At 33.4% G+C, this 132,631-nt stretch overlaps 23 protein-coding genes across 62 annotated transcripts in view; 12 read left to right on the plus strand and 11 right to left on the minus strand.

The window, feature by feature from the left end:
- Window positions 1-6,151, minus strand: part of LOC124425060 (surface protein P113-like) — a 13,400-nt gene extending 7,249 nt beyond the window's left edge. Inside the window, exons 1-3 of one of the 4 annotated variants that reach the window (XM_046964846.1) lie at window positions 4,864-6,147; window positions 3,054-4,219; window positions 1,048-1,679 (exon numbers count right to left, since the gene is read on the minus strand). In XM_046964846.1, the coding sequence (XP_046820802.1) occupies window position 1,679; window positions 3,054-4,033 (981 nt within the window). In that variant the 5' untranslated portion in view covers window positions 4,034-4,219; window positions 4,864-6,147 and the 3' untranslated portion in view covers window positions 1,048-1,678. Of the gene's footprint in view, window positions 1-1,047; window positions 1,680-1,988; window positions 2,764-3,053; window positions 4,220-4,863 lie in introns of those variants that run through there. The other 3 variants (XM_046964844.1, XM_046964843.1, XM_046964845.1) reach the window with 3 other exon arrangements.
- Window positions 6,152-6,491: 340 nt separating this feature from the next.
- LOC124425048 lies at window positions 6,492-24,679 on the minus strand. Of its 5 annotated transcripts, XR_006942412.1 has the most exons (6): window positions 24,522-24,679; window positions 19,554-24,415; window positions 12,011-12,165; window positions 11,191-11,320; window positions 10,592-10,674; window positions 9,225-9,362 (listed from the first exon to the last, which is right to left on the minus strand). XR_006942412.1 is itself a non-coding variant. In XM_046964818.1 (3 exons), the coding sequence occupies exons 2-3, from the start codon at window positions 23,057-23,059 to the stop codon at window positions 9,152-9,154; spliced, it is 3,717 nt and encodes a 1,238-aa protein (XP_046820774.1). In that variant the 5' UTR covers window positions 23,060-24,415; window positions 24,522-24,679; the 3' UTR covers window positions 6,492-9,151. The 5 variants fall into 5 exon arrangements, 1 of the variants encoding a protein (XP_046820774.1); XR_006942414.1 differs by lacking the exon at window positions 12,011-12,165; XR_006942415.1 differs by lacking the exons at window positions 10,592-10,674; window positions 12,011-12,165 and having other exon boundaries at window positions 9,232-9,362.
- On the plus strand, window positions 24,616-26,214 carry LOC124425066 (branchpoint-bridging protein-like). Of its 2 annotated transcripts, none has more exons than XM_046964853.1 (2): window positions 24,616-24,812; window positions 25,275-26,214. In XM_046964853.1, exons 1-2 carry the CDS (start codon window positions 24,616-24,618, stop codon window positions 25,450-25,452), a joined length of 375 nt encoding a protein of 124 aa, XP_046820809.1. In that variant the 3' UTR covers window positions 25,453-26,214. The 2 variants fall into 2 exon arrangements, with proteins under 2 accessions (XP_046820809.1, XP_046820810.1); XM_046964854.1 differs by having other exon boundaries at window positions 25,278-26,214.
- Window positions 26,215-30,203: 3,989 nt separating this feature from the next.
- On the plus strand, window positions 30,204-34,738 carry LOC124424673 (G-protein coupled receptor Mth2-like). 4 transcript variants are annotated; one of them, XM_046964053.1, is made up of 7 exons: window positions 30,205-31,335; window positions 31,406-31,587; window positions 31,898-32,139; window positions 32,522-32,679; window positions 32,839-33,072; window positions 33,285-33,554; window positions 33,653-34,738. In XM_046964053.1, exons 2-7 carry the CDS (start codon window positions 31,480-31,482, stop codon window positions 34,093-34,095), a joined length of 1,455 nt encoding a protein of 484 aa, XP_046820009.1. In that variant the 5' UTR covers window positions 30,205-31,335; window positions 31,406-31,479; the 3' UTR covers window positions 34,096-34,738. The 4 variants fall into 4 exon arrangements, with proteins under 4 accessions (XP_046820012.1, XP_046820009.1, XP_046820010.1 ...); XM_046964054.1 differs by having other exon boundaries at window positions 30,205-30,763; window positions 31,132-31,587; XM_046964055.1 differs by having other exon boundaries at window positions 30,205-30,763.
- Window positions 34,739-35,306: 568 nt separating this feature from the next.
- LOC124424910 (G-protein coupled receptor Mth2-like) lies at window positions 35,307-41,253 on the plus strand. Of its 4 annotated transcripts, none has more exons than XM_046964505.1 (7): window positions 35,307-35,701; window positions 36,079-36,856; window positions 37,192-37,430; window positions 38,081-38,247; window positions 38,369-38,602; window positions 38,796-39,065; window positions 39,163-41,253. In XM_046964505.1, exons 2-7 carry the CDS (start codon window positions 36,719-36,721, stop codon window positions 39,615-39,617), a joined length of 1,503 nt encoding a protein of 500 aa, XP_046820461.1. In that variant the 5' UTR covers window positions 35,307-35,701; window positions 36,079-36,718; the 3' UTR covers window positions 39,618-41,253. The 4 variants fall into 4 exon arrangements, with proteins under 4 accessions (XP_046820461.1, XP_046820462.1, XP_046820463.1 ...); XM_046964506.1 differs by having other exon boundaries at window positions 35,307-35,687; XM_046964507.1 differs by having other exon boundaries at window positions 35,307-35,573.
- Window positions 40,230-44,168, minus strand: LOC124424911 (inositol polyphosphate 5-phosphatase K-like). Of its 3 annotated transcripts, none has more exons than XM_046964508.1 (9): window positions 43,728-44,168; window positions 43,453-43,661; window positions 43,304-43,384; window positions 43,054-43,201; window positions 42,762-42,937; window positions 42,462-42,689; window positions 42,211-42,364; window positions 41,935-42,124; window positions 40,230-41,856 (listed from the first exon to the last, which is right to left on the minus strand). In XM_046964508.1, exons 2-9 carry the CDS (start codon window positions 43,617-43,619, stop codon window positions 41,675-41,677), a joined length of 1,326 nt encoding a protein of 441 aa, XP_046820464.1. In that variant the 5' UTR covers window positions 43,620-43,661; window positions 43,728-44,168; the 3' UTR covers window positions 40,230-41,674. The 3 variants fall into 3 exon arrangements, with proteins under 3 accessions (XP_046820464.1, XP_046820465.1, XP_046820466.1); XM_046964509.1 differs by having other exon boundaries at window positions 43,453-43,566; window positions 43,728-44,165; XM_046964510.1 differs by having other exon boundaries at window positions 43,054-43,149; window positions 43,728-44,164.
- Window positions 44,169-44,561: 393 nt separating this feature from the next.
- LOC124424640 lies at window positions 44,562-55,750 on the minus strand. 11 transcript variants are annotated; one of them, XM_046963996.1, is made up of 11 exons: window positions 55,459-55,750; window positions 55,185-55,295; window positions 54,740-55,027; window positions 54,154-54,642; window positions 50,654-51,250; window positions 49,528-50,013; window positions 48,335-48,568; window positions 47,668-47,825; window positions 47,140-47,540; window positions 46,791-46,868; window positions 44,562-44,952 (listed from the first exon to the last, which is right to left on the minus strand). In XM_046963996.1, exons 6-11 carry the CDS (start codon window positions 49,897-49,899, stop codon window positions 44,810-44,812), a joined length of 1,386 nt encoding a protein of 461 aa, XP_046819952.1. In that variant the 5' UTR covers window positions 49,900-50,013; window positions 50,654-51,250; window positions 54,154-54,642; window positions 54,740-55,027; window positions 55,185-55,295; window positions 55,459-55,750; the 3' UTR covers window positions 44,562-44,809. The 11 variants fall into 11 exon arrangements, with proteins under 11 accessions (XP_046819952.1, XP_046819950.1, XP_046819951.1 ...); XM_046963994.1 differs by lacking the exon at window positions 55,185-55,295; XM_046963995.1 differs by lacking the exon at window positions 55,185-55,295 and having other exon boundaries at window positions 54,740-55,156.
- Window positions 55,751-55,880: 130 nt separating this feature from the next.
- LOC124424643 (tetratricopeptide repeat protein 36) lies at window positions 55,881-56,906 on the plus strand. Its single transcript, XM_046964004.1, has 3 exons — window positions 55,881-56,115; window positions 56,187-56,384; window positions 56,555-56,906. The coding sequence occupies exons 1-3, from the start codon at window positions 56,016-56,018 to the stop codon at window positions 56,803-56,805; spliced, it is 549 nt and encodes a 182-aa protein (XP_046819960.1). The 5' UTR covers window positions 55,881-56,015; the 3' UTR covers window positions 56,806-56,906.
- A 54-nt stretch (window positions 56,907-56,960) lies between these two features.
- On the minus strand, window positions 56,961-59,812 carry LOC124424642 (translocation protein SEC62). Its single transcript, XM_046964003.1, has 5 exons — window positions 59,725-59,812; window positions 58,751-59,200; window positions 58,329-58,676; window positions 58,143-58,246; window positions 56,961-58,065 (listed from the first exon to the last, which is right to left on the minus strand). Exons 1-5 carry the CDS (start codon window positions 59,758-59,760, stop codon window positions 57,888-57,890), a joined length of 1,116 nt encoding a protein of 371 aa, XP_046819959.1. The 5' UTR covers window positions 59,761-59,812; the 3' UTR covers window positions 56,961-57,887.
- Window positions 59,813-60,435: 623 nt separating this feature from the next.
- On the plus strand, window positions 60,436-66,468 carry LOC124424644 (probable phosphorylase b kinase regulatory subunit beta). Of its 2 annotated transcripts, XM_046964005.1 has the most exons (20): window positions 60,436-60,597; window positions 60,690-60,808; window positions 60,895-61,030; window positions 61,106-61,313; window positions 61,406-61,762; window positions 61,866-62,063; window positions 62,152-62,290; window positions 62,360-62,640; window positions 62,756-62,770; window positions 63,214-63,444; window positions 63,502-63,689; window positions 63,784-63,899; window positions 64,002-64,144; window positions 64,205-64,337; window positions 64,445-64,587; window positions 64,661-64,863; window positions 64,958-65,095; window positions 65,166-65,406; window positions 65,527-65,634; window positions 65,749-66,468. In XM_046964005.1, the coding sequence occupies exons 1-20, from the start codon at window positions 60,560-60,562 to the stop codon at window positions 65,923-65,925; spliced, it is 3,312 nt and encodes a 1,103-aa protein (XP_046819961.1). In that variant the 5' UTR covers window positions 60,436-60,559; the 3' UTR covers window positions 65,926-66,468. The 2 variants fall into 2 exon arrangements, with proteins under 2 accessions (XP_046819961.1, XP_046819963.1); XM_046964007.1 differs by lacking the exon at window positions 62,756-62,770.
- On the minus strand, window positions 66,201-68,517 carry LOC124424645 (pre-mRNA-splicing factor CWC25 homolog). The gene is made up of 6 exons (XM_046964008.1): window positions 68,321-68,517; window positions 67,781-68,120; window positions 67,551-67,711; window positions 66,833-67,483; window positions 66,447-66,700; window positions 66,201-66,340 (listed from the first exon to the last, which is right to left on the minus strand). Exons 1-6 carry the CDS (start codon window positions 68,336-68,338, stop codon window positions 66,226-66,228), a joined length of 1,539 nt encoding a protein of 512 aa, XP_046819964.1. The 5' UTR covers window positions 68,339-68,517; the 3' UTR covers window positions 66,201-66,225.
- A 410-nt stretch (window positions 68,518-68,927) lies between these two features.
- LOC124424709 lies at window positions 68,928-69,678 on the plus strand. The gene is made up of 2 exons (XM_046964124.1): window positions 68,928-69,468; window positions 69,586-69,678. Exons 1-2 carry the CDS (start codon window positions 69,147-69,149, stop codon window positions 69,621-69,623), a joined length of 360 nt encoding a protein of 119 aa, XP_046820080.1. The 5' UTR covers window positions 68,928-69,146; the 3' UTR covers window positions 69,624-69,678.
- A 9-nt stretch (window positions 69,679-69,687) lies between these two features.
- LOC124424705 (UBX domain-containing protein 6) lies at window positions 69,688-71,626 on the plus strand. The gene is made up of 5 exons (XM_046964113.1): window positions 69,688-69,829; window positions 69,925-70,077; window positions 70,197-70,605; window positions 70,683-70,978; window positions 71,092-71,626. Exons 1-5 carry the CDS (start codon window positions 69,753-69,755, stop codon window positions 71,483-71,485), a joined length of 1,329 nt encoding a protein of 442 aa, XP_046820069.1. The 5' UTR covers window positions 69,688-69,752; the 3' UTR covers window positions 71,486-71,626.
- On the minus strand, window positions 71,583-75,677 carry LOC124424704 (synaptic vesicle 2-related protein). 3 transcript variants are annotated; one of them, XM_046964110.1, is made up of 8 exons: window positions 75,029-75,170; window positions 74,733-74,915; window positions 74,310-74,494; window positions 74,029-74,225; window positions 73,883-73,946; window positions 73,682-73,807; window positions 73,380-73,588; window positions 71,583-73,095 (listed from the first exon to the last, which is right to left on the minus strand). In XM_046964110.1, the coding sequence occupies exons 3-8, from the start codon at window positions 74,406-74,408 to the stop codon at window positions 72,483-72,485; spliced, it is 1,308 nt and encodes a 435-aa protein (XP_046820066.1). In that variant the 5' UTR covers window positions 74,409-74,494; window positions 74,733-74,915; window positions 75,029-75,170; the 3' UTR covers window positions 71,583-72,482. The 3 variants fall into 3 exon arrangements, with proteins under 3 accessions (XP_046820066.1, XP_046820068.1, XP_046820065.1); XM_046964112.1 differs by having other exon boundaries at window positions 74,724-74,915; XM_046964109.1 differs by lacking the exon at window positions 74,733-74,915 and having other exon boundaries at window positions 75,029-75,677.
- A 299-nt stretch (window positions 75,678-75,976) lies between these two features.
- Window positions 75,977-78,146, plus strand: LOC124424707 (protein unc-119 homolog). Of its 3 annotated transcripts, none has more exons than XM_046964119.1 (5): window positions 75,985-76,202; window positions 76,276-76,466; window positions 76,783-76,896; window positions 76,994-77,293; window positions 77,447-78,146. In XM_046964119.1, exons 2-5 carry the CDS (start codon window positions 76,322-76,324, stop codon window positions 77,572-77,574), a joined length of 687 nt encoding a protein of 228 aa, XP_046820075.1. In that variant the 5' UTR covers window positions 75,985-76,202; window positions 76,276-76,321; the 3' UTR covers window positions 77,575-78,146. The 3 variants fall into 3 exon arrangements, with proteins under 3 accessions (XP_046820078.1, XP_046820075.1, XP_046820077.1); XM_046964121.1 differs by having other exon boundaries at window positions 75,985-76,174; XM_046964122.1 differs by lacking the exon at window positions 76,783-76,896 and having other exon boundaries at window positions 75,977-76,466.
- On the minus strand, window positions 78,039-79,631 carry LOC124424706 (protein ABHD11). 5 transcript variants are annotated; one of them, XM_046964117.1, is made up of 6 exons: window positions 79,299-79,631; window positions 79,072-79,228; window positions 78,599-78,964; window positions 78,350-78,497; window positions 78,167-78,238; window positions 78,039-78,102 (listed from the first exon to the last, which is right to left on the minus strand). In XM_046964117.1, exons 1-5 carry the CDS (start codon window positions 79,412-79,414, stop codon window positions 78,180-78,182), a joined length of 846 nt encoding a protein of 281 aa, XP_046820073.1. In that variant the 5' UTR covers window positions 79,415-79,631; the 3' UTR covers window positions 78,039-78,102; window positions 78,167-78,179. The 5 variants fall into 5 exon arrangements, with proteins under 5 accessions (XP_046820073.1, XP_046820072.1, XP_046820074.1 ...); XM_046964116.1 differs by having other exon boundaries at window positions 78,179-78,238; window positions 79,299-79,630; XM_046964118.1 differs by lacking the exon at window positions 78,167-78,238 and having other exon boundaries at window positions 79,299-79,629.
- Window positions 79,632-79,883: 252 nt separating this feature from the next.
- Window positions 79,884-81,149, plus strand: LOC124424708 (transmembrane emp24 domain-containing protein 2-like). The gene is made up of 3 exons (XM_046964123.1): window positions 79,884-80,114; window positions 80,448-80,794; window positions 80,907-81,149. The coding sequence occupies exons 1-3, from the start codon at window positions 79,988-79,990 to the stop codon at window positions 81,054-81,056; spliced, it is 624 nt and encodes a 207-aa protein (XP_046820079.1). The 5' UTR covers window positions 79,884-79,987; the 3' UTR covers window positions 81,057-81,149.
- Window positions 81,150-84,940: 3,791 nt separating this feature from the next.
- On the plus strand, window positions 84,941-99,360 carry LOC124424660 (protein Wnt-5b-like). Of its 3 annotated transcripts, none has more exons than XM_046964032.1 (9): window positions 84,941-85,879; window positions 86,363-87,030; window positions 93,634-93,719; window positions 97,807-98,072; window positions 98,176-98,356; window positions 98,449-98,560; window positions 98,639-98,741; window positions 98,849-99,016; window positions 99,125-99,360. In XM_046964032.1, the coding sequence occupies exons 3-9, from the start codon at window positions 93,640-93,642 to the stop codon at window positions 99,310-99,312; spliced, it is 1,098 nt and encodes a 365-aa protein (XP_046819988.1). In that variant the 5' UTR covers window positions 84,941-85,879; window positions 86,363-87,030; window positions 93,634-93,639; the 3' UTR covers window positions 99,313-99,360. The 3 variants fall into 3 exon arrangements, with proteins under 3 accessions (XP_046819988.1, XP_046819986.1, XP_046819989.1); XM_046964030.1 differs by having other exon boundaries at window positions 84,941-85,329; window positions 85,884-87,030; XM_046964033.1 differs by having other exon boundaries at window positions 84,941-85,329.
- A 210-nt stretch (window positions 99,361-99,570) lies between these two features.
- On the minus strand, window positions 99,571-101,552 carry LOC124424662 (39S ribosomal protein L18, mitochondrial). Of its 2 annotated transcripts, XM_046964036.1 has the most exons (4): window positions 101,223-101,552; window positions 100,994-101,107; window positions 100,632-100,878; window positions 99,571-100,347 (listed from the first exon to the last, which is right to left on the minus strand). In XM_046964036.1, exons 1-3 carry the CDS (start codon window positions 101,411-101,413, stop codon window positions 100,650-100,652), a joined length of 534 nt encoding a protein of 177 aa, XP_046819992.1. In that variant the 5' UTR covers window positions 101,414-101,552; the 3' UTR covers window positions 99,571-100,347; window positions 100,632-100,649. The 2 variants fall into 2 exon arrangements, with proteins under 2 accessions (XP_046819992.1, XP_046819991.1); XM_046964035.1 differs by lacking the exon at window positions 99,571-100,347 and having other exon boundaries at window positions 100,519-100,878; window positions 101,223-101,551.
- Window positions 101,553-101,711: 159 nt separating this feature from the next.
- On the plus strand, window positions 101,712-104,683 carry LOC124424659 (PHD finger protein 12). The gene is made up of 5 exons (XM_046964029.1): window positions 101,712-102,069; window positions 102,189-102,388; window positions 102,676-102,953; window positions 103,043-104,070; window positions 104,168-104,683. The coding sequence occupies exons 1-5, from the start codon at window positions 102,022-102,024 to the stop codon at window positions 104,543-104,545; spliced, it is 1,932 nt and encodes a 643-aa protein (XP_046819985.1). The 5' UTR covers window positions 101,712-102,021; the 3' UTR covers window positions 104,546-104,683.
- LOC124424661 (GPN-loop GTPase 3) lies at window positions 104,683-106,162 on the minus strand. The gene is made up of 3 exons (XM_046964034.1): window positions 105,810-106,162; window positions 105,437-105,633; window positions 104,683-105,335 (listed from the first exon to the last, which is right to left on the minus strand). Exons 1-3 carry the CDS (start codon window positions 105,852-105,854, stop codon window positions 104,726-104,728), a joined length of 852 nt encoding a protein of 283 aa, XP_046819990.1. The 5' UTR covers window positions 105,855-106,162; the 3' UTR covers window positions 104,683-104,725.
- An 11,743-nt stretch (window positions 106,163-117,905) lies between these two features.
- On the plus strand, window positions 117,906-127,057 carry LOC124425002. The gene is made up of 5 exons (XM_046964735.1): window positions 117,906-118,540; window positions 118,644-118,900; window positions 118,978-119,123; window positions 125,571-126,086; window positions 126,188-127,057. Exons 2-5 carry the CDS (start codon window positions 118,646-118,648, stop codon window positions 126,381-126,383), a joined length of 1,113 nt encoding a protein of 370 aa, XP_046820691.1. The 5' UTR covers window positions 117,906-118,540; window positions 118,644-118,645; the 3' UTR covers window positions 126,384-127,057.
- LOC124425001 (carbohydrate sulfotransferase 11-like) lies at window positions 119,675-125,486 on the minus strand. Of its 2 annotated transcripts, XM_046964734.1 has the most exons (7): window positions 124,556-125,455; window positions 123,355-123,524; window positions 121,133-121,389; window positions 120,624-120,864; window positions 120,360-120,539; window positions 120,095-120,252; window positions 119,675-119,976 (listed from the first exon to the last, which is right to left on the minus strand). In XM_046964734.1, the coding sequence occupies exons 1-7, from the start codon at window positions 124,566-124,568 to the stop codon at window positions 119,889-119,891; spliced, it is 1,107 nt and encodes a 368-aa protein (XP_046820690.1). In that variant the 5' UTR covers window positions 124,569-125,455; the 3' UTR covers window positions 119,675-119,888. The 2 variants fall into 2 exon arrangements, with proteins under 2 accessions (XP_046820690.1, XP_046820689.1); XM_046964733.1 differs by having other exon boundaries at window positions 120,360-120,864; window positions 124,556-125,486.
- Window positions 127,058-132,631: the final 5,574 nt, after the last annotated feature.

Raw genomic sequence — 132,631 nt, forward strand, 5'->3', positions numbered from 1 at the left:
TCGGATTTGAAAGGAACTTTCTGAAAGTGATTTTTCTGTTCTTGCCTTTTAGCCCGGCACCCTTCTTATACATAAGTTCCTATCAAATTTAAGAACTGGTATTCAATGCTTCTTTCGAAGGAATCACGAGATCTTCTCTGCGACGCGAATGAATAAGCCTTTTGCACGAACGACAATATCGTCGACCCAACGATTTTATATAACTCGTTCTTAACCTTCGATCGGCCAAATCAAGTCAGAATTGAGGTCATCCAAGCAAGATGGTTACTCTTCCTTTCTCCAATTTTCGATGCAACTACTTCTTATTATTCTTATTTTTTGTTTAATGATTCGACAAGGGCAGATAACATTTGAGAGATTCTTAAAATATTCATTTATGGTTTGGAATAAAGATCCTTTTTTTTTGTTTTGCAAACGATATTAATTTTTAATTTAGTCAAGTTCTAGGGGAGGGAGGGAAGGAGAGAGAGAGAGAGAGAGAGAGAGAGAGAGAGAGAGAGAGAGAGAGAGAGAGAGAGCAAATGTATATGACTAAGAAAGTGAGACAGAGAATGAAGAGCTATTATGAGAAATTTTAACCTGCAACTTTCTAGACTCGCAAGTAATTCCAAAATAGATTCTACCTTTAACGAACGTAAAAACAACTGAAAGGTGACGCATCGAATTTGTGATTCGACCTCGTTTTCTACTCACACCAACTTGTAGAAACTGCTCTCGTGAGTCCGATCTTTTCAGGTATCAAGAAGGCTCGAAGGTCGACCAATGTGTATACGTATATCGCAGTCCCTTCGAGGTATCTTGCAAAGAGAACCACATCCGCAGCAAACGGTTACAAACTTCCAGGAAATCGTTCTTATATGTAAATTTGGTATAAATGGAGAAGATTAAAAAAAAAAGAAAAAAAAGAAAAAGAAAAAAAAAGAAACAAAAAGAAAAAATAAAGAAATAAAAAAAAAAAAAAATAAAAAAGAATAATAATGAAATGATAAATGGTAAATTGTAGAAAGTAAAGAAAAATATCGTTATTATACTTGCCGATGATTAAATATAAACGCTGATAGGCTCGGGATATATACCATTGGATGATATAAACACGGTACCATCGTATCGTAAAGAAGGAAGAAACTCGAAAAGGGCTCGAAAAGCGGTGAAGAAGAGCCTTTAATACAAAGAAAGCTTCGTGCACGTACGTACACAGTGGGTAAGAAAGAAGGGAGGAGTGCGATGAGAAGGAAAAGGAGGAGAAGAGGAGGAGAAGGAAGAAGAAGAAGAAGAAGGGCGGCGGCGGTAACGTGTGTTGTGTGCGTGCAAGCACCGTCAGCCAGCCGACATCTGGCCATGGACCTTCGCCCGAGGGACTCCACGGGACAAAGAAGGTCTTCCCCTTTTCTTGGAGGGGGCCTTGGGTCTGGATTATATCGCTATCTTCCTCCGTCCTTCTTGTTCGTGTGTTCCACCCGTATATAGGAGGTATATACATATGTAGTTGGTACCAAAAAGCAGAGTGGTTGGTCTCCGAGCGCACTCGGGCTGCACGCAACGACCCCACCGGTACCGTTTCTATGGTACCGTTCGCGGGGATTAACGCCCCTCCGCCACTCCACTTTCATCAGGCTGCGGGGTGAGACCAGCCTTGGCCCGAGACCATGGAAACTGGATAGCCTTTGCGTGACGCACGTCTAAGAATTCCACGAGAATTTATCTGCCTTATTCGTTTGTACTTTGTATTTTGTACCTATTCAAAATTCTATTTCACTTTGTAATAGACATTATAGTTATCTCTCTGTCTTTGATGTTTTCCATGACGCAAACTCTCTATATCATTTCCCTCTTTTTATCGATCCCAGAATATATCATTCGAAGCTTTAAATCATACCGTACGAACATTTCAGAATTTATTGACGCGTCTATGTCGTTGCTAGAACGCTTGAAAATTTACCCCTTTTCTCTCTCTCTCTCTCTCTCTCTCTCTCTCTTCCTTCTTTTACTTTTTCCTTTTTTCTTTTTTTACTCATCCCATCTTTACCCACTGGACTATACTTATATTCCATCGTTCCTTCCTCTCTTTTGCAATCCCCATATACAGGAGGGTGTTTCTTTTCCAGAAGCACATCCTTCATGGCGGTGTGCTTCGACGAGTATATGTAATAGAGGAATACATCGCTAACAGCAGATCAGAACCAGCAAGCACAGACGCATAGGAGAAGAATATTGTTCAATATGGTGGGGGAACTCTGACGAGGAGGAGTACCGTCATAGAAAAAAAGAATGTCCGGCATTTACGCCCCGCTCTTATGCGGGTATAATTCGCAGACTCTCGATGAGAAGAAAAAGAAATATATAGAGAACCATATAACGGATTCGGAACGAATGAATAATAAATTGATTAGAAAAATTCAGGTCGGATAAATTACATTTGTTAACTTGAAAAAAAAAAAAAAAAAAAAAAAAAAAAACAAATTTCTTGCTCAACGAATTAAGCAGCAAGCAAAATTTCATATACGCTTAGTTGAGCTCTAACAAAAGCCTGCTTCGAAGTATCGACATTATTTTCAAGGATACAAAAAAATGCTTAATTGTAGATATTAAAAATAGAACGGTAAGTTTGCTTCTTCATTCTTCTTTAAGCAGGTAAAGGAATAAAGAAGATTCATAAAAGAAACGATCATCCTGTTATCGATACAACCGCTTGTTCGTTGGTCTCACGGTCAATATTTCTTCCCCTTGATTTTTGCGCTTCCCCTTCCTGTTTCTTGGCCGTTACTGCGCGATTGCACGGTACTGAATACTGTCTGTTATCCGAGCTTTATCGGTAGATAAGCTAAATCTCAAATATCGACGGCACGAAAAAGAGAAAAACCGATTCTTTTTTTTTGTTTATATATATGTATATATATATATATATATATATTTTTTTTTCTATTTTTCGTCCTTTCCTTAACACGCAACGCGTATTTTACGATTTTTCTTATATACGCTTACGTTTATCTCGGAAAATTGGAAAATATATTATATCGTGTATCGTTAAGATTGATTTTTTTTGAATTACTTACCATTTGATACTTCGTTTTATGATGTTACTAACGATCCTTTGGGATTTTCTGCTGGACACCGAAGGAAGATCTTCATTTTCTCTCTTTCTACTTCGCCTATCTCTGAGATTCCTTCTTCTTCGTCGACAATTAATTGGAATTTCATTTTCTTCTTCTTCGATTTCGCCGGTAATTAAAGCTTCCGTAGCGACAGATTTTTGAACCCATTCGGCAACATGATCCTTAACCTTTTTCTCCGTCGATAAAGTAGATTCTCCATGGAGTTCCTCCTCGTTTATAAGATCACTAACCGCGGTCGGTGGACCAACTATTCCAACTTCTGATTCTTCGTCGATCTTTACGGATGTTTTCTTTTCGATCGATTTTTTTTTTAATTCTCGCGATTCTTCTTCCAAGGAAAGCTCCTCGTCGGTGTTAAAATTATCCTTATTAATCTCTTTCCTTATCTCTACATTTTCAAGCACCTTTTCGTCATTCGCATCGCTCATTACAATTTCCAAACGATCGGTCGATCCTTCCGTATCCGTGTAATTTTCGTCCTTACAATCTGTCTCTTCATCTTTATTCAATTTTTCAATTTCTTCAGATATCATTATAACATTACTATTTTCATTTTCAGAATTATTTTCTTGTATTTTCTCCCGGTCAATATTTTCAACGTCCTTTACATTGCTAAATTTATTTGTTGAATTGTCAATCTTTAACGTATTGTCATTGGCGGAACATGGTATGCAAGAATTATCTTTTGTATTTTTCAAGGTGATATCTTCGCTGCATTTTATAAGCGATGGGAATGCATCAGTGGAATTTGAAGATTTGTCATTATTATCATTTTCTTCTAAAGATGAAATTTGTCCTGGCTCTTCTTCCTTAGACTTTGTTTCTTTATTCTTTAAACACATAGCGTTTTCATTTATAGCTTCCTCAACGCCAATTATTTTCCTAATGTTTTCGGTATCCTCTGTACTAATTTCTGCCATTTTAATGTAAATAAATTTAAATTCTTTTCTCTACCTGAGACATTTTATTCCACGAATATAATATAAACAAACTTGTACATTCTAAATGTACGGTATCATTATCGTAAGGACATCTTTGGTCATTTTATGGAACTATAAGCTGCCTGCAGCTACTTTGCTCACTGGTAGATACATATCATATCGAATCTGTAACAATAAATAATTTTTAATCAATTAGGATGTTATTACGCATTGATAATAATTGAAAAAAAGAAAAATTTAATGTTAACGTTCTTATTAAAATATTTCTTTTTCACTCCTGACGATAATACAGCTCGATCGTTTATCTGCATTATCGCGCGAGTAAAAAACAAGGTTAGAATTATATGTTGCCATAAATAACGCCTTTTCATTCTGTTGTAAGACAAACGATAAAGATAAATAATGAAGAAAATAATTACCTTGTATGCTCGCTATTATAAATATCAATAACTTGCAATAACGTATTGAAAAAAAAAAAAAAAAAAAAAAAAATGAAAAAAAAAAAGAAAAACAAAAGAAAAGAAACAAAAAGAAAACAAAGAAATTTTCTTTTCTTACAAAATTAATAAGAATTTTTCGATACTAAAGTATATTTTTCTTGAGACATACTTATACGATAAATATCAATATTACAATGATCAACGTTGTCTTTTATTTCAATAAACATAGTTTATATGGAATGATTGATAAATTGTAAATAAGTATTTGTAATTTTTCTTAATCATTGTTTTAAAAGCAACAATTATATTCAAATAAACGATGGCTTGATATTTTACATACGTAATTACGTCTCCATTATACGAACTTACATGTAAGATTCCAAGGGCTCCTTCACATATCCCACAGCATATTGCCTCTCTCTTTAACGACTTATCGACTTCATCAAAAGGTTAGATGTACTCCGATATCAATGACACGTAATTATTTCAATCGGAATATACACATACACACACACTCTCTCTCTCTCTCTCTCTCTCTCTCTCTTCTCCCTCTCGCACTCTCTCTCTCTCTCTCTCTCTCTCTCTCTCTCTCTCTGTTTTATTTACGCAAACGGTCCCATCGTCTTATTTTTCACCATCCTCGCACACACTTATGAAAGATCTGCGTCATTTATTTCTCTCTCTTGCCGGTTAAGAAAATCACCGCGCTACGACGTTGCTGAGCCCGTCGTAGATACATAACCTCACTTTATTATGCTTACCCACGAGAAGAAGAAAAAGGAAATATATAAAGTTAGCGCGTGTGAGAGTGGAAAGAAGGGAAACGATAATTCAATCAATGTGACAACAATGAAACGTCTGAATGAGACGAAGATAGAGAGTGTCAAAGAGAACGGAGTAACGAGGAGATGGAAGAGGAAGAGGAGGAAAATGAGGAGGAGGAGGAGGAGGAAAAGGATAATGGGATAGGTGGGGGATGGGAGGTGGGGCGGGCGGGAGGCGAGGTACGGAAAGGTAGATTACATGGAAAGGGTTAAACGATATTTCATACGGCGAAGTCTCTCAAAACGTTTGACGTGTCAATCGCGATGTCGCTTCGGTGTCAACCGAGAAGAGCTCGTATTTTTTTTCAACTCGTCGATACGACAATTGTTATTATCACGTACACGGCTGAGACTGGTGTTACGACAATTATTCGTAAAAGTACTAAATAATGATGACAAAGTAACGACGATGAACACGTTAAAGTCAATGTCACACGGTACGATTTCTAATAAAGAAATAAGTACGACAGCGTACCTACCGACCGAAAAAAAAGGAACCCGCGATCTGTACGGTATGAGAGGCTAGTGACCCCTAGCCATCTCGAGAAGCATAAACCTACTATGTTATAAGGTTACGTTAGTTCGGTTTTAATTGAAAACGCCTTCCAATTTCCAAGTCGCGCCAACTTTTTTAAACGTCACTTTCGTTTAACCACTTATTTCAAGGCACATTCGTTAACGAATCTTCATGTTTCATTGACGCAATGCGGAGCAGATTTATGCGTCGTGCGACTTCGCGGATTTTTTCCTCGTCCAATCAAGCGCGTTCCCAGATGGCGCTGTGCACGCGCCATTTTTTTGAAAATACGATTACGCTCGAATACGGGCGTACTAGCTTCTTTTTATTATTTCACTTTCAATTCATGTCATTTCAATTTATTTTATTTCATCTTTTTATTTGTATATATATATATATATATATATATATATATATATATATGCATATAAAAGAATTTTCAAGAGTAAGGTAGCATTTAAACCGTCGAATGTATACTTACTTTAAGTTTATTCATTGAAATTTTATGTCGCTTTGTTTATAAAAATAATTTACTTTGATAAAATTGAGATATATTATTATCTAATACCTGTTCCTCGTCGGTGTTTAGATCGCCTTCGGGAATGTGAGGACACACGGAGTACTATCCGATCAAGGTCATGTAAAAAGCCTGAAACTGCATTGGTCTCATATATTTACAGATTATTCATAATTCATAATCAATAATATCGTATAATATATATATATATATCAACAAAATAATGTTTTAATCATTCTTACGTTGCTAATAGAATCTAAAGGCTAAACAGTCAAGATTGATCTAAAAGTTTTCTCTTTTTTCTATTCACAAATCTCATCGACATCGTTGTGATTCGTGAACATTTATGTTTCAGCTACCTAACAATAAATTAAACAAACAAGTACAAATCTATACATCCCACGCTTTTAACGTGGTAGTAAAAGGATATTAATGATACTTATTAGTTTTTGTCCAAAATTGCAGTTAACGTGAAGCCATGACATGAATCGCTATTAAACTTGGAAAAGGAAGTTGTTTGGAAGATTAAGAAAGAAAAGATGAAAGAAGAAAAAAGATATATATATATATATATATATATATACATATATACATATATAAAAAGGGAAGGAGGATGAGGAGAGAGAAGAAATGAAAGAAAAAAAAAAAAAAAGAAAAGAAAAGAAAAAAAAACAAAGGTTGAAAGGTTCAGTTAATATTCCTGCATTCTATATATGGAATATCACATGGAAAATATCAGAATTCGAAGTATGTGATTTGAGGATTGTGTAAGTCTACGATACATTTCGCGCTGCATCTGCATTAATTTCATTCATGCCATATATGACGGCAACCTGTTACCTGCAGGCTAATGGACACAGAATCGGACATTCAACGTTTTAGCTATTTCTTTTTCTTTTTTGTATTTATACGCGTATACATTGTAATAATAATTACGCACGCGTTTTATCGATCTGACATAACGGATACGGAAATATGTTTTCAATCTATCACGATTTTTGTCGTGTGCATTCGTGTATCCGTGCATTTTTTTATATCATTGACCTATATGATACGTACATGTGTGTACATGATGCTGCTTGTGTGTGTACATCGTATAAAATATTTTACCTACCTAAACGAAACTATCTACACGTTTCAATCAAAGTGATTTTCTCTATTTTCTTCTTCACTTTTGTCTTATCTTTTTATTTTGTTTTTGTTTATTTCTTTACCTTTCGTTTATTATTATTATTATTATTATTATTATTATTATTATTATTATTATTATTATTGTTATTATTATTATTATTATTATTATTATTATTATTATTATTATTTATTTTTTGTTATTTTTTTAATCTACCGAATAGCACCTAGCTTCGTCATAGGACGCGTACAGTCAAAATTTTTGACGTTTCCGTTTTTTTTCTTTTTTCTTCTTTTTTTCTTTCTTTTACTCATGTGTGTGTGTATATATATATATGTGAGAGAAATCAAGCGTTTCTAGCTCCGCAATCATTCAAATCTTGTAATTAGCGTTTATAATTCGATGACGTAAGCTCATAGCGTTAAAGTTATGAACGTATGAGCGTAATCGGTATTTTTCTTTCTTCTTTTCTTTTTCTTAATTTTTTTTTTTTCACTGCATAAATATAGATAGATGATAAATCTTTAAAGGAGAGAGGTCTACAAAATATTATTTCAAGATAACATAGTTAAAAATAAGATACATACTCGTTATAAAATATGATATTCTCTCTTTATCATTTTCATGGAAAATTATAGCGTACGCTTTGTTTTTTTCTCCCGATCGCGAAACTAATCAAAGTCGAGTTTACAGCGATTTTATAATCGACAAAGTTAGACTTTTCAATCAATTAAGAAACGATGATAGGCACACGATTAACTTTGATTTTACATCCCATTCCATGATAATATTTTATCTTATATAATCAAGAAAAGAGTATCGATTATATATTGAAATTATTGTCGAATATTCTCAATACTGTTCGATGGTTATACTGTAACAATTCTTTTTTTCTTCTAATATTAATACTAGATATAATATTAATTAGATATAATATTAATTTTGCTTTTTTTTCTATCATTCTGCAAACTCGACTCGATCGTAATCGTTAAGTCATGCTCGAGATTTAACAATAAAAACGCTGATAAAAACTCGAAATACACTTTAACGTCGCCGTGACGATTTCAAAGAAGAAAATCAAAGAGAAGGACAAGTTATTGCACGTTAAATGATACACGACCGTTGATCATCGTAAATATAATAAAAAAAAAAAAAAAAAATCTATAACAAATGTAACAAGGACGATATGTAAATTGTTAATTCGAACTTAACAATAACTCATTGCATATATCCCCGATAAAAAGATTCTTAATATACGCTTATAAAACGATTTATCTCTTAACGTAACATCGAATAAAATTGGACAATCGAATGGTAACAAAGAAATATTTAGAATATCGTCACGGCGATTTATTATTGCACTATCGTCCCTACGGATAGAACAAAATTTACTGCTGAGATTAACAATGTCAAAGATCGTGGTCAAATGATCGACTTAACGCGTTTGGAGTTGCGTACATAAGTGTATAATCGATCTTACGCCAATGCTCTCTTACCGTTCCCTAACGCTTTGGATTAGAATCTAATAATAAATTTTTCCTTGTAGTGGAACAAGGAAAAGAAGTTTTTTCTTTTATTCTCCTCTCTCTCTCTTTCTCTCCTTGTCTCTCTCATGGATTGAAATGACTACTAGTTAAGACGACTATTGGTCAAGGTTATGGTCGTAACGGTCAAGATGCTAAAGTAGTCCTATGCCAAGAGGCATGCTGATGTTGTTGTTGATGCTGATGTTGTTGCTGCTGATGCTGATGTTGATTTTGCTGCTGCTGCTGCTGCTGCTGCTGATTCTGATGCTGATGCGAATTTTGATGTGGAAGCTGATGCTGATACTGAAGTTGTTGCTGATGTTGTTGCTGATGCTGCTGATGTTGCCTCTTTTGACTGCAAATGAAAAACAGGATTGTTAAGTTATGTGTTCTCGGAGTAGTTGACATTCACGTTGAATGTTACTACGTATGTATGTACGTCGGTAGGCGTTCCAAGCAATAACTGAACTCAAGGCTGCGCGATATTTCTCTTTATATTTGATACTATTAGAATGTATTACAAGAGTATCGTTTAATTATTAACCTCATTGTAATTCGACGAGATTGAAAAGCAACGTTTCATTAAATCGTTCGTATCTCTCATTAAATTTTCTATCTGTCCATATGAGAATTCATTGAAAGGATAATTCATATGTGCATATGCACTTATAATATACAATGTATATATATATATATATATATATTAAAACTACCTATATTTTTTTTTCTTTTCCTTTTTTGCTTTGTTTGAATATTACTTTTATGCAAGTTTCAGTTGGTAATACGCGAGAGAGCGAAATTGTAAGCAGTTTTTTACTGGCCTAGCATTCAATAGTTTGTGGGACGTCCGCTATCTATGCGGGTCATCCGTATACGATCTGAAACGTACGTGACACTAATTCTTAGGATACCCGTTATAAATCTTTCAACGCAGTAGTGGTAGTAGTAGTAGTAGTAGTAGTAGTAATAGTAATAATAATAATAGTGATATTAGCAGAGAGGTTTGACTTGTGATCTAAAAATGTCGTCATTTCGAGAACGTCCGAAATTCTTATCAAAATCTAGCTCACTTTCATATAGTACCATATATCTCAAATCGTATGTCGCCTATCGTGTCGAATAAATATATTTGTTAAGTTAACGATTATTTTTTTTGTCTTTCTTCTTCTTCTTCTTTCCTTTTTTCCATTTTTTTCTTTTAACAATCTTACTTTCAAAAAAGTAAAATAATAGGGAAAGTTTGTCGATCGATAACGCGAAAGTTGGACTATAATCAATCAAGAGAAAATGATTTATGTAGGTATATTAATGCATTCTTTCTCTCTCTCTTTCACTCACTCACTCACTCACACACACACACACACACACACACACACACACACACACACACACACACACACACACACACGCACACACACACACAGACACACACTTACACTTTCTCTTTTTTTCTTATTTCTTTTCTTTTCCATAACAAAATTATGTTCACAATGGGAGAGGACTTTGAAAGGGAGGATCGAAGGTCGAACCGCATCCATCGTTTTACAGTGTGCGCACCCATCGTAATAATCTATATGCACTCACCCGACATGATTTGAAATATAGATAACGGAGTTTCTCAGACGACACATAATCGTTCATAGTGGTAGGTCGTCGTCTCGTCGTAGCTTTGATAGAAAGGGTACAAACTCTTATGAAATATGAATTTCCGATCGAAGATAGTCGAAGAAAACTAGCAACGACTAGTCTGTTATGGGGGATGGTGGGGGGGCGGGGCCTGAGCGAATAATAAAAAAAAATGAAGGAAAAAGGGAAAAGAGAGGAAAAGGAAAGAAAATAAAAGAAAAGAAAAAATGAAGGAAGGAAAAAAAGAACCGGAATTTGCAGTGTCAATGTACTCCTTACAATTAGAAGCCTTATTATTCTTTCTGGAAAAGGCATAAAGGCAACCTCTATGAATGCGAATTACGTCGTTCTAGAGCAAGAAACGCTCGAGTAACATAACAAATTCCATCCGTCTACTGAGAAATTAGAGAAAGAAGAGATCTTATCTCTTCGTAGCTAATTCATTCTTAGCGTTACGAATCTGGTAATCGTTGAAAAGAGAAATATCATTCGAGACGCGGAGTATCGTTTATGCTTTTAGAAGTTCCCCACCCCCCCCTCTCTCTCTCTCTCCTTACCTATCTTTCTCTCTTTTTGCACGACGAAGGTGCCTATATTACGAAACCTTCGTGGATCGATGTCTATATATATCCATGGAAAGGGTGCTCCTACTGGCCTCTCTGAGCTATTTTCAATCCACTAAAATCACTAATATTTTGACAAATTATTTCGCAATACACACACACACACACACATATATATATATTATTGTGTAATAATATATATATGTATATGTTACGTACATATATATGTATGTATATATATATATATTTCTCAATAAAATAATATTTAATAATAATAATAATAATAATAATAATAACAATAAAAACAATAACATAAAAAATAATAGTAATGCTAATGATTACGATGACGGTAACAGTAACGAGAAATAAAGGGGAAAAAAAATAGAATAATAGACCGTAGTAAACTGGAATGACAAGCTGTTGTAATTTAGCCGGATATTCTCCGTGCAAGTATTTCGAGATGCAAAAATGTCGAATTGGCATAGCGAACTTGTACGTTAGGATGAAGCACGTGTGCGGAATGGTCACGTGGGTATAACCTTCTTGCGAAATACATATATCAACCCTCGTACTCCGAGATTTGTTTCACTTCTTTCAATGGGGGTGGGTTAAGGGAGAGAAGTAACAGGCGAGAAGGGACTCTTTCTCTCTCCCTCTCATACACACATACATACACATGTACACACACACACACACACACACACACACGCGCGCACTCTTTTAGCGGATCGATCTATATGTATGGAGAATACACGTGTAGTAGGAAGAGCGTGGGTGGCTGTGTGATCGTGGAATGGGTGCGTTCTCGGCTCACCTCGGCGAGGAGTGACGTGGTGGCCTCAGCATGCGAGAGAACGTGATCTGCGCACGTGCGGAGCAACGCTACCTCGATCGATCCTCCTCGCTGCAAAGCGTCGTCCTCGCTAGAACGGAGGAGTATCGGTATTTTCGTAGCTATCGGTGTCCCTCCTATAATTTTACAATACCACTACTAATGAGCTCGATCGGTTGGATGGATATAGATAGGCAAGCGTAAACTGTCATCAAAAAACATTTTACGAAGAAACTTTTTACATTATCAAAATAGTTCAATCGATCGTATTGAAAAAGATAAATTGCTACGATCCTAATGACGTAACGTTAAAGAAAATTCTAGCGTTTCTTTTTCTCTCTCCCTCTCTTCCTCTCTCTCTCTCTCTCTTCTTTTCCTCTTTTTCCTTTTCTTTTTCTTTCTGTTTGCCACTTCTCGTAGAAATATCTCATCGATTTTCTTATGCGAATGAATTATTCTAGATAATTATCTTTCTTTTTTCATTTTTTTTTTCTTCGTTTGTTTGTTTCTCTGTTTTCTTTTCAATAAAAAAAGAAAAACTTTTCTAATATCCGATATTATATAATATCAGATATATTCGAATTGATAAAGATAAATTGCGAGGATTCTAATGTATCGTTAAAGAAAATTCTAGCGTTTATCTTTCTCTCTCTTCCCTTGCTTTTTATTTTTGTTTCCCCTTCTCTTGTTAATCTTCCTTTTCGTACTCTCGTAGAAATATTTTATCGATTTTCTATGCGAGTGAATTATTTTCTTTTTCTCATTTTTTTTTGTTCCTTTTTTCTTTTTTTTTATTTTTTTCAATAAAAAAAGAAAACGTTCGGAATATCCGATGTATCGATGGAACTTGGCTTTGGAAAACTCGATATGGCCGACGGACGAATAGATTCGTTCGTTGAGAATCGTTTATCGTCGATGGTTAAAAGTATAGGATACGGGGATCGATCCGTTAGACCACTCGATTCCTTCTGCCAAGGTAGAAATCTCAGTTCAACGAGGAGGAGGGTATAACGACTTGCTCATCGTGCAAAGTCTACCTTCTCCTTCTCTCATTTTGTAGACATTTTCCCTTTTGCCTTTTCTTCCTTCCTTCCTTCCTTCTTTTCTCTCTTCCTTTCTTTGTTGCGCATTATTCCTCAAGGCCGGCCAGTGTACAAATCCTTCCAACCGTCTCGAACATAATTCATAACTTTATCGATCGAGTAGAAAACGAGAGATAGAGAGAGAGAGAGAGAGAGAGAGAGAGAGAGAGAGAGAGAGAAAGAGGAATCAAGTACAGACGTATATGTAACGTCGATAAGACCAGCAAAGGATATTCCGTAACGACGATGGACGATCGTAAGAACAATGAACGACTCGTGGGCGTGATAAAAATACATTTGCAAAGGAGTGTATCGACCTTCTTCATCGACCATTCCTTCCTTCTCCGTATTACGATCGTTCAAGGCCTTCCTATCACTCATTTCTAAACAACGGAGTACGATCATCCGTTGGATGCCAATTCGATCATTCTATATCCGTACGATAATTTTACATTTTGAATTTTGTAAATAGAAAATCATTGATTCCTAAATTAATCATCCTTGATTCATCATCTTTTCAATCTTTCTTTCTTACTCTTTTCCTTTCTTTTCTAATCCAAGAAATGATCCTCTTTATTTTTTGCATGTTCTATCATCTTGTAGGAAGTAATACATCGTATGTACCTGAATAGTCCTCTTTATATATACTTGTAAATATGTATGCATGTAGATAACGAAGATATCTCGTTCGTGTATCCGATGTATGTACTTAACTCGTATGTAGGTACATTTTCGAGCTTACATCGTATATCAACGAACGAACACCGAGTAGTAGGATTCGGAGTAAGTAAGTACCAAGAGAAATAAGGAGTTGCTCGGGGAGTTGAAGCAGTAGAGTAGTATAGTAGTAGTAGTAGTAGTAGTAGTAGTAGTCGCGTCGTAGTAGTAGTAGTAGTAGTATGAGTAGTAGTAGGTACTCGAGCTTACGAGCCAGTCGACTTCGTCGTTCACTGAGAGACCATTGACCGGGAAGGCGAGAAGGCACGACGGCCGTGCTTTCGAACCAATTCCTTCTATCCACCCGCGAGAACGGTGCTCTCTCGCACACACACACACACACACACACACACACACACACATACATACATTAACACCGATTCGCTTTTAAGGAGCGTTCATAACGCGATATACTTACACCTGCGTAGAGACAACCTCGAGTCGATATCCTTTTGGTAACTAAGGTAACTCAATGCTAAACTCTCGATAAACAATCTAAAAAAACTATTTTCTTCGAGTTGGACAAAATTAAAGATAAAGATAGAGACACAGATAGGAATAGTGATAGATATAGAGAGTAACAGGCTACGCTATCGGATAGAAGGAAGACAGAGAAACTATTCAAGTTGTTTCGCCGCAACTATCCTCTTCCCTTTTGCACGATCGGTATTTAAAACATTCGAATACGATACAAGGACGGAGTTAAGCTAGAACAAAAGTATCTCTTGTCTTGTACGTATTTATGTACGAATGTTAATTAGCATTAACTAAGAAAATTTCAATGCAATATATCAATTGCACGTGATAATAGAATGATTTATATTTAACGTACGAATATATATATATAGTAAGCGAATATATTTAAAACTTCTGTTTTATTATCGACCGTACAATTTCTTCGAATTCGAATTGCAAAATCGTGAATATTCAAAGTAGAGAGAAGAGCGAGAAGAGAGATTTCGTTTCTTTTACCTTCTTTTTTTTTTTTCGTAGAAAAGAATGCACGGAATAGAATATGCAAGTTGAATACATACCTACGCACTATCTACTTTCGTATGTATATCCGTACGGACTCGGGTAAATAGTAATGAAATATGTAAAAGGACGAGGCCGAAGTTCTACGTTGTAACTCGCAATCGCAATATCATTTGCGAGTATATAATTACATGGGATCGACAAGAAATTTGTTCCAATTTCTTCTTTATTCGTTCTATTTTTTTCGTCGTTTAAGAATTTTTTTATGTTAACATGCACAGAGAAGAAGAAAGAGAGAGGGAGAGAGAGAGAGAGAGAGAAAGGGAGAGAGAGAGAGAGAGAGAGAGAGAGAGAGAGAGAATGAGAGAGAAAAAGATTGGCCATTCTGTATCTGGTTACGTCCTTTCGCAAGCTCCCACGTGGTCTCGTATCTAGTTACTTTTGAAGAGTCTCCTAACTTTCGTGACCTCGGACCAATGACCTGCCTCGGCTATATAATCGACGTCATCGGCGATATCACGAAGAGTTGAGTAACTCGAATAGCTTAAATGTTCTTCGTAGATCTTTAATGTAGATGAACGAAAAAGTGAAAGATACTAAAGGAGAAAATAAAAAAGAAAAAGAGAGAGAGAGAGAGAGTGAGAAAGAGGAAGAGGGAGCACAGGAAAGGGTGCATAATAAGAAAAAGAGCGGATACTTTTACTCTCTTCCTGTTCTTCTCATTTGCTTATTTCTCTCTCTCTCTCTCTCTCTCTCTCTCTCTATATATATATATATATATATATATATATATATATATATATTTATCTATCTATCTCTTTTTCATTTTTCTGTTTCTTTCTTTTTCTTCTCCTCTCCCCTATTTACTTCCATTCTCGTGATTCTCTCTCTCTCTCTCTCTCTCTCGACTCTCTCATTTTCTCTTTCTACGTGGAAACGTGGGCGTGGACGTGGGCGAGGTAAGCCTTCAGGGCCGGCCAGGCATCGACCGATCCAGCTGGACGCATCGTAAATCGTGACGGTTTCGTGTTCGTGAAGGTAAGCGTTATGGTATACCGACCCTGGCCGATCCAATTTTTCCACCACGAGTACGGGAGGTGAAGGGGGGTCCTTTAGAATCACGCTGATACACATATACAATTTCTACGTGTATACATCTTTCTCTAATCGTGCATGTATATTTGTGCGTATATATATATATGTGTGTGTGTATCTGTGTCTATCTGGTACGGTAAAGATTTGACCGATATGAAGAAATTTCCATTAATCCATTCCCTCCTAACTAACTTCTCCCTATCCCACAACTCTGCCCCTTCACGTACAGTTCGTACGTTGAGATAGATCTGCATCATTCTTCCAGCAACAATTTCAATTCGTTTGCTTCGTTCCTGCGTTCTCGGACTCCACTAAGTATCCTCTCTGTCTCATGAGAGATCCTTTCTCGTTCGAAAAATAAAAATTTTAAAGAAGAGTAAAAGAAAATGAAAAAGAAACAAAAGAAGAGATACAAATCGAAAGAAAATAAAAAAAAGGAGAAAAAAGAACGCGAAGGAAGAACGGAAAGAATCGAAAGACAGATAGAAAGAGAGAAAAAAAGAATCAAATAAACGAACGTACTTTAGTTCATTTGTAATTCGCCATATTGGATCGTTCTTAATGAAGAGGAATACAGAACGTGGGGATGTAAAGTGGAATTCGAAAGAATGCACGAGAGAAAATCGATGTGATATTGAAACTGAAGTTAAGATTGATGTTGTAGTTGATGTTGAAGCTGAAGTTGAAGTTGTGGTTGATATAGTGGCTGCGTTGAGTCGCGTAATAAGGAAGAGAGAGAGAGAGAGAGAGAGAGAGAGAAAGAGAAAAGAAAAGAGTAGAAAGGGGGAAGAAAAAGAAAGAAAAGAAAGAGAGAAAGAAAAAAAACAGAGATAAAGAAAAACGAGAGAGAAAAAAAGGAAATGATAAAGAAAAAATAAAAGAAAAGAGAAAGAAAAAGAAAAAAGACTCAAGAAAAAAAGCTTGCCCTTTCTTCTTCCTCGCGAAGAACTTATTAGCGAAAAGTTCGCCGGAACAAAGTTTCGAGCGGACAAAAACGATCCTTGATTCCTGTTTCCCGTTTCCCCTCATCGTCCCTCTATACCCTCACCAACCCCTCCTAACTCTCACTCTCTCTCTCTCTCTCTCTCTCTCTCTCTCTTTCTCTTTCACTATGCCTGAGGCTTTCGAAAGCCCGTCGTCGTGCGATCGATGAATGCTCGTGTCGTCATATGAGGACCCTCCTTTAATACCTCCCTCTCTTTCTCTCTCTCTCTCTCTCTCTCTCTCTCTCTCCCTGCCCCCTCCTTCTCTCCCTCTCATTAAAGCCGTCCGCTCGTCGAGCGCTACGCGGAGAGTAGCATCCTAATGCTATTTACACAAGTGCTCTGCCGGAGCGAAAGGGCGTACGTACGAAACAGTTCGGCGCAATGTCGACGTACCAATACATATGTACGAACACGTGCGTATTATGCTTGGAAAATATAATGCGTGTGTGTAGTGGGTATGCGTGACTTTGTTTGGAGAGAATAGAGGGACGAGCGGAGGAAGGATATATGGCTAAATTTTCACATTTAACATTTTCCTCAACGATTAATTCACTCTATTGTAAACAAATTACTTTACACAATCGAATCGTTGTTGCATTTTTTAATTAAGTAATCTTTTATGCGAATTCACGTTGTTGTTGTTGTTTCATTTGGACTTGATAATCTTTTATGTCAAAAGTTATTTCGAAAGATATAACAGTTTGTGGGATTGAACGATTATATCATCTTTATCGTGAAAGTTGATAACGTAATATTCGTATATGTACGAAAAAAAAAGAGAGAAAAAAAAAAGGAAAAAAAAAAGAGAAAATAAAGAAAAAAAGAAATTTAAGTCTATACTCGTAATGTTTTCGATGAAAATAGCTCGTAATATTTTATATGGGCCATCCTGTATACAGAAAGATCCCGTCAACTCAAACTTTACGATCTAACCAGATTGCTCAGTAATCCGTTATTTAAGCTTATTCGCATCATTCTCCGACTTCGGTTTAATACCATACTGCGTAGATGAATCTTTGGACTTTCCTAATCTTTTTTCTATTCTTTCTTCTTTATATATATTTTTATTTTTATTTAACTTTCTTTCATTCCAAGTAAAATCACTTTGAACCAGCGGGAGAGAGAGAGGTGATTCCGTCCATCTCATACTACGTTGTCTAGCTCGACGAGTAAAACGTCATTACGGGATTGCTTTTCATTGTCATTGTTTAATTATTTAAAATAGGACCCTATAAATTTGAAATATCATTTAGCAGTTGCTTCGCGCAAGTAAGCAACGAAGCGCCTCACAGTCTAACGTAGGACAAAAAACGAAGCGTCGACCTAGTTTTCTAAAGTGCCAATGGCCGATCGCAAGACTGTATTGCTCCTAATTAAGAATGGTCTTTATTGTCAATTAGCTATCAGGAATTAGCGTTGATGGTAAAGGGGCAGCTTGAGATGGTCTTAAAAGATAGCCCGCTGTTGGTGCCGCCGCTAAGAACGAGAACGAAAATCGATATCAATGGGTATTAGGTATATATGTATATATATATATATATATATATATATATATATATATATATATATATATATAAAAAAGAAAAAAAGAGAAAAAAGATAACGAGGTAGCGAGGGGTAGGAGGGAGAGTTAAATGAACGAATAGAATTTATTTTCTCTTTGATGATGATAATGCAAGATGGCCGTCACGATGGCCGAGAGGAAGGAGTACTGACTCTCTCATGGTTGGTCACGCGAAGAACGCGAAGAAAAGGTGTAAGAGAAACACAGTACGAGTGCAAGACCGTTCCGATCTCCGTTTAAATAATTTAGCAGTGGCCGTATACGTACGTTGATCGGCTCGTTATAAGCGAGTTGACAGGTCGGAGGTGGAGCAGGGCCGGTAACGCCGCCATTGCGTGGTGATATTAAAATGCAAATGATCACTGTCACCGACGGCGCTTGTCGCAGTATTTCCTCTCCTTCTCCATGAAATCGCCAGATATTCGAGACAGAATATATCTCTTTCTCTTTCTTTCTAACATACATATACATAGACATAGACACACACATACACACACTCCTTCGAGCTGTATGCATAAACCATCGCGAAAGTCCGAATGGCTCTTTCTTAACTATCATATCGAAGGAAAAAAAAAAATGATCCGAAGGATAAAAGGAGCAAACGAATTATTCTCGTACGCGTCGCGACGGATCTTTCTATATAGTTAAATATTGTATAATCTGATATTAAAGAAATCTTGCACAGCATAAAAAATTTGAACCACGCATTATGACACCATTTGTTCATAAGCGTGAGGGAAGGGGAGAGAGAGAGAGAGAGAGAGAGAGAGAGAGAGATAGACGAACGAAGATATTTGATAACGTTGCGAAATAAGTGAATGCTTCACGGTCACGTATCAGGCGATAAAACAATTACAGAGGACGGACGATGTATCAACTTTCGTAGATTCTACATTTAAAAAGCCTAGAAGACTAGAGACGATCTAATATAAAGTGGCCTTCGTATCTTTTCTCCACATTGTCCTAAATAAACTCTAAGAAAACGGATATGTGTCTGGAGAAATCGAGGACACGACAGCGACAACAAAGATAGTTAACAAGAATTGGAAAAAGAAAAGAAAAAAGAAAAAAAAAAAAAAAAAGAAAAAAGATAGATGAAATATTACCTGCCAAAAAGGGGATGCCAAAGTTGCGAATCATCCGGCGAACTCGCTGTAGAGCTTACTTCCGGCTCCTGTTTAAGCAATCCAGTTCGTACCCTGAGTAATGGCGGATAAGGGCTGGAGCGGCGATTGCTAGAGAGATCGATAGGCGCCGGCATCAGCGTGCCGATAGGCTTGCAACTAAGCTTGGGCCTTATTTGCGTACCGTTCCTGATACCATTGTGATTAACGTGACTTGATCCTTTGTTAACGCCATTGCCGATCCTGGATTGGAATTGTCGTGACCTGGAGACAGGACCTTCACCGTGATCGAGCACATGTTGTAGATGAGTCAAGGATATCACTAATAAATCTGGATCTCTTAATAGATCCGGCCTTGTTAATGCTTCTGGTAATCTTAATTCCGGTCTCGAGGTTAAAAGTTTTGGAATTTCGGTAGCCGGTGCCGCGGCCAAAGCTGGAAGATAGTCACGTGGTACTAAAAGGGGATCAGGTATTAAATGACCGGACGTTTCTATCAGTTCTCTGAGTTGACTGGCTGGATCCAAGAGTTTGTCCGTACTAGTAGACGTCGCGTAAGCTTCTTGATATTCAGCCGATTGCATCCTGGATCGTACTAAAATTTTATGATAACCAGCCTGTTTTCTTAGCCGATTAATCGCCCATTCGGCCGATATAGGCTTCTTTAACGCAGTACGATCGCTTATTAAGAATGTACTATGAATATCACCGCTCGACATTGGCCTTCCATTGGTATTCTTTATATCCTGATTCTGAACGTTCGAATGCTCGTGGAAGGTTCGTACCGTTCTACGCGTACCACCATTCGATTTTTCGTTATCTTTGGAATAATCCGACCGACTAGTCATATATTCGTTGGTTACAGGCTCGCATCGATTTGACGTAGTTTCCCTGTTCTTATCATAATCTTTATTTTCCAGGCAACTTGGCGACGACAAAATACCCTTTAAGGTCAAATCGTTCTTCGCATCCTCCGAACAGGACACCGAACAAGGTGGGCTGGGTAATAGCCTTTCCAAGTACGCCGAGGAAGGCCTTTTGGAGGCAGGCGAACATGGGATACCACTAGGTTGGGGCGAAACTACTGTACCGCGAGATCTAAGTTCCTCAAGTACTTGCTCGTCAAAGTGTTCCACATCCTGATACTTACACTTTGCTTGAGCTTCGCTACTTCGACCGGAACTGTTCCATGCACCGTCCGTACGATCCTTAATACTTTCTATGGGAGTGTTTCTGTCATCCTGATTATTCCTAGAATTCGATCTGCGAAAACAGCCACTATCGACGCTATCGTAAACCAAAGAATCGGCTTTTTGTCTTCTAAGATCTTCTAAAACTTGAGAATCGTAATCATCCTCGTCGTCCTCGAGATCCCTCTCATCCTCCTCCTCGTGCGGGAAGTCAGTTTTTGGAAAATTGACGGTACTCTCTGGCGATTCCACCCTGTCCTTCGTTTTTGGAGACGTCGTATTCGTCGTTGACTGCGAATTGGATACGTTGCGATAACGATAATTCGGTATGACGATCGACAAGCCCGGAAGGTTTCGAGGTAAATTTAATACTTGACCACGGGGATCGAACGATTTCGTTGACGAATAATCGATCATGGAACCTTTCAAAAGTTTTTCTACATTTTCTGCCTGAGAATCGGGCGATCTGCTTGACGAAGAACTTTTCGAAGACGGCCTGGAGGAAGGTACGATTGAATTTTTCGTTCCCTCTTGGGGATGGGCCGTCGTAATCGAAACCGAAAGTCCTGGAGTATTTCTGAGAGCTTTCAAAATCTTTGAACTGCTACTGTAATCTATCTTCGTTGGTTCATCGGGTGCTTCCTCGTCTACTTCGGATACGTTCATAGCCAAGCTATTTTTCCATTTGTGAAGAGGATTGGGTTCGGACTTGGAACGACTAATACCACCGTCAGCTTCTACAACTTTGCAAGATTTCACATCGATATTATTTTTGCAATCGACAAAAGTAGACTCCTTCGATACGTGACTCTTTTTTTCGTCGATGTTTGAATTGCAACGTTCGAGTATCTTTTCCTCGTGTACCTCCAATTGATCACAATCATTAATATTATCGTTATTTTCAACATTTTCCTTTTGATAATTGGATATAAAATCTGTCCTTGATTTACCTTTAACCGAATTAGGTAAGGCAGGATCCAAGTCTTTATTCTTCTTATCGCTAATCTTTTTTTGATATACGTTTTCACTCAAAACTAATTCGAAAGTTTTCGTAGAGTGCATTGGTAAATCGGCACTGGGCGTGTCGGTTGCTAAAACGGGTGAGGCTGTGGCATCTATCATATTTAATATGTCTTGAATACCCTCCTTATTTCCTCGACATTTTTTGTTATCATCATTAATCTCTTCCTCCTCTTCCTCCTCCTCATTGTTGTCGTCGTCGTCGTCGTCATCGTCGTCGTCGTCGTCGTCGTCGTCGTCGTCGCCGTCGTCGTCGTCGTCGTCGTCGTCACCGCCGCCGCCGTCGTCGTCGTCGTTGTCCTCATCCTCATCCCCATCTTCCCCACCGATATCCTCATTTTGTCTTTCGTTATTCGGGTCTTCGTCCTCTTCTCTATCCTTCTCGTTATCGTTGGAATTATCGCCGGCATCCTTGGGATCGTCAACGATCTTATCGTCCGTTCGTAACAAAATATGATGGTGATGATCGGGTAGCTGAGATAAGTGAAGATGTTCTAGGACCACTCGCGGTTGAAAGTGTACGTCTTTTTGCAATCTCTCGAGATTGCTTTTACCGTTCGCCTTTATACAATCATTCGTAGTATCCAAAGTAAAGGAGCTGTCATCCTTTTTTCTTCCATTGTCTTCATTGTCATCCTGCTCGTCGCTATCATCCTCCTCCTCCTCCTCCTCCTCCTCTTCCTCCTCCTCATCCTCCTGCTCATCCTCCGAACAAGAGGCCCTTCTTCGATTCCTTTCCCAATCCGCCATAACTCGGACTCCATTTTGGAGATTCTCCAATGGGAAATAATCCTGTGAATATTTCTTATCCTTTAAAAAATCTTCGTACCTGCGTTTCTTACCCTTATCTATTAAATTATTATCTCTGATAGTTGCGGTTACGGTCTTGCCATTTTCTTTCTCTTCGTTCAAACTCGAACTCGAAGACGTACACGCCGGTGTAGTCTTCTTTTCTTGATTTGCACCAAGACCGGTAGAATACATATTCGATGTCGTTCTCGGTATCGAACGCCATCCTTGCGCGGTTTTCGTTAATTTTATACGATTTCTCTTGTCGTAATCCTCACATCTAACCTCGACTATTCTCTGTTCCCTTTGAGAGGCCCAAAGGAATATCGGATTGACCTTTGGCCGTTTTTCTTCCGGCTCTTCGGAAGGCTCCTTTCGAGCGTGTTTTGGATGTTTCTGATGATGATGATGATGATGATGATGATGATGATGATGATGATGGCGTCTTTGACGTCGGGGCACTGTGCCCCGTGCAGGGGCCCCGCTCATCACTCCATGCAAAGAACGGTGGTTATCCCGCCACTCGTCCAGCAAATGTTGACTAAAACTCACCAGTATTCTACCGTTATTAGCCTTGTCTTAAAATCGCTTAGCGTCTAATCCAATCTCTCGCTCTCTCTCTCTCTCTCTTTCTCTCTCTCTCTCTCTCTCTCTCTCTCTCTCTCTCCCTCTCCCCCTTTCTTTCCTTTGCCTCTTTTCTTCGAAAGATAATCGTACTATGTTCCTGGTGCACTTTTACAGGTATTTCGAGTCTGCTTTCTTTTATCTGGCAACCGTCAAAGTTTCAACGTCGCACAACCTTACGTGGAAATCTTCCTTGAATAGTTTTTATTATATCAGAGGACATCTATCGTATGAAATACGTATCATAAGAGTTTAAATCGTCGCATATCGCGTACTTGGTAAACGTACTTGTTTGTAGCTTCGAACGATGACATTCCCCTGAACATTCGTTCACCAATCGCATCGCGCGCATCCGTCAGCTGGACATCGATTTACACTTCTCGTACCAATCGTTCGTCGTTCACGGACATCGAAAGCCGCATGTGCGAAAGTCAATGACCGATCATTGATTTTCGATCGAATCAGCTCTTTCGTAGCTGCGATGATACAGAGTAAGATCGTATCGTCGTGTTACCAAAACTATCGTCCCCATCGAAAAAATTAGGAATAGCTTTAGCGTCGTCGTAAAAATTCAGCTCTTTCTCTGCCATGCACGAGAAAGCTTCTTCTTTACGAGGAGTTCGTTGACATCCGGTAGCAGAGCGGTCGACCGTTTCAGAGGACGTACTTCCTATATTCTCCAGGTACACGCCAACGCTGATGATGCTGCTGGGGTCGGCGACGTTCATCTGGCTATCGAACCGTGACACGTAGACACAGAGAGGGGAAATAGAGAGAAGGAAAACCACCGACGCTAACGTCGATCTTCATCGAAGAGATTCAACGGCGTCGATTTGCATCGAGCTTTCGGCGTCGACTCCGTTGAGAGAGATAGATAGATGGAGCGTGAGCGAACGAGCGAGCGAGCGAGCGAGCGAGCGAGCGAGAGGGAGATAGCGAGAGATAGAGATAGATAGAGGGAGAGGGACAGACAGATAGTAAGAGAGAGGGAGAGAGAGAGAGAGAGAGAGAGAGACAGAGAAAGAGCTTGCAACTGGCAGCACTGTGTTCGACCAATTCACCTCAGCCCAAGCTCTTCTTCCTCTTCTTCTACCTACGATGCAGGTAATAGCAGCAAGAAAGGTAGCTCGTTACTCGACACTGAATAATACCAGGTACTAAATACCCAAATAATTTATGTGAAAGATTCTAAATACGGTTTTTTCGACTCCTCTTGTATACCTGAAAGAAAATACTTTGGCGTGAAACGGTACGTATTCGATCCGCACGGCGTAGTGTCAAGTGCTCGTTCGTATTCTAAGATATAATTTAGGTTTAAAACACTCACGTTATCCTTGACCTTGAGTTCCGATATCAAAGACATATTAAAAATTTCACATCGATGGATTGTCATCTATGACATAACGCCGTGGGACCAACGGATGCCGGTTATACATCGTTACGCGCGGTCTCACTGCCTGGGAGCTACTGGCTGTGCCTCCTTGTTGCCTTCCTCACCACCACCACCACCACCACCACCACCGTCGTCGCCGCCGCCGCCGCCGCCGCCGCCACCATCACTACCACCACCACCACCCCCGCTCCGCGGGAGCGTGATACAGGGACGTCTCTATTCCCGGTACCTCGTTTCTTCCTTTTTTCCGCTCCCTATTCAAATTACAATCGAACTTGTTAACTGTTAAAAATCACCAAGAAAAAAGAAGAATTCTTAAATTTGTTCAAAACTTTTTAATAACTTTAAATGATAAGGCCAATGAATGTATCTGATACATTAATAAATCAATTTCATTTATTCATTCATCTTCTGTAATCGAAAGAAATTATTCATTCAGACATTATACGATTTTTTAATATTAATCAACTTACGTAAACGAGAAAGTATCGGGACTTGATTTGTTTATTCATAAATATCGCTACCGGTCGCGCTTCCAATACATTTTCAACGAAATAATTAATTTAAGAATATAAAATAATGACAATGTAAATTAATACATACCGCAATAATTAAACTCAAAGTTTTTTTTTTTCTTTTTTTTTTTACATTAGCTAAAGCAACTTTATAATTAATTATTTGTTTTAGAAGAATAAAGCCTAGCTGGGATCGTTATGTCGATGGAAAATTCCGCTTGATATATCCTCAAGGCGACGAAATGTCTTGGGTCGATACTGTATACTCTTACCCCTTACTCCGAGCCGGCTGTTCACGACCGGAGCACCGACCATGGAATGAGCCGAATAGGAGGAGTAGAGATAGATAAAGAGTGAGTGAGTGAGTGAGCGAGCGATTGAGTGTGTGTAAGAGAGAGCGAGAGAGAGAGAGAGAGAGAGAGAGAGACTGGTGATGAGAAAGAGAAGAGAGGAGGGAAGGGGAGGTAATACAGAGCGAAAGAGTAAGAGAGAGAGCGAGAGAGAGAGAGAGAGAGAAGATAACGGGGGGAGGGGAAATACAACCTGTATATATGCATACTCGCGTATACGTACACGTATATACACCGTATATACACCGAAGGTAAATTCAATTATAATGGCGTCAAACGGCGTACCATGTTTGGATGATTTTGTTATTACCATTCGTATCTGAAACGTATCATATCGTATCTCTTACAATCGTATAATCTTTTTTGTATGATGGAAGAAGAAAGAGAAAAGAAAAGAAAAAAAGAAAGGAAACATAAAAAAAAAAAAAAGAAATAAAAAAGAAAGAAAGAAAAGAAAAGAAAAGAAAATAAATATAAAATAAAGCGTATCAGAAATGATTCTATTATGGCGTCGTCTACACGTACCTTACTTACACGAATAGCATCCGTACAATACGGCTCTTGCTAATGCCACAATGAAAAAAAAAAAGTCGGTAAAAGATTGTCGGTCGTGCTGGCACTTTTATACCGATTTTACATTTACTGCGTCACGACTCTAGAATAGTCGTGTTAATGTGTCTTCGTAACTAGTTTATTTGTTTGAAAAAGATAAAGAGAGAGTGAGAGAGAGAGAGAGAGAGAGAGAGAGAGAGAGAGAGAAAGAGAGAGGGAGAGAGAAAGAGAGACGGAGAAAGAAAAAGGGAGGTTTAATCACGTAGAAACGCATTAAGTGGCTTAACGAACTCACCCTATGTCCTCATGCAGGAAAAAAAAATGAAAATACCGAATATTGCAAATGTTAGGGGAATCTGCGGAATACGAAATATCGTGATATAAAGCAAAGGAGATATTTATTTTAATTAATTGATTAAATTGTGAAGGGGGAAAAATTATTAAAGAGAGAGAGAGAGAGAGAGAGAGAGAGAGAGAGAGAGAGATAAAGAGTGAAAGACGAAAATTGATCGAAATGCAATCCGCATTTCCAATATGGCTACAATAACGTCGATACCGGTTCATACTTTCAATCCAATTTCATACTTCCGCCTTTTCCATTTTTCGTCAACGAAAACGTTACGTCCTCGTTCTCCTCATCGTCATCGTCGCCCTCAACGTCGTGACGATTCTCTTTCTATTACTTCTTCTTCTTCTTTCTTTTTTTCTTTCTCTTCTTCTCTTTTTCTTCTTCTTCTTCTTACTCGTTTCTTTTTTCTTGTTTTTTTTTCTTTTTTGTAGTATTTTTCTTCTTTTTCTTTCCTTTTTTGTTTCTTTTTTCTTTTTTTTTTCTTTTTTTTTTTTTCTTCTTTTTTTTATTTTCTTTTCCTTCTACGCATTCGCGGTGTTCGTGGGGGCCGCGAGGTGAGCCGCACAAGGTCACGTGGACTTCGTCCGCCATTGAACGAATGTACTTTACGTAGAAGGGAGACGTCACCGCAAGACCCAAGAGATTCGCGCGATACTCGCGACAATTTTCTTCTTAACAAGGCCAATATGATTCCTTCGTACGACAATTTTACGAAAGAAAGAAGAAAAAAAAAAGAAAAGAAAAAAGAAAGATGGGGAAAAAAATCTTATTGTTCGTTTAAACAACATGATCTATATAGATACTGGCTAAATTGATTGATTCGGAAAGATTCACTTTTTATTCCTTTTTTTTTCTTTTTTTTTTTCTTTTCATTTATTTATTATTTATCTATATTGGATAAGTCGAATTGATCAATTCTGTCGGCCTAATGTAATTAATGGGGAAACGTTAAAATTATTTTTTTATTTTTCCTCTCTTTCTCTCCCTCCCTCTCTCTATCTTTTTTCTCTGTTCCTTCCGAAAATCAATGTTTCCGGCTATCTAACTTAAGTTGGTAGTGATAAAGTCGGTTATATGGCTTCCATCAGGTAATCCGAGGGAGTTGGTGTAAGGAATCACAAGAGTGTATCTGGATAGTGATATAGGATACACCAAAGCAATGGTTATACAGTTACCATGCGGTTTTTATTCGCTTCTTATCAAAGACATTTGAATATATTTGCATTTTTTGAAATTGAAATACATTGTTAGATAGACATATTGATAATCGTATAAATTAAGATAGGAGATATTACGATAAATAATATTTTACATACATCTATATTATTTTCAATTTGATCAATGGAAATCTTTAAAAGTTACATTTATTAAAGTATATATTTAATAAAACATAGGAGAGCTCTGTATTACCGATAGATAAAACTTTAAAGTTTGCTACATTTTATCCTAGAGAGCGGACTTATATTCGTAAGAGACAATTTGCAAAATTTCAAAAGCCGCGCAAAAACGTACGAGAGAAAAGTATCAGTTGATCGAATCCATGAGAATATTAAAGAGAGAAAAAAAAAACGAGAAACATTTTACGATTAATCGGATTTTATTAAACGAATACTTCGTCGAATAACATTTTGATTTTATCCAAATTTGTATGATACATAATTCTAATAATTGAAAAGGAAATATTTGAGATGAAACGTATCGTTAAAAAAAATTATTTATTTTGTCTCTCTCTCTCTCTCTCTATATATATATATATATATTTCTGAAAAAAATAAAATGGAACAAATTAAAAATATTCTTATGAAATTCAATCGTAACTTTTATTTTCTATGAGAAAATTACCAATAATTTTGAAAACAATAGCTTACGTCAGCGACAGTCGACTCATTTGATTTTCAAGTATTCAAGTCATCATAGCTTAACCTTTTTGTCTTTCAATTCGTTTTGTTAGTCTTTATATACATATATACTAATCTATAGATCTAAATATATGTTTGGCTTTTAGAAATAATATATAAATTCATTCGTTGCTCCTTGTTTCATAATTGCTTATTTCATGAAAACATTCGAGAACAATTCTTTAAATTCCTTTTCTTTTTTAATTATATTTTTGATATATAAGCTTTATCTTTTTGACAAAAAAAAAAAATCATCTCCAGAAAAATACTGTCTCTATAAAAATACAGTTTAGAAATTAAAAAGATAGTACGAAAGATCTTTTTCGTAATTTGAAAAAGTGCACTTTTTGTTTAAAACGAGAACTCGTTCATTAAAATCCGTCAAGAATTGCGCCCGAATTTTTGGATTCGCATAAACGATATTTTCCACAATTTTCACAGCAACACGTTTGATCGGTGGTTTTAATCATATGGTTAAATTTATTGTAGAATGTTTTTGTTAGCTTCGAAATCAAGTCTTGGAATACTTTAGTTTGAAGTGTTCAACGAACTCGATTCAGAGAAAGAGGTGTAATACAGAAGTTATTTCGATCCGAAAACATTTTGGAACTGTCTTAATATTTATTTCTTAAACTTATGCGTCAGAGTGAGATAGAGAGAGAAAGAGAAAGAGAGAGAAAATTATATACATTTAGGAACGATCAACAATTTCAGGTTAAACAAAATTATATAGATATAGTAAATTTATTTGCGTAAAAATTCAATGATCCGAAAATTATTTTCAATTTAATTCTTTTCTCTCTTTGTTTTCTTCTTTTTTTTCTTTTTTTTTTTTGACAAAGAAATAATCGATCAATTATCCAATCGTAACATATTTTTCTAAGGATTATTGACATTTTCGTTTACAACAAACATTCTGTATATTGAAGTTTTTATTTTTTTTTTTATATAGAGAACGAAAAGCATGTACGATGAAGTAAGAAAACGCGGAACAAATTTCCAACGTTTGTAAAGATCTATGAAGATTAAGTCGAATGATGATAATGAACTAGTCAACGTAGTGACTCTTTAAATATACGCGGAGAATGATTAATATTCTTGGTCGAGCGTAAAATAAATATTAAAAATTTACGTCGAAGTTTAAACATTTTTCAAAAATGTTGTTAATGGTTAAGTTATAAACAAGTCACAAATAAATGGATTTTTGTGCTTTACCGAGATTACAACTTCGGTCTATAAGAGAAAATATAATTATTCCATATATATATATAAATGATTACGTTTATAAACTGGTCACAAATGATCGGGTTCTTCTAGCTGCACCGAGATTATAAATTCATTCTAAAAAAAAGAAAAAGGAAAAAAGACGCAAGAATGAAAAATGTGATTATTGAAAATATACTTGTGGTATGCTCGATGATAATCAAGGTTTTTTCCTGAATGCGGGAATTTTTTTTCCTTCTTGATACCACAGCAACCATTTGAATACTTTGAAAGTATTGATTCTTACAATTGATACCGAGAGAGAGAGAGAGAGAGAGAGAGAGAGAGAGAGAGAGAGAGAGAGAGAGAGAAAGAGAGAGAGAGAGAGAGCGAGAAAGAGAGAAAACAAAGAAACGTAGTTAAAAAGACAACGTAAAAAAGGATTTAACATAAAAAATCTAGATGAACGCTCAAACGTGTGACGTGGGTGGAAAGTGCGCGTGACATTTTATGAAAACATAGTGGGAGATCTTTTATTTGACGTCTTATAAAATTAATAATGCTAGCGTATGCTATATACATACGTAATATATACTAGATGAGTCAATTGGAAGCACTGAATATTTTGATTACTTTTTATCTTTTGATAAAATCAAATTTCTGTATGTTTCTCTTAAAATGAAGAAGAAAAAAAAAAGAAAAAAAAAAGGAAAAAAAAGAAAAATAAATACAAAGAAAAAAATAAAGAAAGATAAGAAATATGTTACGTTTCTAGAAAAGGATAGGTTATAAAGTTGAAGGGACGATACTATATTCGATTTAAAAATTTTAACAAAAATCTAAGAGAAAATGGTGTTATTTTAATATATATCTTTCGTAAGATTAATATATATTATATATCTCATGAATGATTGAACTTATCAAAGAGATTTCAAGGAAAGTGATCAGTTTCTTTCCAATCGTGGAAACGTTAACTACGCGAAATCATATTCTTTATCGCGTTGTCGCTCATAATCATTAAGAAAAATTCTCAAAGCGAATGTTTGCGAATAATTTATAAAAGTTTAATGGAAATTTAAAAAAGAATCGAAATATTATAATATTTTGTGTTTATTTTTTACGAAGGATTCTCATTAATTGTATTGTTTAATCGTACTTAAAAATGAATCGTGAAATTCGTTGTACACGTGTCGTCTTCCTATCTTCGAACGATATATTCGATTTATAGAACGCACAGTTTTATTGATCTTCGTCATGTTTCTCAAACGAAAACGAAATGTCAATGTGTCTCTGAAGAAAAAATTAATATGTAATTGATCGTTTAAATACACGATAACTATTTATTCTTTCTTGCATCTTAACAGATAATATTTTTAATTAATACGATGATTGATATGATTCGTCTGTGAGATTTGACTGTGTCCATGTTTCTGTGTGCGAGCGTATATATATACACACACACACACACACATATATATATATATATACATATAGAATAGGTCTGTGTTAAATTATTATCGTAGAGGCGTATATATAAGAGATTACTTGACCAACAAATAGCTCCTTTTTCAAAATATATATATATGTATATAATGATTTAGTTTTGTTATTGAAGCGTTTATGTTCAATAAGGAAAAAAACATTAATAAGAAAAATGGCGTGTTCATACGGAAATAGCACACGCTGATAATCTCTGTGATAGTATCACAACGTGGTTGGAACTATACCAAGAAAGAAAAAGAAAAGGACACCATAGATGACAAGATAAAACGTATATACCTAGGCACGTCGATTAACTTGAATGAAAAATATTAAAAGATTAGGAATATACCGATTTATGACTAGACGACTAATAATAGTCTTCGCTTTTCATCGTTGAACGTACGCTAACTCTTTCAGGAAGTTTTCTTTAAATTAATCGTCTAATTGTATGATCTTTTCCAACTACCAGTGAATATTTTGATAAGAAAACGAAATTCGACGATTATCAAGCTACAAGTTTGACGAAAACATTTCTACGGAATTATGCATAATTCATCGTATTCGTTGGTGCCGTTAATTATAAGACTCCTTTTAATATCGAGATTGATTATCGTCGAAGGTTTATTGCCCGTTATTCATTCTATTACATTGGTACGTTAATTTTTATTTTATTGGAAAAATTTCTATTCAATGCCAGATAGGTATATGGAATGAATAGTATGTAGTATCTATATACGTTATCGAACCGATGACTTCGATTTTCTTCGCAGTTCTACGTGTATCGCGAGCCTAAGAATGAAATTTTAATTACTAAATTGCTATTGATTTACATAAGTACATTCTCGTAGATAACACTTTTCAATATTTTCGAGACCTTTATATTCGTTTGAAATGATTTTTATTTTCTGTTTTTTTTTTTCTCTTTTTCCTTTTTTTTTTCTCTTTTCCTCTTCTTTCACAGAAGAACGAGATTATTATACCAAAAGAATACCAAAATCTACCTTTGATAGCGAAATGTTGTTCGATGGATCAAATTTTAATTCGAAATAAAGATCAAAGTCCAAAATGTGTCCCTTCGAACTATTATTCGGTCTCATCGTTCTCACCGCTTTTTTGCAAATTCAATTCGTCTGGTACTTGGTCTTTGGGCGAAGAAGCTAATCGTTTTGTTGCACTCATTGGTTATCCTTGTCGTTATGAAAGGTAAACTTTTTTTCTTTTTTCTTTATTTAAATAAGCAAACGATTCATTCGTTCTACGTAATAAATCAATAAATTTTAATTATCATTTCCTTTGCTTGTTCGATTATATTAATAATCAACAGAAAAGAAAAGATATAAACATGTCGCAAATGATTTTAAGCGAAACATTATATGGTGTACTTCTAAAAATTTATCTACGTAAATTATATCATAATATTTATAAGAATTTTCCGGAGATAAATTTTTCATCATTGTAAAGACAATTTCCGACGAAATAGAGTTTTACATCGGGATATATGATAGATCAGACGTATTAAATTTTTAAATCTTAAATATTTAATAATTTGAAGTTGATTGTTAATCATTTGAATATATTGTTTCAGTTTCGACATAAATACGGAAAATGATACGTATTATCTTTTACGAAATGGCTCGATATATTTTCCTTTATATGAGCATTCCATGCTAATGCCTGGTATAAATTATTGCATGGATGTAACACCAACGTTAAATCTTGTTACTGTGGTGTGCTCTTCTATAGGTAAATAATGTGAAAACGTCCAATTAAAAATAAATATCCTAACATTGTAAAATTGTCAAGGATATAAAAAAAAATGCACGTTTCGATTTATTTATTTATTTATTTATTTATTTTCTTTTCTTATTTTTTTTTTTTTTTTTTCGTTTTTTTTTCTTCCAGATAGTAAAATATTGATGGCAGGCACACAGATAATTTGTTATGCCTGCGGACTTATAATAGCTGTATCATTTCTAATCCTGACCATAGTAGCTTATTCGATAACGCCTAAATTAAGAGACGTCTATGGTAAAATACTTCATCACTATTGCGGATGTCTCGCATTAGCATTTATTATTTTAGCGATTACACAACTCGGTGGTGTACATTGGACGAGTGATACGTGCATGGCCATTGGTACGTTTAGAAAATGATCAATTTTAAATTATAGTTAGATCGGGATTTCACAAAGGGATCGAGAGTCGAACGATGTTGTTCCAGTAATTAACTTGGATTCATAAGTTATTGCTCTATTTTTTCCCATTTTGGAGTAATACGATATAATCTCTCTCTCTCTCTCTCTTTCTATCTTATTTATAATTAATTTATTAAACGATCGATTTTTACAGCCTTCGTCGTACAATTCTCGTTCGTCGCATGTTATTTCTGGTTGAACGTGATGTGTATCGAGACATGGTCGTTAATACAAAATCACGTTCATCATGATGCCTATCAAAGAATAAAACCTAATGTACTCTTTTTTTATTACTCGATATGGGCTTGGGGATCTTCGGGCATTCTTATTCTTGTATCACTAATAATGGATCTAAATCCGACGATACCGACGATATATATAAAGCCAAACTTCATTAGCGAAAACGACAGCTGTTGGTTTAAACGTAAGTTCTTTTTTAATTATTTATTAAATAATAATTCATAAAGATATTTTATAACGATTAAAAATATTTCTTATATATACATACGTATGTCATTTCAGCGGACAGTAAAACTATGCCATACTTTTTCGTTCCAATTGGATTTCTCTTGCTAATCAATTTAATATTCTTTATCCTAACGGGAATTACGATAAGCCGATATCAAAAAGATCTGGCACTTAGACGATTAATCATAAATCAAGAATCCGTACGGCAAGAACAAATGGTATTTTATAATTTGAAGAAAACATTTATGATCTGCATAGTATTATTTCTCTTTATGACCTTAACTTGGGCCTTGGAATTGATATCTTGGTGGACCAATATTTATTTCTTCGATTGGTTAACTTTGGATCTAGTGAATATATTGCATGGTGTTTTTATATTCAGCCTTTTCGTACTTCGTCAACCGATTAGAGGTTTAATTTGGTTTAGGATAAAAGAATTTCGTAATTTCGATAAAAAATCGATAATTTCGATTCCAATCACTAATCAATATTCCTAATTTTAATCTTCTTACAGTTACAAATGAACGATAAGATTTGTTAAACGATTAAACGATAATATGACGGTAACATGTATGAAGATTATTTGTTAAATATGCTTAATCATTGATTTTATTCAATTGTAATATGCATAAGGTTTAAATTTAAAACAATTAATTAGATATAATATGTATTAATATAATTTGAAATTCTATTATACAGGTGAATTAATAGAGAAAAGGTTAGATCTTCAACGAATAATCTCAAATTTGTCGACATGCATATGATAGATTTTTATAAGAATTAATTGATTTATTTATATTATTTAATAGAAAGAAATACGTCGTAATAATGGCTTCTAACTTTCGATGTGTGTAGTTTGTATAAAAAAAAAAAAAGAAAAAAAAAATACACACACACATCGGCAAAATATAATATGAATATATAATGTAAAGAAAATGTAAATTCCTATTTCTTGAAAATTATTGAGTTTTACGTATATCTGTTATCTTAGAAGAAATTATGAATTGAATTTTATAACATAATACGTGAGAAGATTCTTTTCATAAAAGTAAGATTAAAAAAAAAAAAAAGAAAACAAGAAAAAAGAGAAAAAGAACATTCTAACATTATCAATAGCTTAGTGAATAACACTTCGTTAAAAAAAAAAATTATTTAATCATACCGCATAAAATTCTTTTGATTAATTCTAATGATTAATCTCAATTAAATTTTTTTTGAACACATATTATAATACGCTAATATATTCTAATATACTCGTCTATAATTTAAAATTAAAACTCTCGAATCAATCATATTCATTGCATTCATATTCCAGTGAGTTGACACTGGGTAATATTAAAATGATTAAAAAAATGTTAATTAAAAGTTGTTTCTCTTTATTAATAATAATAAAAAAAAAAAAAGTAAATCAAATGAATTAAATTTTAATATAAAAAATAAATAACGTTAGCGTTTGAATTTTTATCGTATATTTATTCAATAAAATCTCAAATGGAAACATTTTTCAAAAATAGAATAGACAGGATTACTATGAACCACTTACTTACGTTGTTCTTAGTATATTTCAGCTCATTGCTTTATTATAGTTAAAGCATAATTACTTGCATAAATCTTCAAAATGAAAGCAAACGTCGATGGTGATCGTAAAGAGAAAGAATAATAGAAAAGGTTTGTAAATTTTGAAATGAAACGACGGCAAACTTAATATTGTATCATCTTAGAAAGTCTATGTGTAGGTATCTCTTTTTGTATACGTAGAAACGATCTCGAGCACTAAACGATAAAACCTTGAGAGTCTTGAGGAGTCTGACCAGTGCCTTCGCAGACGTGGATCCGCAAACTACATGAAATCGGTGTCTTTAACGTGTTCTGTGTCTGCGTCATCGGTTAATTCAATTTCGATAGACCGGACGTATCTCTCATGAAAATACGTATTTGAATATAACGTGAGAAATGGTTACGATCGTGAAAGAAAGTGCGAATTATTACACCTACTTCCTATATTTATTTTTTACGATTGATCAAATTTATCAGAAACATACAAGAAAAGTCATTTGAAAATTAATACACGAATATCATAATCCAACACGTGTGTTATATTAGGTTTTTGTTATTTTTTTTTTTTTTGTTTTTTTTCTTTTTTCCTTTTTTTTTTTTCTTTTCCGAAAGACAGATTGAATCAATAGAACAGCTCCCTCGATCTCTATCGATTCATCTTCGTCCCGAATTCTTACTCACAGTCAAAGCAAACATTCCGGTAAAAAAAGAAAGAAAAAAATAAAAAGGAAAGAAGAAAGGAAAAAAGAGAAAAGAAGAAAAAAAGCGAAATCTGAAAGGCACGTGTATTTCGTGGCTTACTATATACACTCGACAGACTTTTTTTCGATTTGTTACGACAGCTTACGTGATCAAGAAAAGAAATAGCAGAATTTCCAAGTCATTGGCCATTCATTCATTCCTATTCTCTCTTTCATCTCTAGGAATAACGTTCTCTGAATTTGATATTCTAAGAAGATTGCCCACGCCGAATTTTTCGAGATACCGGAAAGATGAAGTCATTAATTTGCACTTTATAAACGTACTTTTCAACGTCGAACGAGTCAGATAATATCGAGAACTCGAATGTATCTGATTGGTAAGTTTGTCCGCGTGCATCGAAAAGGTGTGTGTTAAATTATTGTCGAAGATATAAGAAAAGGTATAACTAAACGAAGAACTTTAGCTCGTCCATTGAAAGCGTCGTAATCAAGAATAATTCAATGGAATATATGTCCATTAATATATCCATTTGAAAATCTAATATAACTGACATTAATATGTATTACTGATAGTCCAGTGAAGAAAATGTCAAGGTGAAACGGAAGATACCGAAGAATAAGAAAAAAAATCGACGAAAGAAACACGAAACGAGTCGATTGTTGATTGTAAGAAAAAAAAAAAAAAAAAAAAAAGGAAAAGAAAAATTGTTTGAACAATATGTCAGTCATTCATAAACGACAAATGGTCTTCTTAAGATTTATTAATGCCAATCGTCCGAAAGGTGAACGAATTTCTCTTTGAGTGTATTTCTTAATAGAAAAAAAAAAAAAAAAGAAGAAAGATAGAGAAAAGAAATTCGACATGCATCGACTAAGCAATTCGAAAAGAAATTTGTGCAGTATTATGCACAACTTAACAACTTCGTTTTTACTCTTCGTGCTTATGTCAAGACTAATTATCGTCGAGAGTATAATGCCTGTCATTCATTCTATATCATTGGTACGTTGATTTTTATTTCATTACAAAATTTTAACTCAATACTGAGTACATAAATTATGCGGTATATGTATGTTTGTGTATATATACAGTACGTAATCGCATAATAATTCTAAAGAGTTGAATCGATGAAATTCGATTTTTTTCACAATTCTATATGCACCTTAACTTTAAATGAAATTTTTATCACGGAAATGTTATTGATTTACATTTGTTCTCGTAAAAATACTATCTACGTGAATTTTAATTTATATCCCAATGAATTAATTATATTCATCGTAAAACTTTCTCAAATATTAATTTAAAATGTATTGTATTTCATTTTCTTTCATTCACAGCAAAATGATACGTCCATACCAGAAGATTATAAAGATCTACCATTAGTTGGAAAATGTTGTCCGACGAATCGAATATTAATTTTAAATAAAGATCAAAATAGGAAATGCATTCCATCGAATACATCGGAATTAATATTCTCACCACCTTTTTATGAATATAATTCATCTGGTATTTGGCTACCAGGTAACGAACGTAAACGTTTCGTTGCGCTCGTTGGCGAACCTTGTCACACAAAGAGGTATTATTTTTTATTAACGATAAGAAAAACTTAATATTTTTCATTGTTTATCAATAAATAATAAAATAATTCGATAAGTGTGAAATAAAATGAAAGATTAATATTTTCGATAAACGTGATGGATGTGTTTTCTAACGGGCATCACATTATTCGAAATGTGAAGAGAAAGAGGGGGGAGAAAGAGATAGAGAAAAGAAAAACGATCTTGATTATAAACGCGATGTTGCATGTAGGTTTTTTTTATGAAGAATATTATTTATCTATCGTTAAAAAAAAAAGAAAAAGAAAAAAAAAAGAAAAGAAAGAAAGAGAAAAGAAGAATTATTATTTCTTCGGGCTTATCAATGTTCGACCGGATCAAGTATCACCAAGTATCATCGTAATCAATTTCAACGTAGAGTTTATCATTGTATTCTTACGTAAACCTATCATATATTTTTTAACGATTCATTGGAATGTGCCGTGATCGTCTTCCAATCGATAAAACAATCATCGAATAAATATATTTGGGGTTTTTTTTATCGGTATACGAGGAAGAAGAATCGTTCGCATTAACTTCTCCGCGTTTAACAATATCAAATTATTTTTATTGAGAAGCATTCTTTTTTTTTTTTTTTCTTTTATTTCTTTTCTTTTCTTTTTTGTTTCAGAGTCTTGGTAATCCAACAAAACGATCAAGAAGAAGATCATTATCTTTTACTTAACGGTTCAATTTCTTTACCCGACTCTGTTCCTCGAATCCTCATGCCTGGCCAAGATTATTGCATGGAAATCACCCCAACGTTAGGTCTGATAATAGTGATGTGCTTTCCGAAAGGTATATAAATTGATAAACGTTCAACGAAACATGAACGTCATTGTTAAAATCTTCAAGACAATAAAAAAAAAAAAAAAAAAAAAAGAAAAAAATTACGCGTTACCGATTTCTCTTATTTTAGATAATAAAATATTAATGGCAGACGCTAGAATAATATTTTATGCCTGTGGACTTTTAATATCCGTACCATTTTTAATACTCACCATAATAGCCTTTTCAATAACGCCCAGGTTGAGAGATATCTATGGAAAAATACTTTGTCATTATTGTGGATGTCTCGCTTTAGCGTTCACCGGTTTAGCCATTACGCAACTTGGCGGTGTACATTGGGAAGGTCATACATGTATATGCATAGGTAAGTTTAACAAAAAAAATCGATCAATTTGAAATTCTATCGATATTTCATTCTCTTTAAGGTATAACCGAACGAACGTAATAAGAATAATTAAATTGATTATCAACTCATTGCTCTCCTTTTCCCATTTTGATGTAATATCATGCTCTATTATTTATAATTAATATATTAAACGAAAGATTCTTTTTTACAGCCTTCGTCATTGAATTCTCCTTCGTGGCATGTTATTTCTGGTTGAACGTAATGTGCATCGAGACATGGTTGTTAATAAGAAATCACGTTCATCATGTTGCCTACCAAAGAATAAAACCTAATGTACTCTTTTTTTATTACTCGATATGGGCTTGGGGATCTTCTGGTATTTTTATTCTTTTATCTATAATAATGGATCTCAACCCAACGATACCAATGATATACATAAAACCAAACGACATTAGCGAAAACGACAACTGTTGGTTTAAACGTAAGTTCTTTCAAGTGTCCATTAAATAATAATTCATAACAATATTTTATAACAATTAAAAATCTTTCAACAATTAAATATATATATATTATTATAGCGGACATCAAGACGATGCCATTCTTTTTTGTGCCAGTTGGGTTGCTCTTACTAGTCAATTTAATATTTTTTATCTTAACGGGAACAACGATAAGACGATACCAAAAAGATCTATCGCTTAGACGATTAGCCAGAAATTTGGAATCCGATCGGCAAGACCAAAGGATGTTTCATAGTTTGAAGAGAACGTTTATAGTCTGCATAGTATTATATTCATTGATGAGTTTAACTTGGACCATGGAATTGATATCATGGTTTACCGGTGGTAATCCCTTCGATTGGTCCGTCTACGATCTAGTGAATGCTTTACAAGGTCTTCTTGTTTTTGGTCTCTTTGTACTTCGTAGACCAGCTAGAGACTTTATTTGGTATAGAATACAAAGATTTCGTGGTATCGATGTCGTTGAACCACAACCTGATACCGCTGTTTTTAGTTTACTTACGGTCATAAATTAAAAGAAAAAAAAGAAAAAAAAAAAGAAAGAAAGAAATATAAAAAAAAAAGAAAATATCGCTGGCCCTCATAAATAAGTGATAAGTTGACCTTTATAAAGACTACATTTGGTATTACGTAATTGACAACTGTATTTGTGTCTCGTGTTTTATATTAAAACGATTAAATTTAATGTACATATATATATATATATATATATATATATATATATATATATATATATATATATATATATATATACTTTTAATGTCAAAATTTAATTCGACAACGTACTGATAACATGAAAATTAGAATTGATATAATTATTTAATAAATTTAATTATTATATAATTAGGAATGTTCTTTTATGTTAAATTTTAATGTATATATATATATATTTCTTTTTTTTTGATCTGTTGCAAAAGTGTACGTTTATTCTATTGTACGTTATTTTTAAGGAAAAAATTCAAACATAAAAGAGTATTTTAAGAAAATGCTAAAGAAATTATGCAACAATCTAATAACAACATGTTTTCTCACCATGCTCAGCTATATTGGTGTATAACTGAGTGTTATTTATGTATCTGTACATTTGTTATCTAACCACTAGAAGTAATATGTCATTAATTTTAGCATTTTCATTATTAAATGATCTCTCTTTTTATTATTAAATGATCGTTTTATCGTTTAACTTGTAAACAGACCTTGAAGAAATCATGTAAATTACATCGTCATATTCTTGTTATCGTTACTTCATTACAATATATTATACACTATTTTAATATTATTCAACGTCTAATTGACAATTATTATTATTTATTTATATAACGTAAATCTATTTAAATACAACCGATCGTGTAAATATGTTAATGATAATATTTTTCTTAATAAAAATATTTATACGAATTATAATAATATCTTATGCCTCTACTTAATGAATAAAGGTTTACTCAGCAATGAAATGCACTGATAAAAAATACTGTTACATTTTATTTTCATCGTTATATATATCGTGTATATATATATATATATATATATATACATATATAATATATGTATGTATATCATTGTATATATTTATTATTTTGTATTCATACACATCGTAAACCTGAACTGGTATATAATTTTAAAATAGCAAGTCATAACATTGACCTACATATCCAGTCAATAAGCCTCGTTATTTAATAACGAATGATCTAAAATGTCTCAAAAGAGTGCACGCGTGCATATATGATTACAACAATTGATTACATTTATAAAATGCGTCAATTCACTCTAATAAGCTCTTCGAGATATAAGGTAATTAAGTGCGAGTGCATCCGAGCAATAAACTCAGAAGCATTAACCAGGTACCAAAAATAACATAAAAATATTATAAACAAAATTGTCTAATATCTAATAATATAATAACTATGTATATATATATATAATATTATGCCAGATATTTTCCTCCATTAAATTTCAACACGAATATTATAGATTATGTTTCTTTGTTCGATGGAATTATCACAATAGCAGGAAATAAGTATTCGATTAACCTTTTATGGTTAAGGCATTTAAAAGCGATATTTAAACAGTACGATATACTATTCCTATTTTGGGTATCATTTATTAATAAAAAATATTTGTTCTTGTAATTATATGTCAAATGAGATCAAATCAATTGTTTCTGCATTTAAAAATTATTCAACCTTTTCTAAAAGTTCCACTGATATCGCTTGATTAACCAATTTTCATATTATAAGAGAAAGTTTGTAATTCATTTAGAAACGATACGATTTCTAACGTAACTAACATGCCGAAAATGAACAAATTATTCGTACATTTTATGTTTCTTTTCTTTTTCTTAATCGTAATTGTCATTATTTTTTTATATATTACTCTATATTCATAAAAAAAGAAAGAATTTGTAAATCCTTTTGGTCGATTATTCTTCTTAGGCCCGTTAATTAAAATTAATGATCAAAATCAAACTGATTCGTATCATATACCGATAAAACATTTTCATTAATAGTCCTAAATTATAGATTACCGTGAAAATAATTCAACTAATTTGTCTGGATTTAGAGAAGAGATTCAATCAAAGTGGTCTGCGATGACCTGGAAATGGTGGACTCATACCAAGAATTCCTCTGAGATCACCGCGTTGCGCTACATAAACTAAACGATACATTCCAGGAATTCTAAGGGCCGAATCGCTAAAAAATATTCTTTCCGTTATTGGTTCGGAAGATTCCACTTCTGAAGTTTCTGCTGTTCTACCTAACAGTAATTAAAACTTATTTGACAACATATAAAAATATTAATAAAATAAATCAAATAAATTGTATCTCTTCTTACCTCGTACAACATATTCATAGACGATATATTCATCTAAACTAGAAAATTGATTATGAAAAAGACCCACCCAATCTCCACTTACTGGTCTTACATCTCCAATCAATTTATACGATACTGAATTTTCTTCGTCTATAAACCAAGCAGAAACTGGCTGAAACTCTACGCCATGGTCTTCCACATTTGGCCTGATCTAAATAAATATATTTAAATGTATGTGTACAAAATAAGGAATATATGTGGGAGAGAAAAAAAAAAGGAAAGAACAATTTTCAATACCATAATATCAAATTCACCGGTTACAGGCTTGTGATCAGATTGAATGTAATTAGAATGACTCTTGTAATTAAGTTGTAGGGCGCTTAATGTAACATCGTCATATACGTCTGCATTAACTTTATACAAAATTCTATCTGTCCAAGATGGCCGGCGTCTACAATAGAAATATTCAAATACAAATTATGAATCGTTAACATAATCTTATAATTAAATTAATAATTTATTCATAAGACGTATAAATCGTGATATACTTGAGATCAAATTCCTGCGAAGCAAATTCAAATTTGTACGTAGGAGCAAATTCAATATTGTTTTCATTTAGTTCTGCGAATGCATCGCCATTCTTCATCACCAATTTCAATTGATCTCTTTCCAAAAGTAGATCCAATTTATTTTTTTTAACCAATAAATCAATATCAATTGCAGTTAGATCTTCCCCATGAAGTCTAAAATTCAAGTCCCCGATCCAAAATACATAACTAAGAAAATATAAACAAATTTTCCATTATCTTAACATAGAAATTAATATGCATATAGAAATAAATACAAACTCATGATATAAAATGTTTGATGTGTCAGGCGCACTAAAAGAATGTTCTCTAAGAATAGTATTATAATCTGCTATTCTATCTGCTAATAGATGGTCATGAGGCGTTAAATGCGTATTTACTACACAAATGCTAACGCCATATATATTTAATCTTATGCTTACGGCACCTTTATTACCCTAAAATATATATATATATATATATATATATACATATGTATATATGTATAAATACATGTATTCTTTTTGAAAAAAAATGATTTGTATATATACAAACTATAGTATCTATCTCTTACCCACATTCCACCAAATCCTGTTCTCGTATATTGTGCTTCTACCAATCTTAAATGAGTAATATGTTTTCTTAAACAGAACATATTTAAAACAAGACCCTGTAACCGTTGAGAACGGATTTTCACATAATCGAAATCTTTTAATACTTCTCTGTAATTATTAGCGTTGGCATATAGAATTTATATTGGTTAAAAACATTTAATTGTCATGATATAATAGATAAATTATTACTATAATTCTGTAAAAACTTGCCTGAACGATTTGGTCCATGGATCCTCTTGAAAAATAATATCTAATACCATATTCTGAGGTTGTGCCTTTACTTCCTGTAGTCTAATACAAAATATAATCAATTTCACTTTTCTAACAATTTCTTTAGCCATTAAAATTATTAAACATACCCAATAAAATATATGTCTGGTAAAGATTTCATATTTCCATGTGTAATATTTAAAAGTTGATGCAAATCTTGTACAGGATACTTAGTGGCCACGTTCCACGTAACAAAGTAAATTCTTAACAATAAGAGAAAATAAATAAGCATATAGAATTCGATTAACAATTTCATTTTTAAACAAATGTTTTAGTTTAACTGCAACATTTATTTTTTCTGCAATTAAGATTAATTTTAATTGTTTACAAATGCATAAACATAATCAATTAAAACCTAACTTACCTTAGTCTTTCTAATTGTCCTGCCATTTCGTTTACCGTTATGTACAATTTTGAAAGATTTTTATTATCTTAGTGAAACTGATGATGATTTCTAAATTTAAGGTTAGGATGGTGCATATCGTTAATGCTGTTCGTATTACGTGTACGTATCAATCGAAGTCCATCGAGCTATACTCTTATAAATTAATTCAATATTAATTGCACAAAAACGTTTGGCTATTACCACATACGGATTATTTCACAAGGCCATATTGTTGATAATTGTTGACATTTCGAAACAAGCAACACGGGAAGACCTTTCCCCGCTTAACTGTAACCACGTGACATAAAACGGCAACCTGTCGTTGGTGCCCTAGCACGATCCTCTTTAAATTATCAAAAGCCGATCTATACTCCTTCTTTATTCATTATTTTTTCGCAGTTATATCGATTATTTTTGCAAACATTTCTTTACATCACATATCCCCCATTAAATCGACTTTCAAATTTTATTTACTTAAAGTTTAATTATCGTAATATCTGCCATCGTGTATATGCAATATCTTTTTATTCGTACGTGAAACATTCGTCAAAAAAAAAAAAAAAAGAGAGAAAAAAGAAAGAAAAAAAAAAAGAAAAAAAATCAATGCTTTCTGTCTCATAACGATCGACGAATAAAATAGTTTATTAATTTTTCACTCATCCGTCAAAAATATAAAAAATTAATTTTTTAAAAATTAATAAAATTGAATGATCCAATGGTTTATCATCATTTGTCATTAATTGAAATGATTATTTTATAGTACGAAACTCGTGGCTCACTTTTTATGAAAAAACAATGTAATATAAAAAATTGTATATTATATAAAAGAAAGATGTTTATTCGCACAAACATATCACTCGGCGTACGTTCAATATTATTCTTCGTACAGACATTGACTAAACTTGTCAAATACTAAATGCAACGTAAATATTTACAATCGATGTAATTATCTCGATCATTGATCGTAATCTAACGCGAAGAATTATAAAGCCGCGGATCTTCTCGTTAAATTAAATTCAAATATTTGAATAAAGTTCTTTCGCGTCGATTAAAAGAAGGGATCAATACATCATCCCCGGGTGCGTAGCTCTCTGGAAAAATACGTTGGGATTCGCTGATAGAGTCGTGTAGAGATTTCCAGCATCCTCCGGCCTTAAATACATACCGGTAGGTAGAACAAACGTCTCCATCGGTCCATGAACCTCTGAAAAACGAGGAAGAGAAAACATACATATTATTTAAGTAGTACAAGTATTTTCTAATATACAGCGCATATTTCCATTTTTAAAATTATCAAATAATCAACTTCAAATACACAAAGATTTTTAATAAAAATAATTGAACTTATCCAGATCACATACACGTATAGATCAATTTTTAATATAAAGTATATTTTGTTAAACGAAAATATTAGAAATAATTGCCAAAATGTCGATCTTTTATAATAAAAAAAAAATAAAAAAAAAAAAAAAATCTTCTGTTCGTTGTAATAATAAACTAGAAATATTTAATAAAATATGACCAACGTAAAAGATCACAGTACAATTTATTAATGCGGTTTATCGATGTCTGACATCGATAATAGTGTTCTACTTATGCGGCTGACCATAAACGTCATTTCATACTTCTCCAATAGCTCGTAATATGTCCCTCCGTGGGTATACAGTATAATAAATATTCCACATTTCTCATTATACATACGTACGTATATACACACACACACACACACATATATATATATATATATATATATATATCGTTATAATCCAAATCAATAAGGAAAAAAACAAATAAAACAAAGTCATTCCTTTTGAAAGGATTCTAAAGTATCATTATCAAAGAACTCGCATCATGATCGTCTATGATTAATCCGTTGTCTCTTACATGCAGGTTTTTAATCGCAGCTCTGTCTCATCAAAAGATTCATTATTTCGTTCTCTCCCTCCACCCCTTTTCCGCTTCCCCGCGCCCCGTTCCGCCCCGTTCCTTCACCTCGCCAAGCAAAAAAGAAGGGGAAAAAAAAAAGAAAAACAAAAAGTCATATAAAAACTCTGAAGTAGGTGCGAGAGGGGTTTGATGTGTTTAAGTGAATGGCCAAGGGGCTAGTGACCTTTAGGTCGTAATTTCCAGTATATTCCACGCCTTGCTCGTAATAATGAACATTACGGTAAAGAGAGACGTATCGCATTATGAAGCTTCTCGTTTGCGTTTTACGCTTTCGACCTGAATAAAATACTTAGAACGTTGACGTAATTATTGACTAATCGAGACCAAAAAGAAAGGATAATTATCATCGAAATGAATTTTAAACGAATCTACATATCCAAGTAGTATAATAACTACATTGTTAATATTTTAATTTGTTAACAAATTCATTCGGACACGAATCCAAATTATCGAGCGAAATTAAAATTGGAAAATATGTTAATACATATATACAAATGATCATTCCTTTTTGTTTTTTTTTAAGAGCGAAAGCGCAACTTGCAGGCCATTCGACGATGTCGTTCGTCCGATCTAACGGTATCCTTTTTCCCCTCTTCTTCCTTTAAACGCCGAAGAAGTGCTTGACCCTCGTCTTGGAACTTTCTCTCTCTCTCTCTCTCTCTCTCTCTCTCTCTCTTTCTCTGTCTCTGTTTCTCTCTCTGCTGTTTACTTGTCTTTCTCTTGCATCCCTAGCCATCGCACAAGATTTTTCTTCCCTTTCGTTTGATCCCTACGAGTTGAAGGTCGCGAGAAGTCAAGAGCGTAAACGAGGAACCAATTACGTTGAAGAAAAATGCACGGCAAGAAGAGGCGACATGTCGCCTTGAAGGCGTCGAGAGCGACTTTATTACACGTTACTACGCGTTGTAAATTTATCATGGAATTTTCTCTTAAGCGAAAAATACCAAGAATGCCTGGGTTTAGATATTCGATAAATGATGAATCGAGAGAATCTTGATCGAAGGAGCGTCAAACGAGGAAAAAAGTTGATATGAAAAAAACGACAAAACGATCATTTCAAATCGTTGTTGTAGAATTGAACGCACGACGACTTACCATCGGAATATATTGGACTTCCCCCGTGTCTGCAAGCGCTGCAACCAGGTATTCCCGATGAGACCAGCGCGACACGATCTGCAGCGAAAACGTGTGAAAGTGATTCTCAATATTTTCCTTTCGAACGGATTACGTCCTTTCCAAATGCCCATTAATTCGTTTATACTTCGGATATGCCTAAGGTCTAAATTTACCGTGTAGAATCAGATATCGTAGATGCGAATCGAAAGGAAACTCATCGCAGTTGAGAAAGAAACGTAATCGCGCAACGCAAGTGTGCGTGCAAAACAACAAGAGAAATTTACGAAGGATCGGGTGAAATCGTCGAAATTCATTTATTCTAACGTACCAGCGCTGTGATAATGCATCTTCCTCTTCAAGGACGCCTCAGCAGGTTTAAAATGGAAAAAGGAAGGAGAATAGCCGCTGCCAGGTAGAGAGCTGAGTGCATCATCGCGATCTCGAATGACGGTTGTAGGTCCTTCACGACCAAGTGCAGCCAATTGTCGACCCTTCGGCAGGAACATCGTCAAAAAAACGAGGAACGATGTAGTAAGGAGGCCATAGGCCAGCCACGCCTCCTTATCGCTCTCGGAGGAGGCTACTGTAGAGCCAATTGCGCTTGATATCCAAATCGGCAATGACAGACCAACGGCGAGTCCGATAAAAGCAGCTTCCCTGTTATTATCACGTACGCCACGTGCTCGAACGGCTAAACAGGCAACCGCTATTAACAATATCCCTGGATATCTAAAATAAAAAATGAAAGTAATGAAAGATCAATAGTTTCTTTTTCTTTTTTTTTTTTCGTAATATTCATAATTTCTAAACTATGTCACGTATGTATCTGCCCAAAAGTTACATTTCAAAAGTTTACCCTAGGGAAGCCACTGTCTGTCCGAGGGGAGTTTTGCAACCCAATAGAGGACCATTCTGATCCACATTTTGAACTTGTATAACCGCGGGTGGTTCTCCGTAAAACCATTGGCCGACGATAGCTACTTGTACCAGTACAGCAAATACCAGTACCAAAGCCTGCGGTGAAGTAAAAAGAATTATTCAACCGTGCGTTTATATATATATATATATATATATATATATATATATATATGCATATACTTTCCAATCTGTCAATGATAGTTACACGTTGCTTTTGCGCGAATAGTCGTATACCATTGGCATCCTGATCGTTGGCACAGACCGAACGTGAAAAATTCCGAGTATTCACGGTCTAAGTCGTCCCACGAGTTTCTATACATTAACTCACTATTGTATATACGTGTTGCCTATACACAACTACAAATAAGCTTTTCATTCATATCGAGCGCTCGCGTGATCGCTTTACCGCAGATCAAGAAACAAGACCGGATCTCTTTGATACTCTTAAATATAAAAACCTTTCTCGAAACCGCAATAACAAATTATATATCTTTGCCAATAGAATCAAATTTCCATTTATCTCTGGAAATCTTTGAATTTTTGGAAACATTAAAAATATTCTGATAATTATTACTAATTATTATTCATTGATAATTATTACTAACTTGATAAGGTGCTGGTAAATAGACACCGCTGTTCAATGAAAGAAGGAAGACGCATTTGACGAGAAGGGCCGCAAATACGAGGGCCGCTGGTAAACCGACTAGTCTGAAGGCTGCACAAGAGAGAGGATTTTGGCTGAGAGAAGCTGCAGCTGAGAGTCCAGCCAAAAGAAAAAGACCAAGTAAAAGGGCTTGGCCTAGGAACAAGTGACGTCTGTTTGGAGCTGCTGCTCTTGCCTAAAATACATTATGAATATATTATTTTCACGAGGAATATATTTTTATAAGGATAGAGAGAAAGAGAGAGAGAGAGAGAGAGAGAGAGAAAAAAACCTTCCTGCCGATTAAATTAATGGTAATATCATCGTTTTATCATCGATCTCGATTTGATATTCGAATCATTATGCGTGATTCCAAGTAAGGTAAATAACGAATATGAAACAAGCAGCTACCGTTTTGCTCCAGATTATATATGGAGGAACGCGCCATAATCGTAAGCAAATTAAATCAAATTATCTTTCCCGATGAGCGTAGATTAATTTCTCTAATTATAATAAAGAATATATTATGTATATATATACATACATACATATATATATATATATATATATATATATATATATATATATAAATACGGTATATACATACAATTATATTATTGCTCGTTGAGATTGAACGAGTAACCGTAAAAGTGCAAGCGTAATCGGCAACTTCCTCTAACGACAAGAACGGTAACGAGATAGTAATGGTATGATAATAATAGAGCGTCTACGTCTCACGCGTGTGATAGCGAACAAACTCGTTTTACTATCACGGCCTTTCTCGACTCGTTTGCTCGTGGCCCAATGGAGCGTGGCAATACGCAACCTAGACGAGACACGTCGTACGGAGAAACGTTGAACAAACTAGGCCTAGGTCTCGGCGAAATTCTCTTAGATTATCGGAGCTTGTCGAAGAAATTCAATCGAAAATAGTATATTACAACTATGGTTTAGGATCAATGGAAAATCTCGGTCAGAATCTTATTTCTTTAGAACTCGATGTTCTTTCGTCTATGTCCAAAGATGATTTAAAATGATAAATACCGATACTTTATTTAATTACTTTAAATTACAAAAAAAGAAAAAAAGAAAAATAAAACAGAAAAATAAATAATAAAATGTTAATTTGATTTTCCGTTTGGAGCATTGACCAACCTTGAGAAGTACGAAAACCTCGAAACCAGCCATAAGAAGCATCGCTGCGGCACTTAGGGCTGCAAGGGGAAGAGCCCAAGGTCGTTGTCTGAGAAGGAAACGCGAGCTCGGTGGCCTGGTAGATTCGGTTTCGCGTTCTTGGCCCTTCCTCGTTGGCATTCTGAAGACGGATACGGTTCTATTGGGTGCTGGCACGCTGATAACGCTAGCCACGCTAGCTAAACCATTTCTATCGGCCGTATCCTCCGACGGCACCAGGAAGAACTCCGTTGATAATTCGTAGTCCTTCGAATAAGAAGGACTTCGAATAGCCTCGGCAGGACCGAGCCAGCTCGCCGTGGCGCATGATAAAAAAATTGGACTTAGCCTCATGTCGAGACAAATCCGTGTGTCGTCACCGCTTCGTGTATCTTCTCCTACGCACTCGCATCCTTACGTATAAGGGATCGCCTTTTCTTTCCTCAGGATGTTTTTCTTCTCCGACCTCTGAAAATAATCAGAATCAGAACTGACATACTTTCCTATTTTTTCTATCTTTCTCTCTCTCTCTCTCTCTCTCTCTTTCCTTTTCATTTTCTCATCAAACTGATTTTCATTATAATTTTGAGACAACAATGTTTTTACCGAGAAACGTTTTCCTTAATAAACGGAAATGGAAAAGCACGTGTCTCGTAATACCGATAAATAAAGCCAAAGAAATTAGCATTCGACATGCTTGTTACCTTGAGCCTTAAATCTTCTATAATTTATGAGCCAGGGTACGAATAAACGTGCTTTCACGATAAATACTTAAACGCACGCTATCGCTAAGGATGGATGCGTTGCAATAACCGGGTCACGATGATAAGACGACAGGAAAGAGATCATGGGATAGAGATTTGAAAGACCTAACAGCGAACCGTAAAAAAGTACATACGCAGGAACATTCAACGATCTTTAAAGGCGATAATCGTCGAACAAGTTCGAACGTAAGTAGACTGGAGCGAAGTCAAGGAAATAAAAAAAAAAAAGTTAAGGGAAAAGTTGAAACTGCGTGCAGATGTAACGAAACGTTTTTCTCGATTGCAATTGAAAGAAAATAATGAAGATAGAATTAATCGAATTTATTTTTTAAATAATATTTAACCTCTCTCTCTCTCTCTCTCTCTCTCTCTCTCTCTCTCTCTTTCTTTCTGTGTCTCTGTCTGTCTGTCTGTCTGTCTGTCTATCTCTCTCTTTCTCTCTCAGACCCTTCTCCTCATCCTTTGTAAAAAACGTGAAGAAACTTCCACGTGCATCCTCTTTCTGCGAGTCACTTTTCAGCTTTGAAACTATCCTTCTTCGAATCTTCCCGCGCTTTTTTTTCCAACAAATATTGAAAAACAACGCGAATAAAAAAATTCAGCCTTTGTTTACGATCGAATTAAAACAAATTTTAATTGATAGTTTTAATTCGCCCAGAGAATACTCGTCGTATTTGATAAAGAATTGTGGAGCATGGAGGAGCTCGAGGTGCACGTTGCGAGAGGCACGTTCCTACTAAACCGCGAAGAACTCTCGAGGGCGAAACTGGAAGCGGACTAGAGTTCCGTCCTGCGGAGGTGAAGCCTATCCGTTACAGAGGAATCAGGGAGATGGTGATGACGATGGCATGGCGATGGTGGAGGTGATGGTGGTCGTGGTGGTGGTAGTAATGCTGTTGTGGTGATGGTCGTGCCGCGGACCAGGATCGGATACTACAAATCTAAAAAGAAATGCCGAAGGCAAGAGAATATACAATAAATAAATTTTTTAATTTGTTAACGCTTTTATTGTTTTTTTCTTTTTTTTTTTTTTCTTTTTTTTTTTTTTACTAACTAACCATCCACTTAAACAAAATCATCAGGCCGGTTCAATTGACTTTCTCGAGAGAATTATTTCTTTTTTTTTACACGTTTATGTACATCTTTAAGGATCCAATGATGATGCGCGTGCAATTTAAGATTGATTGGGATTTTTTTCTTTTCTTTATTTTCTTTTCTTTTCTTTTCTTTTTTTTATTTATTTACTTTTTTTATTTTTTTTTTTTTTTAATTTTTTTTTTTTTTTTATTTTTTTCTTTTGTTTTTAATTGAAAATTATACACACTGTATTTACTTTCACTGAAAGCAGTGGGATCGGCTGCGTCCCTGTAAAGAAAAGAGAGAATACTGTGTGAGGAATAAAGGAGCTTAAGAGAAAGAGAGACATAGTAGGAGAAAGAGAGCGAGAGGAGTTGGTCCTCCGATGTCGAGGACCGGACTCCGCCGATGCATTTACATATCGGACATGTAATAACCTCGAAAAAGTATTAACAATGGCCAAAGGTTCGTCTCGGCTCGAAGCAAGAAACGACGAAGAAGAAGAAAGAGGAAGAAACGATGGAGAAAGAGGGGGAGGAGAAGGATGGAGAACGATCGAAGTTGCGTTTAACGAACTCTGTGACTTCGAACGACGACGTGGACAGTCGAAATTCCATAGCAAAAAGTTGACGGGACGCCCTTTCAATAATCGTAGGCGAGGTAAGATTGAAAAAAAAAAAAAAAAGAAAACAAAGGAAAAAAAAAAGTAAATAATTAAAATAACATTTGGACAAATTCAAGGAATATTATCAGAAGCAACTTCAAGTTCGAACTTTTCATTCATCGTCATATCTCTATTAGAACGTGATTACCATTTTCCTTTGTCAGATAAATAGCTCTGTATACGCTCTTTGATTCAAAACAAAAAAAGAAAAAAAAAGAAAAAAAGAGAGAGAAAGAAAACGGGAGATAAAAAATACAAACAAACAAAAATAAAATGAAGAACCGACCGTTGCATCTTTTTAACGATTCCCTTTGAGGTCAAATCTCGAGGATGCGACATAGCGGTACGTTTCCTTTCATTCTCGTAACAAACTTATATGTATGCTAGAGTCGATATATGTACGTGGGTGCGTTCACGTCATAGATCGACGATCTTACTCGTAAGGAGACATTCGGTAGCTCTGCCGATCGAACCCTGCACTCCGGAGTTCGACGAACCCTTTGTCTCGAAAACCGGACAAACCGTTTGCACATCGGTACGGGTCTCGACTTCGTGATACCATGGTACAGGATGTTTCAAAGCTCGAAAATTGCATACATATATTCTCATAAATTTGATAATATTTTTTGTATCAGAAACAAAAAGGCTACAAATATATTTCTTCTTAAAACGTCCTTGAGACAAATGCTTTTTCTTTTTCTTCTTTTTTTTTTTTTTAAATTAAGATTTGCATTAAATTTATAATTATATTCTATTTCTCTCTTTTAACGAATCAAGGTTTATAATATTACGATTAAAAACGTTGTTATTAGATATGTAATCTGAAAGCATGACGATGAAAATATTTAAACGAATTATTATTCAATATCCAAAAACGATCCCTTCGAGAAATATACAATAATTTCAAAGAGCAATGCAAAGCCACACCCGGTCACTTTCTCCACCAAAGCCAAAGTCATTCTTGTACCGTATAGTACCGTGCTTAATGACGCAAGCTACCCACGCGATCTAATGTAAGGTACGGTAAATCGTTTCCCTTTCACGTCGACGTAAAAAGAAAGAATTCAGACATAAGCTTTACAAACTTCGAAAAAAAAAGTTAGATATGATTAAAGAAATTTTCAGGATTTCCATTTATTCTTATATGTCCTTGAATAATTGAGAAAAAAAATTGAAAATGTAAAAACAAATTGACTTTGATTTGTGTCTTACGAAAACGAAACTTATTTATTATACATTTATATATAAATATATATTATATATACGTGTATATATATGTGTGTGCGTGCGTATATATATATATATATATTTTTTTTTTCTTTGCATAAAGAAACGTTTGAAAAATTATTATATCCCTAATAATATAATAAACGAGAGACTGTATTGAATCGAAAATGTTTTAGAAAAATAAGGTGTTTTCAATGGTATGAGTTCGGTCCATACAAGTTATTCTCTCTTTTTCTTTCTCGCGTGAAATTCCACGGGGCTGGTACGCAAAGCCGAAAACTCGCTGGTTGTACACCAAATCTCTGAGTTGCGCCATGGTATTGGGGACTGGCGAGCTCGATGCTTGAAAGAGAGAGAGAGAAAGAGAGAGAGAGAGAGAGAGAGAGAGAGAGAGAGAGAGAGAGAGAGGAGCATTCGCTTGTAACCGGTTTCGACGAACTAAAGCTAAATAAAGTCATGTATGTACCAGGACGAACGAAGAATATCGTCGTACCAATAATTCTGATCTCGAAAAACAATGATAGATTTACAAGTCGAACGAATATCCATCCAACTATTCCGCAACTTTCGAACTTAGTATTAGTTTACTGATACTGAGAAGATTAATACTGCCGGGTCTTGTTCCACGAAAATTTTTTTTGCTTTTTTAACTTTTTAACTTTCTTTTAACTTAAATTAAAATGATAATGTATCAAAATTATGAAAATAAATATACTTATACATAAATAAATGACATTTTAGGATTTATCGTGATAAAAATCTATGTGTCTAATTTCAAAATAAAAAAGAAGAAAGGAAGAGAGAATGAAAGAAAGAAAGAAAGAAGAAAAGAAAAAAGGAAAACCGAAAAAAAAAGAAAAAAATAAAAATACGAACCTTGCATATATTATTTTTATTCTTGAAACTCTGAGACTCCCTTTGCTCCTTTTGTCTTTTTGCTTCATCGACCGCGATACGTTGATAAGTCGACCCTTCTACGGCGATTCATTTGAATATAAATCCGGTTGTCTGCACTCGGCGTAAGGTACATATGCGCAAAGGGCGAAGGGAGAAAAGTTGGAAGGAGATAGGAGCTAACTCTGCAAAGAGAGAAAGAGAGACAGAGAGAGAGAGAGAGAGAGAGAGAGAGAGAGAGAGAGAAATAGAAGACGAACGTATGCACGTAGTGAGAGAAAAAGAGAGAGAGAGAGGGAGAGAGACAGAGATGCACCTTTTTTCTTCCTTGTTTATTGTAACCACAAACTGCGGCGGTCGGTCACGCAGGATATTTTTTCTTATCCTTATTTCAAGGGTTCGTCCTCTTGCACGATCTTTATTTTTTTTTCTTTTTTCTTTTCGTTTTGTTGGTCGACAGGACACATTCCTCTACAAAAAATAAAATGAAATTAATAAAAGGAATTATAACGAGGGGTGATAATATAAAAAAAGGAAAAAAAAGAAAAAAGAAAGAAGAAAGACGTACGGTTTTATCCTGATCATTTAAAAATTCCAAGAAAAATGTAACATAACTCGTCCATGAGATATCACCCTTCGTTGACGAGCTTGGCCGTTAAAGGGCAAAAGCTTAAACGCGAAAAATCTAAGAAGAATCTTCTCCATCGAGCAAGCAAGGCGAAAAGGCGTAGACACATACCGCCGAACGTTTATGTTCGGTCGACGTTATACACAGAATATACGTGAGGTCCCTCCATGCTTCACGTACGTTTCGTATACGCTTATAAACCACTTCGCGAAAGTCCACGTGTGCTCACTATGGAGTAACGATATTTATTATATGTCGGCTATGAGTTATGGGCAGTTAACTTCGCCTTCGTGACGGAGCCCTCCCCGCATAGTACCATGTGTACTATGCAACCTAAGGACCATCTACATCTTCGCTCTTACGAATAACGAAAAAAATCTTTTACCTGCGGTCCTATTCCTTCAAATTTATTCTTAGTTAAATACAGGAACTTATTTCAACAGAATTTCTAATAACGATCTAATGTATTTCACCTTTCAAACATAATTGATGATTTCTTTTGAAAAAAGAAAAAAAAAAAAAAGAAAAGAAAAAATTAAAGTCAAATTATTAAAAAAAGAAATTAATCGATATGTAATATTTTAGTTAAGAAGTATCTAATAATTTAATCAATATGTAATATGTTACTTAAGAAGTATCTAATAATTCGATAAACTCACGGAAGTTGAAAGCAAACAGAATGACAAGTCTATCTTCTAAATGAGAAACGAGAATCCAAGAGCTTCGTAGTTGATAAATGCAACGTGCGTCGGCTTCCGTGATGCGAAAGTTTTCTTAGCGCGCTTATATCTTCGCTTCGTGGGAAACGTGAGAACGTTAAATGAACAAAATAGCTGTTTAACAGTACAACCGATAAATTTGCATATCCGAGAAAAAAGATCTTTATATCGTGTCGTATGCATCGAGCTTCTACTTCTTTTTCCTTTTAAAATCCTAATTATCTACTTCCTTTGAAAATTTTCCATATGAAACCGGTAAATTTATTACAACGAATAATGACAAACAAATTTCAAAGCATTAGAGCTCCTAAAGCTAATACGTTTTTAACATTATATTATACATATCACACCTTTATGTAAAATAACCGGTATAATTTAAATAATGACGCATTCGGTATGGTGTCGCTTTGGAAACAAGTTAATTCATTCGTGATAAGCAGAAACGAGTTTTCTACCAATACCAAAGAAAAATAGAATATCTTAGGTATTCAGTAGAAATGGAGCGACTGAGCGAACGTGATCGTGTCGTTTTAAACGTAATATTTGATCCAATTCAAGGGCATGGATCGATTGATTTTTCAGAAAATAACGATCCTGGTACGTAGTTCTTCTTTTTTGTCCTTTCTGAATGTTGCAACTTTTTACGATCTCTTTATGTATTTTTTCAGATGCATTGAATCAAAACGAAAGAGATGCTTTACCCGAGAACATTTTGAATATCTTAAAACAGGCTATATCTCACGCAGAGTCCGAAAATTTTGATGAATCTTTTCGTTTATTTGAGGAAGCTTTGAAGAAAGTACCTTCTTCCCCATCCATTTTGAATGATAGAGCTCAAGCATTTCGTTTGGCTGGTCGTGATAATGGTAATGGAATAATTTATTATTTGACATAAAAAAAAAAAAAAAAAAAAGATTCAATATACTAGAAAATATTGTGACATAACGATATTGCATATATCTATTGATAAAAAGAAAATAATGATTGCGAATGATAAAACGTATGATGTAATATTCGGAACTTATACCTTTCATAGAAGCATTAGAGGATCTGCATATGGCAGTTAAACTTAGCCAAGGAAAAGGAAAAGCAGGCATTCAGGCGCTTTGCCAACGTGGAATATTGTATCGTTACATGAAGGAGGATCAAAAAGCTAAAGAAGACTTTATGCTGGCAGCCGAAGCTGGTTCGAGCTTTGCCAAATCACAGCTCGTTTCTCTAAATCCTTATGCAGCTATGTGTAATGCTATGTTACGTGAAATTATTCTGAAATCCACTCGTCATTGACGATATCGTCGCTAATTCTGATAACAGAAGGATCAGATCTGTGAAAATGACATGTTAAATGAGAAATGATATATTAAATTATACAAAAGTTTTGAATGAAATTATAAACCTTCTCTTTTTTTTTTTTTTATACTGATCAATCGTCATTAACCCGATTCTCTTCATTGTTACCCTTTATTTGAATATAGATTTATGAATCATGCGCCTACAATGATCCAATTGATATATCCACATTAATAATAATGATTACACAAAATAATTATCATTGGAATCTTCAATAAAAATATAAATTACATTCTATCGTATTAAACGTGCAATATACGCACCTTTAAAAAGACAATTTCTGATCTACTAGAAAGAAGAAATCGCAAATACTTTCGATGAACAATTATGAAAATATCAGAGTTCCACGCACACGAGTTTCATTCTTCCAACTATTGTATTTTATGAAATAGAAAGGTACAACAGTAAAGAAGAAAATTTATTGCATTCCTTTTAATCCAATATTTTCAATTATCGATTAAGTACTTCTAATAACGTAGTAAAACACGTTTATAACACTTTACTTTTTATAACTTACAAACAATATATATATATATATATATTTATATATATATATACATATATATATATATATATATATATAAAGAAAGTTAAATCATCGCGAGAAAGCGATATAATATTCTGATATTACATATTCCACACTATCTTCAACAATAAATTCTCTTCGTACAAAATGCAGACAAATTTTTTATTTGTCCATCTGCAATATCCTAAATGCACAAAATGCAGAATTTCTGGTACAAGTATATCCGTCTGATATTTTTTGTTTGTTTTTTTATCTATTAAGAAATGGATTGTACACCAGAAGATATTTTCACTTTTTCCATAGTATTTTGACATTAACATCTTTTCCCGTCCCCCCCCCCTCTTTTATCAAATTAATTATAATAACCTGATTATTTGACAGTTATGCATTAGTAATGTACATAAAAGCATATGTCAATTTTAACGATTAATCATCGAATTAATTTTTACTCGTTCAAATGAACATGGAGATAATTAATGCCACAATATATGTTTTATACCATCACAAAATCACGACCTGTATTTGATTTTTCACTTTCTGAACCTTCTTCACTACCCTCAGAACCTTCTGCTGATTCGCTAACAGAAACTTTCTTATTGTCTCCATTAGAAATCTCTTCGATTCTGTTTGTCTCATCCTTTGGTAATTCTTCCATATTAGATCTATCTTCGCTATAAACAAAAATAACAATAAGAGTATTTCAAATATTTAAGATTATAAAATAACTTTTCTTTATCCATTTACTTACGTAGACGTACTAGGGGCTTCTTCAGTATCAGAATCTTTGTCCTTCTTCTTTTTCTTTTTACTACCTCTTTTATCGCTTTCATTTGAAGCACCATAATATTCATACTAAGAAGTAACAAAATACCATATAATTATTTTACATTTTACAATTCTATAAGAATTCATCATTTAGAAAATGAAAATTTACCTGATATAATGGCCAGAATGATGCGAAAAAGCCAACGTCTGCTATCAAATTGGGTAATAACCAAAAATGACACCTGCCAAGAGTAGGTACCCAAAGAAGACAGAATACGATCATTCTAAGAATAGTTAATGCAAGGATGAATACAAGCAATCCAGCAGCAGCTACGCTTAAATAATATACTCCCTGACGAATAGTTAAGGGCCATAACGGGAATAAACAAAGTCCAATTGCTCCTAATACTACCAAGGTACCAAAAAACCAATAATAAACTGGTATTGGTTCGTATATCCAAACGTAAGCATCATTACAATCTACGAAATATTGTTCCATATGCATTTCAAGTCGCACCTATAACGATAAAACATTGATCTATGTAAAAAGGTATATGATATTTTGAATATTGTCTAAGGATAATAACTCACTTTTGATTTCTTCTTAATTTCTTTTCGTTCATCAGATTTCTCTTCATTATCTTTATTTGATGCATCCTTATTTTCCTTCAGATCTTCTTTTTCTTTTTCATTAGACTTCTTCTCTTCCTTTGGTTCTTTAATTTTCTTCTTAATACCACGAATTTTACAAAGCTCCTCTTCAGATATTACTACTTTTTTAGCTCTATGGAAAAACTTGTGCCTCAACATAATGTCAAGAAATTTTGTAACTTGTTCTCGAGTCTCGAATCTGGTCTTGCTCCAGGGTGAGTTTTCCAATAGTGCATCGACTGCACGAGTACCAGTGAAATATTCAACATTATGATTTCTGTCAAATTTAGTCTTTTTGGAAGGTACATTGTTACGAATCCACTTGGCTACAGCATATTCTTCTTTAGATGGTTTATCCTGAGCAATTTCATTATCTAAACTTGAAATTTCCTATTTCAGAAATAAAACGTATTTTTAATGTATGATTAGGACGTAATAATTATTCACATTTGACATAACAAAAATTAGCCGGAAAGGAAGATGACAAGGTATTTTCAAATATTTTGAGAAAATAATTGTTATTTTCCACACACACATATATATATATATATATATATATATATATATATATATATATATATATATATATACATACATATATATATACATATATATATATATATCAACATATATATTTTACAATTAAAAATCGTAAAAACATGTACAAAATTAAAAGCATATAATAAAAAAGGCATAGGAAATATCGAGAAATGTATTTCATCTACGTCATCCTGTTTAATACTGTTGAAAATTGAGAAGAAGACATCAATCGTGACACGTGTACTAAAGATGATATTTCAAAATAAGCAGAGAAAAAAAAATATAAGTAATAATGCAGATAATTCCAATCAAGTAATAATCTATTGCGACATCGAAAACATATCGTAGGAAGTAATTGAATATGCGATGCTTACATCTTTGCGTTTTCTGCCTTTCCTACGTTCCACCATGTTGTAAATCCAACTTTGCACTTGCGCATTTGAACTCTTTTCGTCACAGACGCTATAGGAAAAAAAAAAAAAAAAAAAAAAAGAAAAAGAGAAAATTAGAGGAAGTTCCTTCTACTTCGTTCAATTTAATATTTCTTCTACGTCCATTTGATCATACTATTAACGTTATTGACGTTCCAATAAAATAAATTTTTACGATGATGTATTACATTAATTACTTAATGTCGGACAGAAATTTAAATTATTTCTGATGAAAAATTATATAAAACTTTTGATTACGATGAATTTAGCTGTAATAGATGTTTTTCAATTTTTGATATGCTGACGTTTTTAAATTCATTGAACAAAGTTTTCTATGCCAAATTCTATACTTATTCAATGTTACGTCAGATGATATTCAATTCTTCTATTTATAACCTATAGATCTGTATAGTTTTGTGCTTTAAAAACATATAAGAGCAGAACAATCCTTTGTCTGGCCTTTAATCATAAGTATTTTTTTCGAATAAATCTTACAACTTACGAGAAAACAAAATATTAACTATCAATTATTCAATTATTCAATCTGTTTCGTTAGTGTGACAGAGAGAGAGAGAGAGAGAGAGAGAGAGAATTAAAATATAATTTCGTTGAAAAATAAGAACTCTCGTGATTTCGTAAGAATAAAAATAAAGTAAACATAACCATAGATTGTAATATCCTTTTTATATAAAATAAAAAAATAATGTTGTTTTTAATGAAAATTCTCTAAACTATATTTAATATCAAAAAGTATTTTGTGTGCATATATTATAATAAAATGGCTTCTCTTAATATAACATCACCAAATGCAAAAAGGTTTGTTTTTATATTCTCTTTTCTTTAAGACGTTGGTATAACGTTTTATTTGAGAAGAAAACCTTTGAATGAAATTTTCTTTTAACTTTCAGATTTTCTCAAATCAGAAATGTACGTCAAGCCAGTATCATTGATATTGATATGGATATGTTCCTTAAAATTACTAATTATGAGGATACAGTCAAACAGCTAGATATTTATTATGGAATTGGTAAGAAAATATTTATATATTTGTAGTATTAATAGATTTAATATGATTTCTTCATATAACGATACATCATTTTTTCTTCTGTTCAGTGAAACGACAATTACTTCGCTATCAAAGTTGTATAACTGGATTATTTCCACAAATCACAACTGATAAAGTAATTGGAAGTATACGTGAAAGTATTTATTGTGCTGCTGCAATATGGAGTTTATATCAAGCATATCGGTATTTATTAATAAAACATATATTTTCTTTATTTCCATAATAATTTATATTATTTTATCTTACTCTATTACATAGACGTATAGATGACGATCGTGGAAAGTCTTATGAACTTGGTCAATCAGCAATAAAATGTATGAGAGGTATTTTAGAATGTTGGATGAAACAATCATCGAGAGTAGAATTATTCAAACGCAATCAATCAAATCGTTTTGCTCTGCATTGCAAGTTTCATTTAAATACTGGGGATGAAATCCTTCAAGATACAGATTATCATCATTTACAAGTGAATTTTTTATATTAATTTTATACAAAGTATTGTAAAATTCACATTAATTCTTTCTAATATATTATATATTATTTTTTTTTTTTTTTTAGATTGACATTGTGTCTCTCTATTTAATATTTTTAGTACAAATGATTTCTTCAGGGCTTCAAATTATATATACTCAGGATGAAGTAGCTTTTATACAAAATCTTGTATATTATGTAGAAAGGGCATATAGAACTCCAGATTTTGGAATGTGGGAACGTGGAAGTCGTTATAACGATGGGACTCCTGAAATACATGCAAGTTCCATTGGTATAGCAAAAAGTGCTTTAGAAGCTATAAATGGTTGTAATTTGTTTGGAGAAAAAGGTGCTTCCTGGTCTGTGATATATGTTGATATCGATGCTCATAATCGTAATCGTAGTATTTTTGAAACAATGTTACCGCGAGAATCAAGTTCAAAGGTAGATCAAATACTCAAATTATATGAAATATTTTCATATTATTCATATCTTTTGATTATCCATTTATAATTTTTTCTTTATTTCTTTTTTTTTTTTTTTCCAGAGTGTAGATGCTGCTTTGTTACCAACAATATCCTTCCCTGCTTTTGCTACACATGAAGAAGTATTATATAATGAAACTAAATTAAATATAATTCGTAGACTCAAGGGTAATTATGGATTTAAAAGATTTGGGCGAGATGGCTATAAAACAGTGTTAGAAGACAAACAACGTCGTTATTACAAATCTGGTGAAATAAAAGCAAGTAAAATATATATGCCATTTTTAATATTAACATTTTAATATAAAATAATAATACAAGAAACAATAAAGCATATTTGTTCAATAGGAATTTGATAATGTTGAATGTGAATGGCCACTTTTTTATATTTTTATGATAATCGATGGTGTTTTTAAAACGTTACCTGAACAAGTAGAAGAATATCAAAATTTATTAAAATGCAGAATATATAAAGATCTTCATGGAGGTATTTATAAACAGTATGTATATAAAAGTAAATTAAAAAATTAACTGACATATTATTTAATTCAAATAGATCCTGTAATACCTATGTACTATTATGTACCAGAAGAAAACTTAGAAAATGAAAGAAATGATCCTGGTAGTGTTTATCGGATACCTAGTGATGAAGGCAGAGGATATAGGCATTCTACAGATGCAGATGCATCACCAATGTATTTGTGGAATCAAGCAATGTTTATAATTTCACAATTATTGACTGCTGGTTTATTACATATCAATGAATTAGATCCTATTCGTCGCTATTTGCCTTCATATAATAGACCAAGAAGAGCTGGAAGATATTCTGCTTTTCAGGTAAGATATAACAAGTATGTTCAAAGAATAGTTATAGTAATTCATAATAAAACAGTTAATCTTACTTTTAATTGAGAAGGAAATTATATATATTATTTTCTTACATTTCATGCAGGCAAAGCCCACCATTGTAAGTAAATTATATTATATGCTTGCTGTTACATCACAGTAGAAATATCATTTAATTTAGCATTGTGTTTGGTATTATTAGAAAATAATCTGATCTTCTATGATCAATATGAACTATTAAAAATTATAATATTTTTTTTAATGTTATAATATATGCATGAGTTTGTAAACAAAAAATAGCAGTAAAACAAAACTACAATTATTCTGCTATTTTTTTTTTTTTTCTTTTCTTTTCTTTTCTTTTTTTTTTTTTTCATTTATAAAAGTTATGGTAAATTAATTTTTATATATTTTGTAAGTAGAATGTTTGAGAAAAACTTCATTTTTTATTAAGCTCTTTACAATGGTATTTATATATGTCTTTTATATTACATATATAATTATGTAATATTTTACGTGATATATTTTCCAATAGATATATAAGTATATTGTTTTTTCCTCTAGGGCACTCATGCTGATCTTGTAGTACAAATCGTTCTAATTGCGGAATCTATGAGATTACAAGCTATGATGGCAACATACGGTATTCAAACACAAACTCCACATGAAGTAGAACCAGTACAAATTTTATCTTCAACTCAATTAATAAAAGTCTATCAAAAGCTTGGAGTAAATAAGAAATTACATCTTCAAGGACGTCCAGTTAGACCTATTGGTTCTTTAGGTACAAGTAAGGTATGTATGATATACATTAAAGTAAAATATTTCTATGTCTAAATGGTGCATATACAGGTGTATAGGGTGTGCGGTATGACGGTACTTTGTTATCCACTCATATTTGAAGTATCTGAATTTTATCTATACAGAGATATGGCTTTGTTAATTGATGATATTAAAACAGAACTTCAATTCGTCGGTAAATATTGGCGACTTTCTGGTCGTCCGACTGTATGTCTTCTAATAAGAGAAGAACATATGAGGTATCTATCAACACTGTTAATTTTTACATAACAATATGATACAGTTTATATACATATATAATTATAATTGTTTTTTTTTTGTTTTGTAATCTAGAGATCCACAATTTAAAGAAATGTTGGACTTATTTGCAATGTTAAAGAAAGGATATTGTGATAAAACGAAAGTACGCATTGGACGATTGCAAAATTTAATTTCATCCTCTTGTATTGGTAATGTGTGATATCTATTTTATATATTGCATACAACTGACACATCAGAAACATTAAATTCTTTTGTTTTGTTTTTTTTTTTTTTTTTCTTTTAATTTATAGAACATTTGGATTTTGTAAATTCTATGGAAACTGATCTTGAACTTACTCAATTCAAACAGCTACAACACGATTATATTGGTTATCAAAGTCTCACTGATGTTCCAAGAGCTTTGACTTATTCCGAAGATATAAAAAACTATTCCGTATGTATATACAAACGATATTGATTTAATCATTATTTATTGCATTTATTGCATTTTCAGTATTTTATGCACGAGCCTTTGCACAATGTATTAAATGAAATTCGCAATTGTGATGGATTATATGTAAAGTGTCAGCTCTATGGTGTTCTATTAAAAAGAGAAGGTATCAATTATGAGATTAATGGAACAACAGGTATATATTTGGATTTATATAGTTAGAAAATTGTCCAAATCTCATATAGATTTAATATAGAGATCGAGTATATAATATTTCAATAAAATTAATTATAAATTTTATAGTTGGTGATTATTTAAGAACACTATATCAGCAAGCAGGATGTCTTAGATATTGGATGGCTGTTCGTTATTGTAGCAGTTTATTAAATCACACTGTTGATAGTATAAGTCCTTTTATTACTGGTGTACTTGTTAAAGGGAAACAGGTAATATCTGTTCTCGAATTATTCATTTAGTATTATTAATTTTTCACATACAAGTATATTTTTTATTATCTAGATAACTGTTGGAGTTATTGGCTATGAAGAAACTGTATTTGATAAACCTATGACACCTGCAGAAATTCAATCTGTTATGTATTCTACAATTCAACCTCACAATGTAATACAAGCTGTACTTCAACAGGAGGTATTATTGTATTGTGGTAGACTTATTGGAACAAATCCAGAAATGTTTAAAGGAATATTGAAAATTCGTATTGGGTATTTATACTATTTAGTTACTATAATTTTTGCTATTATTATTATTATTATTTGTAATGTAATATAAATACGTATGAAATTTATATACGATTAGGTGGGTTTTGGAAGCAATGAAGCTTTATTTAGAAATGTTTGTAAAAAATCCTGAGCCAATTGAAAACTACAGCCCCTATCAAATTAGACAGTTCCTGATTAAAGTATTGACTGTTAAAAATTGGGCCAGTTCAGAAAAGTATACCAATATGATCTTCTTACAAAACCTTTATGGAATTTCTCAATTGTAATATTTTCTCTTGCAATAGGCTTACTGTACTTGGACGAAGGAAAATTGAAGGAAGTTTATGTAGAGTACCTACACACTTTTATAATCAAGTATGGGAAGTTTTAATGCGTTGTCCTGGAGGTATATGTGTTAATGGACGCGAATTGCCACAGCAACCAACGCTTTCTAACATGACACGATCAGAGTTAACTTTTGCTTTGCTCGTAGAATCTCTCCTTCATCATATACAATTACCGGAATATCGTCAAATTATAGTAGAGGTAATATTTAATTGATCATAGATTTGCACTTTTATTTTTTATTTAGAAGCAAAAGAATAAAAAACTTTCAGGAAAAAATCTAAAAATTATAACATCATTTTATATCTAATTTGTTTACAGTTGCTTAATATAGTATCAATAATTTTATTAAGAAATCCAGAGCTTAGTTTCCAAAAACAATTAAATCTAAATAAACTTGTTGAGGATAGCTTTGTTATGTATTCCAAGGTATGTACAACTTTTTGTTTTATTAAAAATTTCTCACTATACATGTTATATTCATCATGTGATGAATATATATTTCATCCATATAAGAATATATAATATGTTTGTTTAATACAGGATCAAAATTTAGAGAGAACAGACGACTTCACACCATTCTTTTCTGCACATTATTCGGTAACTACTGGTTACCTGGCTAGAGCAGTCGTAAATAATGTTCTTACGATTGGTCGTGTAACTACTATCATGGATGCGAAAGATAATTTTGAATCTCGTGAAATGTGCAAAATTACATAAATATACTTTCTAATCTACGTCCCAATAAGATATATTCTAATAGATTCAAAGTACAATATATATGATGAAATTGAATTTAAAAATGTATATATATATATATATATATATATGCATATATATATATATTTGTATATGGTACAAAAGATTGTGTAATAATATTTATGTATAGTCATCTTAGTAAAGGATCCATTACGTATATCTTATTTTCTATACAAAATGTATAAAAAAAGATCTGAGAATTTACCGTGTCATTCTTGAATTCCTATATATTAACTGTACAAATGGGCTTAACTAAATGACTCATCGCTTCGCGAAATTTGTATCCATTGCTCTGCAAGAACGTTGTATATTGTTTATATTAGATTTAATCCTTGATGCAACTGTACCCACTTCGGCTGCAGCAACTAATTGCTTCCTATGTTATAAAAGAAAATATATATATATATACATACACACAGTGTAAATATCAGAGATATATTCTAATGTATAATTGTATAAAGAAAAAAAGTTTAATATCCTACCTAATAAAATCTCTATTATATATTTTTTCGTTTGATAATTCTTTCCTTTCTTCTTCATGATACTGCTTTATATTTCGTTCTCGTTCTTTATTTCGCCATGTTGCATTTTCCATCATTTCCTGTCTACGTTTTTCCTTTTCTTCTTCCGAAAGCTTCTTTTTTGGAACCCATTTCTGTTCAGTTTTTCTATCTTCATTAATCCTTCTTTGAGGTAAATTATAAGAAAAGTGATGTGATTTTTTTTTATGGCTTTCCTGTAATATAGAAATATATAAGTATGGATAAATAATTGTTGTTTATCAGAAATAATTGTAAAAACTATTAAATTATACATATATCATGTACATATTAATATTATATATATATATATATATATGTATATTTACATCAAAGTATTTCTCTACTGAAGGCCTTTCTTTGTATCTCTTCTTATTGTTTTCATTATCTTTATAACTGCTATCTTCTCTATGCCCTGTATTTCTTCTATACTGATATTCTTTTTCTTTTTTGAATGTTCTATCCGATTTTGTATGATATGCGTTGGTACTTCTATTAAGTAATTTTTTGCCATCTTCTTCATCACTTTTGTATGTACTTGACTTTGTATGCTTTTCCTTTTTTTCATTATCTTTCTTTTTGCTTCTTTTTCTATGCATTGTTCCACTGTCATTACTACTGCTCCTCTTTTTGTGACTTCGTTTTCGTTTCTTACGTTTAACTAATTCGTTAGTACTACTACTGCTACTACTATTACTATCGCTGTCACTACTACTGCTTTCGTTATCGCTATCACTTTCACTGCTACTGTCACTTTCAGAATCGCTACTGACTTTCTTAGACTTTTTCCTTTTCTTATGTTTAATTTTTTTCATAGACTTCATCAAATGTTTTTCACTAATTTTATCCTTCAGTTGTTTGTATTTTGCAGCTAATAAATTATCCAATTCAGTTTCGTCATCACTATTATCCGTATTATTCGTTGATTTCTTCTTCTTGCTTTTTTTCTTTATTTCTTTTTTCTTTGTTTGTTGTTCTAGCTGTAAAAAATGAAATTATAATAATTGCAAAGACAATAATTAAGGATTTAACAATATTTATACTTACCAACTCTTTAATTTTTTTTAGCTTGACTGGATTTTTTAACAACTGACTTCTTGTTTCCATTTCTTTCTTTTTTATAGCGTACAATGGATCTTCTTGCATCTTCCTTGCTAGATCAACTTGCTCGTTTCCAGAAAAGAAACGTAAAGAAGGCGGAATACATTCTAAAATCATAAATTAATATTAATTAATAGGATCAAGAGTGAAAGGCGATAGAAATAGATTATACGAACCATATTCTACATGATTTTTTGGTGCGCGATTTAAATCTGTATCTTTTTGTGCTTGTGCTACTTGTTCAAAAGATTTGTCAATTGGACGGCCAAGTAAATATTCTTCTCTATTTACCATTTCGTTTGGACCTTTGTACATCCAATCTAATTTTTTATCATCTTTTTTTTCTATAACACCTTGCTCCATAGCATATTTTGTCATGTCTTCTCTGTCTCTTTCCATTGCTATTTCTCTCTTTAATTCTGCTATTCTTTTTTTCTCCTGATTCTTTTCTTGTTCGGCTTTCCATACTTTTTCCATATTCTTCATAGTAGATGGATGCCATGATTTCTTCAAATTCTAGGTTAATTTATATGATTTAATGATTATGAGATTGATATAAAATACGATATGTAATTATAATTGTTAATTAAACTTAAAATCGATTATTTATACATACACATATTTATATATACATATATATATATATATAAATACGCGTGCAACGGTTAATTTCACTTGAAAAAAAAAAGAAAAGAGAAGAAATAAAACATACATACCAGATCTCCACCACCCATTTTGTTTTTATTTTATTTATAGTAAACGATTTTTAAATGTACATTAAAATTATAAAATTCTCAATAGAAATTTATTATATATCATTGACACAAATAAAACAAACGTTCTCTTAACCACATTCGACAGCCATAGACACTTTTAGAACACGGATCATTACAGACTGTTATGGATCACGAAATTGACGTAGTAAATAGAAAAAGACGAGAGGTATACTCTAGAACAAATTCTGTCCTCACAGCGACATTCCTGCGAACTAAAGTCAACTTACCGACTGATATGTATGATTTTAATGATTACCGACCAGAGGTAACTTTAAAACACAAGCCTCATTTGAAAATCATGAAATTAATGAAATAAAGTGAGCACAAACTCGTAACTTCGGTAACATATATATATATATATATATATATATATATTGAAAATGTGTCATATATTTGACGATTTTAATAAATATATTGAATATGTTTAAAAATTAATTAATAATTTTATAGATTTTAAAAGGTACATTCTAAATTTAATATTTTTCTTTCAGATTTTTTCCAATATTAAAATTAATAAAACCATAAACTATAGAGATCAGTTGTAAGTGAAATAATATTATATAAGATGAGACTTGTATGTTTTGCATCTGTGGTCATTATAATGATGATGACTTTTGTTTCATAGTTTTACCAGTTTGCCACAGTGGCCATCGTTTGCTTGCGCTTGATTTACGTTGTAACTTTTTTTTTTTAACAATGACAATTCTTGAATCCTAAAGTATGTTAGATACAGTGTGAGATACACACGAAAAAGTTTGTTCGTGTAATGAGCAGTACATGCGAAAATTCGTGTCCGTGGAAGGACTACCTGGAAGATACAATCAATAGATTTGCTTCTTATTTAACGGATTTTCTTCCATCGAATTTCGGCCTAACCCTCGATTCGACTAGTACTGTTATCTTTGGCAATGAGCCCTTTCAAAGATTTTCTGAATTTTTTCAAGAGTTAATAGCCTTGTTATCATTTGATGAATTTCAACTTCAATTACTTAAGATTTTTCTATTTATACTTACTAGTACAATTGCTCTAATTTGTATTGCCTGGCATGTATACGGTTTAAGAATATCAGAACAATTTATGAATCCAAGTAAGTACGATTTTATTATCTTTTGCAAATTTTGTTTTGTTTTATCAAATGCATCGATCAAAGATAAAGATAAATAGAAAGTATACATTATCGTTAGAAATATATCTCTTTTTTTAGGTGGTCTACCTGGATATTATGGGAAATCCTCAGAATAGTAATTAAATAATAATTACTATTTGAAAGTATCTTTGTTTTTTTTTTTGTTTTTCCTAGAAATTATTATATAATTATTATACAATTAATACCTGGAATTTCATCAGATTGTATCTTTCTAAATATTCAAAATGGCAGATAAAATAAAGGCCTTCTTTCAGAAGAAAAAAGCAAATACTAAGTTTATGAATGCTGGAAGAGGATATAAGTATGTATATAATTAAAAAAAAAAAAAAAAAGAAAAAAAAAATTGATCTTTATACAAATTAGTATACATAAATATATATTAATTATATTTTGTAGATTGAATGAAAGTAGTAAACCTGCAACATCTGAAATGTATCAACCAAAAGAACCAATAAAAAGAGCAGAGCCCACGGAAGAAGCTAAAGTAGCTGGGCAAGCTGCATTGGCTCGCTTAAAAGCAAAAGAAAGTGATACACGTAGATTTAACACGTATGTTTGTTATTTTAAATTTACTGATTTTTATTTTATTTAATTATATATGCATATTATATATGTATGTATATATATATATATATATATATATTAATCCATTTGATCTTTTATAATAGGTCATATGCGGCGATACAGGCACGTGTAAAGAAAGAATTGGAATTGGAAAGAAAGGCACGACAGGAACTTGAAAAAGAAACTGCAACAAAATTAGTTGAAAAACCCAAAGATCGAGCTATAAATAATGAATTTTTAGCTGTTGTTGATGTATACTTTCGATGTCCATATATTTCTGATGAAATTTTAACGCGAGAGGAATGGAAAAGAAAAATTCGAGAATTTTTGTATGAACAATTGAAAGAAGAAGAAGCAGGGCTAACATCGTGCTTGATCATTCATAATTGTAATACAGGAAAAACGAAGATTCAAAATTGTATAGAGACATTAGAAAAATACATAGAAAATATTTTAAACAATCCAGATGTAGAAAAATATCAAAAAATTAGAATGTGTAATAAAATATTTCAGGTAACGAGTTTATTTTTATAATATGAATTTTTTTTTGATAGATATTGTATAATGCAATATTATTATATCTATTTAAGGAAAAAGTGTTACCATTGGAGGGAGCTTTAGAATTTTTGAAAGCTGCTGGCTTTGAACAAAAGAAATTATTACACAATGACGTTGAAGAAGACTTTTTGGTATGGAATCCTGATGGTTCTAGTTTGGACGATTTAACTATGTTAGTAGAAGCGTTAAGATCCGCAGAAATGATACCGCTTGAAGTAGACAGAAATTTACAAGTTCTGTTGCCTAGTCAAGCAAATGAGATGACTGAATTGCCTGAAAGTTTCTTTAACATAACTTTAGAAGAATTGAAAAAAGAACAAAAACTTCGGCAAGTAACAAATATTATTCAATTTTACTAATTTACAAAGTGATACGTCTGAATGAAGAAATTGACATTGTACAAATAATCATTTAATTGTCATAATTATTTATTGTCACTAGGGCTGAAGCCATTGAAAGAAATCAAATGTTAAGGACGAAAGCTATGCGAGAAAAAGATGAAGAACGAGAACTTAGAAGATACAGATTTACATTAATTCGAATAAAATTTCCGGACAACATAATATTGCAGGGAACATTTTCAGTGCATGATAAATATAAAGAAGTTGTGGATTTTGTTAAAGAAAATTTAATCAACGCCAATATTCCATTTTTTCTGCTATTATCAGTAGGTCAAAAGATACGAGAAAATGATTACGACAAAACATTATTAGAGTTAAGATTGATACCAGCATGTTTATTAAAATTTTCATATGAAAGTGATAAAGGAAAAAATCTTGATACATCCGGAGGATATTTAAAAGAAAATGTTCTTTGCTTAGTACGAAATGCATAAAATCATGGTGGATATTAAATATTGCTGACTTTTTTGTACAAAATAATTTTTTATAAGTGGTATTTAGTATATGCTTTACGTTAAATTATGTATTCCGTTTTTGTTCTAATAACAATTATATTTTTAATAAGTACTATTATAGCTTCAGCTTTGATACATGAATTATTTATAAAACAAAAACCCATATATACCTATAATCATTGAAATATTATAAATGTTGTTAAGTTTCAGAGTTCTAATTAAATATTATCTATCTGAATCAAGTCCACAAATTATGGATAATAGAAGAATATATCTTTACACTTACTACCTTAATTTTATGCTTGGAATTTAACGAATATTTAAAATCTTACAAATTAATGTACACATATACTGATTGAGAATATATATTTGCATTTTAATTCTTTTTTAACAATTTAATCAATAAATAATATATATATATATATATGTATATATATATAGCTGCATATATATATAGATTTAAATTATTTCTTATATTGTACTTAACGATGTGTAAACATAATATAAACATTATATCTACGCATATATATTCGTCAGAATTTTTTTGAAGATATCCTAAAAAAGTACGTAAGTAATATCAACTAAATCTTTTGCAAATATTATTTGTCCGTTTTATAAATATTTACAAATAGAATAAAATTTCATCTAAATATATCCTATAACTGTTATATGCTTTAAGTAGTTAGAAATCAGCATAAATATATAAATAAATATATTTTGGCACCTTCATTGTATATTAAAATTCATTTCAGTCTTGGTGCGTCACACGTACATCAAACTTAATTATTGTATCTTTCAACTTGCATTATAAAATATATAAGCATGATGTTTATGTAAATATAGAAACGTGTAATTAAATTATTTGGATAAAGTAAGAAATATGTTTGTATTAAATAAATATTAACTGCTGTCATATAAATACATATATGATCATAAAATCAATGATATTTGTATAATTCGGAAAAACCAATTTTAATTATTTAGTATTATTGGAGGATTCCTTTAAATTTTGATTCTTAGATTCAACAGGTAAGGCAAGCGTAGCAATTGCTGCGCATAACGCGGCAACAGCATATATTGCCATAGCTCCTGTGATAGACCATTGTAAAAACACTTGCGCTATATATGGCGTTATCATAGCACCCATTCGTGCCATAGCGCTACACGCGCTCACACCTATACTACGTAAATGCGTCGGATAAACTTCTGGCGTATAAACATATGCCGCTTGAAATACGCCAGCAATTAATCCTCTTGCTAAAAATATTCCTATGGTCAATACTGCTCTACTTAACAAACAAGCTCTTCCCAAAAAACAGATAACTATTGAAAACATGACCAATTGGCATGACATAGTCTTTCTTCTTCCTATTTTTTCTATTGCAAATACAGTAGAAAAAATTCCTGGAAATTCTGCCAATGTAGTCCACAAAAGATCTATATAGTCGCTTCGCCTTAAACGACATTCTAATTGACAAGTATTTTCTATTTTCTCGCCATTTGTCCATGAGCCGCATTGTTCCGATGACGTATGAAATAGTTCGGTGGTCATTAATACCACACCGTAGTAACAAAATGCTGTAGCCATCCTATAATTTGTTACGTTTACGTGTAATAATATTTTAATATTTATTATAATTACAATGAAGAAGCAATAGAAAATTATGATATTAAGCAATACGATTAAAAAATATTTTCTATAAGAAAAAATTTAATATTTTGTTAATCTTATAATAACACTTATATATATATATATATATATATATAATAGAACTGTGCAAGCGCAAAAATGTTTTTCATTTTATATTTTACAAAGATAGTGTGTAAATTCAAGTTAACCACCACCAAAATAAATTATAATATGTGTATTTACCACACCAGCCAAAGTAAGGTAGAAGTCTTGCACATTTCCTTGCTTAACACATCCGTGAACCTACCGCGATTAGTTTGATAAAAGCGATCCATAATCAATCTTCCTAAAGGTAATGGTTTCTTATTTTCTCGTGCTATTCTTTCCAACGTAGATAAAGCTTTATCCATTCTACCAGTTGTCATATCAAAAATTGCAGATTCTGGAAGCCACTATTGAAATACAACATAACTAACGTGTTACAATATGGAGAAAAAAAAAAAGAAAAAGAAAAAGAAAAATGTCGCGAGTTATTTCTAGCTTACTGGTGTAATAGATGCAAATATAAGAAGTGGGATTGCTGATAAGGTAAGGAGCCATCTCCATCCAAAGTTTGGCATTATTATTAATGCTATTGCAACTTCAAGACATGCACCGAGTGCCCAAAAACACTGGTAAAAATATTTACATTTTTAAAAAAATAATTATAATATGAATTTTAAAGGAATTAACGCAATAAGACTTACATCCAATAAAATGACACATTTGGCTCTCTGTTTCGCTGGTAAAAATTCGGCATACAATGTAACCCTGTTGATATTAAGAAATACTGGACAATAACTAAATATAATATGCGTCTTATATGCATTATATGGACTTATCAAATACTTACGATTGTGGTACACAACCAATGGCAAAACCTACTAAACCTCTTAGTAGTAATATCCAAAGGAAATTTGGTGCGAATGCACTTAAAAATGCATAATAAAATAATAATACTGCACATAAAGTCAAAGCTTGCTTTCTACCGTATCTATCGCTTAAATTACTCCAAAATGTCGAACTTAACATCATACCAAGGAAAACAACCTAAAAAAAAAAATAATAATCTATTTTATTTTATCCATAGAATGCATTAAAATATCACGATATTATACAATTTTAAATTATTACCGTCGTCGTCAAAGCCTGTTGATATCGGGAAATACCCCAGTCGCAGTGTAAAGATGGACTGAGAATACTTAATATTGTTATTTCCATACTATCAACCATCCAACATAATCCAGTAAACAATGAAAGTTTAACTTGAAACTTTCCAAAACCCAATTCATTGATAGCTTGAATTACTGTGAATGTGTCTATTGAAAAAAAAAAAAAAAAAAATTAAAGTAGATTTTGTATTATATACAGTATATAAAAAAAATCTTTATAACTTTAGATTATATACAAGGTCCTTTTAATATTATTACCAATAGATATCATGGTAAAGATATAATAATAATATTTACATCTTTGAATTGGAACGATAAAAATAATTTCATAAACATTCAATGAATTAAGATTATAATGTAATTTAGTTTTTATTACATTAATCACCTCTCTACTATAAACATCAATGTTATGATTCCCCAAAATTTGATTAGTTTATTTCAGCAGTCATTAGTCAAAGCGGCCTTCGTAAATCTAACGATGTATTATCATGCATATTATTAAATATTTAATTTGTACATGCAGTTATTTCTTCTTTGAAGTTAAAAATGATGAACAAGCATGGTTATCCTATAGAACAAATTATAAAACATCTTGAGGTTTAGTACATGATATAATACATAATAAATATGTATAATACATAAAAAAATTTTAATGAACAAAATATAAAGATAAGATCATACCGTCAGGTATAACTACTATGGAGGAAAGTTCAATAGATCGATCAATGTTATCTTCAAAGGTGCCATTGTATCTTCCAGCATTTTGTTCATTGACATTTAATTCAGAGCCACGTGATTCTTTTAATTCTCGATATGGTTCGTTAGATGTTTTACTATTTTGAGTTGTCATTGTTACAAATTTGCCATGTATTTATATTTTCTTGAAGTTGTTTAAATTTTAAATAATAATTGTAGCACCGATTCAAACATAGCAAAACTGAAACACGACGATACAAATGACGGTAAGTCGTATATTATTACGGAAAATTATACTCATTTGTATGTAGAGCGTGACATTTCTTCGTGAAGTTTAGGTTATGACACATATCCCGTATATCAAATGTGCGTCTCGAATGTAAATGCATATACGGTGGTAAATGTATGGTACGATGGGGGGATTGCCTTCGCAATTTGTATAAAATTCTTTTTTTTTTTTCTCTTTTAATATTCTATATTATTTTTAATGTTCCTTTTCGGATAATAACGTTATTGCGTTTTAAGACCATACCAAAAGTAACATTCTTAGAAATTTATATATCGTAATATAGAGTATTTAAAAATTCTTTGTTGACACATTTGAATATTTGATATTTTCAATCGATTATCGAGATGCCATCTGGTGAACAAACGGTTGAATTAATTTTCGTACTTCTATTGATAGGTTACACGTTATAAATTATATGTACGGGAAAATCTTATACGTAGTTTATAACATTAACGTCGAATTTTTAAATAAATAAAAAATATATGTAAAATTTAACGTAAGATTCGTTATACGAATGTAGAAAGAAAAAAAAAAAAAAATGACATGTTTTTTCAAGTAGCGTACGATCATAGTATGGATTTCGTTTCTTTTTATAGAATAGTTTTCATTGGTTGTTACGAGCAATAAAAACGCCACGTGTCGGCATTACGATATTGAATCATTCATTTATTATTCAAAGAGTTACGTTTCTTAAGAATCTTATTTAGTAATGGACGTTTTGTTAAGAAATTTGATGTAACGGTTAACGTTTCAATGATTTTTTTTTTTTAAAATGAATAGACATGTGGAATTTTAGTGAGTACGAAAAAGAAATAGAAAAATTTGTTAAACGCGACTTTTCGGTGAGAACCGCTGCTCAAAAATCAAGCTGTTAGTTACGAATGTTATTTGAATTTATAAGAAATAATTATTATTGTCTTAAGTAGAATTCTCTTTCGAGCAGCAAATAAAAAATTAATTCCTGTACATGCTGTATTCGTGTCCAAATAATGAGTGTAGACAGCGAAAACAAGTCTAATGAAGCGATCGCACCATTCACTCCGTCCGCCGATCAAGAGAACAGTGGCAATGGGAATATCGGTGATATTCCAATAACACCAGATATGGTGCTGCGACTGCCTACCATCACAGATAGTATGACAGTTTTATTTCGTGTTATTAATGTTATTAACCTACCGGCATATAGTTTGCAAACAAAACACAATGGAAAAGTTACATTGTTTGCCATCACCTAAGATAATAGACGCACATTCTTTTATTTTCTCATGGATATACAATTTTCACGTTGCATAATCAACATGCTATGTGTTTCTACATTTTATATCATGCCTATCCCAGAATCCCATTTCAATTTTGTCTTCACGCTTCTTTGGTACTGCAAAGTATACAAGATGATACAAATGATACGTCTTGCCTCAAGACGTAAATGCGGTACCTATATTGTTTTCAGAGTATTTATGCTCTCCGGAAGCTAATATTTATGACATAGACTTTACCAGATTCCAAATCAGAGATCTGGAAACAGGAGCAGTTTTGTTTGAGATAACAAAGCCACCAGCTGCTGGTCGGTACAATTTATATATACATATACATACAGTTCAAATATTTTTATACTTATTAAGTGTCTGTTATAATAATGTCTTATTGTTTTAAACGATTAGAATGTGATTCTCATCAAGATGCGGAGGCAGATTCCGAAGAATCTACTTGCGAGGATGCAAACACCGGAAGATTCGTGCGTTATCAATTTACCCCGCAGTTTCTTAAGTTAAAGACAGTTGGTGCCACGGTCGAATTTCTGGTAGGGCCAAAACCAGTAAACAATTTCAGGATGATAGAACGTCATTTTTTTCGAGATAGATTGTTAAAAACATTTGATTTCCAATTTGGATTTTGTATTCCAAATAGCAAAAATACATGCGAACATATTTATGAATTCCCTACTCTACCAGCTGATCTGGGTGTGTATCACTTTTAAATATTTATTTCTCGTCCAATTCTTTTATATATAGCTTCTTAATATATATGTATATATATATATATATATATATATATATATATATATATATATATATATAATAATAATAATAATAATAATAATACATATATTTCAGTTTCTGAAATGATTGCAAATCCATTTGAAACACGTTCAGACTCATTTTATTTTGTGGACAATCAACTGGTAATGCACAATAAAGCAGATTATGCGTATAATGGAGGACACCAAAATGATGTGATTTAATATGTTATTTGTTGGATAGTATTACTTGAAAGTTATAGATTAATAATACCGTAATATTTGCACATTATGAAAAGCAATTGTGTTAATAGTTCAATTATTCACCAGTCTGACTTAAAGGTAGAATTATATGGCACATAATTTTATTTAGTCTTTGCCATATTATTGCTGTCAATCATACACAAAAATTACAAGTAATTTTGAAGCATACTTTTATTAATAATATTTATCTCATTGATCATAAAAGTTGAAACTAGTTGCACATAATATTTTCACGATTTTATCAGTGAATTACTTTTTCTGAGTTACTACTTCTCATATAATAGCTTGAAACGAGTAATAAACGGCCTCAAATCACTTTGTGCATTTTATAATATTTTTTCTCTAAATAAGAGAAAATATTGCCTATATTATTATCTACAATTAAAGGTATATAAAAATACGACATCATGTTAACAAATTCTTACCTGACATAAGATTCATACTTTGTTTATACTGTGTTATATTTTTACTATTTTTCACCCATTATCTCTGTAAAAATTTTCACATAAATATATGTACATATTTACAAACAATAATATGCTGTTACTCATACATATTTACAAACATCACGAATGAGTTTGATTAATAAAATTGGTGACAATGTTGATAAATTCTGTCGGTTTATCTGCATGCACCCAATGAGCGGCACCAGCAACATAAAGAAATTCGGCACGTGTGAATAATTTCTTAATAGCAGGATGATCTTCGATTTTTATGTAATCGCTATTTGAACCACCTATGAACAATGTTGGACCCATATAAACCTTCTCTGCTACATTAGGGAATATCGCAATTTCAGTAGAGAAGTTTTGCTCCAATACCGGTAAATTGACGCGCCATTTATATTTTCCAGGTTCTGCCTCTACAAGGTTCATTGTAAGAAACTAGAAAAATTTTAAAGAAAAAAAAAAAAAAAAAAACATTTACATATAGATCAGCGTGATAAAAAAATATTCAATAATACGATATAATCTATAATAAATACTTGTCGTAATGCTAATGGTTTGACAACTTTTGCGAGCTGTTCTTCCGCCATTTTACGTGCTTTTGACAAGGATGGACTTCCATCTAATGTGATAGAACGCATGACTTTAAAAATGTTCACCATTTCTGTTAGACTAGGACTAGGTCTTGCAGGAGACATATCAACTACCACCAATTTTTCTACTAATTCTGGATAATGTAGTGCCAAATACATCATAGTCGATCCTCCCATACTATGTCCAATTAGAATAGCTTTTTCTAATTCTAAATCATTTAATAACTGTACTACATCTTTTGCCATATGTTTATAAGACATTTCTGACGAATGAGGTGAATCTCCATGATTCCTTGCATCTACCGCAATTACCTAAAAGTTATGCTGTTTCATAAATTTATTGACAAATTAAATGATAATAGAATATATTAGAAAAGGAATGGTATTAAAATTAGAACATTATAAAATCCTTTCATTACCTTACGCTGACTCTTCTGATGAATTGCTTTGGACAAAGAATTCCAATTATTCTTTGATCCAAATAAACCATGCATTATTACAATAGGATGAATTGTAACATTTGAATTTTCTTTCATTGATTCATAAGAAGCATATGCTAGTTTAACTGGTTCGACACTTAAAGAAAGTAAATAATATAGAGGTTAGAATGTATAATGAATAAAATTTTATATCTTTTAGTACGTACATATTGGAATTGTTTAAGGTTTTATAAGTTGAGAGAAATCGTAGAACGGATGAAACCAATGTTACATTTAATCTCCCAAAATGAATTAATCTATTTTGATTTGTTATTTGAATCATTGTCAAATATAGATATTATGAATAAAACGTATTGTAAAGTTGACTTAACAGCGTGATAATATATTTATTTTAAATGAAAACATGTTACAACTGCATGGTACAGGGTATTTTATGGTAAAATTTACAAGTTTTCATACTTTTATATCTTATTCTGTGGAAATCATATTCTATTTAATTTGTGTTCTTAGAATGGTAAGAAATTATGCAAAGTTTAGGATAGTTTTTATGAAAGTCACGTGTGCAATAAGCAGTTTGCATATATTCTCAAAATATTAAATAATCATTACAAAATTAACCAATCAGATTTTAGGTTATATTCTAAGCTTTGATTAATTAATACTGGTTAAAAAAATGTATAAAAATATTTTTTGAAAACTTTTACAAATATCCTTTCTTACGTATTTCATACGTAAGAAATTTTCTTTCATTACACGTTTAGTAGGTCTATATAGATTTGTAGATTTATGCCAAAGTGCATACGTGGCGCTGTGGTAGTGAATATGTCTCTATGAAGTGGCAGAAAAAAGAAAGAACATATGTCTTTTGCGTTGTCTTGCTGTAGAATTTGATAAAATGAGTAGGATTATTTCATGTTTGCTCCTGATTATATATAGTGTATATGTGAAAGCTTATTTTATAACGGTGGATGCTCATGCAGAAGAATGTTTTTTCAATAGAGTCGAACTTGGCACCAAAATGGGTTGGTTTCTTTTACATTTAAAATACTTCTTTAAGTAATAAGGCAATAAAAAAATCAATCGATTATAATTATTATTATTATATTTACTTATTATAAATATCATAAGCAAGCTATAATTTACTTTATATATATGTATATATATATATATATATGTGTACATATATATATATATATTTTAAAGGTTATATATAATTAATTGATTTATATATAAATCATTGAAGGGTATATATAATTTATTATATAGTCATTTTTATAATTATTTTCTCCAATGTCTAATATTTAATCTTAATTGTTTTCAAAATAATAACAGTTAAATTAATATATACTTTTTAGGTCTCACATTTGAAATAGCAGAAGGTGGATTTTTAGATATAGATGTAAAAATAGTCGGTCCTGATGGTAAAATAATCTATCAAGGAGAACAAGAAAGGAGTGGTAAATTTACGTTTGCAGCGCATACTACAGGAGCGTATACATATTGTTTTAGTAATGAAAAAAGTACAATGACTCCAAAAGTTGTAATGTTTAATATGGATGTCGGTGAAAATCCTAAACAGGAAGAAGGTGCAGGTGGCGGAGGTGCAGAGGGAGAGACTAACAATCATGGAAAATTAGATGATATGATAAAAGAATTAAGTACTAGTTTGTGGGGTGTAAAGAACGAACAAGAATATATGCAGGTAATATACGTTGTACTTGGACAAGTATTCCTAAATTAAAGATGATTAAAATGAACGTATATCGGATGGATATGTAAAAGTTTTCTTCAAATGTTAAATTTATTAATTGTAGGTGCGTGACAGAACTCACAGGGCAATCAGTGAAAGCACTAATTTCCGAGTTATTATATGGTCATCTTTCGAAGCCCTGGTATTGTTATTTATGACATTCGGACAGATCTATTATTTGAAAAGATTCTTTGAGGTTCGAAGAGTCGTTTAATTTAGATTATTTTACAATTAATTCATCCGCTCATTGTACATTTTTCTATATAACTAAGTTATGTAAGATTATAAAATATCATCCTTTGGAAAATTGTTTGTTTTTGTTTTGTCCTTTTTCTTTTTTTTTTTTTTTTTTTTCTTTTTTTATGCGATGCAATAGACCCTCCACGTATAAGACACGTTTGTATGTAAATATACATATATATATATATATATATATATCGCCGCGCTTTTTACATATATCCTCATAGTTATCATTGTAAAGTTTTTAAATGAGAAAATTTTTTTTTTATATGTATTATACGTTTTGTATAAAAAAAAAAAAAAAAAAAAAAAAATTGCTAACGTCTATGATGACTCGGGCGATGGGCGATGTTACGTGAAAAGAATTTTCGTGCTTAAATCAACGTCGAACATTTTTCTCGGTGCAATAGCCTTAGGATATTCTTGGGTAACTCATTTCACTCGCGAAGCAGGCGTGAGAATAAATGAATCAAATGAGGAGGGTTGTACAAGTACCTCTTCCAGTGTCCTCTCCCTATGGTACTTAAACCAGAAAAACTCATTGTGCCCTCCTCCTCATTAGATGCCACCTAGCAGTCCCGTGCCAAGATAACAATACCGTTCGTGTTTTTCTTCAATGATCTGTAGTTGTGAAAAAAAGAAAAACAGAAAAAAAAAAAAGAGAAGGAAAAGAAACAAATAGTGTCTGCTTATGCGTAGGTATTGTTTGTTTGTCTTTTCTTTCGAATGGCGATATTATATATACATTTTATATAACGTATACATATACGGTAAGTTTAAAAAGTTTTTAAATCAAGTCTTGTTTCGATTGGAACTATCGAAAGATCAAGTTCCAACAAATGTAAAATTCCGTCGGATTATATCTATTGATCTTTAATTCGATACCTTTTATTGTTTTATCTCACCTTGCACGTCGTTTGCGTCGATCGATTCAAAGAATAGAAGTTTCCATCTGTAAACCGATATCGATATCGATTTCGTTCCTTTCATAGTCTGGATGGTACGAACTCGTTCCAATTCTAAGAACTATATATATGTATATATATATATATATATTGTACAAGAGCAAAACGTAATATACACACAGGTCGTAGAAACGATCGTTTTCTTTCGTCTCACGATGCGAATCAAGGCACTCCTTGATGTCACGCCGATCATCCTAAGAAATAAATTGTTTATATTTCCTTGATACGATCGAAATGATTTCGTCGTCGTCGTCGTCGTTGTTGACGCTTTACCAGGCGTTAAAGTTCCATCTGGTAGGGAGAACGTAAATGATTTTTTTCAATGTAATTAATGTCGAAAATATAGTTTCGAATATAATGATACGAATGGACAATGTTATAAAACATTAATGAACGAATTTTCAAAGATTATATGAAAGATTTAATTGATTAAACCTAATAACATTTGTATTATTTTGTAGCTAATAATAATATGTTTCTCGCATACGTGCCACTTTGGTGTGGAACCTGCTTAACGATTTTTAAAAAAACACGCTATTTGTATCTTGAAAAGAATCATTAATAAGATTGTCTCCGTGTTAACCGTGATTTTTCTTTTTTTTTTTTTTTTTTTTTTTAAGTAGATCCTTCGAAATCTCTGACAATTCTCGAATGCTTAGTCGTGACGATTTAAATCTCAAAATACCATCGTGGAGGATCTTCGTGGTAACGGTCGAAGATAGAAAATAATCGATCGACGGCAATTTTTATTCTCGATCGCAAGGAAGAAGGGAAAAAGGAGAAGATCGACTGGGATAATGTGGAAGGTCGGAAGCGAGCGTGGAAAGAGGGACATTTTAAATGAAGTAAAACGATCGTTCTTTTTTTCTTCTATCGTTTTAATTAGAGAGATAAGGAAAACCTGAGAAAAAAATCTTTTAGGAATGGTAGGTCTACTTTACAAAGGGGATCCATTTCCGAGATCATTCTCTCTGGTTCTCACGTGCATTCTCTTGTTCGAGTATTAGAAGAAAGATAGAGAGAGAGAGAGAGAGAGAGAGAGAGAGAGAGAGAGAGAGAGAGAGGAGAGAGCGAAGAAAATTTCTCTTACATACAAGAGAAACAAAATTTTATCTATCAAGAAAATTAAATTATAAAACGGACAATATCCAATAATATTGTTTTTGATCTGATTATAGATAGTTATAGATAATATTAAAAACGATTAATATTAAAAAGATAGATAATATTATAAAATGATTATAGATAAAAATTAAAAACTATTAATTTTTAATATTAATTGTATTAGTCAATTTACATATACATTATTCTAAAAATTATTTGACAATTCTTTTCATTGAGTTGTCAGAGCTACTGAGCAATTTACTGTACTCCAAATTAACTGGGTAAGAATAAAAGCGATTCTTAAAGTTAACAATCGTCGAGGCCTCTCCTTTTCTCCCTTCCTCCCTTGCCCGCCCTCTCTCTCTCTCTCTCTCTTCTTTTTTTTCTCTTATGAGCGACAAATTCCAAAGGAAAAAGAAAAAAATAAAGGATACCCGATGCGTTCGAAATGTTTTTCCAGCGTAACGACCGAAAAAAAAGCCCCTTTCCGAGCGAATCGCTCTTTCGTTCTTCGCAAAACTGGTTAAACTCGAAGAGAGAAAAAGTGAGAGAGAAAGAGAGAGGAAGGAAAGAGGTCGGCCCCCAAAAGAAAAGGACAAACCGCATTATTACGAAGAATAGCGCGTCGTTCCTCGTGCGTACGAGCACGCTCGTGTATATATATATATATATATATACACAGCCATATATGCATACTTACGTACGTAAATACATACGCACTTATGTACTCGTTTCATTCTGTTCTTGGGATCGCTATTCCGGCGTCCTTGAACAATGATCCGAATGCGGAGCAACGTACCGTTTCCATCTCGAAACGCACGATCCTAATCGTTAATTGGGGGGTAGCTCGATCATACTAGCCCACCCTCCTTGGATATTCTTTCGAAAGGGTTTCTGCCAGGGTATGTAGTTATGTATATACGTATCCTGGTCCATGGAGAAGAAGAAAAAGAAAAGAAAGAGAGAGAGAGAGAGAGAGAGATAGAGAAAAGTGAAGGAACGAAAGAAAGGAGCTGCTAATTGACACGAGCGATTGCACGTAACGGTATAATTAGAGAGAAGAATACGGAGCCCGGGCCGGTGCACCGATGAACCAATGAACCGGCCAGGGAAAGAGAGAAAGAGAAGAAGAGGAGAAGAACGGAAGAGCGGGCGGTTGAAGAGAGAGAGAGAGAGAGAGAGAGAGAGAGAGAGAACGAGGACGAGAAGAAAGGATAGAAAGGCAGAAAAGCAAAGGGGAAGAGAAGCAGCAACGGCGACGGTGGCAGCCGCTGGGTTTCGTGCGACCGATCGAGGGGGCTCCCTCTTTGGCAAGAATAAGAGAGTAAAAGAGAGATCGAAGAAGTTAGAAAAAGAAAGAGAGAAAGAGAATAAGAGTAAGAGAGGCACACATTGAGAACAAGGATAGAAGGATCGTTCGAGCGTCGAGAGAGCGAAAACTAGTGAGAGTAAGAAAGAAAGAAAAAGAGAGAGAGAGAGAGAGAACAGGGAAAGGGGTAGATGAGAAAAGAAAGAGAGAAAGAGTGAGCAAGAGAGAGAGAGAGAGAGAGAGAGAGAGAGAAAAGTCGTGGATTCTGGCTGATCCGCGAGCATTCCGTAGCATCTCAGCACGGCAGTAGGTTTCACACCGTGATTCGTACCCTTAGGGCTCGCAGCAGCAGCACGAGGCGGTCCTTCCACGAGGAGAATCGTTCTCCATAGTGTTCTTTCTCTCTCTCCCTCTCTCCCTCTCATTCTCTCATTCGCTCTTTCACAGCGTCTCCCTCCGCGCGTCGGTGCCGAAGGAGGCATACACCGGTGCCGCGAGGATCCCTCGACGTAGTCGCGCTCGACGCCTCGAACGGCGAGCGTCTTTCTTTCTCTCTCTCTCCCTCTCTCTCTCTCTCTCTCTCTTCCCTTCTCTTATCTTCTCTTCTCTGTTCTATTCCCGTTCGCTAGGAAGATATTTCAAGAGGGATTAGAAAGAAACTTTATTTTTACGCGATAAATTTTTACAGAAGGTACCGAGAGAGGGATTTTCCCTAAAAGGGAAAAATAAAAAATTCTCTATCGAGAAAATCTAAAGGCGCACAGTGTAGAATTGTTAGAGGGAGAAGAGAAAGAAGGGAGATCGGTGGTGTCCTGAAGGAATACGATAGAGATCGGAATTGCTCCAGAAACTATTCTTCCTTCTTGAGAGTAAGAGAGGGAGACGAAAGAGAAAGAGATTCGGAGAGTCTCACGTCGAGCGTTCGATCGTTCGTTCATTCGCTCGCTCACTCGTTCGTTCGTTCGTTCGTTCGTTCGTTCGTTCGTTCGTTTATTCCTTCGCTCGTACGTTCTCCTTTTACTCTCCTTTGACATCGTCAACGAGCCTCTTTCAATCTCGTCTCTGATTTGCAACGAGAGGATCGTTAGTTCGATCTTGCATCGAGTAGTAGTAGACAGAGAACGACTTTTCTGTCGCGTGGGAGTCGAATACTCGCGCTCGCGTGCGCCCGCGCTCCAACCAGCTAGCCAGTCAGCTAACGCACGTAAATCGAGCTGACATCGAGATTTTCAGCGAACATTTTCAGCGTTTAGAAAGGAGAACGAGTGTCTTAGGGAATATAAGAAAAGTTCTTCGTATGAGAAGAATCTCATCGTCATCGTATCTCTCTCTCTCTCTTTTGTTTATATGCATATACCTACGTCTATCCGTAGCAAGCTCGATCTAGCAAACTCGCTGGCACACAACGCATTGTTCTCCGTAGGTGTTTTACGAGCGTTTCGTGGAATCTCCAAAGCAAACGTAGAAAGTGTATGTGAGAGAGAGAGAGAGAGAGAGAGAGAGAGAGAGAGAGAGAGAGAGAGGGAGAGAGAAAGGAAGAGACAGAGGGAGGAAAGAGAGAAGGAACGAGAAAAAAAGACACGAGCTTTAGGAAAACGAAAGATTTGCTTTCGAAGAAACCTTGAATACGTTGTTAAACAAATTCCGGACATTTAAAAATCGTCGACTCGTTTGGAGAACCCTTCATAAAATAGCATCGCGAAATAGCCGCGTGTCTTCATCCGTACTGACCGCCCAGTGTTAACAGCCTCGAAGGCCAGGTGTTCGAAACTTTGGTGAAACAACGTATAATCAGCGCTCTCCTCTCGCAGGTTCTCTCTCTCTCTCTCTCTCTCTCTTTCTCTCATTCTATCTCCGTTTCTACGTTCCGTTGACTCGACGTTTCTTATTAAAACGACGAAGCCGATAGCTACGGAGGAAATGGGTCGAGAGGTTTCCGTCAGGCAAGTGTCATTGAGTGCTTTGAAAAACAGAGACGAAGTTATTTAACGAGTTTCGTAAGAATAAGAAGAAAACGAAGAAGGAAAAAGAAAAAATAAAAAGAAAAGAGAAAAAGAAGAGAAACACATAAACAACGACAACGACGAAGATCATAATCTAATCATTTGATTTCATTGATGTCTTTAGACGAGTTCGATCTTCTCGATATATGTATCTTGATATCGGATGTGTGCTTGAGAGCTTTTTGATAAAAAAGCAAAAAAGAAAAAGATAAATAAACAAACACTTTTCGAAAGTATCTTAGAAATATCTCGAAAGATAGATCATAAGAGAATCATAGTCGAGTGAACGGTGACAAGTATCGAGAAAAATGATGGGCGAACGTTTATTCTACGATGAGGATGTGCGGCACTTAATCCATTTGACAAAGAAAATACACGCGCCAAGTACGACTCGTTGAAAGCTCTCGTTGTTTGTCATTCCACGTGAAACTTCCGCGCGTCGATCTTCCTTTTGGTACACGTTGGAAATTTCAAGTGAACTTATCCCTTGCCGATGTAAGGCGTAATTGTATTCCACGAGGGTTAAACAATTGCACGCTGGTTAACGACGTTGGATATCATCGATTGGTAAGTAAACGATTACCGATTTGTCACTGTTTCATTGAAATTATTTGTCCACGCTCCATCGAGCACCATCTCTCCCCCATTAGCTTCTCTTTTTTCTCTTGAGAGAGAGAGAGAGAGAGAGAGAGAGACTCAAATCGTTTCGGGATTATCAATAACACAAAGCGTTACCATTAATAATACGAATGGATCTTACCGTACAACTTTCTAATGATAAGAAGAAGGAGGAGGAGGAGAAGGAGAAGGGGGCAATGAAAGAATCATAAAGATAGGAGTGCTCTTATATATATATATACATATATATATATATATATGTATATATATATATGTGTATATACGGAAGCCATATTATAATTCGCATGATTTTACATACTTTCTAGACGACTACCGGCATTCTTTTTCTTTTTTTTTTTTTTTCTTTTCTTTTGATGTCAAACATCCTCTTATTGAAAATATATAGAGGTATGTAATTAGAAAGGAGAATTCTTATTATACATTTTAGTTCGGACAAATGTGTGATCTAACTCGACACGTGTGTTTACATACATACTTACTTACATACCTACGTACTGATCACCATCTAAGAAGTGTTTCTTTTTAAAACAAAGAAAAAAAAATATGTATAGGAAGAAAAAGGAAAGAAATCTTTATGTTCAACGGTATATGCGGCTCTAGGAAAGATAGGTGGGAGGCGTTCGGTATGATAAAAGCGACCGGTAAGATAAATTCTCATCGGCGCGTCCGCCAAGCCGTAAAGAGATGCATCGGCACTGGACACGTAGCGTGGCTTTGCGATCGGTAAGCCGGAGAGCAAGTACCAAGGAAGACGTTGCTAGCTCAGGATTTATTCCTCGTAATCGCTAAAGTGGCAATGATTTAACGATGTCTCGAAAGATTAATCGGCAGTCTCTTTTAACGACTCTTAATGCCACTCGTAAATCATCTCGCTAAATCTTAGAGTGCGAGAGTCTGATTTTATTGTATTTCACTCGCTAATCATAGTGCTCCGATTCCTCTTTTCTCTCGACCTTTTATCGTCTCGTCGTATCTTTTGTTATGCTCGCCGACTTATCTCATATATATATATATATATATATATATATATATATATATATATATATATATATATATACTTTCTCCTTTTATAATAGCGAATAAAACAGAATTGCAAGTAGCGATACTCCGTGTTAAGAAAAAAAAAAGAACTACTTAAATTGACTCGGAAATCTCATTAATCGATCTCTTCGTAGAATCTCAAGCAGAAGAAATTTTCTGCAGTCTGTGCTTTCGAATATAGCTTTGCCTACACACGATTCGACGACCTTCTCGATTCAGAGCGCAGAATTTATGCATCAACGTCTCGAGCTACCTGCGATCGTGGGTATCTCGAGGATACGGCAACGATCTCTTAATTACTCGAGCAAACGACTTTGCTGACAGCGCTAGTAATTGAAGTCTTCTTTGATGGTTGATCGAGTAGATTAATAATAATGCTCGATGTAGTATGCAGAATTATGTATTATCGCGAATACTCAAAGTTAACGATATCTCGTTAGGATCGAGCAATCGAGCAGGATGCAATCGGTGTTATCTTTAAACAATTATCAAATATGTCTCATTGACGTTCAAGGTGGAACAAACGAAAAGAGTATTTAAGAATTATACGTAAAAGCGATTGGAAATTTTCGTTGGCGTTAACGGTGCGATAAGTCAGTAGAATGAAAAGGAAGAAAGAAAAAAGAAGAGAGAGAGAGAGAGAGAAAAAAAAAGAATAAACGGCGTAGAGCATAAGTAACGTTAATGGTTTTCCCAACGCCATTCGTAAATCAATCGAGAACCGTATAATAAAAGCGAACGCTTAGCTAACAATCCTGGCACTCACGTTTATCCTAACGATTATTGCTTGATTACGTAGGAAGTAGTCGCATTTATGATGGCTGCGTGAACGTTCGCACGCGTAAGAAAAAGGCAGAGAGAAAGAAAAAGAAAAAGAGAAAGAGAAAAAGAAAGAGTGCGAAGGACTCGTATTCAGGGACGATGATAGAGCCGCCTCCGTCATCGTCGTCGTCGTCGTCGTCGTCATCTTCGCAAAAGCGCGCGCGAAAAGAAAGAAAAAAAAATCAAACAAACAAAAAGGATGAAAAAAGAAAAGAGATTCAAAATTGCCTTCGATATTTTGTAACGAACGATAAAGCGATATGCGCGTCAGATTATCGCTGGCATTAAAAACTTTCTCTGTCGTGTTGGTGGACGAGCTGACACGCCGCTGAAATCTTATACAGCCCCGTAATATCGCGGTATACGGGATTTACAGCGCCATAACGAACGCATCGCGGATTTCAACCGGCGACATTCCCCGCTCGCCAACGAGTTTTATCCGCGCTTTTATCTCGAGCCTTTATAATGAAAATACGAACCGTAGGCGCGAGTACAAGACGCGCGCGCATTTCACGTTCTTCGTTCTGAGAGCACCTGTAAAAACGATTTCTCTTTTGGGAACTGAAAAAAAGGCTCGTACGTCTATTTACTATTTGCATATAGAATTTGAAATTCAAAGAGTTTCTAATTTTAACATTTTTTTCAAATTATTTTCTTGTAAATTAATATTCTTTAATAGCGTCGAGGAAAAAGAAAAAAAAAAAGAAGAAAAAAAAAAGAAAAAAGAAGAAGAAAAAGAAGAAAAAAGAAAAGAAAAAGCTTATCGCGTAATAATGAAGTTAATAAAAATATTACGTGATATAATAGAGTTACATTATAATTAATATGAAATAAGAAATTAGAAAATGAAATTAGAAAATTATGTAGGTATTAAAATAAACGTTAGAAGTCACAAATGGGACAGTGTGTTAGCGCGGCCAGTGCCTACCTATTTGACGGTGCGTACCTTAGCGTAATAATATTTTGCCAATTAAAAATCAGTCCTTGCCGGAGGATAAATTAGTGCAGCTACGATGTTAATAAGGTACCTTCGCGAAAGCGTCGTAAAAGTTATGAGTTACGGCTGAACGACTCCCCAAGCGCGTAGCTACGCTCAAGTAACGTAACGTAGTACGTAGAGACGTACAGTCCACCGAATCGAGGCTAACAAACAACAAACCGTTTGCCATTTACAGGAAGAGATTATACAGGCCGTTGAATGCAGAAGATGCATACGGCTTTCGTGCGTTATATGTAGTATGCGACTAACGAGCGAGCAAGTTCGAGCCTTTGGATAATTGCGTGAGCAAATGCTTCTGACTTCATGTACTTCGTGTACTTTCGGATAATTCCATAATGTATTTCGATCCGAGCACGTTATTATCTCGATATTTTCTCGATTAGGTTTCTCTATAGGTACGCGGTCTATCTCACGTTCACGAATAGCCTCCGGTCATGATTTACATTGCTAGAATATTCGATTGAGACTTTTAGTGGAACGAGTCAATAATTTGATCGCGATAAAAGTACCCAACGATCGCTGCCCGTCGAATTCCGGCCAATTATAAGCGAATAAATATTCTCGTTATCACCTACTTTATATATCCTGTCGTTTTTCCATATCGTAATGTAAGGAAATGAATAATATTTTATTACCTTACGATCCTGACAAGCGTCGATCAGGCTCAGTGTACCTGTACCAGCAGCTCTTCCTTCCAGGTTCAGATCTCCTATCTCCTCTCCAGCTTTTCTCTCTCTCTCTCTCTCTCTCTCTCTTCTCTCTTTCTCTCTCTCTCTCGCTCTATCTCTTCTCCCCTCATCTGGCCCCTCCATACTCCCTCCTCACTCTTCTCTCCTCTCTCCGACCTCGTAGACAGGCTCTCGTTTTCTTCTGCGTACGTACATCTCGAGTGTGTGTACACCATCCTTAGCTTCCAGCTTCGTTAAGAGGACTCGAGTTGTCTTGGTACTTCGCGTGAAAATCTAGAATCGATTCGTTCGCTCACCGATCGACTTAACGCTCATTTTATATTCCATTGGTCGTACCTAAATAAGAGTCAATATCGGGGATCGAGTTAGAAGGACAATTATTAATGGAAACCTTCGCTGATAGTAGAATAATAGTCATGATCATTCCTCATGATTCTGATGCCGAGGGCAGGTTGCGATTACGAAGTCGGATGAGTCGGTCATACCGGCCATGATGGTTTTATGGTGATCCGTCTGGATTATCTCGTGGTCATATAGGGCTTCTGTGGGCAGAACAAAGAATATGTTAATGAAAGGTACCATACAAAAGCGTGCTTTCTCAGTTGCTCCTCGCATTTGTCGCATCTATTGTCCGAAAGATGGTACAGAAGGAAAGAAAATTGGCGAGTGTATTTACGAGAACAGAAGTGAGTTCAACGAAAAATATGATAAACGACCGGCCATTCAAAATGCATGTCAATGCATTTGTTCGAGATTTAGTTCTTTGAAGAAATTCGAGACCGGACTATTTCAAGTCAAGAAGAAGCACCGTGGAGACGCGTATCCATCTTGGATATTAGGGCCATTAACTTGCCGATCGGCAGGAAGGATTGTAATTCTGACCCTTGATGAGGCGGAGAACGTGCATATGTACATTGTACATACGTTACGGGTGACGTATGTATGTAGATACATACGTAACGTACGTAGAGAGAGAGAACACAGCTCATTCGGCAACAAATGTAGCGGTGCTTATATTACCCACGGTCATGTCTTGTTCAACACACTGGGGAGATACTTTATTGCTGATAATTCGAGCCAGCCCGTGAGACATGCCGAAGCACGCCATTTACATTCCTGTCGCGATCACAAATGCATTTTATATACCGGCTAATATCCTGCTCGATCGCGTGGGCTAGATACATAGGTGCGTACGTGTACACCCATACATATATTAAGAGAAAGACGAAGGTAACGTACCGTATGATGATACGTCTTTGTGCTAGTGGTGATGACCGGTACTTGTACTTACGTACTGGTCCTGTGGGCAGCCATGATCTTTGCCTTGGAACGAAAAACAGCCAAGTCCTACCGATTATGGTACATCGATTCGACATTACACCTTGCTCGGACTTTCTCGCTCCTGGGACCCATGGCGTAGCTTGGGTCCTTGCCTCCTTGGATCTTGCTCTTGCCAACCCCAACTCCTTCGCTTGCCAACCAAGACCGGATAATATGAACTACGTCCTTGAGTTACGAGTTACAGACTGCATAACTTTTCATTTTATACTCCTGTCCTATTGCCCTTACACGCGTACGATCTTAAGGATAGATAGTCGTGATTTTTCCCTTTGCCAACGGGAGATAAGATCATCGAAGGGTTACCTCGCTCACCCGTAATAAAGTTCGTTTTTCGTTGCTCCAAGATAACAAATGCAAAGGCATTTTTTATCTTAACCCGTAGTTTGCTGCACTTTCTGCATTCGTAAAAGACTTCCGATTTACTCGGAACACGCTTCGTCTCTTCTTATCGTGGCAAGGATTACGAAATACTTTTAATATTAAAATCTAGAAGTACCGATTGAACTTGAAAAACTACGACGGAGCAAGGTGTACGAGTTGAAACGAAAGATATCTAAGCGATTCATGTTCTTAACAAGACCTGTCGAATTCGGAAGCTACTAACTGTTTTCATTCTTATCGCGTTTAACTGCTCCGTATTGGAGCAACGTAATTACACGTGATACCAGATAATTTTACAGATAATTCCATTATATTCCATAGAAAATTATATACGTCTAACTACTTGTTATACTTATTATACATTTTCGAACTAAATAAGACAAGTTACCGGCTTGATCGATCATTAATTCTTCTATGATTCGTTTCTTTTTCATAAAAATATATTCTAGATGCAAGAAAGGCATTTTAACGTGGCGTAGTTAAAGAAAACCTTAACGCTGGAGTGGTATATGTGTGTTTGAATGAACAAAAAATGTTCGACACTTCGATAATCTAAGAATCTTTATATATCGAACAGAAATGTAATTAAACTCGCGTTTACTTCGCGATACTTATTGCGCCAATTCTCGCAATGGTGAGTCTTGATGAAACCTGAGTTCAGGAAGAATTACATGGCTACCGCCATTCAAAAATCTTACGGGTGTGTAGAGCTCGTCCGGTAAGTTTTCATTCTATTAAATCAAAAGCTTTCGAAGCGATTATGAGTACATGGATTCGAGGTTGCACCTTGCTCATACATACATGATAGTTGGGGCATATATGCCGTTGCTCTTGGTCTGGTTCGGTCGGTACTACTGGATAAAATATATCGCTGGTATTAAGTTATGACTGACAAATTTAGTAACTTAAATCTTACTTGCTTGCTGCTTCGACTTCGATCGTTCATACGGCCTTACCGGCTTTAATACACCATGTTTGTATGTACTACGAAATATGGCGATCTAATTACTTTGGTTATATAAAGCATTAGAAAAGAAATTGGTACGAACTCGCTTTTTTTTTTCTTTTTTTTTTTTCTTTTTTTTCATACCCTCTTGAAACGTACATACCAGTTCGAAGCAGGAATTATCGCGTTTGTCATTTTCTTTATTTATAATACGAATAAAGAAAGGTATTGACAGAAGTCGCGAGCATAAGCAATGTCTCGCGATAAGATAAGGTAATAGTTGATCGCTAAACTATCCTTCATATTTTTAGATAAAGATGATAGTGCACAGCGGTCTACTGGTGATCCTGAAATTGGTATTGATCCTTGCTGCGTCGACTATTCCAGGAACGTGGATGTAAGTATGTCAACAGATAAATTTTTATTATCGTAATGATAATGAAAAGTAAAAAGAAAGTAAAAACGAAAAAAAAATCTTATTTATGCGTTTCAATCTAGCCTAATATCTATTTATTCTACTGTATCTATCTACAAGCAATTCGAATGGTATTTCCTCTGGAATTAATCCTGTTCCAACAACTGCATTAGACGCGAATATACAGATTGTGAATCTTTTTACGACGCATGTTATTACAATCGATTAAGAATCAGGAACGATCGGAGAAGATTGAATCTGAAATAAACTAAAAAAAAGAAAAGAAAAAAAAAAAGAAAAAAGAAAAATAAAAAGGAAAAAAAAATCTAAGTGTAAGTAGAAAAAAAGAAAGGAGCTTACAGATGTTTCTTTTACCTTCCGGAGAGTGATTCAGATCAGCCGATATAAATCTCTTCTTTGCAAACGAGCAAGAAGAAGCAGTACCGGTCCTGTCACTTCGACCAACCGACTGGAAGAGCCACTTGGACACGCAGATTGTTTATATTGCAAATAGTGATAAATACGCAGAGTCATCGTGTCCCTTTCTCTCTCTCTTTTTTTTTTCTTTCTCCTTTTTTCTTTTTCCTTTTTTCTTTTTTTTTTTCTCCCTTTCTTTTTGGTTTCCTAGCGTGAAAGGTCGAACCTATTCGTTGGAAGGATACATCGTCACGAAAGCGTATCCTTTCGTGACGCTTCGAGGAAGATCTTTTTCAAAGAACTAGAAAATCCAATTATCCTCGGGAAAAAAGCAATCGATGGAAAGTCTTTGGTAAAGGGAAAATCTGGAGCGATCTTGACGAAATCACAAAGAGAGAGGAAGAGAGAGGGAGAGAGAGAGAGAGAAGCGCGGGTGAGTTGGGACCATTCAATGATTGGTCATGCTATGGCGTAGGGTAGAACACTGGGGTGAGAATGGCAATTCAAAAATTGGACACACTCTCCTTGTCAGGGGTACCAACCAACAGCGTGCGATCGCTTCAGGCACGAAAAATTCCTTTCGATCGAGTTCCCACGAAATATTCCAGGCGGACCTACCTCTTCGACAAAGACCTATAAATTATACGTTACGCGTTGAATTTGGCAAGATTCAAAAGGGTCATACCCTCCCCCTTTGCGATACGCCTATGTACGTATGTATACGTGTACATATTAATTTATCGATCGTCGAGGCCATTCTTAAATCGCTAAAATTAACGAATATACCGTCAGCTTACTCTTTTCTTTCCTTCTCCCTTTTTTTTTTCTTTTCCTTTCCTTTCCTTTTCTTTCTTTTCTTTTTCATCCTCGACATCGGTACATCCACGGCACACATCGTCGCCGGGATAACATTTTCTTTTCCTATTAATCTGGCTCGTTCTCTGCGAGCTGTAATCGCGTGGGTGGGCCCGTCGCACCTCTAAGATGGTTAATCCTTCTTACGTTCCTTCAAGAATTAAGACACGAACACAATGCCTCAAGGAGACCAGCTTTTTTTTTTTATCTAAATCTTGACCTTATCGTCCAATTACTCGTGCAATGATATGCCCTATATAGAGTTAATCCAAGTTTCATCCAAGGATTAGAAGTCATTTTGGTATTACAATAAACGAATAGTATAGATCTCGATTGGATATTATCAAACATTTATTTTTCTCTAATAAGAATGTTCTTTCGAAAAGTATATATATATATATATATATATATATATATGTATATATATATATATATATATATATATATATATATAAAGAAAAAAAAATTATTAAAGAAATCATCGATATCTTTATCCGTAACCAATTGTGATTATCGCTTAGATACTCGTCTTAACGTTCGTTTGATATTAGATAGGAGTCGCACGATAACCTTTGTGTTGTAGTTCAGAAATTGCTAATCTTGTATCTACGGTTTACATCCTTTTAGGTCAACGGCCAACAACGTTCCGAGATTAGATTCCACGGGAGCAGATAAATATTTCGCGGGTGCCATGTTCCCTGCGTGAACTGTCCTGATTCGAATCGCAGCATAAACCCTCGTAAATAGCGTTTCACACGAATCTTACTGATATTGCGAAGCGCCGATTAAAAAAGTGGCCCGTCGAGCGTTCCATGTCGGCCCACGTAAAAAAGGAAAAGAATAATAAAAAAAATAAATATAAGAAGAAAAAAAAAATGAAAAGGGGCAGCACGTCGAACGGTCACGGGACAGCCTATATTGCTCCTATCACGTTATTTTATTTAATGCATTAATTTAAGGGTTTAACGTGTGAGGGAAGCTCAAGAAAGGAGAGAGGGAGAGAGAATGTTATCGTTTCGTTCTTTTTTCTTTTCGTTTTTCTTGTTTCGTTAAAAAGAAGAAAAAAGAAGTTCGTCGCTCGTATCAAGACAAGACTGTGAATTTGATCATTTGAAAAAGAACGTATTATTGAGTTCTACATGGTTAAGTGTTCGAAATTGAAATTCGCACGCTAACGTCCATTAATCTTCTCTAATCTACGCAATAAGAAATATGCAAAGGAGATAAAAGTCGAACTGGGAACATAATAAATCGGATGATCCTCGTTGAGCGAGAGGCTCGATATTTAACGTCGAAAGGACGACGGTATAGGAGCTCGCGCTTATATTCGAACGTCGGTACAATCTTTTAAGAGACACAAGACATTACTTTTTTTCGGGACCAGGGGCCAGTGCAACCCACGAGAGAATCCCAGCGTGGTTAGTGATGCTGGTGTGGTGGTGGGCTCTCGTGCTGCTGCGTGGGCCGAATCCTTCGAAATATTATCGTTCCCTTCTGCCCATTTCCCCGCTCGTGTCATTGTTTTACAGAGGGGAGTGCAAAGCCGATGATATATCGCGGCTGAAGTTCATTCTAGAATATTAATGTGCTCTATTATGTACTCCCTAGATTCTACCTCTCCAGGGTTGCAAGCCGAATTCAAAAGAAATCCATGGAATCTCACGGTGAGCGTCACCCAGCAAAAAAGAATATTAGTGACATCAATTCGGGGATTTTGTTCCACCTTAAAGAAATTCCTTTTGAGTGCATCACCATTATCTCCTACGCTCGCGAACCTCTATTATCGTTAATTTTCTCGACAAATAGTTATATCTATTTATAAAGAAACATAACGAGCGACTTCGCCTTATTATAGTAAAAAATCGATATGTATACGTCGGCCGAGATAACTCTTAGTGACCTTAACGTAACGTTTTAAAGCTTCGTTTAATCTGCCCTTAATTAATTTTGCCGGCTCGTTGAAAATAATTTTTGTTTAAGATAATATCTGATCGTCGTCGTCGTCGTCGTCATCGTAACACAGGGGGAGAAATCATTGACGCGATTCTAATCAGTACGATGCACGCTATTACGCACGATAGTGGACGCACGTAGACTCTATTCAAGAGATCGCATGAACGGCCATCTCGAATTACAGATTAGCTCGTCCCAGCCTGTAACCTCCCCTTGACTTCTGTCTTTGACGGCGTCGTTCCATCAACTCGGTCCGTTGACTCACAAATGCGCCATTAAGAATAGCCGTGGAGGAAATCCGAGGGCCGTTCCTCGCCCACGAACTGCCTGCACCGAATTTATATAATCGGCGTAACAAATCTCTTCTAGGCGTTAAGGAGGGGCCTAGCTCGTTCACGATAGGGCCGCTTCGTAAACCACGTGCATTCGACTGCCTATCTCTAACTATTGCTTTACGAAGTAATACCTAAGAAAAATGTCTTTGCATTTTTATTCGAAAGTCAGCTTATTATGGTTATCACGAGTAAAACTATATCTCTGTGTAGTAAGGTATACGCCATGATTGTAAGTGGGGGAGGGGGGATAACGATCGGAATGTCTGCAAACGCTGGATAGAAAGAAAATTACCCTTTTTTCTCGTTAAATCCTTTGAGAGTTCCCTTTCTCCCATTATTTCTCAGAAAGAGAATCGAAGATCTCTACTTCGCTTTAATATCTTTTTCTTATCTTTTTATTATCCATTTACGAGGAAGAAGAACAAAAAAGAGAGAGAGAGAGAGAGAGAGAAAAAGAGAAAAAGTTTTGGCTCGTTCATTAAAAAATTTCATATCATCGGTGATTTTAGAAATATGGGCGTGCAGCACTTTCCACAATTGGAGACGGCTCAGCTGATGGAAAGTTACGACGTAGAAGCCTCGACGATTTGCATCGGTCTGAAGGGTCTCTCTCAGGGACAGGGGAAGCTTTGCCAATTATCCGTGGATCATATGCCGAGCGTGGCGAAGGGCGCCAAATTTGGAGTCCTCGAGTGCCAGCATCAGTTTCGAGATAGAAGATGGAACTGTTCTACCGTCAATGATGAAACTGTTTTCGGGCCGATCCTTAAAATAGGTGTGCCTATTATCTGTCACCTCTAATATCTAAAATTGTAAAACGGTAGTAATGGTAAAATCATGTCTGTTATTTATTCATCGTAATTGGGATTACATTGCAGCGAGCAGAGAAACTGCATTTGTACATGCTATCACAGCCGCGGGAGTTGTTTATTCCATAAGTCGAGCTTGTAGGGACGGACAATTATCATCGTGCGGTTGTTCGAGGAGTAGCAGACCAAGAGATCTTAATCGCGAATGGATTTGGGGTGGATGCGGCGATAATCTCGAATATGGATATAAGTGAGTGAAATAGTAAACGAGTTGTTATGCTCCATGCATTTTCTTTATGCAATATATATGCCTGTGTATGTATTTTTAATGCGATCTTACAGATTCACCCAAGCATTCGTCGACGTAAGAGAACGCGAGCGTAGCTTCAAAAGAGGTAGTAGAGAACAAGGAAGAAGCCTAATGAATTTGCATAACAACGAAGCAGGACGTAGGGTATCTATCGTCCTTTATTTTCGACGATTTTAATATAGACGAACGAGAAATTAATGTTAAGATGTTGTTTCTTAACAGGCTGTTATAAAAAGATCTAAAGTGACATGCAAATGCCATGGGGTATCTGGCAGTTGCAGCTTGATCACCTGTTGGCAGCAACTTGCTTCGTTTCGAGAAGTTGGTATGTCTTTTTCTTTATTTTTTCTACAAATTTATCTTGCAAATTGACAAATTTTGACAAAAATAACCAAACAAAGGATTTCGTCGATAATTCGATTTGTTCCATAGGTGATCTTTTATTGGACAAATACGATGGTGCAACTGAAGTCCGAGTAAACAGGCGTGGACGATTATCCATGCGAGATCCAAGATTTTCTTTGCCCACGGCCAATGATTTAGTTTATTTGGATGACTCACCAAATTATTGCCTTCCAAATGATACTCTTGGCTCTTTAGGTAATATATATATATATATATATATATATATATATATATATATATATATAATTTATGAAATAATTTGTCGTTAATAATAATATCTCTTATTTTACGTCGCATTGTTAGGTACGCATGGACGAATTTGTAACAGAACATCGTCCGGTATGGATGGATGTAATCTTCTCTGTTGTGGAAGGGGTTACAATACTCAAAAGTCAACGATAAGGGAAAGATGCGATTGTAAATTCCATTGGTGTTGCTTCGTTGAATGTAAAACATGTGTTAAAAACATTGATATTCATACCTGCAAATAAGTTTGCACGTGTGTCATTATATAAAATATACTTTTAAAGTTAATACTACTTGGAATCCAAGTTTTATACCATGAAGTAACGAAAAAAATCTATTTAGTATGTAGGGTGTTCGATTCAACGTGATCATCTACATACCATCCATTTGTATTTAATATTTTAAATTAAACATTTTTCTATCGTTATATTTTTTCCATTACGACGTACATTTATTACGTTGACGATAATCATGGGAATTTTTGGAAAGAAGATTAAATTAAATTTAACACCCTACTGACGATGTATATTTTGATAAAAATTTTAGGATAATCGTACAAATTTTAGATGTATACTAGAAATTTACGAATGTAATCATAATTTAGAAGTGTAATTAATTTGATAAGATAATAATTTAACGATCATACATATATCATACTTTTATTTAAATAATTGATTTTTCATATATGTTATTAAAAATAGAGGAGTACTTTTTGTAGATGCAGTAGTATCGATATATCATATGGCCTATTGGAAACTTATATGAACAAAGGCCTTTTACTGCACAACTGTATTTTTGAATTACATTCATCATATATATCATCTATATAATTATCAATATGATGATAATTATTTAAAGTATTTCACTTTCTAAATACTACACAATTTCAAAGACTCGTACTATAAAAATTTATTTATTGTCATTTATGAATAATTAGACATTGTAATAAAGAAATGACTTAAGTAATCTATAAATGCATCTTTATATTTATGCTTGCTCAATAATATAAATCTTAAAAATTTTAGAAACTTATTAAAATATATTTCACTTTGTGCTGTAAGAAAAACTAACTAACTTAAAATTTACAAAAACGAATACATTTGAAATTTAATAAAATCTTGAATTAATATTAATATATTTAATTATTCTATTTTATTCTATTTGTTACTAAGGTTTCAGAGTTCCTACAAAATGTTCCACTGCAATGTTCTATGGTCGCAGACTCATCAAAAATGACGTAGTTTTCCAATGAAGATAAGATTGGATATTATTTCCAGTATCTGACGGTTAAAAACGTTTTTTGTTTTTATTATTACATAATAAAGTGATAAACGATCTATCTAGAATAATTTATTATTCTCAGACATCTCAAATTCGTATCATATAAATTCTTATATACTTTTCTTATGTATATTAAGGTACAAAGTTTTTGAAATAAAAATAACTAAATCTATATTTTTAATTCATTATATTACTTCTACATTACAATTAATAAAATTGTTTCTTTTCTTTTTATGACACTCCCTTGAAATATTTTATTGAAAAAAGAAAAAAAAATACTAACTTCAATTGTACATTTGTATTACTCATGAGTTTCCCAAGGTTTTTCTGGTCTGAATAAACTCCAAGGGAATGGATGAATATACCTATCGGATTCATGAAGAATAATGTTGTTCTTTTCTAATTCTTTTAATAATAATGATATTTTATTAGTGATACTTTCATTGTGATAAATTTCACATATTCCACTTTCTAAACAGCGCTGTGCCAGCACTTGTCCCAAGGCAACATATGCCATACTATCATATTTTCTAAAATATTTAAATGACATTTAATCTGTTGAAATTATATTACTACATAAATCAGAGAATATGAACAATTATTCATTTAATTTATATAAATATATCATACTTTAGAGTTACTAACCTGTACAATAGTTTCTTAAGTGCCCATTCATTACTCGACGCAGTAATAACAGGACCATTTTTAAAATGTACTATTCTGACGGTTACATGACGTTGGGATGGTAAAATTTCTAATCTGCATAAACACGAAAAATTTTAAGAAGAAAAATATAATTTCTATCATCTGACGATCACCTAACCTATAATATTTTAATTATATTTGTGAAATTTTCTAGACGTGAATAACGTACTTATGCCAGAAATTACGAAATTGTTTTTCGAGATGATATCCTTGAGGCTTCCTAGCTATTAGTAAACGTTCCAAATTTCGTGGATTCCGATTTCTAACCTCGATACAATTGTCTATTAAACTTACATTGCCGTGTATTTCTCTCTTGAATATGGAATTAACTAAACACAGGTGTAGATTTTTGGTAAACATAATCGTTTTTCTATTTTTTTTTCTTTTTTTTTTTTTTTTTCTTTTAATTATGTTTAATACTGTAAATTATTATTTACAAGTCATAACGACTTACAAATTCAATAATTTACAACGGACTAACATTCTATATATACATATGTTATGTACACATAGAACTGGTATGCGTAGGTTTGTTTTGAAGATCGATTTGAATTTCAAGAATCGATAGCTAATATCGAAATTAGACTATTGATATATATACGTAATCTAATTCAATTAATAATATTAATATAAAAGAAAAATAAACGTATGAGACATTTCTAGTTGAAAATTATTATGTTCTTTTTAATTACTTTTCTCGACACTTCTTTCTGACGAAAAGTACATTTCAATTTTACCGCGTTGAAAGTCGATCATGTAACTGCATATATCATGGATATAACTATTCCATGATTTAAACTTACCCAATATTCTCAGCAAATGTTTCAGCGCTGAAGCGCGCTGAAGAATGGTGCTTAGTTATGGAGGACATATACCTTACAAAGACAATATTTATCTTATAATGATGGAATGAAATAGAAAGAAAAAAAAAAAATAGTACGGTTGAAATAGATATAAATTAAATTAAAATGGGTACCGTTGAGTATGGTTTTCCTATGATTGGAGGATTAATGCCCGTAAGCAAATATTAATTTATTAGAAAATGTTAATAATTTGAACAATTAGACATTAACACTATGTTTCCTCGAAGATATATTTTCGTTACTTTCTTAATATATTAAATTTTTCCTTCTAGCAAATTCAGGCGCTTATAGCTCCTCCAGTGTCAGAAGATTCCAAGTCAGCAAAATCTAAAAAGGAAAAGGAAGAAAAGAAACATCCTTATTTTAAAAGACGAGGACGTGGCCATAATCATGATTTTTGCGATGCATGTAGAGATGGAGGTGAACTTATATGTTGCGACAAATGTCCTGCCTCGTACCACTTACAATGCCAGTGAGTCAATGATAAATAATAGGTCTTTGATTCACTTAATTGTATATATGTATTTAAATCATGTATTTACGCTTTAAATTCATTATAAATTATTGAAGGGAGAGCATGCTTTGTAAAGAGACATGATAATATGAAAAAAAAATCTCAGACATGTATTTGCAATAAACATTTGAGAAATTGATTCCGCATTACTGAGTGAAAATAATAATTTATGTCCTTTCTATGAAGTTTTTAAGAAATCTTATATTATCTATGTATAATTTTTTTTTTTTTTTTTTTTCATGTAGTTATCCACCAGTGGATCCAACAGATATACCTAATGGCGAATGGCTGTGTTATGCCTGTCGGTGTGCAACGAAAAGAGAAATTTTAGGGAATAAAGGGATTGATAAAAAGAAGAAAAAGTCTGCATTAGAAATATTAGCTTTAGCAGCTTCTTTAGTTAATCCTCGCGAATTTGAGCTTCCAAAAGAGTTACAGTTGCCAATAATATTTCCTGGAAGTAATAAAGTAGATTATGTATCTGGCAGAAGAGGAAAGCAACAAAGTTCATCAAACAGCAATGGTAATAGTTGCCTTTCCATTGTTAATAAAATTGTTCATATTTTTATATTGTTATTATAAAATATCTAAATGAATATTTTTTTATATTAGTAGGGAAAAGCCATTGCTTGGATAATAATCTGATGGTGCCATTACCGGCTCGTTTGTGCTTTGAGTGTGGACGTAGCTGCAGGAAAGCACCATTAATTGCTTGCGATTATTGCCCACTCTATTTTCATCAGGATTGTTTGGATCCTCCACTAACTGCCTTTCCTATTGGAAGATGGATGTGTCCTAATCATCCAAATCATTTTATAGATCAAAATCTTTTAACTTCGTGTAGAGTTACAGAACGTATCAAGCTTTGGGATAAATATGCCAATCAAAGGATAGATCAGCATGCTGTGAAACTTGATTTTTTGCGTAAAGCAAGTACTGCCAATCCATTATTTCGCACAAAAGTAAAATTGGAAGGACGTATGCGGGTTAAAGTTCCTCCTTCAGTTAAATACCATTATGAAAATCCATCTCATTTGGATCTTAGTCACTTTAATCAAGAAACTTCTATAAGATCGACAATTAAAATAGAAAATGAGCAACAGGATGAAGAAAAAGAAATTACAATAATAAATAATGTAGATACATTGAAAAAGAGTAATTACACGGATGACAAGGAATTAGATACACAAATGGAAATTGATAATTTATCCTGCAAGAATAATCTAATAGAGGGAAAATACAATAAGAAAGAAAGCGACGAAGGAAAATGCATAAACAAAACAGAATTGCTCGAACGAAATGATATCAACGAAAAGCAAAATAATATAACGCATGCAAATCAGTTTACATACAGTGTGAAAGAAGGAGTACAGTTATTAGAAAGACCGGTATTAGAGGCATTGGCACGTCAAAGATTGGAACAAATATTAAATCCAGAAGGAGAAAATTATAATGAAATAAATTGTCAGGTAAAAGCCCGAGCTGCACTTTTTTCTTTAAGCGAGATACCAAAACCACCTGTCTTTATGATACATAAGACAATGATTATTGGAAATGGACCAAATTGCGATTTAATTCTATCTAGTTATGGCAATTGCAGTTTTATATCATCAAAACATGCCATTATATTTTTCGACGAGGTAAATAATATTTTTCTACGACCGTTATATTATTCAATATATGAAATCGTAGGACCGATGAAACCTATTACGTCGTCATTTATCCTATTTGTTTCAGGCAACAAATCGTTACGAATTACTTAATTACAGTGAATATGGAACAATCGTCGATAACGTATTATATTCTTGTAATTATGCAGAAAAATTAGAAGGTGATAATAAAGAAGATAGTGATTATAGTAAAATTATAAGTAAAGAACAGGAAACATCTGAGATGTTGAAAGCAATTATATATAAAGAAAATCCTCCTCCTTCTTCTCAAAACGAAAGTAAGAAAGGTTTATGCAAGTGCACCACGAAATATCAAGAAGTAAGAAAAAGCAATTATTTAGAAGAAGGTTGGGAAGGAAGTGCGATTATTGCTCATGGGTCTATTCTAAGCTTTGGATGTTTTACATTTATATTTAATACAATAAGCTCACAATCAGATTATTGAAATTTAATATTGTGTAAATACTGTGTACTTTGTGCATAGAATTTTTTAAGTCAATAAGTAAGTTAACAAATGATCTTTTTTATTATATTATTTAAGACTTTATAACCTGTGATAAGGAGCATTAAAACATAAAAACGTTAAGAAAACATTTTATTAAAATATACATCATGCAGGATTTTCTCAACCATAATTCGTGTCATTTGCATCATTATCATCGTCATCATCGTTACAAGATTCATCAAAATCCCTAATCTTTACATCTGCATCTTCTCCATATTGGATAATATTATCGATTGTTAATTTTATATCAGCGATACTTTCTTCATCTTTAATATTCAGAGGATAAAAACGAACTAAACTATAATCTTCAATGAGTCTACCTACGGCTTCTGTGAGATTGCGATATTTTTCATCCCATGGATCATTTTCCATATTAGATAATAAACTATGCGGATCAGGTTCCAAATATTTATCCAATTGTTTTTTCGCGCTCTTTGACAATAAATCCATTTTACTTAATATATTAACATGTGCTATTTCTAGATTGATCATAACGCTTAAAGCTGCCATGGTGCCTGATAAAAACTTTGACCCATCGACCATAAATTGACTGTCCACTATAAATATGCCACATATACGAAAGTTCATGTTTTGTAATATTGTTATTAACTGACGCATAACTGTCATATGCGTATAAAGCTCAATTTGACCGGGACAATCAAAAATAATATAATCGTCATCTGCGTCGCCTAATTTTTCTTCTAGCCATGTTGAATTTTCGACTAAGTATCTATAAGGAAAACATCAAAAAAACACAGAAAAAAGAAGAAAAGTATTCTATATAAATAATCCTATTATAAATATAATTAATACAATTTCCATATAACTTACTCCATACAAAAGACAAGACCACCATTAGGGCCAAATTTTAATTCGTCATCCTCCATGGCATCATCTAATTGAATCAATTCTCTTATGTCAATAAGAGGTTCGTACTCAAAATATTCTGCTGCAGGATCCAAATTGACTACTTCAATCATTTTTCTCTCATCCGCTGCATGCTGTTGCATGGTAGAACAATACGTAGACTAAGAAAATACATTTTACATTAGCTCAATGAATTATTAATAAATTGATCAATTTTACATAGTAACTTCTAAATGATTTCAAGTCATTTAACCTTTTTTTTTTTCAAATACAGACATATAGAAACTGTACTATTAATTTTTGGACAATTAATAAGAAATAATAATTAACAAATTACCTTTCCACTACCGGCAGGTCCCATAACAAGTTGCGCGTATCTCATTTTGATAAAAGTAAAATTTGATACATACAAAAATATAAATTTACGTTCAAAAATTATTTCACCTTCATAAACGCTGTAAACGGTTAACCAATCGTATAAATGTTGAGGTTATGTTCGATTATGCTTACGTTAGTTCGTTTCTTTCATTCATTCTCATCCATTTCTATACTCTCATTATATATACATACTTTATATGAACCGCTGTACACTACTAGCGTCAAAGTACAATCTCTAATAATCAAATTCAATCAGTTTATTATTTATTCTATCAATGAAAATTGATATAGTCAATTAATTCATACATTTTGTACGTATACACTACGTATTATTTTTATAAAAATCGATACATGAGTTTTATTATCAATGAGATAGAATTTCTCGCGCGTTTTTTCTTTTTTTGTTTTACCCTTGTAGTAATACAGCTTATATTATTATTATTATTATTATTATTAACACTGCTAACTACAGATAATAAATATAAAATAATATTAAATTAATATTTCAATATATTTACATTACGAACTCGGAACTGTTTCAATTTATACTGACTTTAATAATAATTAATTCAGTTTTATTTTCCATTTCTATATCAATAAGCAACGAAATTTTATCTCTGCATTAGACTAACTTAAAATAATTTATACTATCAATAATATTATAATAATGTTAACGATGTATAGAGTACACGAAGAACAATAACCTAATATTTAAACAATAGTACATTTATTTAACCTTTACGAAAACAATGACACGCGAGAACATTAAAATAATTTTAATATGAAACGTCTATACTTTAAAATTATTTGCTCGCGATTGTTGGCCTAGCAAAACATAAACATATACGGTCCTTCTATTAACTTTGACGATTACGGAGTTAGTATTCTTTTGGATTCCGACGAGTGAGTATCGAAGCTCTTTCTTTCTAAACGCGAAACGTTCTAAATTAATACTTTCGATAACTTTTCAATTAATTCAACAATTTTTAATATACATGACGTACAATAAGCTAATATTTAAACAATAGTACATTTTCTTAAACATTACTAAGATCGTAATGCGCGAGAACTTAAAATAATTTCTATTTAAAAACGTCTATACATTAAAATTATTCACTGGCGATTGTTAGGCTTGCAAAATATAAACATAAGTGGTCCTTCTATTAACTTTGACAATTCGAGAGTTAGTATTCTTCTGCACTTCGACCCGTGAACATCGATACTCTCTATTTCTAATCGCGAGAACTCATAAATTAATACTTTCGATAATTTTATAATTATTTAATATACGCGAGGACAATAATCTAATATTTAAACAATAGTACATTCGTTTAAACATTACGAAAATCGTAACGCGCGTTGAAATCAAAATAATTTAAAAATAAAATATCAATATATAAAAATTTTAATCTCGGGATATTTGGCCTCGTGTAATATAAACATAAACGATCCTTCTAATAACTTTGACGATTCGCGAGTTAGTATTCTTTTGCACTTCGAGCTGTGCACATCGATACTTTCTATTTCTAATCGCAAAAACTCATAAATTAATACTTTCGATAATTTTATAATTATTTAATGTACGCGAGGACAATAATCTAATATTTAAACAATTCTACATTCGTTTAAACATTACGAAAATCGTAACGCGCGTTGAAATCAAAATAATTTAAAAATAAAATATCAATATATAAAAATTTTAATCTCGGGATATTTGGCCTCGTGTAATATAAACATAAACGATCCTTCTAATAACTTTGACGATTCGTGAGTTAGTATTCTTCTGCACTTCGACCCGTGAACATCGATACTCTCTATTTCTAATCGCGAGAACTCATAAATTAATACTTTCGATAATTTTATAATTATTTAACTTAAGCGGAGGACAATAATCTAATATTTAAACAATAGTACATTCGTTTAAACATTAAAACGACGGAAACGCTCGAGAAAGTAAAATTAATTTTAAAATAAAATACGGATACTTCAAAATTTTATTCTCGGGGTAGTTGGCCTTGTGCAACATAAACATAAACGATCCTTCTATTAACTTTGACGATTCGCGAGTTAGTATTCTTTTGTACTTCGACCCGTGAACATCGATACTCTCTATTTCTAATCGCGAAAACTCCTAAATTAATACTTTCGATAATTTTATAATTATTTAATGTACGCGAGGACAATAATCTAATATTTAAACAATAGTACATTCGTTTAAACATTAAAACGACGGAAACGCTCGAGAAAGTAAAATTAATTTTAAAATAAAATACGGATACTTTAAAATTTTATTCTCGGGGTAGTTGGCCTTGTGCAACATAAACATAAACGATCCTTCTATTAACTTTGACGATTCGCGAGTTAGTATTCTTTTGTACTTCGACCCGTGAACATCGATACTCTCTATTTCTAATCGCGAGAACTCATAAATTAATACTTTCGATAATTTTATAATTATTTAACTTAAGCGGAGGACAATAATCTAATATTTAAACAATAGTACATTCGTTTAAACATTAAAACGACGGAAACGCTCGAGAAAGTAAAATTAATTTTAAAATAAAATACGGATACTTTAAAATTTTATTCTCGGGGTAGTTGGCCTTGTGCAACATAAACATAAACGATCCTTCTATTAACTTTGACGATTCGCGAGTTAGTATTCTTTTGTACTTCGACCCGTGAACATCGATACTCTCTATTTCTAATCGCGAAAACTCCTAAATTAATACTTTCGATAATTTTATAATTATTTAATGTACGCGAGGACAATAATCTAATATTTAAACAATTGTACATTCGTTTAAACATTACGAAAATCGTAACGCGCGTTGAAATCAAAATAATTTAAAAATAAAATATCAATATATAAAAATTTTAATCTCGGGATATTTGGCCTCGTGTAATATAAACATAAACGATCCTTCTATTAACTTTGACGATACGCGAGTTAGTATTCTTTTGCACTCCGACCAGTGCACATCGATTCTCTCTATTTCTAATCCCGAAAAAATATAAATTAATCCTTCGATAATTTTATAATTATTTAACGTACGCGGTATAAAATAATATTATATTTAAGCAAGAATACATTTGTTTAAACATTAAAACGACGGAAACGCTTGAGAAAGTAAAATTAATTTTAAAATAAAATATGGATACTTCAAAATTTTATTCTCGGGGTAGTTGGCCTTGTGCAATATAAATATAAACGATCCTTCTATTAACTTTGACGATTCGGGAGTTAGTATTCGTTTGCACTTCGACCTGTGAACATCGATTCTCTCTATTTCTAATCGCGAAAACTTATAAATAAATACTTTCGATAATTTTTTAATTATTTAAACAATCTTTCACGTACACGGAGTACAATAAACTAATATTTAAACAATACTACATTCGTTTAAACATTACGAAATTCAGAACGCGCGAGAAACTTAAAATAATTTTAATATTAATTTCCAATACTTAAAAATTTTAATCTCAGGATAGTTGGCCTTGCGTAATATAAACATAAACGGTCCTTCTGTTAACTTTGACAATTACCGAGTTAGTTTCCTTTTGCACTTCGACCAGTACACATCGATACTCCCTTCCTAAACGCGAAAACTTATAAATTAATACTTTCGGTAATCTTTTAATTATTTAAACGATCTTTCACGTACACGGAGTACAATAAACTAATATTTAAACAATACTACATTCGTTTAAACATTACGAAATTCAGAACGCGCGAGAAACTTAAAATAATTTTAATATTAATTTCCAATACTTAAAAATTTTAATCTCGGGATAGTTGGCCTCTTATTTTTATTAACATATACTATATTTTTATTGTTTTAGACGATTACCGGATCAGTTTTTCTTTGTCGTTTGAATGAGTAAACATCTAAAGTCTCTTAGAATATCTTTGCTGCAAGTATCAACGAATATTTAAGGTAAATATATTTTTATATCGTTTTTATATTTTTATTCTTACTTACCTGTTTCTTCAATAATTTATACAGTTTCTTATTGTAACAGTGATAGTAATAATTTTGTTTTTATTTTTTTGTTTCAGAAAATCATTGTAATCTCACGGGAAACAATGATTTAATCGAATATTTGTATTGCTGAAATAAGAATATCGCGAAGTAATATTTTTTCGTTCGGGTTTCGCGATTTAAAAAAGTGTATTTGCATCGATTGCGTGCAATGCAATCGTTAGAGTCAGTGTTTGCTCGCAAAGCGTTTGGTTTTTTCAACAGTCGCACAGACTGTTTATTTATAAAAGACAGTAGAGTTTCGCGAAGTAAATTCAGTGACCGTTCGTTAAAAAATATTCATCGCGTAATAGAGTCAGTGCATCATTGAAGAGGATCTTGATCAGTTTAGATGTCGACCTACCCAATTTTAAAGAATCATCCACCAATTATTTTCGACTTAAACCGTGAACGAGTGTTTTGGAGCCATCGCAGAACTTCTTAAGTAGTAAGTGAATTTTTAAGTCCCTCCGATCACTCAATCATGTCAATGAGGACGAAAGGTCCGAATTGGCACGAGTGATTGGTTGTAATTAATTAGTAGAAGAGCATTGAGTGACCACGAGTAAATTTCTTCGGAGATTTACTCGTGAATGGTTTCTTATTTTTTCATTTATTTATTAGATCAGGATAGGGTCTACTTGCTCAAACGCGTTTATAATGATTTGAGATTTTGAATATTTTAATACATTTTTAAATATTTTACTCACGCGGAAATAAGTAAAGAATCGATATTCATAAGTTCTAATAAAGAATGAGCAAGAAGAAACTCGCGATGGATAGTCTCTGAATTACAAACGAAACTGTGGATGATTTTATTACAATAATTAAAATATTCGTTCGTAAGAAGGAACGTCCAAGGATTTGTTTTATATTTTTAAATAATTATTAATTAAATATTTAATCAATTTAAATTGATACAAAAAAAGTCTCGATAGAGTCATTGGTTTTGAAAAAGAAAAATCGAGTAGAATGATTGCTAAAAAACAAAGAGACGTAGTCCGTAAGCCTAGATGATAAATTAATTATTTTTTAGCTCAGGATTTTCAGCAATTAATATACTATTATCTAATTTCTAATTTCTTTTTTATAATTAATATCTAATTTCTCCCACGCTGCGAAAAAGTATCTTTCGAATGGATAATAATAAGCTTTCAGATTCGTTAGGGTTGTATTACGGTTTTCTTTCATATCTTAGAATTTGGAATGAAATTTTGTCGTTACAGTTTTAGAGTGATAATCGATTAGGTTGAGGCACGAAGCAAAGAAGAGTCTACATGCTGAAGACAACATGTAGCTCAAGAGAACAACTATTAGACTATTGAGTTATTTTCGAAGGTTCACTAGGAACTTTCGAGAACGGCTCTTAGTTTTACTATGTTAGTATTTTAATTTTACCATGTTGTCACTCAAAATGTTCTTATGGTGATGGGTGTAGGGTGTGTAAATTTAAAAAACTGAGACGAAGTAACTTTCCGTAAATAATATTCTCACATTGCCACGCGTACGCGAATAAGATTATTTCATATTTTATGTCTTTTTAATATTAACCTTTTCTTTAAAACTTAATTGAATTTAAGATTCTAGTTTAACAAAATCAAATTTTACATTAAAATCGATTGATAAATTTTGCACATTTTTTCTTTTCTAAAGTTCAATTCAATTCATAATTTTATTTTAATAAAATCGAGTTCTATATTAAAATCACATATATATGAAATGTAAAAGTAATATAACATTTCTTTAGATCAGTATTCAGAATTTTTCATGCTTTTTTAATTAATATTTTTTTTTTCTTAGCTTTTAAGTTTAATTAAATTAAATTCAGAATTTTATCGTTCGTATAATTAATATACATATATGCATATTCTTTCGTTTTCCATATTTCTTTTCAGCTAGCTTTAAGTTGTGAGATCGCGAACACGGGAAGGAATAATTAATAAACAGGATTATCTTAACATTTAAACGATGTACGATATACGTAAAGTATAATTAATTAATATTTAAACAATAAGATATTCTTAGCAACGTTCTAAAAATCATATACATGTATTGTCATTTACTATCGATTAATAGATATAATAATATTTCTTTCAGAGAGAATAATATTTATTTATATTAATCGTTTATTTTTCTTAAGTTTAATCAAATTAAATTTAGCATTTTATCGTTCGTATAATTAATATACATATATACTAATTCTTTTTTCTTTCCTTATTTCTTTTCAGCTAGGTCCGGTTCGTGGGATCGCGAACACGTGAAGGCATAATTAATTAATATTTAAACAATAGGATATTGTTAGCAACATTATAGAGAACATGTACATATATTATCATATATTATCGAATAATAAATATAATATTTCTTTCAGAGAGAATAATATTTATTTATCTCTGTGTTCAGAATATTTCATTTCTTTTTAATTAATCTTCTATTTTTCTTAAGTTTAATCAAATTAAATTCAGCATTTTATCGTTCGTATAATTACTGTCATTTCTATTTTTTCCTATTTATTGTCATTAATTATCCTCTATATATATCTCGGGTGGAACCCATGGGAGGAGCCCATGGGTGTGGGCCGCTGCGCGGGTTGCTGTCTCAGCATCTTATAGAGCTGCTTCTCTTTTCTTCTCTTTCTGGTGATCCCATTTCTATTTCATATTTTTCATTCTTATTTATTATTATTAATTATGATTTATAAGTCTCGGGTGGGACCCATGGGAGGAGCCCATGGGTGTGGGCCTCTGTGCGGGTTGCTTTCTCAGCAGCTTATAGAGCTGCTTCTCTTTTCTTCTCTTTTTGAGGCTCTCTTTTCTATTTCATATTTTTCATTCTTATTTACTATTATTAATTATGATTTATTAGTCTCGGGTGGGACCCATGAGTGGGGACATGGGTGTGGGCCTCTGTGCGGGTTGCTGTCTCAGCATCGTGTAGAGCTGCTTCTATTTTTTTATTTTTCTGCAGCTTTCTTTTCTATCTAATATTTTTCTTATTTAATTATGTTATTAATTATGTTATTAATATGTTATTTCTTTTCATTATGACTTTTCAGATTTTTATTATGTTATTTCTTTTTAATTATGTTTTTATGATTTTAATTATGTTTTTAACATATTCTTATTAATTATGATTTACAGATTTTAGGTAGGAACCATTAAATGAAGCGGACTATTGTTTCAGCAGTATGCAGAGCTACCTCTGTTTTCTTATCTTTCAGAAGCTCTCTTTTATAATTCATATTTCCGTTCTTTAATTAATTATTTAATTATGTTTTTAATTATGTTATTAATATGTTATTTCTTTTTATTATGTCTTTTCAGAATTTAATTATGTTATTTCCTTTTAATTATGTTTTTTTAATATTTATTTATGTTATTTCTTTTTAATTATGTTCTTATGTTTTTAGGTTTGTTATTAATATATTCTAATTAATTTTAATTTTTAAGCATTATGTAGGACCCATGAGATGAAGCGGACTGTTGTTTCAGGAGCGTGCAGAGCTGCTTCTATTTTCTCATCTTTCACCAGCTCTTTTATTTATTTATATATGTTTATTTTCTATTTTACTTATTTTTATTATGATTATTTTCTATTTATAGTCTATATATATATATATTTTGTTTTATTTTATATATTTTTTTTCTTTTTCTTATTTTCTCCTTAGCTTCTTCTTTTTCAGGATAGTTCATCGAGGCATAGGGTCATCTGTGGCCGGATGATACCTTGCATGGCAGGATTCATCATCGATTTTTACGCGAGAATACGGGCAGGATAGGAGAACACTTACACGCGTGTCGGCAAGCACAGGCGTGGGTGTTCACGGGCGCGATTAAACTTCGTTTGATTGTTCGTATCGAAAACGCGAATTTAGAGTAGAGTCACCGTTTTTTTAACACTCACGTGAATGAACGCGGGCGCGACTTAAAAGTCCTACCGGGGACTTCGTTTATATTTGCTCGAATATTCGATTAGATTACCTCGCGAACGCGTTTTTTTAGAGTAGAGTCACCGTTTTCCGAACACTTGCGTGGGTGTCCGGGCGCGATTAAAAGTCCTATCATGGACTTCGTTTTAGTGTTGAAATTCGGGGTGCGCGAACGGTTTACCTTGTAGTGCTGTACATAGTTGGCTGATGTTATGATAATCCTAATGTTTGGTAGCGGGGCGGAAATCCCGACAAATATCATGGAAAGTCTAAATACCGGTTAACATATGTCACTTTGGATTTCAACTTAGAGTCACCGTTATTCTAACACTCACGTGAGTGTTCGCGTGCGCGATTAAAAGTCCTACCGGGGATTTCGTTTTGTTTCCTCGAATATTCGATTAGTTTATTTAGAGTAAAGTCACCGTTTTTCGAACACTTGCGTGGGAGTCCGGGCGCGATTAAAAGTCCTATCATGGACTTCGTTGTAATGTTGAAATTCGGGGTACGCTTCGGATTTCAACTTAGAGTCACCGTTTTTCTAACTCTCACGTAAGTGTTCGCTTGCGCGATTGAAAGTCCTACCGGGGACTTGGTTTTATTTCTTCGACATTTCGATTAGATTACTTCGCGAATTTGGATAGAACAATAGAATCTACGTAAATATGACACACGTGAGTGTCGCGAACGCGATTAATGCGCTTTGATTGTTCGAAATTCGGAAGCACGAATTCAGATGTGCTTAATTATCCATTATGCCCGAGGCGAGGGTGTTGAACGGTAAAGCTCTCTGTAAGTGGGGTCCCTGTAGCTGAGGCTATATACCTCCTGTTAGCTAAGTCGCCCTAAATATCCGAAGCGGAAGGCATAAGGGATCGGTATCGCGGAACGCGGATTTTAGAGTAAAGTAGAGTCACCGTTAGCTCGTGGGTCTCCACATGCAGCAACTTCCACGTAGTGAGACCTGGGTCAGTATTACTTGCATACTCTAATTATAAATTCTTTAACGCAAGTACTACTGAGCGAATGGCTGCATATTTTTTTACTTCTCCAATATCTTTTCAAACTAATTCCAACTAAACATTAACATATTTTCATTTCATATAGCTAATAATACTTCAAAAGAAGAAATTTAACAGAAATATATTCTACAATAATTTCTTAGACAAACGAAAAGGAAATTTTCCTATCACACTTTTGTGTCCGCTGCTTTTCTATTTATTCTTATTTACTTTCATTAATTATCCTTTTTGTATTTCGGGTGGGACCCATGGGAGGGGCCTATGGGTGAGGGCTTCTGTGCGGGTTGCTGTCTCAGCATCATATAAAACTTTTTTCTGTATTGGGTCTCTATTCTTCTCTTTCTGGGGCTCTCTTTCTTTTTCCGGCTCTCGTTTCTATCTCATATTTTTCTTTCTGAATTATGTTTTCAATTATGTTATTATTATGTTATTTCCTTTTAATTATGTATTCTTAATATTTATTTATGTTGTTTCTTTCTAATTATGTATTTAATTATGTGTTTAATTGTGTGCTTATGTTTCTAATTATGTTTTTGATTATGGTTTTGATTATGTTGTTAATTATTTTTTTAATCTATTTTTATTAATTATAATTTATAAGCTTTAGGTAGGACCCATTGGATGATGCATGCTGCTTCTCTTTTCGTTTCTTTTTCTAGGTCTCTTATTTATATATTTTTTCTATTTGTATTTTGTATATGTGTATATATATTATTTTCTGTTTTATATATTTTTTTGTTTTTTTATTTTTCTTTAGCTTTTTCTTTTCCAGGATAGATCATCGAGGGATAGGTTCATCTGCGGCTGGATGATACATCGCACGGCAAGATTCATCATCGATTTTTACACGCGAATACGGGAAGGATAGGAAGAACACTGGCGCGCGTGTCGGCGGGCACAGGCGTGGGTGTTCTCGGGCGCGATTATATTACGTTTGATTGTTCGTATCGAAAACGCGAATTTAGAGTAGAGTCATCGTTTTTCTAACACTCGCGTGGGTGTTCGGGCGCGATTAAAGGTCCTACCGTGGACTTCGTTTGATTTCTTCGAAATTTCGATGGGGGTACTTCGCGAATTTCGGCTTAACAGTAGAATCTACGTAATTATAACACACACGTGAGTGTCGCGACGCGATTAGTATTTCTAAGGAGTGCGCTTTGTTTGTTCGAAATTCGGAAAGCACGAATTCGGATGTGCTTAATAATCCGTTATGTCTGAAGCGGACGGTGCAGATGGTGGAGCTATCTGTAAGAGGTGTGTAGTAGCAAAGCTACGCATACCCTGTTAGTTAAGAAGCCAGTGCATTGAAGCGGAAAGGTATTGCGGATCGGTATCGCGGCACGCGGATTTTAGAGTAGAGTCACCGTCAGTCCGTGGGTCTCCACATGCAGCAACCTCCACGTGGTGAGACCTGGATCGTTAATACTTGCAAAGTTTAATTGTAAATTTTTAAATGCAAGTATTAACGAGCGAATGGCTGCATATTGTATTACTTTTCCAATATCTTCTCAAACTTATTCCAACTAATCATTAACATATTTTCATTTTATATAGCTAATAATACTTCAAAAGAAAAAATATAGCATATATCTATTGTACAATAATTTTTCGGAGAAACGAAAAGGAATTTTTTCTATCTCTCTTTCATGTCCGCTGTCATATCTATTTATTCTTATTTACTTTTATTAATTATCTTTTATATATCTCGGGTGGGACCCATGGGTGGGGCCTGTGGGCGAGGGCTTCTGTGCGGGTTGCTGTCTCAGCATCATATAAAGCTGTTTCTCTTGTCTTATTTTTTTGGGGCTCTCTATATTCTTCTCTTTCTGGGACTCTCTTTTCTTTCTCCGGCTCTCATTTCTATCTCATATTTTTAATTTTTAATTATGTTTTCAATTATGTTATTAATATGTTATTTCCTTTTAATTATTTATTCTTAATATTTATTTATATTGTTTCTTTCTATTTATGTATTTTATTATGTGTTTAATTATGTGTTTATGTTTTTAATCTATTTTTATTAATTATAATTTCCAAGCTTTAGGTAGGACCCATGAGATTGTGCATGCTGTTTCTCTTTTCGTTTCTTTTTCTAGGTCTCTTATCTATTTGTATATATTTATTTTCTATTTGTATTTTACATATGTATATATTATTTTGTTTTATATATTTTTTTGTTCTTTTATTTTCTCTTTATCTTCTCTTTATCTTTTTCTTTTACAGTATAGGTCATCGAGGGATAGGTTTATCTGCGGCTGGATGATACATCGCACGGCAAGATTCATCATCGATTTTTACACGCGAATACGGGAAGGATAGGAAGAACACTGGCGCGCGTGTCGGCGGGCACAGGCGTGGGTGTTCTCGGGCGCGATTATATTACGTTTGATTGTTCGAATCGAAAACGCGAATTTAGAGTAGAGTCATCGTTTTTTTAACACTCGCGTGGGTGTTCGGGCGCGATTAAAGGTCCTACCGTGGACTTCGTTTGATTTCTTCGAAATTTCGATGGGGGTACTTCGCGAATTTCGGCTTAACAGTAGAATCTACGTAATTATAACACACACGTGAGTGTCGCGACGCGATTAGTATTTCTAAGGAGTGCGCTTTGTTTGTTCGAAATTCGGAAAGCACGAATTCGGATGTGCTTAATAATCCGTTATGTCTGAAGCGGACGGTGCAGATGGTGGAGCTATCTGTAAGAGGTGTGTAGTAGCAAAGCTACGCATACCCTGTTAGTTAAGAAGCCAGTGCATTGAAGCGGAAAGGTATTGCGGATCGGTATCGCGGTACGCGGATTTTAGAGTAGAGTCACCGTTAGCTCGTGGGTCTCCACATGCAGCAACTTCCACGTAGTGAGACCTGGGTCGATAGTACTAGCGATGTATTGAAATCTAATAATCGATAAATCATGCAACGCAAGTACTATCGAGCGAATGGCTGCATATTTCAATCTATTTTCATAAATTTCTTTCGATCTAATTCAGGATAATAATGCAAGACGTGCACTATTATGAAAAAGAGATATATCCATGAGAGACTGAAGAGTGTGAATTCACAGTTTACTAACACTATTTACTTTAATTCATTTTAATTCATCAAAGTGAAAAGTAATGGTATAATCAACACAAGGTTATACTCCGTTACGATAGACGCATATATTGGGAATAGGATTCCCGCTTTCGTTTGTAGTTCATATTTTGTCCATACGCGTCGCTGAAGTCGTATGTACACTTCATCGAAACAGCCTTAATCTTTGGATAGTAATTTTATTCATATAATATTCTTCCTAATATTATTATCTAATAAAAGTTTATTATATATTTTTACGTTGGTGTTAATCGGTGGAGTTTGATACATTATGATGGTAGCTCGTCGAATGTATTGTCGATGGTACCAAAGTACTGTCAACTATATTTTTCTTTTCATTTCCATGAAATACCGTTATCTTTATTTCTCATAAATATCATTTCAAAGCCACCTTTATACGTTTGGAATGTTTACATTCTTATGAATATTTATGAGGCTTTCGTAGGATCGTTTAGGTCTTTCATGTGGAGATTGCTTCATGCAGAGATCTTGCTATTTATAAAAACATATTATAGATTTAAGAAGACATTAATTTATTTCATCAAAACATTAAGATTTAGTCGTGTTGGAGTATTGATTGTTACTCGCAATGAGACGGGACGATTGATGTTTTAACTACGATTAAGAGGTTAAACACTCGAGAGTTTGTTGTTTACTTGATAAGTGTTTTTATAATCGCTTGATGTTTTCTAACGACTTTGCGATCTTATGAAAGATTTTATTTTTCAAAGATATGGACTGTTTCGACGACGATATATTTGAATTTAGTGACAAAGATGAAGATGCCTCCATTTTTAAAACTACATCTCATAAGGAATTTAATCCCATCGAGGAACATCTTGTAAAACAATTAGATTCAATACAGAATAGAATAGATAAAGCAAAAAATGAACTCGAAGAAATGAAAGAAACGGTTCGGCACATCTCAAATAATTTACTTTACAAAGCTGTCTTTGGCCAAGATAAGAATGTCGATTCAGACAACGATGTAAGCCATTATTTATTACAATTATCAATTGTTTAATGCGTTAGCAACAGGTAGTTCTTTATTTATATTTGTTACAGTTATACACTGTCGAAGGAGAGCCTGTATTAATAGAAAAACACGAAGAAGACAAACCCTGTGGTTTTTTGGTCTTGAAGGAACAATGGCAATATGTTCTTTTTGATAAATGGATATTAGGCGTAGTACTACAAAATGTATCGTTTCAGTAAGTATCTACTCTCTTTCTCTCTCTCTCTCTTTTAATATAACATGATATTTTTCTTCTGCAATGTAGATGAAACAGTGAAAAGTTTATGGCTATTTATAATAAGACATTAATACTATAGGCGGTTATTTTTCAATTTCATAACATGTTACATATATTATAGCAATGAATTGTAACAATTATTTTACAATATTATAGAGAAAAAGTAACAATGGCATTTCCTTCTTTCTACATAAACGTATGTTTATAAAAGTTATATTAGCAATTTTATTGCATAGCCGCTTGTAGATTTATTATCCGTGTTGAGAAGTTTTTGTTTCCTTTTTCATCTCGTTTTATCATTGATATCCACGTCTTTCCAAGCTGTCTTGTGCATTAGATGCAAGCATCAAAGATGTCTCTCAGTTGCACGATAATTAAATAACAAAATAATTTCTAGCGGAAGTAATGGATCAATGTTTAATTTTCATTGTAAAAATTCTCTAGAATATTTGAATATTTATTACATTAGGAAAATATTTAGGATAATGCATTATCATTTAAAGTACATCTTTAAAATTATGTTTCTTTTTATTTCTATGTAATAAGTTACTCTCAATCTCATGACTATTATATACAGATAATATAGCAGTTTTCAACTTTATGAAAGCATAATCTAATGTTTCGTTGTTTTTCAAGTAACAATTTACATTTATATAAAAAAAGGAATGCTACATTCTCACAAGTAATACGATCGACGCGTCATATAGTTTAAGTATTTCGACTTCAATTTTTGCATATCAACGTAATCGGGTTGTCTTTTCCAAGTGGAATATATTCCTCGGGAGAGTAATCGAAGAGTATAAAATCATACCTATAATAATGATTGATATTTACTAGGAAATCGTTAATATCGTATTACTATTAGGGAAAAAAAAGAAGAAAAAAAAAAAAAAATACAATACACTCGTCGATTAGAAATTTCTTTGTACCTAAACATCTCATAGAGATCATTGATCTGTGTCTTGGACAATTGAGCGAAATAATTTTTAACGACGTCTTTCGTTTGAACACCTCTCGTTGGATTTTTCCATTCCGGTTTAATGATATGTCCAACGTGTGCCTGCTTTATAAGGAAGTCCTGATCTTCCTAAAGATTAAAATTCATTCTTTTTTTTTCTCTCTCTCTCTCTCTCTTTTTTTTTTTTGAATACATTAAAATAAAAGGAGTCGTCGTTATCGCATAACGTAACTTACTCGAAGTGTTTCGAATTTAGCGATTATATCGAATCGCACTTGGCAGGGCGTACAAAAGTTGACTATCGGTGTCCAGTGCATATCTAACTCGTTTCCAGCTTTCCACTGACACAAAAGCCATCTTACAAATTCTTCAAAGAATGGATATCTCGGTCCATGTTTTCCATTCGTTTTCGTATTCTGTAAAATAATTAAGAAAATCGTGTCAAACGATTGAGAAAAAGTCCCAGGATTGTTTGTTAAAATGATTAAAGTAAAAAATACCTTCAATCTATAATGCCAAACTATATGGGCACCGAGATTACTGTGAAACGTATGGGGTAAACTATGCTCCAGTTTGTCTCTATAGGCACTCAATAATCTCTCGAAGGGATGTCTCACGATTAGAAAGCTGATACTATCGTTTAAAAATTTCGCTAATTCTTCGGCCGTGTGTCTAGGATATTTTTGCCGTGCCAGAGAAACAGGCACAGCTTTAGAGGCTTTCAAAAATTGAGGACTGTATCTGAAAGATTTGTTTTAAACGATCGGCAAAAACCATTAAAATACCATACAAATAATTTAAATGTAAATTTAAATCATGATATTGCGTATAATCGCGTGGAGAGGGAAAAACAAAGCTATTCATTTATATTGATAATATTTAAGTCTTTCGAATATAAGTATTATATTCGAAGGAAGAAAGAAGTGTTAGAAAAAGAAAAGAAAAAAAAAAAAAGAAAAAATGAGAGAGATAAATCAGATAAATAAAGATTTAGGATTAGATTTCTTACCCTGCAAGTAGATTAAAATTATACATCCACGAGGTGGATGCTGCTTTGAATACGTTGCACCATATCAGATGATATTCTCTATTTACAAGGAACTCCCAGGCATTGGGCTTGTGAAGGGAATCGTTTCCAGGACGATCGAGTCCTTCCTCGGCACACTTTTCCGCCAAAAATTTTCTTCGTTCGTTCAAACGAGCCTCCGTTTCCGCAGCCGTCGCTTGTTCGATCATTTTTTCCTCTGGCGTTAGGTTGGCATCGTCCTTAACATATATTCCACAAATGTGATAAAATATGGAAAAAATGAATGAATGAACGAATGAACGAATGAACGAATGAACGAACGAATGAATGAATGTACGAATGAACGAACGAACCAGTTTATCCCAGGGTCAAGATCCCCTGTGAGCACGTGCGTACGTGTATCGCTACGTATATGCATACGTATGTATGTATGTATGCATGTATGCATGTAAGTATGTATGTATGTATGTATACATCTACCACAGCGACCTTCTATTGCACACGCAAGGTTAAGTCAATTTCCACAATTAAACTAAACACTTTTATCTATGGGCCATTCGCGCGTCCTACGTTACGTTGCATCGGGAACGATGGAGTCGTGTTGCAAAACACGTGACATTTGACCTACATATGCATTTGAAACAGATGCACCATATAAATTATAATAATATGTATAAATCGACCTCGTAAAACGATCTTATCGTTTGATATGTAGATAAAGATCGTAGATTTTTAAATTGAATCACATCGAGGACGATAAAAGAGGATTAGAAAAGAGAAGGGAGGAAAAGAATGAAATAAGAAATAAACAAAAAGTAAATAAAATTGATCATATCTCCGAGACAATATCAATTTGTCTTGGTAAAAAGATGATGCCATAAGGTAAAAAGGTGAGATAAAGTTGACCGAGAAGACCGAACATATAATAGAAGCGCTGCTTTCCGTTTATTGATTTCGTTCTAGAGACTATACCGCTATTGCAAATGTGGGCCACACCGCCGCACGACCGAAGGGCTGTGGGCGGAGGTGGTGCATCAGTGAGAAGTCGATCTTGGTATTGGTGGAGGCGCGCATCGGAGTTATACCACACGTATTTACATGCATACATACATACATACGTACGTATATACATACATACGTACGCATTGTGCAATCGTTCTTCTTCTTTTTTTTTTCTTTTTCTTCTTTTTCCTATACTACCCAGTTATGCTTATTAATGTTCGCATTAGGCGATACGGTGGAACAACGTATCTTTTGACTTTGCGCATATATTCGTACATTCTTATCGTATTAAAGCATATGTCCATGTAGATATCTCCTTTGATAATTCTTTTTATACGATTATTTGTATATCTGAATTGTTTACATATACTGCCAAGCAACGTAGCGTGGGTTTCATATTATGGGGATTTATCGATCGTTCTAAAAAAGAAAAAAGAAGAAAAGCGGGGGAGATTAGAATCGGACAAGGAACGAACAAGAGCTTAGATATTCTTCTTTTTTTTTTCTTCTTCTTCTTTTCCTTCCTTTCTCTCTTTTTTCTTCTTTTAAAACAAACAGATTTCAAGGTTGATCTCGTTGAATTTTTCTACCAATTGTCTCCTCTCTCTCTCTCTCTCTCTCTCTCTCTCTCTCTCTCTCTCTCTCTCTCTCTCTCTTTCTTTTCCCTTTTATCGAGAGTTCGCTTAGCGTGACCGCGTCTCAAAGCCAAATCCCACATACATACATACATACATACATACATACATATATATATATATATCTTATCGTTCAACTTTGCTGCTCTTTTGCATAGTTCAAAGAGGCCGTATCGGCCGATCTGCGTGTGTCCATGCGCCGCATTGCGTCTGGAACTTCGCCAATCCGTGCTTGTCGTGTTTTAAAAGCGACCCTACAGATTTCGATCTCTTTAAGAGATTCTAAGGTGAACAAAGTTGTGACGTTTTAAGAACTTTATCAAAAATGTTATATAAGATCATTCGCGTTATAACGTAATTCGTATAGAACCATGTCCAATGACAAATTCGATGACCTTAAGATAATCTAAATCCTTGGATAAACGAGTATAACGGTTACGGTTACGGTTACGCGGCTTCTTAAACTACCTTAACTATTCCTTTTTAATTAGATGAAATCAAAGAACGGAAAGGATAAAGTAAAAGTTTAGAAATAAATATTTCCTCGTTTATTTTTTTCTCACTCACGTCCAAAAGCGATCCCTGTTGCACGTTGTTGGTACCATCTTGATTGGAGAGGGCTAAGATGATCAAGCCGACGATCGCGGCAGCTAAAATTGCTCGACGAATACCCGCGAATACGTGTCGTCGTGGTGTCATCTCCCTGAGAACGTTCTTCCTTCTGTACTCATATCGGACTGAAACAAACGAATGAATTCCATTTTTTCTTTTCCCTCTGTTTTATATTTTTTTAACATCGACGAAATGTCTCCGATGTTTGAAGTAAACAATCGTTTTGTTTGTCACATAAAAGTAGAATATATAAAATCGTTGATATTGTTACACGCGTAATCTTTTTTTCGCGTTTAACACGTTGACGCATACTTTCTTCCATTCTTTTCTTTTTTCCTTTTTCCTCGACGTACTTTTTTTCGAATTTTTTTTTTTTTTTTTTTTTTTTTTTTTTTTTTTTTTCTTAACGTTCCACTATTCATACAAGGAAGTTAAATAAAATGAATGCCTTTTGACAGTACTCATAACAGTAAATTAATACACGAACGGTATAATGTTTAAGTTACATTGCTGATAAATACCGTTGTATTTAGCCGTAATTTGCGCCAACGTGTTAATACCGTCAACAATTGCGCCAAGAGAAAACCGATTCTTTTCTGTCAATCGTTTTCACTGTGTCGAATATTCTTTATTGCTAAGCAGTATTTCACAATATTTTTATTATTCGTGAATGAATCAAAATCGAAGCGCGTCAGGAATGAATTATGCAAGTATCCCCGCACGATGACACACGAAACGTTCGCGTAGTAGTCAGCGAATTTCCGATGAGATTTTTCAAGAAGTTTGTTTTCCACACGTAAGAGATATATCATGAACATCCTCGTCTTTGAAGTAAAAAAAAAGGTGAGAGGCGTTCCTTCTCTGTGATTAACGCTTCTCACGCGTATTTCAATGATCACTTCCGTCCGATATCGTTCTCGCGTAACGCTAATTTTGCGAAATACCAAGTTACATGCATACGTGGATTTACGTTACGCCCTTTTCTGCTTATTCCTTGAGAAACATTCGACTTTTACGTTCGTTCATTAATCACGCGCTTTCGTTATCTATCTATCTATTTGTTTATTGTTATTACTTGTTTGTTTGTTTGTTTATTTATTTATTCTTTTCTGCCCTTTGTTATTTCGTATAAGATACAAAAACACGAATTCTCTACCTTTTTCGGGCATACAAGCCGAAAATCCCGTGACGTCGGGCTTCGTTAGAGCATTTATATCGCACTTCTCTGTAAACGAGCCGTTGAGCGATCCCTTTTATTGTCGTGTTATTGCTAGCTGTAATTGTCGTCGTTTCGAGAAAAGTCACACCTTTCCTCTTTCCGTTTTTTTTTGGATCCCTTCCGGCCGTCCTTCTAGATGACGCACGTGATTCTCGCGCACGTCTACGCGGAAAGAAATGCGCGAACGGATCGGATCACCGAACGATCACGGCGGCATCACGTAGATCACTGAGCGTTAAAACGGTCGTCTGTGCTCGTCTAACAATATGAGCGACCGAGCGGGCGAACGAACGACTGAGAGAGATAGATAGATTGGTAGATGGATAGATAGAGGGAGAGAAAAACAGACAGAGAGAGAGAGAGAGAGAGAGAGAGAGAGAGAAAGAGAGAGACGCCAGGCGTCCCAACGTCCAGCGTCGTTGCTCCTGATGATGTTGCTGCTGTTGCTGCTTCTGATGCTTCTGCTCTGCTGCTGCTGCTGCTGCTGCTGCTGCTGCTAATTCCAATGGTAGTGGTGGTAGCTGCGGTTTGTCCGTGTACAGTACGCGTACAGTTCCGGATTGGCTGGATTTTTCGCGGGTCGATTTGCCGGCATTGGAAACGAGCAGCGCAAGCGCGAGACAAGTCGGATAGGTCGGGAGGTCGAGCAAAGGGAAGGTGTTCCGCAAAAGTGGAGTGAGAGACGAGGAAACACCGGGAGAGACGCCAAGGGGGATAGATGAGCTTGATCCAATGCCCGACTTTCTTCTTTACCGTGAATCGTTCAGACGAGGAAACTGGTAACAGGGACTTTAATAGAAATAGTACAGGTCATCTGCTATTTTGGATCATTAATTCATTCGAATGTTCTGTCACAGATATTCTTTGATTTATTTCCTATTACATACGTTATTTTACTTTTCATGATATCTTGTTCGTAACAAATATACACATTTTCTTCTTTTCCTTGCAGAACGTTAAACGAGCTCAGATTTTATGCCTTACCGAAAGGTATCAACGAGATTCACGGCGTCGTTTCAGCTTTTTGGGAAGAGGAGAACGATCTTTGGAAGAGGATTAACTTGATCTCCTCGAAGAGGGACAACGTTGTAGCCACGCTTGTTCTCGATCCCTTGGATTTTAATGAAAACACGATCGTCGAGATATACGGCACGATATCCTACGAGAATTTGGATACGGAATTGCAGATAGCCATACCGGTCGTTACTTTCACGTCCCACGATATTCTACGTGGAACCTATAAATTAAACTATTCGGAACACCCGAAATATACCGTATTAGCGTTGAAAAGTATTTTCGTTGAGACGATCCTCGAGCTTCCATATCAATTTGATTCAGAAAATTTCATTGATCTTTTGCGATGTCTCGATGCCAAGAAAATCTTGAAAAATGTTTATTGCATCGAGAACACCGAATGTTATGCCATTATAGAAACTTTATCGGCAAATAAAATAACGATATTGGCGAAGTAAGTGACATCGATAAATGATATCTTATGAATGTTCATTTAAATGATCTATTCAATTTTCGATTAACGTTTCTCCAAAATTTTTTTTTTTTCCCTTGCAGAACAATGTCACGGTTGAAGTTAATCCTGCGTATGATACAAGAGGAATCCTCGATTCCCATTACGAGACTCGAGGAATCCTGTTACGTTGAAGAAGCGGCGGAGGCTTTGATAGAAGAATTGGAAATGTATCTCGGTGATCTCAATCTTGCGAGAATCCAAAGGGCAAGGATAAAGAGCGACCTGCTTATACCGTGATCGACGAGTGTACGACGAAATCACGTATCTTGAAACGTCTGTTAAATCGTATGAATCGTTTAGCCACCCTCGTTCTTTCGATTTTATCGAATAACGAAGCACCTCTAACGTTTGGCATTTACCTCAAGAGATTTTTTATTATCTTTTTTTTTTGTTTTTTTTTTTTTTTTTTTTTTTTTTTTTTATTTTTTTTCCAATAAATTAAGAAAGAAAGAAGGGATAAGACCCAAAGGGATAAGGCTAGAGGATCGTGGAAAATGGATTTGTGTGCCTTCATAAAAGAATTCAAAACCTCTAAAGAATTTCGATTTTATTTTTGCAAATTTTACGTACGTACGTATGTACGCACGTATGTATATGTGTACGTGTACGTGTGTGTGTGTATGTGTATGCATGCGTGAGTGTGTATGTGTGTATGTGTGTATGCGTATGTGGTACGTTTATATCGCATCTATACGGTGAAACGTAGATAATATATTTTCTTGGAGCCAGATATGATGCTGAACACGACAGTGCACTCGGCCAATCAATGATCGTGGATTGTAATGTTGCTATTTTATTTCATTCTTCTTTTGTTTCTTTTCTTTTCATTAAATTTTCTTTTCTTCCTTTGTTTTCTTGTTCTTTCGAGAAGATAATCGAGAGTAGTCGATTAAAAAGATTTGATATCGTAATATTTTTCTTGATTTTTTTTCCCCTTTTCTTTACCGTTGCAAGATGACGAATGTGATATATTATATATTGAATATATTCTGCCAAGTATATATATATATATATATATACATACACACACACGCGTACATATACATAAATATATATACACACATATATACACACACATATATATATATATATATATATACACGGCAAGTCTGTCCGTAAGATCTATGCATTCTAAAAGCCGACATAGACCATGCAGTACGGCTTCAAAATTAGAAATGGACGGGTGAAGTCGAATATTGCCATCGATGGTACGTAGATGCTTCTTTTTAATGATTTTATCTTTTCTTTCCTTCGAGATAATAATTTTTCTTTTTTCCTTTTGCCATTCTTAATCTCTGAAGACACATCTAAGGTTAGCATAATTTTGCATCTTTTGCCATCTTCACTCTTTGATATCTTTAATTTGTTCTCCCTTTATTTTCTTTTCATTTCTTCTCTTTTCTTATCTTTCCTTTTCTATTCTTATCTTTTCTTTTCTTATCTTTTCTTTTCTTCTCTTTCATCGTGCTCTTTCTCCCCTTTGCTCTTTTTCTTTTCACCTATCTATTTATCTACCTACCTATCTATTTTTATTTCTAGCTCTAACTTTAACTCTATCTATAATCCTATCTCTATTTCTAACTCTATTTTTGTCACTGTCTCTCTTTCTCTCTTACGAAAAGAGATTCGCTTACATAGTGCTTTAATAATTGGTTCAATTTATACGCGCGTAATAGGTATCACGAAAAAAAAGATCGCGATACATTTTATACGATACAATCGATCAATTAATTGCTCTTTTACATGTAGTTATCTACATGCATTGGTATATCAAATCGGCGGCTTCGTTAGCTTCTTCTTTGTCTTCTATATTTTGCGTGTTCTGCTTCTTTTTTTTCCTCTTTTCTTTTCATTTATTTCTTTTCTCTTTCTTTTTCTTTTTTTTTTTTTTTTTTTTACTTCGTTTTATTTTCCCCGACATATTTTTTCTTTCTTTTTTATAATGCAGTACATACTTGTACATACACATATATATATATTTTTTTTTTTCTGTTCCATTTTATATATATATATATACATATATAGATAGCTTTCATCTCTTACGTATTTCAATAACATTTCTCGCTAAGGCATTCGTTTATGGCAAGTATATTTGATAAGTGCCGATATTTAAACGTGCGTGAAATACGATTTATACATAGGTTACAAAAGTATATTGACAAACGTTCACATGTCTTCTTTTATAATTTGCGACTATTTTGCTGAAGTAATCGAAAAAAAAAGGAGAAAAACATGGTTATCGATTACACGTTGGAAAATGTCACTACTTGCTCACGTTGATATTTACTACGCGTAAGCTTTCCTCGTGTATATATATATATATATATATATAATTTACATATGTATACCTCTTTGGTTAAAATGTATCGAATCACAGTCTACGATAGCTGGAAATAATTTCGGAAGTTTATAAGTCTCTTCCAGCGTAGCACGTACGATCGCTAAATTTTCTTTCAATTATCTAGTATACTATAATATAGTACATATAGTACATATATGTGTATGTACATATATATATATATATATATATATATATATGTATATGTATATAACAAACAAGTGTAACGCGCAGCATAATTTGCACTTTGGAGTACTCGAGTAACTTGAGAGTACTCGAGCGTATAGAGGATGATACGATCAACTAGGTATTAGTTGACGTGATCTCTGGTTGTCCTTGAAAATGGACAAAGAAAGGCTGTTTTCAGAGTAATAAGTTACTCAGCTCGAAGGGAGAAATACAACGATAGAAAAATAATACTTTTCTTTCTTTTTTTTTTCTTTTTTTTTTGTTTTGTGTTATTTTTTTCTCGCGAATCCATTTTGGTCGAACATTAATATCGCATTGTTTAAGGTATGCCTTTGTGCATGCACATTTATTTATGTTTATTCGTGTAAATCTTGACGAATTCGTCGATGAATAGAATAATGCCTTTTTCGATTGAACAGGGCTGCGTATTAATACCAAAAATTCGTTTTCAAAGCTACAATTATGTTAACCAAGTTAATGCTAACCAAGGCAATGCAAAAATTCGAATATGTAATAAACAGATTTTATCTAATAACGAGATCCCTACGATGATTTATCGACGAGCGTTAGAAAAGAAATAATATAAGAAATATCGCGAAGGAAATATTTAACTATAATATATTATTTCAAAGGAAACATTGTCAGAACGACTCCGTATCTTTTTTTCTTCTACTTATTCTTCTTTTTCGTTTTCTTCTTCTTTCCCTAATTCTAATAACCCTTAAAATTTAAATTAATACGCGAGGAACGTATTTTTTTTCTTTTTTCTAATTCTCTAAATCACAAATCTCTAATATTGATGCGCTTTTTACAAGATTTTTCGTAGCAAACTAATAAAACGACTCAAATGTACGAACGGTTGTACTTATGTGTGTCATCCACGAGAATAAAGTTCGAAGAAAAATGATAATTCTATGTTATATTTAGTCAATTTGCCTTTTTCTCTTTTCTCTAATAATATTACAATTTATAATAATATTAATATGTGTGTGTGTGTGTATGTATGTATGTATATATGTGTGTGATTTGAATAAGCACCTACCATTAGTAATAGCGTCCTATCATGCTCTTTCTTGGCCTCTCGTTTGCTTTGTCGTTATTATTTTTCTTTTGTTTTCTTTTTGTTGCTTGCTCGTGTTTTTCCGTTTTTCTTTTTTTTTTTTTTTATGTTAGAAAAGAACAGCCCTCAGCTGTCAGCAGAAAATTAATGGTTTGTCTAATAGAAAAGTGTTGATAGATCGCCTTATTTGTTAACCGGTGCTGCATAGCGTACATACATACACATTTACGCTATAACCGCTATATTTTTTACAACGTCCGCGTTTACGGGTTGAATTTTGTAGAAAATTCCTTTGTAGAAAATTGACGCTAAGGTATTATTTTCTGTCTTATTCTTGATTTTTTTATTCCTTCTTTTTTCTTTTCTTTTGTTTCTCTCCTTTTTGTCCATTTTTTTTTTCTTTATTTTTTTGTTCCTTTTTTTTTTTTTTTGTTATGCTCTTTTCTCTTTTTATAAAGCGTGCTACACGAGAGTCCTTCGCGAAACGCCAGAGAAATAATTTTTACACGGCGCCATACGATTTTACATTATATTCACTATAACTTTTCTTTCCTTTAATTTCAACTCACAAGTTCGAAATTAATTATTCTTCGCACGAGCATTCTTCTTTGTTCAATAAGTTTTTCCGCGATTATGATGTCAAGGATTGATTAATCAACGCGATAAACAGCATTAACGATTCTTAATGTTGTTTAAACTTAAAGATATTCCTTTTTGCGAAATAAAAAAGTTTTGGCTCCTTTTTTTTTCTGCACTCATCGCAATAATTATAATCGTCACGTTTAAAAGGATTACGATGATGATAAGCGTAAAGAGATTCTATTGGACACGATCAATTTTTGCTGTGATTCTTTTTTTTTCCTTTTTTTTTCTTTCTTAGTTTTCTTTCATCGTATTATTACGTTCGTTGTGTACATAATCACATACGATATTTTTTTTGAAAATATAAATCATTCGCGAGAGAAAATTCATCGACGCGTGATTTTCTTCCTTTTCAATTTCTCTCCCTTTGTCTTTTCTTCTTCTTCTTCTTTCAATTTCTTCGATTATTTTTTGATAAGGAGACACCGTGTAAAAAATATTTGATAAATATTTTGCAGCATGTAATATCTAACAAAGCTTAGCGTTTCTACACTTTTGAAATTTTTCATAATCGCCGATGAAATCGTTTTTCCATTCGTTTATTCAACCTCGCTTGCGATCCTTCAAACCGAAAACAGAAATTATACTTTATAATCTAATCTATATATATGTACATGTGTGTGTATATAGATATTTTTTAAGTACCTACATATTATCGACTAAGGTCCGTTTTCTTAAACTTTTTCTTGGACTTCTTCGACATCAAGAAATGACGTTAATCGTGCCGACCATTGGATCCATTTGCGTTCCAAATGAAAATTATTCCATTTCGTTCCTTGTCATATCTTCATCGTGCACCAAAAAAAAAAAATATCTCTTCTCGCTCGCAACAAAAACATTAAGATTAACCTGAAGCCTGATAAAGGTAACGAAGCGCGAAATTAATTCGTCAGTTTTACTATCAGTTTTATGCGATCGGAATAAATATGTGGAAAGCATGAGAGAGATAGAAAGAGGAAGAGAGAGAGAGGGAGGGAGAGAGAGAGAGGAATGAGAAGGATGATCGTTTGAAATGTCTATCTTTCTGATTATATATATATATATATATATATATATATATATATATATATATATATTCGGTCGGTCTTTTTTTCAATTGCTGTATAGCAGGAAACAGAATTTTATTAAAACTATGCACGAAAATGCGATATATAAAATGCCTTTTTTTCCTCTTCTTTTCTTTCCTTTTCTTTTATTTTTTAATTTTTTAATTTTTTTTTTTTTTTTTTTTTTTTTTTTTTTAGTTTTTGTTTACTCTTTTTCGTTTCTAAAGGAACGCAGATGAAGATCTAGTGTGGCAAAAATCCTTTGCAAAAGTAAGTATCAATGAAGTCTCGCGAAATATGTTTCTCATTTCCTAAACAGAAGGTGTGTGATATGTACACGATTTGCATTTGCACATTATTTTTTCTTTTTCTCTTTTTTTCTTTTTTTTTTTTTTTTCTTTTCTTTTCTTTTTCCTTTCACGTAGAATAGTAACTATTGATACTATGGAACTTTTACATAAACATCGGACGATGTTTTGCTTCGTGTGTCTATAGTCTCGCAATTCGCAAACGACTGTTTATTTCTTTTATTATTATTATTATTATTATTTTTTTTTTTTTATATACCTATATATATATATGTACTTTTTTTTTTTTTGGTTTTGTTCTCATCCTCATAAGCACACTGTTTTTCACCACTTCCGATTTCCGGATCGGACATTTTATTACGTTTTTCGTTTTATTTTATTTTATTTCCTTTCATTTTTTATTTTTTTCTTCCTTTCTTCTTTTTCTCTCCTTTACGTTCAATTCGACGTTTCACTATTTTGCGAGCTATCGTTTCGTTATACAAAAACTATTTTTGTATATTATGTCTTTAATTAACGTCTCACTCTTGTATCTTAGCAGTTACGTAAAAGGATCGCATCACTTTGCTTTAATAGCTGTACGATAATTATCATTTTAACGCTATAATATTTTTTGCTCTTCTTTGTATACTCTTGGTGTATGCGTCGTGCTGCGCTAGCAGGGTGCGCCGAAGTTATCGCGGGTAATGCGAAAACGTAAAGCGATTATCGGAATCGATTATGTTTTAGAACAGAAATTAAGTAAGTAAGTAAGTAAGTAAGTTAGTAAGTAAGTAAGTAAGTAAGTAAGTGTATGCGTGATATATCATTTGCGAAGAACATTTTTCAATAGTTTGATCCATTTATATCGAAGGATAGTGAACGGTCGCAAGAAAAGATTTGCTTGTTTCTTTGTTTGTTTG

The sequence above is a fragment of the Vespa crabro genome, chromosome 6 (genome assembly GCF_910589235.1).
Source record: "Vespa crabro chromosome 6, iyVesCrab1.2, whole genome shotgun sequence".
NCBI classification, from domain to species: Eukaryota; Metazoa; Arthropoda; class Insecta; order Hymenoptera; family Vespidae; genus Vespa; species Vespa crabro.

Coding starts and splice junctions, on each gene's coding strand:
- LOC124424910 (XM_046964504.1), top strand. CDS start 36,719: ATGCATCGACTAAGCAATTCGAAAAGAAATTTGTGCAGTATTATGCAC. Junction 37,431..38,080: donor GAACCTTGTCACACAAAGAG/GTATTATTTTTT, acceptor TTTTTGTTTCAG/AGTCTTGGTAATCCAACAAA. Junction 38,603..38,795: donor TCATACATGTATATGCATAG/GTAAGTTTAACA, acceptor TCTTTTTTACAG/CCTTCGTCATTGAATTCTCC.
- LOC124425048 (XM_046964818.1), bottom strand. CDS start 23,059: ATGAGCGGGGCCCCTGCACGGGGCACAGTGCCCCGACGTCAAAGACGC. Junction 9,363..19,553: donor TGGCATCCCCTTTTTGGCAG/GTAATATTTCAT, acceptor TTTCATTTGCAG/TCAAAAGAGGCAACATCAGC.
- LOC124425066 (XM_046964853.1), top strand. CDS start 24,616: ATGCCGGTTATACATCGTTACGCGCGGTCTCACTGCCTGGGAGCTACT. Junction 24,813..25,274: donor CAGGGACGTCTCTATTCCCG/GTACCTCGTTTC, acceptor TATTTGTTTTAG/AAGAATAAAGCCTAGCTGGG.
- LOC124424644 (XM_046964005.1), top strand. CDS start 60,560: ATGGCTTCTCTTAATATAACATCACCAAATGCAAAAAG. Junction 64,338..64,444: donor TGAGATTAATGGAACAACAG/GTATATATTTGG, acceptor TAAATTTTATAG/TTGGTGATTATTTAAGAACA. Junction 65,635..65,748: donor GCTTTGTTATGTATTCCAAG/GTATGTACAACT, acceptor TGTTTAATACAG/GATCAAAATTTAGAGAGAAC.
- LOC124424705 (XM_046964113.1), top strand. CDS start 69,753: ATGGCAGATAAAATAAAGGCCTTCTTTCAGAAGAAAAAAGCAAATACT. Junction 70,606..70,682: donor TGTGTAATAAAATATTTCAG/GTAACGAGTTTA, acceptor TATCTATTTAAG/GAAAAAGTGTTACCATTGGA. Junction 70,979..71,091: donor AAAAAAGAACAAAAACTTCG/GCAAGTAACAAA, acceptor TATTGTCACTAG/GGCTGAAGCCATTGAAAGAA.
- LOC124424660 (XM_046964032.1), top strand. CDS start 93,640: ATGATAGTGCACAGCGGTCTACTGGTGATCCTGAAATTGGTATTGATC. Junction 98,357..98,448: donor AATCTCGAATATGGATATAA/GTGAGTGAAATA, acceptor GCGATCTTACAG/ATTCACCCAAGCATTCGTCG. Junction 99,017..99,124: donor TGATACTCTTGGCTCTTTAG/GTAATATATATA, acceptor TCGCATTGTTAG/GTACGCATGGACGAATTTGT.
- LOC124424645 (XM_046964008.1), bottom strand. Junction 67,484..67,550: donor TAAAAAAAATTAAAGAGTTG/GTAAGTATAAAT, acceptor CATTTTTTACAG/CTAGAACAACAAACAAAGAA. Junction 66,341..66,446: donor TATAATAGAGATTTTATTAG/GTAGGATATTAA, acceptor TTTATAACATAG/GAAGCAATTAGTTGCTGCAG.
- LOC124424642 (XM_046964003.1), bottom strand. CDS start 59,760: ATGGTGGAACGTAGGAAAGGCAGAAAACGCAAAGAT. Junction 59,201..59,724: donor AAGGCAGAAAACGCAAAGAT/GTAAGCATCGCA, acceptor TTTCTGAAATAG/GAAATTTCAAGTTTAGATAA. Junction 58,677..58,750: donor AAATTAAGAAGAAATCAAAA/GTGAGTTATTAT, acceptor TTATCGTTATAG/GTGCGACTTGAAATGCATAT.
- LOC124424659 (XM_046964029.1), top strand. CDS start 102,022: ATGGGTACCGTTGAGTATGGTTTTCCTATGATTGGAGGATTAATGCCC. Junction 102,389..102,675: donor TCGTACCACTTACAATGCCA/GTGAGTCAATGA, acceptor TTTTTCATGTAG/TTATCCACCAGTGGATCCAA. Junction 102,954..103,042: donor AAGTTCATCAAACAGCAATG/GTAATAGTTGCC, acceptor TTTTTATATTAG/TAGGGAAAAGCCATTGCTTG.
- LOC124424709 (XM_046964124.1), top strand. CDS start 69,147: ATGAGCAGTACATGCGAAAATTCGTGTCCGTGGAAGGACTACCTGGAA. Junction 69,469..69,585: donor AGAACAATTTATGAATCCAA/GTAAGTACGATT, acceptor CTCTTTTTTTAG/GTGGTCTACCTGGATATTAT.
- LOC124424704 (XM_046964109.1), bottom strand. CDS start 75,197: ATGACAACTCAAAATAGTAAAACATCTAACGAACCATATCGAGAATTA. Junction 74,226..74,309: donor AACAGGCTTTGACGACGACG/GTAATAATTTAA, acceptor TTTTTTTTTTAG/GTTGTTTTCCTTGGTATGAT. Junction 73,096..73,379: donor ACCTTACTTTGGCTGGTGTG/GTAAATACACAT, acceptor AACAAATTATAG/GATGGCTACAGCATTTTGTT.
- LOC124424707 (XM_046964119.1), top strand. CDS start 76,322: ATGAGTGTAGACAGCGAAAACAAGTCTAATGAAGCGATCGCACCATTC. Junction 76,467..76,782: donor ACTGCCTACCATCACAGATA/GTATGACAGTTT, acceptor TATTGTTTTCAG/AGTATTTATGCTCTCCGGAA. Junction 77,294..77,446: donor TACTCTACCAGCTGATCTGG/GTGTGTATCACT, acceptor CATATATTTCAG/TTTCTGAAATGATTGCAAAT.
- LOC124424911 (XM_046964508.1), bottom strand. CDS start 43,619: ATGAAATTGTTAATCGAATTCTATATGCTTATTTATTTTCTCTTATTG. Junction 42,125..42,210: donor CCGGTGAATTTGATATTATG/GTATTGAAAATT, acceptor ATATTTATTTAG/ATCAGGCCAAATGTGGAAGA. Junction 41,857..41,934: donor CTATGAATATGTTGTACGAG/GTAAGAAGAGAT, acceptor AATTACTGTTAG/GTAGAACAGCAGAAACTTCA.
- LOC124424643 (XM_046964004.1), top strand. CDS start 56,016: ATGGAGCGACTGAGCGAACGTGATCGTGTCGTTTTAAACGTAATATTT. Junction 56,116..56,186: donor TTCAGAAAATAACGATCCTG/GTACGTAGTTCT, acceptor GTATTTTTTCAG/ATGCATTGAATCAAAACGAA. Junction 56,385..56,554: donor TTTGGCTGGTCGTGATAATG/GTAATGGAATAA, acceptor TACCTTTCATAG/AAGCATTAGAGGATCTGCAT.
- LOC124424640 (XM_046963994.1), bottom strand. CDS start 49,899: ATGAGGCTAAGTCCAATTTTTTTATCATGCGCCACGGCGAGCTGGCTC. Junction 46,869..47,139: donor GATGCATTATCACAGCGCTG/GTACGTTAGAAT, acceptor TTTTCGCTGCAG/ATCGTGTCGCGCTGGTCTCA. Junction 44,953..46,790: donor AAGTCCAATATATTCCGATG/GTAAGTCGTCGT, acceptor CTCGTTTTTCAG/AGGTTCATGGACCGATGGAG.
- LOC124424673 (XM_046964053.1), top strand. CDS start 31,480: ATGCATAATTCATCGTATTCGTTGGTGCCGTTAATTATAAGACTCCTT. Junction 31,588..31,897: donor TTATTCATTCTATTACATTG/GTACGTTAATTT, acceptor CTTCTTTCACAG/AAGAACGAGATTATTATACC. Junction 33,555..33,652: donor CGACAGCTGTTGGTTTAAAC/GTAAGTTCTTTT, acceptor ATGTCATTTCAG/CGGACAGTAAAACTATGCCA.
- LOC124424661 (XM_046964034.1), bottom strand. CDS start 105,854: ATGAGATACGCGCAACTTGTTATGGGACCTGCCGGTAGTGGAAAG. Junction 105,634..105,809: donor GACCTGCCGGTAGTGGAAAG/GTAATTTGTTAA, acceptor GTATTTTCTTAG/TCTACGTATTGTTCTACCAT. Junction 105,336..105,436: donor GGTCTTGTCTTTTGTATGGA/GTAAGTTATATG, acceptor TTTTCCTTATAG/ATACTTAGTCGAAAATTCAA.
- LOC124424708 (XM_046964123.1), top strand. CDS start 79,988: ATGAGTAGGATTATTTCATGTTTGCTCCTGATTATATATAGTGTATAT. Junction 80,115..80,447: donor CGAACTTGGCACCAAAATGG/GTTGGTTTCTTT, acceptor TATACTTTTTAG/GTCTCACATTTGAAATAGCA. Junction 80,795..80,906: donor ACGAACAAGAATATATGCAG/GTAATATACGTT, acceptor TATTAATTGTAG/GTGCGTGACAGAACTCACAG.
- LOC124425002 (XM_046964735.1), top strand. CDS start 118,646: ATGGACTGTTTCGACGACGATATATTTGAATTTAGTGACAAAGATGAA. Junction 119,124..125,570: donor CTACAAAATGTATCGTTTCA/GTAAGTATCTAC, acceptor TTTTCCTTGCAG/AACGTTAAACGAGCTCAGAT. Junction 126,087..126,187: donor AAAATAACGATATTGGCGAA/GTAAGTGACATC, acceptor TTTCCCTTGCAG/AACAATGTCACGGTTGAAGT.
- LOC124424706 (XM_046964114.1), bottom strand. CDS start 79,414: ATGATTCAAATAACAAATCAAAATAGATTAATTCATTTTGGGAGATTA. Junction 78,965..79,071: donor ATCAGAAGAGTCAGCGTAAG/GTAATGAAAGGA, acceptor CATAACTTTTAG/GTAATTGCGGTAGATGCAAG. Junction 78,498..78,598: donor AACCATTAGCATTACGACAA/GTATTTATTATA, acceptor AAATTTTTCTAG/TTTCTTACAATGAACCTTGT.
- LOC124425001 (XM_046964733.1), bottom strand. Junction 121,390..123,354: donor AACAGGGATCGCTTTTGGAC/GTGAGTGAGAAA, acceptor ATATATGTTAAG/GACGATGCCAACCTAACGCC. Junction 120,865..121,132: donor AATTTTAATCTACTTGCAGG/GTAAGAAATCTA, acceptor CAAATCTTTCAG/ATACAGTCCTCAATTTTTGA.
- LOC124424662 (XM_046964036.1), bottom strand. CDS start 101,413: ATGTTTACCAAAAATCTACACCTGTGTTTAGTTAATTCCATATTCAAG. Junction 101,108..101,222: donor TTTCGTAATTTCTGGCATAA/GTACGTTATTCA, acceptor GTGTTTATGCAG/ATTAGAAATTTTACCATCCC. Junction 100,879..100,993: donor CTTAAGAAACTATTGTACAG/GTTAGTAACTCT, acceptor TAAATATTTTAG/AAAATATGATAGTATGGCAT.